Source organism: Cheilinus undulatus, linkage group 22 (assembly GCF_018320785.1).
Source record: "Cheilinus undulatus linkage group 22, ASM1832078v1, whole genome shotgun sequence".
Lineage (NCBI taxonomy): Eukaryota > Metazoa > Chordata > Actinopteri > Labriformes > Labridae > Cheilinus > Cheilinus undulatus.
This window is the reverse complement of record NC_054886.1, coordinates 25,356,695-25,499,328: the sequence shown is the minus strand read 5'-3', so window position 1 is coordinate 25,499,328 and position 142,634 is coordinate 25,356,695. Positions and strand designations below refer to the sequence as shown.

At 39.1% G+C, this 142,634-nt stretch overlaps 8 protein-coding genes across 16 annotated transcripts; all 8 read right to left on the bottom strand.

Annotated features, from left to right (window-relative positions):
* Positions 1–20,084: 20,084 nt before the first annotated feature.
* LOC121504539 (E3 ubiquitin-protein ligase TRIM21-like) lies at positions 20,085–32,138 on the bottom strand. 2 transcript variants are annotated; one of them, XM_041779404.1, is made up of 14 exons: positions 32,118–32,138; positions 29,664–29,904; positions 29,474–29,559; positions 28,990–29,230; positions 28,616–28,704; positions 27,826–27,916; positions 27,648–27,736; positions 27,367–27,474; positions 24,797–24,892; positions 24,610–24,713; positions 24,407–24,515; positions 24,066–24,204; positions 23,948–23,974; positions 20,085–21,192 (listed from the first exon to the last, which is right to left on the bottom strand). In XM_041779404.1, exons 2-14 carry the CDS (start codon positions 29,884–29,886, stop codon positions 20,645–20,647), a joined length of 1,950 nt encoding a protein of 649 aa, XP_041635338.1. In that variant the 5' UTR covers positions 29,887–29,904; positions 32,118–32,138; the 3' UTR covers positions 20,085–20,644. The 2 variants fall into 2 exon arrangements, with proteins under 2 accessions (XP_041635338.1, XP_041635339.1); XM_041779405.1 differs by lacking the exon at positions 32,118–32,138 and having other exon boundaries at positions 29,664–30,008.
* An 8,920-nt stretch (positions 32,139–41,058) lies between these two features.
* On the bottom strand, positions 41,059–49,058 carry LOC121504540 (E3 ubiquitin-protein ligase TRIM39-like). Of its 2 annotated transcripts, none has more exons than XM_041779407.1 (7): positions 46,860–49,058; positions 44,192–44,772; positions 43,976–44,071; positions 43,412–43,645; positions 41,940–42,087; positions 41,833–41,859; positions 41,059–41,739 (listed from the first exon to the last, which is right to left on the bottom strand). In XM_041779407.1, the coding sequence occupies exons 2-7, from the start codon at positions 44,768–44,770 to the stop codon at positions 41,174–41,176; spliced, it is 1,650 nt and encodes a 549-aa protein (XP_041635341.1). In that variant the 5' UTR covers positions 44,771–44,772; positions 46,860–49,058; the 3' UTR covers positions 41,059–41,173. The 2 variants fall into 2 exon arrangements, with proteins under 2 accessions (XP_041635341.1, XP_041635340.1); XM_041779406.1 differs by having other exon boundaries at positions 44,192–44,775; positions 46,860–46,924.
* Positions 49,059–49,302: 244 nt separating this feature from the next.
* LOC121504541 (E3 ubiquitin-protein ligase TRIM39-like) lies at positions 49,303–57,530 on the bottom strand. Of its 3 annotated transcripts, XM_041779409.1 has the most exons (8): positions 57,464–57,488; positions 57,025–57,070; positions 55,881–56,455; positions 55,704–55,799; positions 53,284–53,517; positions 51,832–51,979; positions 51,727–51,753; positions 49,303–51,632 (listed from the first exon to the last, which is right to left on the bottom strand). In XM_041779409.1, exons 3-8 carry the CDS (start codon positions 56,448–56,450, stop codon positions 51,067–51,069), a joined length of 1,641 nt encoding a protein of 546 aa, XP_041635343.1. In that variant the 5' UTR covers positions 56,451–56,455; positions 57,025–57,070; positions 57,464–57,488; the 3' UTR covers positions 49,303–51,066. The 3 variants fall into 3 exon arrangements, with proteins under 3 accessions (XP_041635343.1, XP_041635345.1, XP_041635344.1); XM_041779411.1 differs by lacking the exon at positions 57,025–57,070 and having other exon boundaries at positions 49,304–51,632; positions 57,464–57,530; XM_041779410.1 differs by lacking the exon at positions 57,025–57,070 and having other exon boundaries at positions 49,305–51,632; positions 55,881–56,452; positions 57,464–57,526.
* Positions 57,531–58,923: 1,393 nt separating this feature from the next.
* Positions 58,924–65,814, bottom strand: LOC121504542 (E3 ubiquitin/ISG15 ligase TRIM25-like). The gene is made up of 4 exons (XM_041779412.1): positions 65,699–65,814; positions 64,570–65,219; positions 60,956–61,186; positions 58,924–60,858 (listed from the first exon to the last, which is right to left on the bottom strand). The coding sequence occupies exons 2-4, from the start codon at positions 65,173–65,175 to the stop codon at positions 60,832–60,834; spliced, it is 864 nt and encodes a 287-aa protein (XP_041635346.1). The 5' UTR covers positions 65,176–65,219; positions 65,699–65,814; the 3' UTR covers positions 58,924–60,831.
* Positions 65,815–69,451: 3,637 nt separating this feature from the next.
* On the bottom strand, positions 69,452–77,329 carry LOC121504142 (zinc finger protein RFP-like). The gene is made up of 7 exons (XM_041778775.1): positions 77,221–77,329; positions 74,530–75,116; positions 74,346–74,441; positions 74,006–74,239; positions 71,029–71,176; positions 70,920–70,946; positions 69,452–70,845 (listed from the first exon to the last, which is right to left on the bottom strand). Exons 2-7 carry the CDS (start codon positions 75,109–75,111, stop codon positions 70,265–70,267), a joined length of 1,668 nt encoding a protein of 555 aa, XP_041634709.1. The 5' UTR covers positions 75,112–75,116; positions 77,221–77,329; the 3' UTR covers positions 69,452–70,264.
* A 183-nt stretch (positions 77,330–77,512) lies between these two features.
* On the bottom strand, positions 77,513–88,312 carry LOC121504141 (nuclear factor 7, ovary-like). 3 transcript variants are annotated; one of them, XM_041778771.1, is made up of 7 exons: positions 88,249–88,312; positions 84,818–85,742; positions 84,553–84,648; positions 84,241–84,471; positions 81,317–81,464; positions 81,164–81,190; positions 77,513–81,075 (listed from the first exon to the last, which is right to left on the bottom strand). In XM_041778771.1, exons 2-7 carry the CDS (start codon positions 85,694–85,696, stop codon positions 80,522–80,524), a joined length of 1,935 nt encoding a protein of 644 aa, XP_041634705.1. In that variant the 5' UTR covers positions 85,697–85,742; positions 88,249–88,312; the 3' UTR covers positions 77,513–80,521. The 3 variants fall into 3 exon arrangements, with proteins under 3 accessions (XP_041634705.1, XP_041634707.1, XP_041634706.1); XM_041778773.1 differs by having other exon boundaries at positions 84,818–85,671; positions 88,249–88,269; XM_041778772.1 differs by having other exon boundaries at positions 84,818–85,739; positions 88,249–88,257.
* Positions 88,313–90,159: 1,847 nt separating this feature from the next.
* On the bottom strand, positions 90,160–105,786 carry btr12 (bloodthirsty-related gene family, member 12). The gene is made up of 8 exons (XM_041779923.1): positions 105,736–105,786; positions 100,183–100,658; positions 98,764–98,955; positions 98,482–98,577; positions 94,852–95,085; positions 94,473–94,620; positions 93,510–93,536; positions 90,160–91,577 (listed from the first exon to the last, which is right to left on the bottom strand). Exons 1-8 carry the CDS (start codon positions 105,740–105,742, stop codon positions 91,039–91,041), a joined length of 1,719 nt encoding a protein of 572 aa, XP_041635857.1. The 5' UTR covers positions 105,743–105,786; the 3' UTR covers positions 90,160–91,038.
* Positions 105,787–107,729: 1,943 nt separating this feature from the next.
* Positions 107,730–117,524, bottom strand: LOC121504878 (macrophage mannose receptor 1-like). Of its 3 annotated transcripts, XR_005991488.1 has the most exons (6): positions 117,472–117,524; positions 115,807–115,872; positions 114,386–114,772; positions 109,993–110,334; positions 108,176–109,242; positions 107,730–108,070 (listed from the first exon to the last, which is right to left on the bottom strand). XR_005991488.1 is itself a non-coding variant. In XM_041779959.1 (5 exons), the coding sequence occupies exons 2-5, from the start codon at positions 115,835–115,837 to the stop codon at positions 108,881–108,883; spliced, it is 1,122 nt and encodes a 373-aa protein (XP_041635893.1). In that variant the 5' UTR covers positions 115,838–115,872; positions 117,472–117,524; the 3' UTR covers positions 107,730–108,880. The 3 variants fall into 3 exon arrangements, 2 of the variants coding, with proteins under 2 accessions (XP_041635893.1, XP_041635895.1); XM_041779959.1 differs by having other exon boundaries at positions 107,730–109,242; XM_041779961.1 differs by having other exon boundaries at positions 107,730–109,242; positions 115,807–115,869; positions 117,472–117,516.
* Positions 117,525–142,634: the final 25,110 nt, after the last annotated feature.

The following is a 142,634-nucleotide window of genomic DNA, read 5'->3' as shown; positions in this document are numbered from 1 at the left end:
GCAGTAGTGCTGAAACGCTTTGACCTGGGGCCTAACTCAGCCGCAAATTTGTTTTTGTTTACAGTCACCATCATTAACATACATCATTAACCTCCTGACACCTGCACCTTTGTGTGGAGTGAATTTTTATTTTCTCCCATTTATTTGGGATAAATATGGACTGATAAGTTAAACATATCAGTCTTGTCATTAAACAAGAATTTCTTGAAAATTTTCCTTTTCCTCGTTATGAAAATTCAAAATGGCAGACTTCCTGTAGATTTGACAGTATGGCTTTAAGAGCTTTTTTGTAGGTCCTGGAATGATACATATGATTCCAAAATTTCAAAATCCCAGGATAAAAGTGGTGCAGGGGCTGATTAATAAAACAAAACACAAAACAGTTCTAGGGGGCGCGACTGAGCCAACAGGCAATGCCCACCAGCTAGTATATTAAGGAAATGGAAAAACTACTTCCTGTTTTATGGTAAACAAGAAAATTACCATGACAGCTTTTGATGTAGACTTTTGACCTTCATATATGTGCAAGGTCAACATTTTGAGAAATGCATGGAATAATTTCATGAGGATTTGGCTAATCTTGTAATAAATTGGATTTTTTTGTGAGGGCCAGATAACACCTATATTTCATGAGCTGCCATGGCCACACCCTGTGAGTTTGGTACAACATTTTGCTAATGTTTTATCCTCCAGAGCTCACCTTTTATTACACCAAAGATGAAGCTGACTGGATTAACAGTGTGCTACATAGGCTGTTTGTATGGGGGCGCCACTGAGTTATCTAGCCACGCCCACCAACGAAATTCACATCATTCACCTCAGGCCCCACTGGGCATTATTTATAACAAGTTTCATGTTTTTACAAGTACACTGGAGGAAACTCCCAAATTTGTAGTTGACTTAAATCTCCAATTAAATGCAGAATTAGGTCCACGCACCGGTTGGGTGTTGAGTCCTAATAATGAAAATAAAATTTGCAATAATCAGGATTTATTATTTTCATAAACCCCATTTCCAAAATAGTTGGGACAGAGAATTAAAACATAAAAACACATAAACTGTGATTTTCAAATTATTTTCAACCTATATTAAATGTAATGCAGCATAAATGCAAGATATTTAGAATTCAAACAGATCAGCTTTATTGATTTGAAAAAAAATACTCACACTCTGAATTTGATGCCTGCAACACATTTCAAAAAAGCTGGGACAGGAGCATGTATTTGTGTTTATGAGCCTCTTCTTGCTGTCTGTCCCTGCTCTCTTCATCAACATCCTCATCTTCTTGCTCTCTATCCTTTCTTTTTTTTTTTTATCCTCCATCATCCTCTTCTTGCTCTCTTTATTTGACAAAATTGCAAAGGAGGCAAGCAGTATAACAATACAGTTTCACAAAATTATTTAAAACGATACAAAGCATGAAAAGATCATACAAATTATTTGATGCAAATGGTATCCAGAGATAAAAATGCACAAGCTTTCTTTGATTTTACTGTGTTCAAATTTGATTTAGCTGAAAATAACAAATTAATCTAATATAGAAAAAAATGATAATGGAGACCTTATCTTTGACAAATTAGTTCATAACCTCCTGAGACCTGAGCCTCAGCCTTGCCTTTAAACATGACATAATTATGACCAAAAATGTCATCCAATATCAACACAAATTTTCTAAAATTTCAAAGAAACTACCTAAAATTTCAGTTGAAAAGAATCTTAACACATTTCAAGGTTTTCCATGAAAACACCCTAAAACTTCTTCAGATATTCCTCAAATATTTCAGTGAAACTTTATCATAAAGCAAACCTTTAAATAAAAAGATCCCCTACAATTCCTGAAAATTTTCAAAACATTCCTGAAAAACTCAAAGCAAATTTCAAATATGTTCTCCAAGATTCCATTAAAAAGACGGAAGATTTCCCCCCACATCCTATCAAATTCCCTGACATTTCCATAAAATTCCATAAAACATTTCAAGACATCGTGCCTCCAAATTCCCAATCAGATTCCAAACATTTTTATAGCCAAAAAATAAAAAATAAAAAATAAAAAAAAATTCCCAAGTTTCCAAGACAATTCCCTTAAAGTTTCAAGTAGATGTACTTGGGAAAAAAACAAATATATTTAAAAAATGTGCACAAAATGCCTGGAAATTTCCAAACTCCCTGGAACATCCAGAAAATTTCCTCAATGAATTACTTAAATTTCATTAGACATTTCAGACTGTGATCTAAAAATTCTGCTTGTAGAAATTATTACTATGATGTAGGAAAACATGAATGTAATGTCCTTATATGTGCAGACAGGGAGGTTAAAGTTATTTGGTGTTAAATGCATCAAACATTGTATGACTTATCCTGCAGAAGAAGAACAAACAGAGTACATAAGAAACAAGCACATAAAGCATGACCATTTTTCTCTATGCTTTTACAACCAGCTTCAGGAGAGTTTGACTCAGACATTTGGAATAAGCTCCTGATCTCTACACTGGGACAGAGCAGTAGGTTTTGCTTGGCTGTTGGCTTCTATAAGCCTCAAAGTGGATTGGGAGGCAGGTTTGTTGAACCTTAGCACATCTGACAACCACATACTGGTCTACTCCTCTTACATCAGTAACTGTGCATCGCTGGTCAGATCTGACGTTGTATACCCTCATGGTTGACTGACTGATGCAGAAATCGCTTTGACTTTGAGGAGCGCCTTGAATGCGGCGGCCCAAGGTCTTGCAGATCCCCTTAACGTCCGCTGCTCTGGCATCGATGAAGGACTGTGTGGGCTGTCTGCCACAAAGGTTGTTCTCCCGAAGATAACTGTAATGAAATCAATGATTTAGTTTTTTAAAATCATCATTTAATTTGACTTTTCATAATGCTTCAACTTTTTTGGAATTAAAAGGCTGTCTGACTGAATATTAAAGTGGCAGCTTCCTGTACATTGAGAGCAAAGCTAACCAGAGTAAAATTCCTTGTAAAGCAGGCATACTTTAGAAGACAGAAGAATAGCAGAAGAGTAGCCCCTTCTAGCAGGAGCTAGAAGGGGTCCTTGCTATTGTATCTGGTCCGTTTCTTTCTTCTTATTATTATTATTAATATTATTAGGGTCCAAGGACCCCTTCTAACAAGAGCTAGAAGGGGTCCTTACCCTATTGTATTTGGTCCGTTTCTTTCTTCGTCTTCTTCTTGTTATTATTATTCCCACGCCTCTTTAAACCTTAATTTGACCCCCTAAACACGCTCAAAAACTCACCAAAATTGGCACACACCTTAGATTCCACGAAAAACTTGATAAAATGAAAAAAAAAACAAAAAAACAAACATGCCAAAATGTGCTCTCTAGCGCCACCTAGGCACACAAAAACGGCCCTCACGGCCAGTAGGAATGTTGTAGAGAGATCAAACCAACGTTGAAACGCTCGTCTCATCGAGACCCACAAATCACATGCTGACACCCCTAACCTATCTCAAACAGGAAGCCGTCAATCTGCCTTTCAAAATAAAATTTTCCAGGAACAAAGGGCTCCGAACAAAATGTATCTTGTCCTAGGCCGTAAATTGTAATTGCTGTTGAAGTTAGGCCTCTACACAAAAAACCAATGGTCCTGCAGCTTTAAAAATGACATGGATGGATTCCTGACAAAATTTACTACAAAAATATCTTATTTTTAGAGAGATTTGGTCAAAACTGTGGCATCTGTAAGGTGAGATTCAAAAACATTTCAGTCAATTTTACTCCTGAAAAAGAGAGCAGTCTGTGATGATGTCACCCACTGATTGACAGATGAAAGCAGCTGGAATGCAGGCATTAGTTTCCATGGCAACCAGGCAGACACAGAGGGCAGGGCTGAGCTCATGAGCTCTGATCACGCACACACATGGAGCTGTTCCAATAAAGCAGCCCATTTAAGCAATGCTGTAACAAGATGGTGAGACTGTGGGTGGCTTCTCATCCACATACAGTCCCTCGTAAAGTTTTTGGCGACATCAGTCGCCAAAGACAGCCACACATATATCCCATATGAAGTGAATGGGAGAGATGGTGCATTTGTGTGTATGTTAGCGCGCAAAGCGCGCATGAGTGTGTGCTTGTGTGTCTTACAGATGCAGGATTTTTGAACATTACAATAAGCTTAGCGTGCAGCTGGTCATGTGACTCACTGAAGGCGGGAAAATCGAATGCGTAATACACACCCATTATAAAGTCTGAGGCTCCTGACAGACCTGCAGGGACACACCTCAGTCTAACTTTGAGCAGGTCAAAGGGTCAAAATGGATGAAACCCTCAAAGTGGGGGTCGAACGGGCATGAGGGACATGCGACAGAGCGAGGACCTGACCAATGCTGCTTGCAGCTTTAATTTTATCTTGAATCTTACCTCTCCCATTCCTGCAGAGAATTCCTGTCAAAGGACTTTGAGAGGATGTGTCGTTTGGCAAAAGTTCTATATGCACTGATGTCGCTTTGTAGAACACAGGGGTCCACTGCATGAACCTCAGAAATGAGAGCTCCAGTCAAGATGATGGCAGTGAAGGACACAGCGTTCATGTTGTCTAAAGAGAGGAAAAGAATCTAAAATGAGAATCTGAGCGGAATAATGTGACCATTTATTCAAAGATAACTGGTTGCATGTATGAACTGTTTTGTAACTGACGTGTTCAACTTCATGCAGACGACACTGTCCTTTACACTTCCAAACCAGATTTATTACAGACGCAAGATCCTGTACTACAAGGCTTTGACCCCCCCCCCCCACACACACACACAAAACATCATTTTTTTGTTTAGATTTTTAACAAAATCCCAATGTACTATGGCTACTTATATTTGATCCTGACAGAATATCTATATAGAAACAATACATTATTATGTGTAAGGGCCAGTATCGAATAAAACCACAGTAAAGAGAATCTGTTGATTTTTTAGAAAAAAACAAACAGAAAATTCTCAGGATTGAAAAGTCATTAATTCATGAGAAAACAAAAGTAAATGTTTGACCCCAAAAGTTGTAAATGTGCGTGAAACAAAATTTTGATACTATAAGGTCAAAAAGTTGAAAATATAACCATTATTTTCTATTTGATTTCTTGAATCTTTTTTACTTTACAGTGTTGTTAAGTTAAAATCTTAAAACTTGAAATTTTAAAGTTTTTAGTGTCAAAATTTGAGACTTTTTGAACTTGGAGATTCCAATTTTCTTTTTTTTTTGCTTGTAAATTTCCATTTTAATTGAAACAGAGTTTGAGCTCTTATGAATATGCAACTTCATAATCTTAATAGTTTTTGTTTTTTCCCCTTAAAATTTTGACTTTGATGAGTCCTCAGGCCCTGATAGGTCCACAGCTGCAAACCTGGAGGCTCATGTCTAAATCTGGGGTTATCTGTGGGAAGTGAATCACATTTTCAGTTATAAGTTAAAATGAAATTTCAATCAGCTCAAGAGTCAGACAAGTACTTAACAATAGATGATGGGAGAATACTGAACACCTCATCTTATGGATGCTAGGATATGTTGCAGAGAAATCCTGCCTTTCTTTTTTAGTTGGGTAGTGTTGAAGCTGTCTCTGAGGGCTCGTGGTTTATTATATTTGTATTAAAACTCTGCCTCTCTAAGCATCAGGCACCTTTAGCTAATTTGTTTGGACTGCCAATAACTCAAGCCTTACACAACCTGCACCAGCGACTTTTTTAACAGTTTAAACATGAAATTTGAACACCAGAACATTTTTAAATAAACAGAGCTTTTACAACATAAAACACGTCTTAAACTCAAAACAACATCTTGAAAAGGCATTAACAGTATTTTTATAACATTTCCCAGAAAATGATCCAGAAAAGTAATTGGAAACTTTAGTGATTATTTCTAGTTTAAGGCTGTATTTAATTCTAGTCAGCACTGATAAACATTTACAGTAAAAATAATAAAGTAAGATCAGATTTCCAGCAGCTTACCTTTACCTGTGTTCACTCTGCGCTCCTCTCTGTGATCTGACGCTCATTTCCAGCTCGTCCTTTTATCTAGAATCATGCAACGATTAAGTGTTATTTCAGTGTTATTGTTACACAACACAGAACTCCCATTTCCCTCTGTATTTACTCATTACTAAAAGGAGAACTAGTTTTATTCTTGTGATTGCAAAATGCCCAACTGAATGCTCAACAGTGTTGAGTTTTAAAAACAGATTTTTAAACATAACAGAGTAAAATATTACATAAAAAGAATTAAGCAGTGTAATGATAGAAAAAGAGCTTTAAAACCAAAATATGCCACTGAAACATCCCCAGACTGTGGATCTTCTCTGTGCATTTTAAGGCATTTGAACAGCAGGGGCAATTCTGATGAATGGCACAAAATTACCAGTAAAGTATAGGTGATACTGAGCTGTGAAAAAGTGTTTCCCCCTTTCTGATTTCTTATTTTTAACATATTAATCACACCTTAAAATTTCAGATAATTAAACACATTTTAATATTAGACAAAGATAACTTGATTAAATACAAAATGCAGTTTCATTTCATAAGGGCAAAGCCATCCAAAGCTGCCAGGCCCTATGTTGCTGTGTTTTTTTTTTTTTTGTTACGCCAGATGTAACGGGACGCACACCTTCCAAAAACTTTTGTCTAGTCAGTCCATACATTTTTTTTCCAAAAGTCTTTGAGATCTAAGGATGTTTGTAGTCGAATGTGAGATGAGCCTTTGTGTTCTTTTTGGTCTGCAGTGGAACGCTCCCATGGATGCCATTTTCACCCAGTCTCTTTTTTAAAGTTGAATCATGAACACTGAGCTTTACTGAGTTAAGGACATTTTTGCTTTCAGTTTCCTTTCTAGGGAAATACCGCACTCTCTTCCTTTGCCAGTCCTCAGTGACCCACTAATGTTTCTTAACACTGATCTGTTCAAATAGTAGACTAACAAAGAGATAGCTTAGAAATAAAGAGATGAGTGATTGCATTTACAAGTTCATATTTTATTACAACATAGAATCAAACACATTTTACTACCAGTTTACTTTGCAGACTGTAAATATACCGAGACAGTGGTTCTCAACTGGTGGGTGAGGACCCTAAAGAGGGCCGTGCAGCTGTTTTCTGTGAGATGTGAATTTGTAAATTTGGTCAAATTCATGAAGAATGGAAGCCCAGGGTCAAAATATACATGCATGTATGTTTTTTACACTCAATTTTACTTACTGGTCAGTTTATTTGCCATGGACAATACATAGATGTTGTTTATCTACTTGGTGAGCAACATAATACTTCTAGCCAGGGTTAATTTGCAGCCATTGTCCTTGGTTAGGCTTTTAAGATATGACACAGAGACTTTGACAGGATGAAAGAGACACAATAGACTGGCAATGTGCGCATTGTAATTGTTTATGTGAGATTTCAACTTATCTTGTTATCTGAGTGCACAGCTTTCCTTTTAATTCATGTAAGTGCTTAAAATGTAGAAAACATTTCTCTAATAATCTGATCATCTTCCAATATATAAGTATATATATATATACATACATATATATATATATAAGAAAAGTAAAGCCCCCAACAATGACCCACTTGGGTAAAAATCAATTTTTATTATATTTTTAAATCCCAATGTACTATGGCTACATATGTTTGATACTGACCAAAGATCTATGTAGAAACAATACATTAGTATGACCAGTAGGCGATTTGTTTTTTTTTTTTTTACAAGGGGGATGCACCTTGTTAACCCCCCCTCCCCCGCGCATCACCACTACCAATCGCGCTCAGTTGCACTATGTCAGGTAGACCTCATACTCATAAAAATGGTTTGCCTGTGAGATGTCATGGTGCCTTTCAGTGCAAGTCAGAGATCTAACTTATACTTGAATGACAGGCAGGTTGTTTAAAATGGGAAAGTCAATATTTTTTGTTATTTCCCTTGTAGAAATGCAGACATGTGCCATACCCAGGGCTGGTTCTAGCCATTTTGGTGCCCTAGGGGAACTTTTCAATCCCCCCCCCCCAAAGGTGGTTAAAGATGCATATTTCTTAAAAAATGCAGAAATATTAATAGTAAGGTTTTAATTTATTCTGTAGCATGTGCTTTTCAGCTTTTCAAAGTAAAAAAAACAAAAAAAAAAAAACATCTGATTTGTTTTTTTCAGTTTGGCAACAAGAATAAAATTTCCGTGTTGTGATCAGTAGGGTCAGTCTGTTTATCAAAATCCAAGATTCTTCTTTTTACATTCATCAATTATCAATTATCAGAGATAATGTATGTTTACCAGAGTTAAAGATTCAGGGCTTTGGAGAAAACATTAGGGGCATAGACCCCTGCAAGCCACCCCATGGCTCCACCTCTGACTGATGAACTTATCCACCACACAGGATTTACACCTCATGTCAGCACAGTGTCAGAAACATAGGGTTATAAACACATTAGGAAATAATTATTTACAGACATATTTTAAGAGCACCTGCAGCAGTTTTTAACCAGAATTATCCTGTTAGCTCTACTAAAAGAGCAAAGTTAGAGGGCTTCGTTGGGATCAGGTCTGAATTTAATTTTTGCTTGCACCGAAACTGTTTAAGTTAGTAAACAAGGAGCAGTCTAATTCTTTAAATGTGCACAGAAGCTTTAACCCTCTTTATAGCGCTGCAGACATACAGTATGAGCGTCTCCACTGCTCTGATGCGGGTCATGACGCACAGAAAGAGACTGGCACAGAGATACTGAGCCAACATGCTGTTATTTGAGGGGAAATCCCTTCTATCCATAAAAGTGGCCTCTTTTCATAAAGCGTTTAATTTATGGACAAGGACAGGGACAGAAAGGGGGAGAGTAGGAGCTTACTGGAGTACACTTAGGTTTTGGCACTAGCGAACAATGATCAGGAAAATAATTCCATCTATGGCTTAAAAAACAAAGGATGTGTACATAAAGTCTGTAAATATGATCCTGACATTACTCTCATCAGTGTAACCAGTTGTTAAATTAGTCCAGGCCAGCTGTTTTAGTTGATACTTTTTTAACGCTATGGCTGACGATAAGGTGTTTTCTTTTGCGCTCCATTCAGTCAGAAAACTTTGACTAGAGCAGTGAAAAACCTTATATGTCAAGGACAGAGCTTTATTGAACGCAATATTATAATTTCTTAAACTGAACGCAGTCATTCCATGATTTACGTGGATGGTCAGAGGAGGAATTGGATGCGCATGTTGTGGGTGCGGGTGGAAAGGAGAGATGACACACCGCACCAGCAGGTGTTAATGATCAGGAAAGCAAGGGGAATTGGCAGGTAGGGTGTTAGCAGTCTGACGCAGGACTCTATTGCTACATCCTGTCCACTAAGCGCTGCGTGAACGAGGAAAAAGAAAACTTTTCCTCTAAACGTCTTGCTGGGCTCCCAGTGAGCGTTTTCCGTGCAGGGAGAGACAGAGAGAGAGCGGCAAAGTGAGGCTGGACTGTTTTGCGAATGAGGGTCGTAGAGGTTAGAGGAGAACAGGAGTTGATGATCTGTTATATTGGTGGACCTATTCAAAATGTTCAGGGCTCATGAAGGCACCCCCCTCAATGTGGCAACCTAGGCAACCGCCTATAGCCTATTGTCTATACCCAGAACCGGCCCTGCATGGGACAGTCACACTACAAGTTATGCTGGATGGGAATGCCGATGTGAAAACGGGGGACTAGTGTAATACCTAAATGGGAAACCCTGTAAAGGAACAATGAGTCAGGCGGAACATACTCAACTAAGAATCCCTGCTCTGCCCTGACAGAGAGGGGATGGCAGGTTAACAAGGGGGATGCATTTTGGTCATTTTGCTAACAAGGGGGATGCCATCCCCCCTCATCCAATATAGAAAAAAATAACAGTAAAGAGAATCTGTTGATTTTTCAGAAAAAAAAAAGACAAGTCTCAGGCTTAAAAGTCATGAATTTATGAGAAAACAAAAATAAATGTTTGACCCCAAATTTTAAGCTGAAACTCTGATTTTGAGCTCTTATGAATATAAAACTTAATAATATTAAAGTTTTAGTTTTTTCCCCTTAAAATTTTGACTTTGAATTTTTGCTTTTTTTTTTACGTATTCTTATCAGTTTTTATCTTTTAGGTTGGCCCTAATAAAATATTTGTTATATATATATATATATATATATATATATATATATATATATATATATATACAGTGCTTAAAAAATTATTACACCAACACCCAAAGTAAGGTTTATGCCACAGCTGCCCTAAATTAATAACACTGAGTAAAACCAAAATCATTTTTTATGATTCTGCAATGGTTAATACACCAATATGTAGAAGCTCTTTAACCCATATGATATTTTTAATGCTAAAATATAATTTTATTGTTATCAGTGTATTTTCAAATTTACTACTTTAAAAAAAAACTGAAAAAATTGTAAATCACATTATTTTTTCTTGATTAATATGTAAAATTATAGTTATTTACTTGCATTCCTGAACAGAAAAATGAGTTTTAGTGGTTGAATGTTATGCTTGATTAATTTCTAACTTCTCAGAGAAGCCCAGTGAGCCGGCTCAAATTTGGGTGAATTCAGTTTGAAATCCCTCATTCCTGTTCAAAATGGTAAAATGTGGAGAGCTCACTGAAAATGAAAGGTTCCTCATTAAAGCACTTCATGATGCTGGATGGTCTCTGAGACAACTATGACAGGTGGTCTAATAAATTTGTTAAGCACTGTATATATATATATATATATATATATATATATACACATATATATATATATGCATAAACTTGAAACTCTTAAATATCTTGGTGTTTTTCTGGACTTTAAATTATCATTCAAATATCATATTGATTATGTCTTACACAAAGTAAATAATGATATAAATGCTTTATTTGGTTCTCATGATTGTTTTACACTCTATGTTCTTTAGAAGTTTTTTCCAATTGACACTGCCTATTTTGGACTATGCTGACATGATGTATCAAAATGCATCAAAATCCAACCTCAGTCTTCTTAACACTGCTTATAACCAACTCAGCAGATATGCACTTGGTACTCAGTTTTCCATTTCAGTTTTTTATCACTCTAAAATTTTCAATGACCTCTAATCTCTCACTTTAAGAAGAAAATGACATTAGACTCACCTTCATTTTTTTTTTTTATCACATGACATTTGATGTCTTCTGTTGTCATAGAAAGCTAGGAACCCAGGAACATAAGACCAGACCAGTTGTTCTGAAATCTAGCTTTGGGCCAGAGCCATACATGCAATTTTGTCTTGATTTTTGATGTTGTTAGAAGTTTATCCTTTCAACTATTCAATTATTCTAAGCACTTCAAAATGTACTACAAAGATTCCTGATGTTATTTTAAAAACAAATAAATGGAGGAGACGAGGATGATCTTTTACTTTCTCTATTCAGCAGGTCTCTGTGCTCTTTATGTTGGTCTGTAAGAGATAATACCAGCTGACAACAGGTGCTGATTAAAATCTCCTCTTTGGGATGTTTGATCAACCAATCATTTCAGTGCAAACCATAAACCTTAACAGCCTATCAAAGTCGTCGCCTCTGCTTTTACCATATATGTCCCTGATACTAAACAAGATGATACTCTGATGTTTGTCTTTGCAGATACACACCACTGTTGGATTCTGTGAAAGAGGAAGTTTCCAATGAAAGGAGAAACTGTACATGTGAAATGCAACGACTTCATCACTGAGGTTGAGACCTGATAGTGAAACACCAGCAAGGACTTCTCATGCACAACAACAGCACATATACAACCAAAGTTCTGAAAAAGCCAGTGCTCCATGCAAAATGTAAATACAAGCAGAATGCAATGATTGCAAATACCATAAACACATATTTTATTCACAATATAATATAAATTACAAATCAGATGTTAAAAATGTGATGATATACCATTGCAAAAATGACGGTTTCAGAAAAATGTTCCTCAAATAAAATTGTGAAGATTTTGAAAATCCCACCATCTGCAGTCCATAATATCATCAAAAGATTCAGAGAATCTGGAGAAGTCTCTGTGCAAAGGACAAGACTGAAGGTCAGTATTAGATGCTCATGATGATCTTTGGGCCCTCAAGCAGCACTGCATAAAGACAGGCATGATTCTGTACTGGAAACCACTTCATGGACTCAAGAACACATCCAGAAATCATGTTAAAGCTGTGTCATGCAAAGAAGAAGCCATATGTGAACAAGATCCAGGAACACCACCATCTTCTCTGACCAAAAACTCATTTAGAATGGACCGAGGCAAAATGGAAAACTGTTCTGTGGTTGAATAAATCAAAATGGGAATGCTCCCATTAAGACATCTCATTCAGGGAAGACCTTGCATAGTTCAGTGAAACAATGCTAAACCACAAAACGCATCACAACAGCATGGCTTCACAGTAGAAGAGTCCAGGTGCTGAACTGGCTGGAGACCTTTCACCGATAGAAAAACTTTTGGAGCATCATTAAACGAAAATTCCAGCAAAAAAGACCTAGGACTGTTGAGCAGCTTGAACCATACATCAGGCAAGAATGGGACAACATTCCTCTCCCAAAACTCCAGCAACTGGTCCCCTCACTCTCCAGACATTTACATTAGCCCTAAATCTAGCCCTGATCCTGCCATGTAATAGTTAACATGGCCCTGTCCCTACTTTTTTGAGATGTGTTGCTTCCTTCAAAATGAGATAAAATATTTCTGAAATGGTAAAATTGTCTCAGTTTCCACATCTGATATGTTGGGTTACTATGCCTAAAATATGGCGTTATGAGATTCCATTTTACACTGTGCTCCAACTTTTATGAAATAGGGTTTTTTTTTACAATTGTTAATTTGATTTTAATCAGAAACATGGACTAAAGGCTTTTATTTTACGTACAGCTGGTTCCTCACATTAGGCTTTACCTACATGTGAAAGAGGTAATACAGGGGTGGAGCAGAGTTGAAAACAGGGAATCTCCATGTGGGAACCCATTCTGTCTGTCACAAATGAATCTAAGTCCATCTACACCGGGGAAAAGCACTGACCATGTGTATGATGCAGTTTAACCTTGAAAAAAAAAAAAAAAAAAAAAAGGAAAAATGTTTACAGTTAAGTTCAGATTTTTGTACAAGATTTATTAGATAATAGATATTTATTTCCTAGAGTAGTAGTACTAGTATACTGTAATATGTGACCCCTATACTACTACTGTTATATGAGTAGCATATGGTAGTATATATATCACTAAAAAGAACAGTAAATGGACTGGGATCAATGTTTGATCATAGAATATTTAAATATAAAGCTGCTTTGTAATGTGCAGGTTGTTAAAATAAAATGTAATTTTGATTAAACTGCTTGTTTGTTTAATTTTTGTGCATATTGTAAACCATGGCATTTTGGTACCCTTATCGCAAAACCAAAATCTGGAGCATGGCTGGTGATAAATAGTTCAATAAGGACCCCCAATCTGCCAAAATGTTGGGTGAATCCCCCCCCCCCCCCAAAAAAAAAAAAAAAAAATTCATGCAATGAAGGGTTGATTGTAAAATAATGCAAAGCATAAGAATATAGTCATATGTTCTGAAAATATGAAAAAAGACACAGAAGACCTGATTCATGCCAAATTAGTTCCTAAAGTTACAAGCTACATTAAGCATTTTATGACATCCTGCAGAAGAAGCATTAACAGAATGTGTGGATTAAAAACAAGCAAAAAAAACATGTGAACATTTCTCTCAAAGCTTTTACAATCAAGAATATTCAACTTGACAACGATTAATGATGCAAATTAGGAGAGTTTAAGCCAGACATTTAGAATAAGCACCTCATCTCTACACATGCTTGGGTTCCACACAGGGGGTTTTGCTTGGCTGTTGGTTTCTATAAGCCTCAAAGTGGATCGGAAGGCAGCCTTTTTGAACCTTAGCACACCTGACAATCACATGCTGGTTGACTCCGCTTACACTTGTTATATTGCACTGTGGGTCAGATATGACCTCATAAATCTTCATGGTTGATTGGCTGATGCAGAAGTCGCCTTGACTTGCAGGAGCAGCCTGTATGAGTCGACCTGAGGAGGTGCAGATCTGCTTGACACTCATTGCTTTGGTGTCAATGAAGGACTGCTTGGGAGTTCTGCCGCAGAGGTTGTTGAGCTGAAGGTAACTGTAATGAAATCAATGATTTGTTTTTTTAATCATTTATTCTGGCTTTTAGCTGTTAGAATAATAAGACTGTCTAAAAGCAGAGAACGCCAATGGAAAGGGTTCTTAAATCCTCAAACCACTTCTACTTGGATGAAAACCTTTTTTATCTGTGCATTTGATGATACTCTTGCGCAGTAAGGGTTCAGATCTTGACATTTTGTTCATGTTCTACATGATGTGTTAGAGGCACGCATGGTGGCTGCCCTCTAGAGGTTGAGACAAGCTATTACTGGCTGTTCTGGATGCAAGTGACCAAGGAAGTGCCAGATTTTATAATCACGAAACTCAAGAGCTTCTCTAACTTCAGTAGTAGCAGCTAGTATCTAAAATGACAAGCTCAATCAGACAGGGATGTCTCTATGAAACTCTAGAATTATGGGTAATGTGGGTTATGGTGGCCAAAATTGCAGGTAAACCATGTTTTCCTTAAAACAAGGCTGATAACATACAAGTTAGCATATTCAGCAGAATGGTTTAGTAGTTTTCCCATGTAGTTTCAATGTAAAATGACCATTTATGTCTGTGTTACAGCTCCATGCTAAAATTTTGTGGGCAAGTGGTCATAAGCATTCAAAATGTTCATTTACATGTGCAATATTCATCATGCAATTTTTTTTTAAATTCAAATGACCAATGTTGATTCATATGTAGATCATTCGTCTATGTGTGTAATGTTCATGGACATGTGAAATGCTTTAAATGTGCAATATTCATTCAAATATGAAATGCTTATTAACATTTGTAAAGTCTTAAGACAAGGGAAATATCAATCAGTGTGAAATATCCAACAACGAAAAATATTAATTTCAACCATTAATGAAGAAACACAATTTTTATTAACATGTGCAATGTTAATTATTATGTGCAATATAGATGAATGGGTTCAATTTTTATTATCATGTTATATTAACTGACATATGCAATATTCTTTAGTGTTTACAAAGTTAAATGTGCAATAATAATAAAAAATGCACAATATTTCTTAGCATACACAATGTTCATTTACATGTGCAATTTTAATAACAATGTGCAGTATTCATGAATGTGTGTAATTTTTAATAATGTGTTATATTATGTGACATGCATAGTACTCATTAAGGTGTACAAAGTAGAATAAATGCGCTATATCAATTTGCATGTGCTATATTTATAAGCCTGTACAAGTTTTCATTTACATATGCAATATTTATATACAAAATATTCATTAACATCAACAAATTAATTTGCAATATTAACAAACAAGTACAATATTTATAAGCGTGCACAGTGTTGATTAAATGTGCGATGTTAATAAACATGCACAATATTCATTGGCGTGTGCAATATTCAATACATTCTCAATATTCATTAGCGTGTTTGTGTTTATGGACATTGCAAATTGTATATGCACAATATTAATTAATGTATACAATGTTTTTTAATATATGCAATTTCTGTTTCCACTTTTTGTCATATACAACAAAGTCAGGTGCAGGTTGTAAATGTGTAATGTTCAATAACAAGTAAATGGTTGAATATACATGTGTAATGTTCATTTACATGAGCAATTAAACATTACATATGCAATTTCCTTAACATGTGCAATGTTCATTGACATGTATAATGTTACTGTATATGTGCAATATCCACAACTGATATGTTCATTAACTGGTTTCTTTTCATGTGTAATTGTGCACAATCTCCATTTAGTTTTGTAATGTTCATTTACATGTACAGTGTTTATCTATGTGCAATTTTTATTTCAACAGGCAAATCGAATTTAAATCTGTATTAATAATAAACATTAGCAACTTAGCAACAACTTTCTTTTGCTACACTTTTCCTTCTATTCTCATCAGACTGAGTCCCAAAATGCTTTGTTCCATGTGTATCACAGGGCCCACAGATAACCAGAACTTTTTCAATTTTACTCTTTCATAATGAAATAAATCACATGACTTTAAAGCTTACCTCTGCCATTCTTGCAGAGAATTCTTGTCAAAGGATTTTGAGAGGATGTGTCGCTTGGCGAAAGTTTCATACGCACGGACGTCACTTTGCAAAACACAGGGCTGTAATGTCACTGCACGCATCTCACAAATTTGAGCTCCAGTCAAGATGATGGCGGTCAAGATTAAAGCATTCATGCTGTTTTAAGAGAGAAAAAAGAACCTAGTATGAGCTGTTGAGCAGAACAGTGTATCCACATATAGATTCATTAACCAAGAGCAGGCATGAACTGTCTGAAATAGGCATTAATCAATTTCAGAAATAATCCAGGCCGACCTTTTTGAATAAATGATTACATTGTGATTAAAATTACATAAACACAATTCACCATATCCTTAAAATACTCATTTCCATTTTAATAAAACAACGAAAGGTTGAGATTTCTCACCTGTTTTGTTGCTTTCTCTGTCAGAAGAGAAAAACAACCAGCTGATTTTGATGACTACAGGCAAGTCTCCCCTTTTAAACCTCCTCTTGACATGCTGACATTTCAACAACCAATCACCTAAAATCTATACAGCTTAACTGCATTCTTGAGCAATATAGATAAACTGACACAATCTGACTGCTTTTTGGAGAATGAGGAAGTTGTTTTGCTGTCATCATGGTTTGATGCAGCAGTTCCTTAATTGTTTGAAATGCTGATAATGGTTCATCAGATGACATTATGTTCAGTGCTTATGTAAATGAGGTGATGATTTAAAGTTTAATAGCAGTAACAGCAGGATTGAGACAGATCTGTCTGAATCTTTGTAGGAGACTCAGACCTGTCAATGCCAACAGAACTATCACTCAGTGGTTACCAGTGTGACATGTTTCACCATCTTAACATCACAGAACAACAGCATCATTTTTAAATGCATTAAGTTAGCAGCCCTGTGGTGGTAACAGACTCAAAAGCATTGTATCATAGAGATTACACTGTCATTTGAGCTTTTTGCCTTGCTTTTTGGCTCCAACTCCAGTTGAGAACGTTGAGAGCCGCTGTTCTCTGCTGTAGTACTGGAACAACATAATACAGCTAAATGATGCTAAAAGGCTCAATATGCCTGTATGAAGGTCTTTACTACCTATAGTGATCAAACTGAGGTGCAACCTTTCAAAGCTCAAAGCTGACTCATCATCTCACCATCAGAATTAGTGAGTGCATCTCCTTGAGTTTTCTTGTGTGTTGGAGTGAGTGTTACACCCACAGCTGTATCCCCTCTCATGTTACTGACCTTTCTTTTGGAGTGTGTGTTTGTGTGTGTGTTGCTGATTGTGGTCCCTTAGGCTGATTCCTTCCACCTGTGCTGCTGCAAGATGGTGCTGATCAGCGTGCAGCTGCAGCCGAACCAATCAGCCAGTCGGAGAACAGCAACGATCAGCCCAACCCTTTTAAGAGCCTGACCATCCTTGAGTCTTGGTGCAGAAAAATGAGATTTTGGGGGAAAAAATAGGTGAAAGGAGACAATAGTGACAATAAACCAACAGAGGTTAAGATCATGACATTTATATTTGAGTTTTTAAGAAATACAGGATTGCTGAATAGAATATAAGGAGGGAATTATTATTGTCATTATAATTATTCTTTATAGCGCCCCCCCCCCGCCATTAATGCATATGCAACTACATATGCTAGTCTGTAAGCCTATGCAGTAATCATTCCAGACGAGTTTGCACTCCAAGCATTCCTGACACCTTATCAGAAAGTATTTTCTGGGATTAATCAGTTGAAGTTGATTAGTGCTGGAGGCCTTTGCCCAGCCCTTTGTTTAATTTTTCACTGGTCTAATGACATTAGTGTTTTATTTGAGGATTTTTAGCTCTGGTTTGTTACCAGTTAGCTTTGGTTTCTTTTTAGTGGTTATCCCTCTGGCATAACTTTAAGAAACCTGGGTCACAATTGCGTTCCATTTTCCCCACTTTCTGACATGCAGTGTTGTTTTACATGGGAAAAGTCTGCTATTTTTAAAGTTTATTAATATGTGATATAAATTACCAATAAAATGTTGTAATGTTGAATTTCCATGTGTAATGATCATTTATTGTCCATTAGCATTTGCAATGCTCAGCACTGCATGCACTGATCATAAGCATGAAATGTCCATAACCATCTGTGATGTTAATCAAAAATCTGCATGTTCAATCACAACTTTTTTGGTTATAAAGGATTTTTTGTTTTGGTTGACAGCATACCAGTATTTGTCATGTCTTCTCACCTGAAATAATACCTGAACACTAACATATGTTGAGTCTCTTTTCATGTAAGTTTCCAAACAAACGACTGAACAATGCTACCACATGAACGAAATAACAGATGAGCACAAATTTAATTAGGTGAAAAACAGAAGTGAAAAATCAGATGTTGTGGATAAATATTTATTAAAAATAAAGAGTAGAAACAAAGCAAAAGCCAAAAAAGACATCCAGTTCAGATGGTAAAGATACATTGGCAGAATAGTTAGTTTACTTACAGCTGATTACAATTTTTTTAAAATTTGATACAACTCAGCAAAAATGTCTTCACCAATATATGAACAGTAATGATGAAGTAGGGCAGAAACACACAAGACTAAACATGGACAGCAGAACAAATACCCCAGATGGTAAGAACAACAAAACAATAAAATATAATAAAAGTGAAGTTCGTAAACATCAATAGAATCCCATGATTCACCCAAAATTAACACACTGCAGTTCCTTAAATATCCAGTAGAGACTGGCAATTAAAGATCTGAGGAGTCCCATTAACACCCATATTTACATGCCAATATTCACAGCAGAAATAAACATATTTACAGTTTGTTACACAAGACAAATTTTCAACCAATAGCTCATGTCTTGATCGATGCACACTATACTGAGGATACTATTTTTTTAAACTCATCTACTTTATATTTCTAGAACCTAAAGTTTTTCATCAATTTGCTGTTTAAGGGCTGACTAATTTGATCGACTGGTGGGCTTGTTACAGCCTTTCTGTCCAGTTTTCTAAGGGCAAATCCAAGCTGCTATTATTTAGCTGCTTCTAGACTGATTTAAAGGGACCAAAGGTGACTCTACGTCTATGCTATCAATGTTGTTTTTGCCATTGTTTTATGTTTGCATAACTAGTTTAGCCGTTTATGCTACTAGTGTTTCTTGTTGAAAAGCTGTGCTTGATAATGTCAAAAGATAACCTATAAACTTTTCTGTAGAAAATGTAAACAAAGGCTCTTTTGGCATTGTAATGCAAAGTCTTAAGCCTACCTGGTTGCAGCATTAAAGTAATAAAATTAAATTAAATTAAATTAAATTAAGTAATAAAACTATATAAAAAAAAGAAACATGGAGTGTAAATCATTGTCATTCTGTACCACTGTATATTGTTTCTTTATACAATTGCTGTAGAAAAAGTAAACAAATGCAAAATCTGCTGGTGTAACAACATGTCTAACTTGATCTGGTGGCATCATTTACAAGCATTAAAATAAAAATAAAATGAAATAAATCTTCATGCTGACTTTTTTTGTTCAAAATTTCATAGGTCATACAGAAGCATTACAACTATTTTCAGTTTGTTTGATAACTGGATTTAAAAAGGTTCTCCTGAGATTTAAAAAATACCTTAAAGTCCTGAAATTTGGAAGAAAATTCTGAACTAAGAATGTAAAGCATGGCCATTCTGGACCTCCATACAATGTATATTTTTTCTTGATAATTTTAAAAAAGATAGATGCCAAAATTTGTTGAAGAAAATGTAAATCAATATAATTTTGGTGGGTGTAACATCATGTCTGACACCTACCTGGTGGCAGTGTGGCAATAGAGTGAAAGTCTCTCTTTTGTGTGATTGTTCAGTTAGTGTGTTTGTTTTAAACAACTGGATAAAAACAAAGAAACAAGGTTCTTTGGAATCTCAAAAACAATTGAACTCTTAAAAATAGAAAAAAAATGTTATTAAAAGATGTAAAGCATGGCCATTCTTGGCCTCCATACATTTTATATAATTTCTTGATAATGTCAGGTTACATACAAGCATTGCAGTTATAATCAAATAAAATACATTTCCCTGATTTTCCCTGCTGGCTTTTCTTTTTCTCAGAGGTCATATGGAAGCATAGCAACTATTTTTTTGAACAACTGGTTAAAAAAAAGAACAACTATATTTGGAGTTAAACAAATATTACAATCTTAAAATATGTAAGAAAAATTGGCCATTTGTGGCCTCCATACAATTAATATTTTCCACTTTGCTGTGGAAAATGTAAACAAAGGCTGTTTTGGCAGTTAAATGCCATGTCTGACACCTGCCTGGCTGTGGCATTTATAAACATTTATTTATAAACAAATAAACAAACCTCCATGCAGACATTCATTTTTTTCATAGGTCATACAGAACGATTACAACTAATTTAAGTTTGTTTGATAACTTTTTAAAAACAACATAGACTCTTTGGAGATTTAAAGAATGTAAAGCATAGCCATTCTGGGCCTCCGTACGTTTCCTATTGTTTGCCCTCAATGGAGCTACTCCTGCTTGTTCACAGCACTGATAACCAGAGGAGCAGAGTTTGTCTGGTTTTTCTTAGGATGTGGACTAAAATATGGGAAGATCTCCCCATCGAATGAACACTCAGTAAACGAGTAGATGTGAGATTTCTCCATCACGTCATAAAAGGACACGAGCCCTTCTTCATAATCCACAAACACTCCCACCTTCTGTGGTTTCTCTGTCAGGGCGAGGCTGACAGGTGGAGTTGCCAGGGCGGCATACTTGTCGTCTTCGTAATGAACAGTAACCCAGTACCCGTTATCTGGAGTCAAAGACAGTTTGCCCTTGCGGTTTGCGTCCCCTCTTGCTACACCCAGATCCCACCCTGACTTGTTCCGGACCTCCACCTCCCAGTAGGACCTCCCAGACGTCAAACTGTTGAGTCCCAGGATGCTGCCAAACATGTCGAACCTCTTAGGAGAGAAAGGAAATCCCTGATCCTTTCCTCCATCTCTCACTTTCTTCCCATCGGCTGAAAGCTCGAGGAATGGATGAGCAGTGGTCGGGTCCAGCTTTATATCCACTGCAGGTTAAAACAAAATGGAAACAAATAAGCCTTTAGAAAAACAAGAAAAAACTCCTAATTTTCACAAAATGTAACTAACGAGAGTATCATGTTTGCTTGAAAACATTAAGCTATATTAATTCCTCTCTTCATGCATACATGCTCGTATATGGTGATTTTTAAACAGTGACAGTACTATGCAACATTTGAGATAACACATGCTTTCACAAGAGAGTGTGACTTCTTCTTACTTGTTATCTCCTCTATCATGTTGTAATAACAACCACAGGAGTGTCATTACTCAACAGTCTGGTCATGATACATTATTGCACCTCCATACTGACACCAGAAGTGGGATGTTTTCAGGTTGTCATGGTAGAAAAGTTTGTGGCCACAACTGCCATAAATTTGTCTTTTAATTGTCGTTTCTCCCGTCCCTTTCCTCTTCCTGGTTTCTCACACCCTACCGCTTTCCAATCTTCGGCAGAGGGCTCAACATGAGACTAGTTCTGCTGAATGTTGTTACTGTAACAGGGCTAAGTACTGCTAGTGCTTTGCTCATGGTTATTAACGCCACATCAGAGAGCCCGGCCTAGACCTGCCTTCTTTGTAAATTCTCTCAAGATAAGTGGCTGTAAACTGGCACTATACAAACACAGATTGATTTACTGATGTTCATCTCTCGCAGTAAACAAATCTAACTTTGTAAAGCAGATGGATGGGCCAGATTCCATGTCTGTCATCAGGCAGATCCATCTTGCAAAGCTCCAGTCTGAAACATTTGGGCCAGGTATTAGATCAGACCAGACCAATGGAGAGGGGTCTAGGTGCAGACCGTACATTTCTGATGGTTATTCATCAGACAGACACCATATATCTCAGAAAGGAATGGCCATAATTTGCCAGTACAATGTTTTATCTATTTTCTAATTTAACTTTATTCATAAACAAAGTCTGGCTACATTCATGAAATAACTGCACAGTAAACATGACAGACTAAGAAACACATCATTTAAGTGTAACCAGGTGGTACAATAGTGCATATATATTCTATCCACTGAGTATTTATAGTTCAACTGTTTGGTGAATTCAAATATACATGTTTTATGTTGTTTTCTTATGTTTTGGACATTGTTTTGTCACTGAATGAAGAATCAGATTATAAGTGGAATTCCACAGGTAGTTGCTGATTATGGCCACTAGGTGGCAGCATATAGTTGCAAAAACAGTCACTCAGCCAAGTGCATCATGGTCTTTTTCTTTCCCTGTTTACCACGCGCGACAACCTGGGTTTTTGCTGAAATGACTGCGCTGTTGCTGTGCTTGCAAAAATGTTAAGAGCAGTGAGTAAACATAGACATCTTTTTTGATATCATTGTAACAAAATGTTTTCTGTAAATACGTTAACAAGAGGGTGTGTTTTAGGCTCTGCTGAGCTAGATGTGTTTGGATTGTCTGCACCATCCACGAGCACTGTTTGATCCTGTAAGGTAATGTTAGCTAGTTTGAGTGGCACGTGATTTTGTAATGTTGAAAAAGTAAATGATGTACAGTTTTTGTTTTTTTTTTTGTTGTTGTTTTTGTTTGTTTGTTTCAAAGGTGGACACTGGAAAGGTGACTGCCTGGGCTACTGCCGTATTTTTTTGAGTTGTTAAAATAAAAACTCAGATACAAGAACCCCGGAGCTGTTGTGTCCTGTGTAGCAATCTAATTCCACAGGCTACATAAAAAAAACACAAAAGTTAAGAGGACTAATCCAGGATTAAATTATGTATTGACCCAATTTAAAAGAAGTTACATGAATGGTGGCTTGCTTTAGCTTTGTTAGCTTTGGCTAAAGCTACATAGCTACGTAATTTATGTTACTACATGAACCAATGGAACAAAGTTAGCTTCAGCAACCGGAACTACATTGCTAAAAATGACGTAGCTACATGGAGAGCATATACATGTAGCTAAAGCTAAGCTCCATGTGAGCTGAGTTTGCTGCAGAGAAATGGTAGCTACAGAGCTGTGTTAGCTATGGCGTTTAATTAACTGTGGGACTTAGTTACCCAAGTTAGCTACATAGCTAAGTTAATTAGAGAGCAAGGTTATTTACACTTGCTAAGGGGCTATGTTAGTTACATTAGCTACAGAGCTACATTAGCTACAGAGCTATGTTAGCTATGTTATCTATGGAGCTAAGTTAGCTACTTAGCTATGTTAATTAGGTTATCTACAGAACTGTGTAGAGCCACATTAGCTGAGTTAGCCACAGAGCTAAGTCAGCTATGGAGCTTTGTTAGCTACAGAGCTACATTAGTTACATTAGCTATGGAGCTTCATTAGCCACAGATATATGTTTACTATGTTAACTTAAGAGCCATGTTAGCTACAGAACTTCATTGGCCACAGAGCTACATAAGCCATGGGGCTACAGAGCTATGTGAGGTATGGAGGTACATTATTTACGTAGCTAGCACAGATAACAAGTCCATGTAAGCTACCATGGCTGCATTAAAATATTTTCAAAGAGGACAAGCTTTTGTCCTGTTATCAGACTGTTTACTTGGCTTAGTTACACTTTTTGCTATTAGATTTTGCAGGTCAGGTTTTTAAACTTTTAACTTTTGGCATCCTAACCCTGACCTTAACGTTTACCCTAACCCCATACAGAAGCTTCCCTTGTCTTTCTCTGTGAATTCTTGTGTTTTTGAATCTTAAATGGAGCATTTATAGCGTTTTCCTTGTCTATAAAATCCATATTTATTGCACAAATTTAGTAACACACCTGCAAATTTGGGAGTCCTCTTGAGCTCTGTGGAAAGAAAAGTTGGATTAAAACAGATGATAATGTTTTGAATACAGATTTTAATGTGATTTTATTAATACAAGTGGAAAAATCTCACCGATAGAGGAGAGGTTATCTAGGATATCCTGAATGTTTCGCATCATGTCTGATATCGTTGCTCTCAGTGTACCGAAGGAGAATGAAGTGTCCACTTCCACAGTTTTCCAAGTTTCATCCAGGGATGTTAGAGGAGACACCTGTGTGCAAATAAAAAATAAATCAGGGGTAATTTGGTGGTTTAAGTCTAGCAATTTGTGTTTTTAGGCTTTGATCTAAGTCAGTAACTCGGAAATTAGGTTTAAAACTTTAACTATAAAAGCAGACTTATTTGAAGGCAAATTTTGGGTTCAGTTACCCTCAGACCATGAAAACAGTTGATGATTAGAGATTTGTGCTAACCTGCAGGTCTTGGTTTTGGTCCAGCTCATAGAAGCTCTGTTTGAGTTCGTCAATTTCCTTCTGCAGATCCTGGACCAGGTCTTCTGCTTCTCTCTTCACTCTCTGTCTCCTGAACCAAACATTAAATACATTAGTCAGTCTGTCAAACATGTTAGCACTGATGACCTGTAAGTGCTTTTTAATCAGAGCCACACATGACCCACCTTTCCTCCAGAGGCAGAAGAGCTTTCTGCCGAGCCTCCTCCACAACCCTCATCACATCAGAGAACACATCATTGATCTCCAGCCATTCCGTGTCCAAGCTGACCTGATAGGAATAATACACAGTCATCAATTATAATAAATATTTCAAAATTTAAAATCTAAGTGTAAAAATGTGCCATAGTTTACCTTGCAGGCCTTTGCAGATGACTCAACTTCGGCCATTTTTTGTTCTCTCACTTGAATTTTTATCTGTATATCTGCCTTCAGTCTGTCCCGCTCTGCCTTGAATGTGGACAAAACAATATGCTTTTGCATATTATAATGAATTAAGCACATAAGTAAATACAACTGCAGTATTTCACTCTTTTACCATATCCTTCAGCTTCTTTCATTCATATTTAACGACAGGATCAGTCAAAATGACATGGGCCCATCCAAATTTGTAATTCTGGTGCCACACCTTATCCATATAACCTTTAACGCTGCAGTGTGACATTTGAACAGCATTTTAGCATGGCTTTAGTGGAAAATGTCCACCTTTTGATGGTATTTATGGAGCCCCAGTGCTAGTCTTGTCCAAGCTTTTTGCGCAAGCTCCAAGGTCGCTCATAAAAGGGGGGGCAGGCAAACCAGGGGCCAATGGAGGCCAGCAAAATCATGGGCCATTGTAAAGATTACTATGATAATCATATTTTACTTTTAATCTGAATAATATCCACTCTTATCAAAGTAAATAAAAATAATTTAAAAAAATGTTTATTTACAAATATAGATTTTTTTAAAATGTAACCGAAACAGAACTACCTTTTTATTGGTAGTATTAACTATGTGAATGGGTATACTGAAACCATTTGGAAAGTAATATCAGATTTCAAAGCTATGCCACAGTGTGCACAAACAACAGGATGCCAGAAAATAAAGCAGGAAAAAAATGAGATAACTTTGTTGGAGAATATTTATACAGCTGTAAAAAGAGGCAAAAATGGGTTATAACTGGCAAAAATTCAGCAAAAATTCAGCAAAAATGGCTAAAAGGTTGCAAAAAGGGGTTCAAACAGGTAAAACAAAGGCAAAAATTGGGTTATAACTGGCAAAAATTCAGCAAAAATGGCTAAAAAGTTGCAAAAAGAGGTTCAAACAGGTAAAACAAAGTGGCAAACAAGGGTGAAAAGTGGCAAAAATGGCGGAAAGGCGGCAAAAATGGGTCTAATGTGACAAAAACAGAACAGTGCTTCCCATATTCTCATGAAAATCCGCAAACATGAACATATCACCCCCATTCTTCAGAACCTCTCCTGGCTCCCCATAACCTCCAGAATCCACTATGAGATCGCTATCCTCACCCACCTCTGCATCCATGGCAACACCCCAGTCTACCTCAAAGACTTCCTCACCCCGCACACATCATCTCGACACCTCCGGTCCCACGGCTCCAACCGGCTTTTTCAGCCCCAAACAAATCTCTGGACCATGGGAGACCGGGCCTTTTTCTCCGCGGCCCCCCGCATCTGGAACACCGTCCCTGACCATCTGAGGAATCCTAAGCCTCTGGACTCTTTCAAAAAAGGCCTTAAGACTTTTCTGTTCACACAGGCATTTCCAAACTGCTTTTAATGCTGTTTTCACTCTTTCTGATCTTATTGATTTGGTGTTTTTATATCCTTTTGATTTTTAGCGGACTCTGTAGCACTTTGAGATTTTCCTTAATGAAAAGTGCATTATAAATAAAATGTATTATTATTATTATTAAAAATGGACAAAGGCAGCAGAAGTGGATCAAAAGTGGCAAAATGGAAAAATGGCATCAAAAATGGATTGAATGGGGCAAACCTTGGCACAAATGGGCAAAAAGGGGAAAGATTTTGATAAAAGTGGCAAAACAGGGCCTGGCAAAATGGACAAAATCAGAAAAGTAGATCAAACATGTCAAGGCAGAGTCAAAAAAGGGCAAAAGTGGCAATAACGGGATAAAAATGAGCAAAGGAAGTGGCAAAAATGAGTGTAAAGTGGTGAAAATAGGCAAATTCCGGCAAATATGTATCTAAAGTGGCAAACCAGTGTCAAAAGTGGCATAAAGGGCTGGACAACAGCAGGAAGGGATTAAAAGTGGCCAAACAGTAGCAAAACAGTGGCTTAACAGTCAAAAATTGGCAAAAAAATTGACTAAACTTGCAAAAAGAAGTGGCAAAAATGGCAAAACAGACAAAAATGTACCTAAAGTAGCAAACATCGGATTAAATTGGCAAAACAGTGGCAAAGTTGCACAAAGAGAGCAAAAAACTGGTTTAAAGCGGCAAAAATGGGCACAACAGTGGCAAAAATTGTTAAAAGAAGGTGACAAACAGTGAAAACGGTGTAAAATGTGAAACAAAGAGGGCAAGAAACCCCAGCAAATATTGGTTTAAGATGTCAAAAAATGGAAAAACAGTGGGTAAAATGGGTGAAAAGTAGCAAGACGCAAAAGTGCCCTAAAAATGCAGCAAAAATAAAATGTTGGTTAAAGCTGGTTCAAAGAATTACCAAAATTTGGCAGAAACCAGTTGAAAATGGGTTAAAATTTAACACAAAAAAATTGATTCCTACATCAGACACCCAGTTATAGTTTGCCACACCCAAAATGAGGGAACTGCTAGCTAGGACGCTGGCACCAATGCTACTGATCCAACACACATGCATTGATCTCATCAATGAATCACAAACATGGGAGGGGTCTATTCTCGAGGTTTTTTAGTAGGGAGCCCTGCCAAGCTTAGTACCTTTGCCAGTTCTTGTTCCCTCCTCTCTCTCTCTCTATCCGTCTCCTTTTGTCGGACAGATATTTCCGCTGCTGCTGTAGTTGGAATATTGACATCCAGCTGTTGCACCTGAAGGACAAAAACATCAAAGCAAGCTTGATCAGGCTGTCATATGATTTCCACTCTTTTTACCATTTATTTTCATACATGAAAAGGAAGTCATTGTTGAAAGAGTAATAGAGGTGATTTTACAGTTTAATCTGGATTTTCTGATATTTAAGCTAATGGAGAATCTGCTGTACCTGCTGTGCACCGGTGTAGAAATCAAGCACTCGACGGACTTCGGTGGCTGGTTTAGAAACCTGTGGTGGTGGGGTTGGAGTTTCAAACACTGCAGAGAAATAATAAAGTCAAGCTAAGCCCCATCATATCGTGACAATATCTGACTTAGTTCTGTTGAAAAACAGTAGTGGACCATACGTGATTGGTTTGTTGCCCCTACTTTGACCTCTGTGCCTGCAGGATTGGCTGTCACGCCAAAGGTAGGGGACACTGATGACACCTTGAGAGGCTGTCAGGAAGGGGAGAGAGGTATTCAAAGTCTTATTAAGACTTAACCTTTTGTTTAACAGGTATGTACCATTTTGAACCATACTTAAGCAGAAAAGATCCATCCATTTACAATCAAAGTGGCCATTCTAATTAAGAATCAAGGCCTTTATTGGGTTACAGGCTGTGGTCTGTTGGAAGTAGAGCAACCTGTTTACCTAAAGAGCATGCTTTTGGTCAGTGGGAGGTAGAGTCACATATTTAACTCGAGCATGTCCTATGCCTGTGGGAGGTAGAGTCACCAACTAACCTGAAGAGCATGTCTTTGGTCTTTAATCTTTGGGTGGTTGAGTCACCTATTCAACTTGAGCATGGTGAAAAAGAAAGAAATATAAAGTTTCACTTTGGCTTCGGCTCTAGCATCAGCCAAAAAACCTGTCGTGTCCATGTTTACAGATGGGACATGGATCATACTTTGAAATTAAGATATACATATTTTTTTCTTCAAAAATGGTTTCTTTCTTTTATTTAGATTCATGCCTCTTGCTTTACTTTTGTGATAGACTCAATTTGAAATGGTTGTTGCAGTGATGGGCAAGTTACTGAAAATAACGAGCACAACTTTTTGCTTTAAAACTCATATCAACGTACATTATTTTGTGTCGCTGTAGCCGTTGTACATTTACAGTATTGCCATATTAATGATTATGTTTTAGCATACCTCTGTCTTGACTGGAGTGATATGAGTTGCTCTGGTTTCCTTTTGGCGGGATTCTTTAGGTAGATTTCCCTGAGTCTTCTTTCTGTCCTCTGAAAACAAAAATATTTTAACCATCTATCAGGTTATACCTGTTTTTCAATCATCTGATAATTTTATTGTGGCACTTTAACCCAGATAGAACAGGAAAAGTAATAATTAAATCGCTTCCATGTTCTTTGAATGCATTCTCTTATACTCTTTAAAAAATGATCACATGTGGTATTGTTTCCCTCTTACTCTTCTGTGCCTTTTTAACTCTTGATATTGACTGTATTGCAAATTTGTGCAAAGTGAAGAAGAGTTAAAAAAAAAAAAAATCAGCAATTACCACTCACCTGACTTGGCAAACGCGGTGGAAGGGGTGGAAGTTTCTAAGAGAGGCCTGGAGGTTGGAGGTTCTGTGAAGGTTAATTGAGGAACTGAACTAGTAAACCTAAATTGTTCGCTCTCAGGAATCCTCATTCCCTTTGGTGTACATCCCATCTTCCCCTGATGAATCCTCAGGCCCTGATAGGTTGTAATTTGGGACCAACCACACCAACAAACTTGGAGGCTTAAGTCAGACGTCTGCTTGGTCTGTGGATGTTAAAGAGCATAATAAAGTAACTGTTACGATTCAAAAAGTAATACAGTCAAACAAACAAACAAAAAGTTACAAGTGCTTTGTAGGGGTCGGAATGGCAGGGTAAAGGATGGTATGATATGACGCAATTTAATTCAAGAATAAAGGGTGATACAATATGATATGTGGTATCAGTGTTTTGTCCCATCCCTTATGCTTAGTCAGCATAATCTCATTTTTCTCACTTCAGTACACACCTCTTTCTTGGCTGGGGTGTTATTAACCATTCTGCTTTCTCTCTGGCTGGGCTCCCATATATCAATCCAGGTGTTGTGTCCACTATCTGAAAACATATAACCAATTTAGCAGCCCAATGACAGGCACTAGTGATAAATTAAATATAATATAGTTTAAAGTATGAACAAGCTAGTAGAATCAGTCACTCACCTGACTTGGCTGGAGAGCTGAAAATGTCCACAAAAGGCTCTGTTATGTTAATTGGAGGTCCTAAGTAGGTCACTCTGGGGAAACCACTGTTGAGCATGAATTGTTCGCTCTGAGGGATTCTCATTCCCTTTGGTGTGCATCCCATCTTCCCTTGATGAGTCCTCAGGCCCTGATAGGTAGTAATCTTGGACCATCCACAACAGCCGCAAACCTGGAGGCTCATGTCTAAATCTGGGGTTATCTGTGGAATCAATCACATTTTCAGTAATCAATTAGAATGAAACATCAATCAAACGAAGAGCAGACAAATGCATAAAAAATATAACAGAAAGATGGGAGAATACTGAACACCCCATCTAAGTGATGCTGGGACATGTTGCTGTGAGATCCTGCCTTTTTGTGTCACTAATTCTTGTTTAAAGTTGATAGATTGTAGATAATGCATGGATAAATATTCCTCATTTTCATTATTTTACTTGTTTTTTAATGCATTTTTTTCTGTCTGTTACTGTTGGTGACTGCTGAAGCTGTCATTGATGGCTTTTTGGTTGATGGTGCATTGCCCAGCACAAGTTTCAATTCAAAGGTACAGTATGTAAAATTTTTACACTGAAATAATTGTGTTTAATAAAAGTACGAGAACTTTGATGCTATGTAGGTATTTGTAGGTTGAGGTCTTATGTTTTGTTCTGCTTCCATCTTGTAAGTTAATGACTTCACATTTAAAGATATATTTTTTTTATCATAAATCTACATTTTTAATTAAGACTTTCTTAAAAACGTAGGGATTTTAACAGTTTTTACATTTGTTTTTAAAATGTAATTTTTTCTTGGAAATTCATAAGTTTTTAAATCAAAAATATTTTTTCTCATAAAATTATCAGTTTTCAAATCTAAAAACACCTTTTTTCTTGGAAATTGATGACTTCTTAGAGTAAAAGAAATCTTGAAAAGTATGACTTTTATAAATTTAATAAAATATTGTTTTTTGTAAATAATTTATGACTTTTTACATTTTTAAATAAAGCCTTTTTCTAAAAAATGAACAATTATAAATAAAAAAATTGATTGGTTTCTTGTAAACTTATGACTTTTTTAAATATGAAATATTTCTTTCTATATAAAAGATTTATAATCTAATCTATAAGTTTAATAATATTGTTTTTTTTTCTTAAAAAAACAATCACCTTCAAAATTTACATTTAACTTTTTTTTTTGTCAGATTCATGGCTTTTTAGATTTTTTTTAAATATTCTTTTTTACCTCATAAATGTATGCCCTTAAAATAAAAAAAAGTATGTCTTTTTTCCTCATAAATCTTTCAGTGTTACCTTTAAAATTATTTTTGTTAAACTTATCATTATTAAAATGTAAGAAATATTTTTTTACTCACTTTTAAGATAAAAAAAAGTTTGTGTCTTAAATATATAGCAATATTAAAATTTTTAAATATTTATACAATATATATATACAATATAAACAATATTATATAAAATGTATCTATATTGTTTTTTTCTCTTCTGACTTTTTACGTTTTAAATATTGCTGTTTCCTCATAAATGTATCACTTTTTAAGTCAGAATATATTGGGTTTTTAAATAAATGCATGACTTTTTAAATTTAAACATATTGTTGTTTTTCTTGCAAATCTGTCATTTTAAACCTGTTTAGAGTGGCCATTGCTGGAATCAGCAAAACAAAATTTGGTGTACAGCAGTTGTAGCTTCATGTTCTTGTTTTTAACTTTGAGCTTCTGCTCTCTCTACAGGCCTGAACACTAAGCAGTAAATGAGCATAGGGCCGTATTTGTTTCACTCTGACAGCAGTAAAATAACCTTGAATTAAACTAATCATGTGATAATAGTGGCTTACTCCCTTCTCTTTGTGTTTCTGTGCTTTAGCCTCACCCTGAAACTTGTGGTTTATTATATTTGCATTAAAACTCTGCCTCTCTAAGCCTCAGGCACCTTTAGCTAATTTGTTTGGACTGCCAATCATTCAAGCCTTACACAACCTGCACCAACAACTTTGACAGCATTTAAACATGAAATTTAAACATTGGAACACTTTTAAATAAACAGAGCTGTTACAACATTATCATGGGGGAAAAGGGTACTTATTACCCAGGCCCACAGTAGAGAGGGGCCCTCGAGAAGCCTGCAATGAAAAGTGTGTTTTAATTTTTTTCTTATTAGTAAGTGTCATTATTGAATCAAAAGCAAATAAATGAATCAGACATCAGACTGAAATTTGTATCAAATAGAGTAAAATACTGAACATTACATATGTATCTTTATGACAGTATCTTTATAACTTTTCCCAGAGAATGATCCAGAAAAGTAACTGGAGTCTTTAGTGATTATGCCTAGTGTAAGGCTGTATCTAATTCTTGTCAACACTGATAAACATTTAAAGTACAAAAAATAAAGTAAGATCAGATTTCCAGCAGCTTACCTTTACCTGTGTTCACTCCGCACTCCTCTCTGTGATCTGATGCTCATTTCCTGTTCGTCCCTTTATCTGGAATCATGTAAAGTTTCTGTTTCATTTCTGCCAAAGTCATCCTGCGGCTTTCCCTTAATCACTTTCAATCTCAAAACTTGTGATAAAGCTGTCCGTCAGTGTTATTGTTGCACAACACGGCACTCCTATTTCCCTCTGTATTTACTCATTACTAAAAGGAGAACTGGTTTTATTCTTGTGATTTTAAAATGTCCAACTGAATGCTCAATAGATTGTTTCAAAAATAGATTTTTAAACATGACAGAGTAAAATATTACATAAAAAGAATTAACCAGAAAAACGATAGTAAAAAGAACTTTAAAACCAAAATATGCCACTGAAACATCCCCAGACTGTGGATCTTCTCTGTGCGTTTTAAGGCATTTAAACAGCAGGGGCAATTCTGATGAATGGCACAAAATCACCAGTAAATTATAGGTGATACTGAGCTGTGAAAAAAGTGTTCCCCCCTTTCTGATTTCTTATTTTTTATATATTAATCACACTTTAAAGTTTCAGACCATTAAACACATTTTAATATTAGACAAAGATAACTTGAGTAAATACAAAATGCAGTTTCCTTTCATAGGGGCAAAGCCATCCAAAGCTACCAGGCCCTATGCTGCCGTGTTTTTTTTTTCTTTACGCCAGATGTAACAGGAATACACACACTTTCCAAAAACTTTAGTCTTGTCAGTCCATAAAATTTTTTCCCAGACGTCTTTGGAACCATCAGGATGTTTGTAGATTAATGTGAGACGAGCCTTTGTGTTCTTTTTGGTCAGCAGTGGTTTTGGCCTTGGAACTCTCCCATGGTTGCCATTGTTGCCCGGTCTCTTTCTCATTGTTGAATCATGAACTCTGACCTTAACTGAGTCCGTTGAGGCCTGCAGGTCTTTAGATGTTCTGAGTTCTTTTGTGACCTCCTGGGTGAGTCGTCCATGCGCTCTTGGATTAATTTTTGTAGGCCGGCTACTCCTGGGAAGGTTGTACACTGTTCCAAGTTGTCCCCATTTGTGAGTAATGGCTCTCACCACAGTTTGCTGGAGTCCTGAAGCCGTAGAAACGGTGTTGTAACCCTTTTCAATCTGATAAATGCCACTGTCTTTGTTTCTGATCTGTTCTTGAATTTCTTTAGATGGGGCCATGATTCTGAGAACTTGTAGCCCTCTTCACTTGTCAGACTGGTTCTATTTAAGGGGTCGAACAGGTCCAGCAGTGGTTTCGGCTTTGGAACGCTCTCATGGATGTCATTTTCACCCAGTCTTTTTCTTATAGTGGAATCACGAACACTGAGCTTTACTGAGTAAAGACATTTTTGCTTTCAGTTTCCTTTCTAGGGAAATACCGCACTCTCTTCCTTTGCCACTCCTCAATGATGACCCACTTATGTTTTTTCATAACACTGATCTGTTCAAATAGTAGACTAACAAAGAGATAGCTTAGAAATAAAGAGATGAGTCATTACATTTACAAGTTCATATTTTATTACAACATAGAATCAAACACATTTTACTACCAGGTTACTTTGCAGACTGTAAATATACTGAGACAGTGGTTCTCAACTGGTGGGTGAGGACCCTGAAGAGGACCGTGCAGCTGTTTTCTGTGAGGCATGAATTCGTATCTAGGTGAAATTTATTGACAAAAAAATCATGAAGAATGGAAGCCTAGGGTCAAAATATACATGCATGTATGTTTTTTAAACTCTGTTTCATTTATTTATTTATTCACCACTTTATTCGCCATGGACAATACATAGATGTTGTGTATCTACTCTGCACGCAACATAATACTTCTAGCCAGGGTTAATTTGCAGCCATTGTCCTTGGTTAGGCTTTTAAGATATGACACAAAGACTTTGACAGGATAAAAGAGACACAATAGACTGGCAATGTGCGCATCGTAATTGTTTATGTGAGATTTCAACTTATCTTGTTATCTGAGTGGGCAGCTTTCCTTTTAATTTATGTAAGTGCTTAAAATCTAGAAAACATTTCTCTAACTAATCTACACCCAGTGCCACGTCATGACAAGGTGAAAACAAAATTTAAGAATGTTTTTTTTTTCTTAAATTTTCTACACTTTGATTGGAGTCCACTTGTGGCAAATTGAAATGATTGGGCATGATTTGGGAAGGCACAAACCTCTCTGTAGAATGCCTCACAGCTGAAAATGCATACAAGCTATAAAAGCATTTCTGCTGTACTAAAGGTTCCCAAGAGCACATTGACCCAGCCTGGACTCTACCAAGAGCTAGTCGCTCAGCCTAACTGAGCAGTCAGAGGAGAAGGGCCTTAGTAAGAGAGGTGACCAAGAACCCAAAGGTCACTCTGAGTGCTCCAGAGATCCTTTATGTGGATCTTGGCTTTGTGCCAGAGCAGCTAGATGAGGCCTCTAAAAGCAAAACACATTAAAGCCTTATTGGAATTTTCAAAAAAAGCACCTGTCAGACTGAAAGAAACAAGATTCTCTGGTATGAGGAAAGCAAGATTGATACTACCCTAGCAGTGAAGCATGGTGGTGGCAGCATCATGCTGTGGGGGTGTTTTTCATCAGCAGGGACTGGGAGACTGGTCAGGGTTGAGGGAAAGCTGAATCGAGCAAATAACAGTGATATCCTCAATGAAAACACAATCCGCAGCACTCAGGACCTCAGACTGGGTCAAAGGTTTACCTTACACGGGACTCTGACCCTAAACAGACAGCCAAGACAACACAGGAGTGGCTAAGGGACAACCCTGTGAATGCCCTAGAGGGGCACAGCCACAGCCCTGACTTGAACCCTATCGAATGTCTCTGAAAATGGCTGAAAAGGTACTGAGCATAGAATAATGAGAATAAAAATGATATAAACGACTGTAGCATCAGGCTGCAACATAACAAAATTGAAAAAATTGAAGGGGGTCTGAATACTCTCTGAAAGCACTGTAAATAAAGGGAAGACTCTTAAAGTTGGCTCCCAAACTTGGTATTTCCAGATCAAATAGAGACCACGCCTACTTGTTTCTAATTGAAGAGTGTATTAAAACTCCATAAGGTGTATTTACTAAACAATGAACTAGTGTTTTGGTTTCAAAATATGGGAGAAAAGCTGTTAAAAAGTGCTTTCTTTTGTTGTGCTTTTGCACAATCCCAGGATACTTTGCAAGTAGCTCGCAGCGCAAACCAGGAAGGCTACTTTTAATGGCTTTTCTTCCTGAATATGAGAAATTCATCCATTAAACCAAAACACTGGTTTGGTAAATACACAGTATGAAGTGATGTTTCAAGGAACAGAGTCCTCAATTCAAGACAAAAAGAAGTTGTAGTGATTTTTTTTTTTTTTTTTAAGGCACAGGCTAAAAACAGTTCTTTGGTCATCTTTTGGGTCCCTGGGATCCTCCCCACCAGTTGAGAACCATTTGTTTAGCATCTCCATTGCTTTTACTTTAATAAGAAAGTGATTACATCATTAAAAAATGCACATTTCAAACACTCAGATAAAAATGACAAACAATGCTGGAATGAAAAGTATCCCCAACGGATTTTAGATATCATTCTTAAGATTTTTCAATGACTGTTAAACCCACCATGCACCAACGTGTGGTGTTTATTTTGTATTGAATATTTTACTTTGTGGTACTTCCGGTTTCCGGAGCTGGTTGCTGGCTGTTAACTTGACTCTGTTTCTCCTGAGGCGTTCACCCTGCCCCCCTGGTGCTGTGGAGAGGCACACCTGCAGCGAATCCTCTAATCACACCTGCTATTTAAGACTGGCTGCAGCTCTCTACAGCGCCTGAGTCTTGTCTACATTACCTCACGGTAAACGTCGTCTCCGGGCTCCTTCTCGTGATCCTTCAGAGAAGTTCTTTGTGCTTTTGTTGATTCCAGTGATCTCTAGTGTTTGCATTTTGTGTACATTGTCGCTAACGTGCCTCTCCTCCTTTTTTCCAGTGCCTCCTGCTCAATTCACCACAGCCAGCTCCAGCACTCCTCTCACCTCCTCCTGGACTCTTGGAATCCCCTTCCCTGGTGCACTTATCCTCACAATAAAACTGTTAAAACTGCTTCCGTCTCCGCACCTGAGTTCAACCCTTACACAAAACATCACAGAAGACTCAGGCCAGAAATGGACTCAGCGGAATCGGACACCCTCAAACAGCCATCACCCACCAAGGACAACGCCTAGGACATCACGAGTCCATGTTAAAGGTATCATGCAATCTCTTCAGACTCTCAACACCCAGGTCTCCAGCATATCCGAGCAGTTACTCTCAGTCACTCAGCCTCACCACCTCCTGAGCCTCCACCTGTCAGTGTTCAGCCACCCTCAGTAGATCCTCACCTTCTCCTCCCCTCCCCCACTATAGAGAGCCTCATGTACCTCACCCTGATTTCTTCTCAGGAGAAATAGGTAGCGCTAGTGGGTTTTTGTTAAGATGTTCCCTTGTGTTTGACCAGCAGCCCCTGAGTTACCCCACGGACAGGGCCAAGATAGCTTTTGTAATTAATTTGTTACGTGGGAAAGCCTCCCGCTGGGCCACTTCTGTTTGGGAGAGAGAATCCCCAGTGTTAGCTTCTTACTCGTTATTTTCTAGTGAACTATGTCGGATTTTTGATCATCCTCCAGGGCCAAGAAGCAGCCAAACGTTTATTTTCCCTCTACCAAGGTAACCAATCAGTAGCTGATTTCTCCATTGATTTTCGTATTGTAGCCTCTGAGAGCGGGTGGGGGAGGCCGAGCTCAAAGGGGTTTTTCTTAAGAGTCTTTCTAGTGAGCTTAAGGATGAACTCGCCTTCCGGGATGAACCTGACTCCCTTGAGGGTTTAATTTCACTAGCCATTCGCACTGACAACCGTTTGAGAGAAAGAGGCAGAGAGAGGAGTCAGCAAAGGCCCTCCAGCTCCCGTCCCGTAGCTCCCCCCTCTGGTCAGTCTGCTCTTCAGTCTCCTGAACACACTAGGTCTTCCCGTGACTTTTCCCCCACTCCTGTTGATGAACCCATGCAGTTAGGCCGCACCCGACAAACCACCCGTGAGAGCCAAAGACGCTGTAACATTAGACTGTGTATCTACGGTGGTCTGACAGGTCACTTTCTCGCTACTTGTCCCCAGGCAAAAGACAGGGCTCACCCGTGAAGCGAGGGCACTCGGGTGAGCCAGACCTCTTCCTCCTCTAGCCCTCCCCTGCGCATAGTTCCGTTCCCGCTAGTGTCCTCTGGGGGCGCGATTCCGTGCCCATTAGTGCGCTTGTTGACTCCGGAGCTGACGACAACTTTATTCAGGACACGTTAGCTCAACAGCTCCAACTCCCCCTTGAACCCTTACCGACTCCTAAGAACGTCACGGCCTTAGACGGCAGGTTGCTTGCTAAGGTTACTCACCGGACAGCCCCCATAACCCTCATTATCTCGGGTAATCACAGTGAAAAAATTCAGCTGTTTGTTATTCCGTCCCCTCACGCTCCCGTTGTTTTAGGTCTCCCCTGGCTCCAATTACATAATCCTCAGATCAATTGGAAAACCACTACCATAACCAATTGGAGCGTACACTGCCACTCTCACTGCTTGCGTTCAGCCAATCCACCGGTCAGTCGTCCTTCCGTCACTCCCACTCCTCCTGATTTATCCAATGTCCCTCAGGAATACCATGATTTAGCACAGGTCTTTAGCAAGGACCTAGCCGTCTCTCTCCCTCCTCACCGTCCCTATGACTGTGCGATCGATTTGCTCCTGGCGCGTCCCTGCCCAGTAGTCGCCTATACAACCTCCGCCCGGAGAGGCCATGGAGACTTACATCCATGATTCGTTAGCCACAGGTCTCATCCGTCCTCCTCGTCTCCTCTAGGAGCTGGTTTCTTTTGTCAAAAAGAAAGACTCACACTCCGCCCCTGTATCGATTTCAGAGGACTTAATGACATCACGGTAAAAACAAATACTCACTTCCCCTCATTGACCCCTCTTTGAGCCTCTCTGTTCAGCCCAGGTCTTCTCCAAGCTAGATTTAAGAAATGCCTATCACCTCATCAGAGTTAAAGAGGAGACGAATGGAAAACAGCCTTTAAGACCCCTATTGGCCACTTGAATACCAGGTCATGCCTTTTGGTCTCACTAACGCCCTGCAGTTTTCAGGCCCTCATTAATGATGTGCTCAGGGACATGCTCAATCGCCGTGTTCGTATATCTTGATGATATACTTATCTTCTCAGGTCACTCCAGGAACACCAGCAACATGTTCAGGCTAGTCCTCCAGAGGCTACTAGAGAACAGACTTTATGTCAAACCTGAGAAATGTGAGTTTCACACCCCATCAGTCAGTTTTCTAGGTTTTATCATTGCCCAGGGCCAATTACAACCCGATCCTGCTAAGATCAGAGCAGTCACTGATTGGCCCGTCCCAGGTAACCGTAAGGAACTCCAGCGATTTCTAGGCTTTATAAACTTTTATAGAAGGTTCATTAGAGATTACAGTAGGGTGGCTGCTCCCCTCACTAGGCTCACCTCCTAGTTCCCCTACCGGTGGTCACCTGAGGCTGCTGAGGCATTCACCAGGCTCAAGACTCTGTTCACCTCAGCTCCGTCCTCAAGCACCCTGACTCCTCCCTCCATTCGTGGTGGAGGTGGACGCCTCGGAGACCGGGCGCCGGGGCTGTTCTGTCGCAAAGAGACCCCGTTACAGAAGCTTCACCCTTGTGCCTTCTTCTCTCGTCGTTTGTCCCGTCGAGAGCAATTACGACGTGGGAAACCGAGAGCTGCTGGCTGTGGTGTGGGCACTACAAGAATGGAGGCACTGGCTGGAGGGCACGCGACAGCCCTTCATCATTTGGACTGACCACAAGAACCTCGCCTATCTGCGCACGCGCAGACTCAACTCCCGTCAAGCCCGGTGGGCTCTTTTTCCTCAGTCGTTTCCACTTCACCCTCTCCTACAGGCCAGGCTCCAGAAACACTAAACCTGATGCCCTTTCTCGTTTGGACTCCCTCCTCGTGAGAGTGTTGAGCCGGACCTGATTCTTCCCCCTCCTGTATCGTCGCCGTGCTGCCACGTGGGACATCATCCAGGCAGTCAAAGGCGCCCAGAAAGCCCAACCGGACCCGGAACTGGACCCCCAGACCGTCTCTTCGTCCCGGACTCAGCTCGCTCTCCAGTGCTCCATTGGGCTCACGCATCAAAACTCACCTGCCACCCGGTTTCAGAGGACCCTCGGGTTCCTACAGCAGAGTTTCTGGTGGCCGGGCATGACCAGAGACACCCGTGAATTCGTGGCTGCTTGCTCCACCTGTGCCAGAGGAAAATCCTCTCATCAACCCCTGCTGGCCTTGCTGCGCCCCCTGTCCACTCCTGGTCGTCCCTGGTCACATAGCCTTGGACTTCGTCACCGGTCTCCCACCTTCTGAGGGAAACACAGTCATCCTGACTATAGTGGACCGGTTCTCCAAAGCGTCCATTACGTCCCTCTCCCCAAGCTCCCCTCTGCCTTGGAGGCGGCTCACCTGTTGGTCCTCCATGTCTTCCGTATCCATGGAATTCCTAGCGACCTCGTGTCGGACCGCGGACCCCAGTTTGTATCACGTGTATGGAAAGAGTTCTGCAAGGAGCTGGGGGCCACAGTCAGCCTATCCTCGGGGTACCACCCACAGAGCAACGGCCAGACTGAAAGGGCCAATCAGAGTCTGGAGGCGGCCTTACGTTGTGTTGCTGCCCATCATCCCTCTACCTGGAGCTCTCACCTCCCTGGATTGAATATGCCCACAACTCTCTCACCTGCGCTGCTACCGGCATGTCTCCCGTTCATGTGTTGCCTCGGGTATCAGCCCCCTGTTTCCCGAACAGGAGATCTCGGTCTCCGTCCCTTCCGTGCAGCACCATCTCCAGCGCGTCAGAGAGGTGTGGCGGACAGCCAAGGCGGCACTCGCGCACGGCCGAGCGCAATAAAAGACTGGCTGACGCCACCGCACTCCTGCCCCGGACTATCTCCCTGGCCAGAAGGTCTGGCTCTCCTCCAGAGATCTACCCCTCGAGACAGAATCCAAGAAATTGACCCCCCGCTACGTTGGACCTTTTGAGATCACCAAAATCATCAACCCCTCGGCAGTACAGCTCAAACTTCCTGAATCCATGAAGATCCATCCCACCTTTCATGTGTCACTACTCAAGCCGGTCTCCTCCAGTGATCTGAGCCCTCCTACCGTCGCCCCTCCTCCCCCCCGGATCATCGATGACCATCCCGCCTTCACCGTTTCCAAGATCCTGGACGTTAGACCTCGAGGCCGGGGTTACCAGTTTCTGGTAGATTGGGAGGTATGCGCCCGGAGGAGCGCTCCTGGATTTCCAGAAAACTAATTTTAGACGACAACCTTCTTCGGGATTTCTACAAGGCGCACCCGGACAAGCCTGGCAGGACGCCAGGAGGCGTCCGTTGAGAGGGGGGTACTGTGGTGTTTATTTTGTATTGAATATTTTACTTTGTGGTACTTCCGGTTTCCGGAGCTGGTTGCTGGCTGTTAACTTGACTCTGTTTCTCCTGAGGCGTTCACCCTGCCCCCCTGGTGCTGTGGAGAGGCACACCTGCAGCGAATCCTCTAATCACACCTGCTATTTAAGACTGGCTGCAGCTCTCTACAGCGCCTGAGTCTTGTCTACATTACCTCACGGTAAACGTCGTCTCCGGGCTCCTTCTCGTGATCCTTCAGAGAAGTTCTTTGTGCTTTTGTTGATTCCAGTGATCTCTAGTGTTTGCATTTTGTGTACATTGTCGCTAACGTGCCTCTCCTCCTTTTTTCCAGTGCCTCCTGCTCAATTCACCACAGCCAGCTCCAGCACTCCCTCACTCCCTCCTGGACTCTTGGAATCCCCTTCCCTGGTGCACTTATCCTCACAATAAAACTGTTAAAACTGCTTCCGTCTCCGCACCTGAGTTCAACCCTTACACAAAACATCACACAACGGACAGTATCAACAAAATTCAAATTTACCAAACACAACTTCCAAAGTTTTATACTACCCATGATTAACCCCCTTATCCCTCATGACACATCAATTTCCTGCTCACAATTCTTAACAGGACAAATAATCAAGGGATCTATGTTTTTCTCATCTTTTCTTGAATGGGGACTAAAATATGGGAAGATCTTTCCATTGAACGAGCACTCAGTAAATGAGTAGATGTGAGATTCTGCCGTCACATCATAAAAGGACACGAGACCCTCGTCTAAGTCCACAAACACTCCCACCTTCTCAGGTTTGTCTGTCAGCGACAGACCAACAGGTGGGGCTGTCAGGGCGGCGTACTTGTCGTCTTCGTAATGAACAGTAACCCAGTACCCGTTATCTGGAGTCAAAGACAGTTTGCCCTTGCGGTTTGCGTCCCCTCTTGCTACACCCAGATCCCACCCTGACTTGTTCCGGACCTCCACCTCCCAGTAGGACCTCCCAGATTTCAGACTGTTGAGCCCCAGGATGCTGCCAAACATGTCAAACCTCTCAGGAGAATCAGGAACTTCATGGTGTTCCTCTCCATCTTTGACTTCCTTACCATTGTCAGACAGAACCAGGCGTTGGTGTGCAGTGGTTGGATCCAGCCTCACATCCACTGGTAATAAAAAGTTGAAATAACTGTCATATGGAAACCATAAAGACAATGTTTCAAATGATATTTAAGGAACAGAAAGACTAAATCACCCACCGATGAACTTTGGAATTCTTTGAAGCTCTGTGAAGAGAAGAGATCAAACTTAATCAAGTGGATCAACAGGTACGTTTCAGAGATCACCACTTTTGTTTAACGCTTACCAAGAGGGGTCAGCTTCACCAGTTCCTGTTCAATTGATTCCAGCATAGTTGTTGTGATTTTTCGCATGGTGCCAAATGACAGTGAAATGTCCAGCTCCACCTCTGGGCAGTCTTTGATGCAATCCATGTCTTGAAGAGACGGGTATTTCTGAGACAGAGGAAGAGACAAAAGAGATAAACCATATAAGACTGAAACAAATGGCTGAAATGAGCATCCTCTGAGGGCTGGCTGGGCCAGGACTTATAGATAGAATGAGATGCTCAGACATCCGGAGAGAGCACTGAGTAGAGCTGATGCTTGTATGAAAAGGAGACAATCAAGGTTACTGGGATATCTATTTAGGATCCCATCTGAACACCTCCTCTTGGAGACCAAGGCTTGATCCAAATGACCAAATTGACTTGGTTAAGATTCTTAAATATGTTTTGCCTATCCTCCAAAAGGCCTCTTCAGTTCTAAGAGTGATTGGAGACAGGTTGAGAAATATAGCCTCCATGACCATTAGTATGCTAATGATCTGGATGGTCACCTAAAAGTCATAGGCAGAGACTGTTGGGGAAAATCTTCTTCTAGAACCTTAAACAAATTGCCTATTTGGATCAAAATTTGAATGGTCTGGATGAATAAGAACCTAGACATATACCTCCTTTGGAGGTCTTCCAGGCCTGTCAAACCAATAGACAAGCATTGTTTTTTCCACCACAAGAGGAAGGCACACCTATTGTTTCTGCTACAAAGTTTTATTCTTCTTTTATTGGTAATCCGACAAGTATTTCAAAGTTTGGTGCAGCAGTTGACACTTAAACATGTTTGTGAGGCGTTCCTGAATGATTACGAACTGCTGTGACACACCAGGGCACTTAGAGGGGGGTGCTCCAGAGCAGGACCACTCTGGGTGGCTTGCACTACCAAACCAGTGGTGGAAAGGAAAATCAGTACATGTTAGTTTGGATCGGTGTGGCCAAAAGTCATTGCGAAAAAGTTCAATTTTTATCCAAGATGGCCTGGAAACACCTGAGGATCCCCCAGCTGGTGAGATTTACTGGAGGGTTGGATGTCTAGGTTAACTTGCCAAGCCTGCTGCCCCCATAACCCAGCCACATATAAGTGGATATTAATGGATGGATGGGTCATTGAAAAATGAGTGTTAGAAAATCCCAGTTCACCACATCAGTAGGACTTACAACTTTAAAAAGACCATTTACAACAGCATGAATGGTGTCTTATTTTCTATGAAAGAGAATCCCTACCAATTTTAGCTCCATTCTCAATGGCTCAAGGGGTGCAAAGTATTTTAAAGTAGTCTAAAACAAGGAAAAGGCCAAAGGGATGGAATAGGTCAAGTCCTAATATCTAGGCAATAGACTGAGGTAGGAGTTGCATTGCACCTTGAAAAGACAAAAATGTATTTAATCCATTAGAGATATACAAGCCCAACTAAGTGGTCCATCTCTGCAAAGTTTCCTCTCACCTGCAGGAACAGGATGTGATCCTCAAGTGCAGATATATCAACCAGCTCAGAGATGGTTTTCTCAAGCTGGTTGATCTCTGCTTCCAACTTCTCCTCAATTTCTTTTGCCTCCTTTTCAGCAACCTGCCTCTTGTCCTGTAATGGCTGAAGAGCTTTTTCATGGGCCTCCTTCACCATGGCAGTTACAGCAGTGAACACAGCGTCAATATCCCCGCACTCTTTGTTCAGCTGGTCCTGTAAATGATGGCAAAGCAGGGATCTTCCAGTGGTGACTTGACTTTTTATAATTTGCAACAATGCATGACACTTGGGAAAAAGGAGAAGGTAATTCTTGGACTGGTTGTTCTGAGACTCCAACTCTTGGCAAGTAAAAAAGGTGCACACTGCCCATTACTGTAACACCACTTGTTTTAGACTTGTGCACAAGAAGGAGCTCTATCCTTTAAAATATTTCACAGTTGATCCTGTGCAGTGGCTCCGGCATAGCATGGCTAGTTTCGACAATAACAGACAAGTAAGGGCGGTCTTTAACCAGTCAGAAAGTTCCCTTCCCTTCAAACTTACCTCACATGTCTTAAGAGATGCATTTATTTCATCCAGTCGTGTTTTTCTATTTTTGATTTTCTGTCGTAGCTCAGTCTTGGTGTTTTCAAGCTTAGCCTGCAGAAAACACACAAAGCAAACACTCTCATACATCTACAGGCTTATCGGAGTACATAACATGGAACAGAGCACAGTGACTGAATCAAAAAGTGACAAGGCCCTCTTTTGCAAATTCACCTTCTTCCTGTTCCATTCCTCTTCATTAGGAACGACTTCCTCCTGGTCTTCTTCCATACACAGCACACAAATACATCTCTCCCTCTTTCTGCTGTACAGCTCCAAGGGGCGTCCATGCTGCAGACAGGCTCTCTCATCCAAGTTCTCTACAGGGTCGACCAACTTGTGACCCTTCAGCCTTTTAGTCAAAGAATGATTCTTAAGGTGGGTTGAACAATACGAGGCCAGACACACAAGACAGGACTTCTTGGCTTTCAGCTTTCGCTTTGTGCACATGTCACAGGCCACTTCGCCAGGCGCCCCAGTGTACTCATCATCATCTTTCTCTGGGGTCTTTTTTTTAATCTCTTCCACAATGTCTCTTAGGACGATGTTAACATCGGGGTGTCTGCTGAGAGGTGTTTTGCACAGGGGGCACATCATGTCATTGTACTGAAAGTTGCAGCTTAGACATTTCTTACAGAAGGAGTGGCCACAAGCTGTAGTGACAGGATCCCTGAATAAATCCATGCAGATGGTGCATGTGACGTGCTTTTCCAGCTGGTCATTGTCACGGGGTGATGGTTTGGTGGCAGCCATATCTGCTGAGGAGAGAGTTGTGGGGTTATTCAATTCGAAATGTACTGTCTTTAAAAAAAGTTTGTGACCCAACAGTTGTATCTTTTAGTCAGATGTGAATATTTGAATATGAATATGATCTGAGTATTTGTTCCCTTCGAAGGTTGATAAATCCCAATGCAACACCCTTTTTGTGCCTCACAGAGACCGTTGTACTTGGTTTCTGGCCTATTTGCTTATTTGCATATCATAAGTCCACCTATTGCAATCTGCATTTGGGTCCTGCCCTGTTGCCTGGACTCCATTTGTGATATTAAATACTCTAATACACAAATTACCTACAGTGGGATTGGGGCAGGTCATCAAACTAACAAAAGGAGACCTGGGACAGGGGACGTCTATAAAGAACTAGAGGCTGACACAGTCGAATGGGCCCTCTGTCTCTAGACCCCTCTGGTGGGATTACTCGGCAAGAACCGACAACCTATGTCATTAAGAAGTAGCTGGGCAATACGTCACTCTGTGAGAACAGGGAGCTTGAGGTCAAGGGGTTTAGCTGTTGCTACAAACGTGATCAAGGGGATTGGGGCTAGGAGAGGTTGCTGACAGGGACTCGGGTCAACCAGGCTTTGAAATGAGGTGCAAGCAGGAAAGGACCTAATACATGCAAGCCAATACAAAAGATAGTAGAGCTCTGAGGGGCTTAGCATATGGGTGTCAGTGAAGCTTGATAGCAATAAAATAAAATAATAAAAAAAAAATCACTGTTGCCCAACATTTCCAGTCTTGGTTTTAAGAGGGGGAGTGTGATTTTTTTTTTTTTTTTTATTACACAAAACTTAATAGTACGTCAAAATCAGTGATGCTGCTAATCAATGGCATATCCAAGACTGATAATCCCTGTACAAAAAAATCTGCATTTTTCAAATACAAAATAATCATTTTTTTTTGTTTTAGAAAAAGCAGCATTATGTAAACAAACTTGCATTTATAGGCTTAAAATTATGAAAAATCATTCACATCTGCTGTACATGAAGAGGAATGGAATGAAGGACCAAAAAAATAAAAAAAAATTTTTTCATTCATTTTTAATACTTTTAAAAATACCCAATGTCCTTCAAGGGCTTTAAGAGGGAGAGTGTGATTTTTTTTAAAGGGGCCTGAGGGTAAAACTAGTGAATACTTAACCCCTTAAAGCCTATTGTATCATATTTGATACATAATTTTATGATACCTCTATCTAATCAATATGACCCTATATTACTAAAAAAAAAAAAAAAAAAAAAAAAAGAATTCTGAATAAAATCTGAAAAATAATAAAAATGCCCTCAAGCGGATTATCAGTTACCAAAAACACCTAATGTATCAAATGAGATACAAAAAATATATATGTTAAATTTTACGGATTTTTTTTTTTTTTTTTTTTTTTTGGGGATTTCAGTAGAAAGTGAAATAAACATTTCAGTTCCAAAAATTTAGAATTTTCTGGCAATAATTTGTGTTTTCAGGCTTTAATGGGTTAAATAGTTAATAGTTAAACAAGTACTGCACACTAAAAATAAACAAGTTTTTTTTTTTAACTCACAAAAGTCATGTGTAGTTTATTTGTTATTTTTGAGGCAATGAGTTTCCATATTTTTTTTTTTTAAGTAAGCTTAACTAATTTTGTCTTACAGTGCAGGAGATTAGAAAAACTGGACAGCAATGGGGGCAAAGGACAGTACAGCATGACATACTAAATGACAAACACGTGTTTACAAAGAACAGGCTGGCTGGTTGGCAAGCAAATAGAACTAGTTTGGTAAGGCTCAAATATCAAAGCAAATGATTTAGAAACCATTGTATTATTTGTATTTAACTAAATATTCCAACTTTTTTGGAATTGGTGTTTGTAAATTAAGGGTCACTGATGAGCATACTTGGGTGTAATCACAGGTGTTTTAAAGCTAAGTGCTGCATACTGTTGTGTAGTTAGAGTAATGACCAGATTAACCAGCAGTCACTGAGGTAAAAAGATTTAAATCAAAAGTCTTCCTATTTTGTGGTTGTAATGAATCTTGAAAGTCACCTCCTCAAGTATAAAGACAGATTACATGACGTGTAGTGTTACCTTTCAGGTAGAGATGATCCTGATCCCAGTCTTCTGGGTCCTTTGGCTCTGAACTCCCAGACTGTGTGAGCGTGTGATTCCTCTGTTAGTTTCATTTCTGTTGAAAAGCTCTGCCAGTCTGTTCCTCCTCTTTTCAAGCCATGTCAGCATTCAAATAATCAACCAACATTTTTTTAACCCTTGCAGGGTGTGTCCACATGTTCAGCAGGTTCACACTGATTAATTGTCTTGTAAAGTATTTACTGGAACACTCGAAGGTTTGGCATTCGCTATTTAATTTAATGAAGCGCAGTAGAACAAAAGACCAATTCAAAAACAACAGGAGAGGATGACTTAAAATATTAGGATTGAAAGAAGATACATTTAAATGTAGATATTTACTGGAGGAAATTCATTTCCAAATAATGCATCAAGGTTTTTCAGACAAAGGTTTGATTCTAACAATAAAAAACTACAATTTTTCAAGATTAAATGAAACAAGCCACACAAGTTAAACATCTTTCACATTGTAAGAAATAGTTTCTGGATTCAAAAATTTGTTCTTTGTGAAATGAAGGGTAGCTTTTTACTCTTTAAAGTGTACTTTTAACACAACATTGTGCTTTTCTCTTTCACTGTAGGTATATATTTAAGGTATTCACAGTTTTAATTGACATATTGCAATGCACTTTCATACTTATTTAAAACTGCAAACTTGTATTGACCACCTGTAGCAAAGTCAGACGTCTTTCCCATATCCCTTACCTAAGGTGACTAATTCAAAAAGATATTCAAACTGTGATTAGCGTACAACAGGCAACATCTAAACACATATAAATACACAAAAACCATCTTAAACACATCTTAACACTCTGCCCAAGGGCATCATGGGAAAGTCCTAGTTTTGAAATGGCAGTGGGCAGAGCTTCAATCAACTGGCTCTCTACAGAGTTGGACTAACCCTTCCTTTGTTCAGGCAATCCTCCTTCAAAGCAAAACTGTCAGTGTTAATTCAACTCCTACAGAGTTAAATTTAACACTTTACCAGAATCTAAATAATTCTCTCAGGTCCAAGTTGGATTAACACTTTAGAAGGTTGTCAGTTTTCAACACTCACAGGGTTGTATTTTCTCACTATAGTGTGCTTTTAACACAGCATGGTGTAATTCTCTTTCACTGTAGGTCTTAATTTAAGGTGTTGATTACTGACTCATTACAATGCACTTTTATACTTATTAAAGATTTGTATTAAACATCTAGGATGTAGCAGAGAGCCAAATGCACACCTACTCTTTATTGTGGACCATCCACTACCACAGGTGGGCACTGACTGATTTAGTGGATAACTTCACTCGTGTCAAAAATCAGCAAGAACCATAAACAAAGGTATTCCAGAAAAGAACAGTGGATTTGGAATAGCAGAGGTCAGAGCTTCGAAATGACTTGCTACAGAGTTGAATTAACACTGGTGGATCTACACTTTCACATAACCCCAACACTGAAGGTCATTTAATTCAGAATAGAGTCAGACTTACACCATAGAAGTAGAAATCAACCCTTAAATGTCCTGGTACCTCCTGGGGCCTTTAAATGAAGGCTTATGGCATTCACAGTTTTATAATTTTCTATATTATATTATTATTATTATTTCTATATTTTTCTTTATTATCAGATTAACTCCATAAGCCCCGATCAGTGGAGGACTGTGGTGTAGAAACATCTCTGCAAAGATCAAGAGAAAAGGGAGGAATCACAGATAAATTTCAAGTGTTTTGTTTTTTGCAAAGAGCCTGAAAAATTATGCCAATGTGATATTTCATATTTTTATTTTTAATACTTTTTCAAAAATTTCAAAAATTCTATTTTCACTTTGTCATGACTGGGTACTGAGTGTAGATTGATGGGAATAAAAATGAATTTATTTGACTGTAGCATCTGGCCACAACTTGAAAAAAATTTAAAAAAGTGAAGGGGGTCTGAATACTTTCTAAAAGCACAATGCATATTGTTTTATTATATTTTAAATGCCTTTTAAATGTATTTTTTGCCTTTTAAATGGAGCCCCTTAACTGAAGAACTGTCTGTGAAACCAGAGTGACATTAAACATCCTGAAACTTGTTTTTTTTTTTTTCCTTTCACTTTCATTTCTGGAGAATAAAGAAACCACAAACCACACTCCTTCCCTCTGCCCTGTCATAACTGCAGCCACAGTATTGCGTAACAGATCTGTTCGATGAGGAAGTCAAAGTTTATATAAAAATCACATTTTAATATCAAAAACATTTATTGTATCACAACTTGCAGATAGTTAAACTGTAACACAGGTTGTAACAACCAAGATAAATGAATACATAGAAATAGGTTTCATTGTAGACTACAGAAACACTGAAAATGCACCAAAATGCAAGTAAATGGTAGTATTTTAAATGTATGATTAATAGATAATGATAATAATCTTAAATCTTATTTGTAAAGTGCTTTCAATCAAAGTGCAGTACATAGAATTCTAAACATAAATATAAAAACACTTGATAATAAGAACATTTAAAATCTGAAAATGGATAAAATACTAAACTATAAAAATATGCTGTGATTAATCATGATTGATCACAGTGTGGTAATGTGGTTAATCAATTCACAGCACTTATATATATATATATATATATATATATATATAAGTGCTGTACAGAAGTTTTAGGCATGTAAAGCGCTAACAGTTCTTCACAGGTCCTGATGTTCCACAGCCCCAGGCTGAAGAGAGGGGGGAGTCAGTATCGACACGTTTGACATGTACGTGTGTCGCTCAGCAGCCAAGGTCGAGCTTAACAGCATTTCTTTTGTCAGGGCCTTTGCACCCCACGCCCAGCAACCCTCAACAGTTTTCAGGTGCTCAGAACATACACACGACAACCAGGGGGTTGTGGAAATCCTCCTGCCTGACCTAACAGTACTCTAGGCTATGCTTAAGCGCCACATCTACTCATAACTCCGCCCTAAAGCTGTGGTTTTTGTTTTGTTTTCATCAGACTATTTTCCCATGCCCCTGGTAATGTACGAAGACATCCAGAGCATGACCTGAGTTGTGTCAATCCTCCTTACCGCCGGATGGGGCCCTCAGGTGGACGTACTCGCCATTACACGCCTTACTTCAGCCTCAAATTTTGGCCCAAACATGCCTAAAACTTCTGCACAGTATTGTATGTTGTTAATTTAGGGAGGCCATGTAGTCAAGCGCGTGAGATCCTTTTTCAGCTGATCTCCAGCTAATTTGCTCTAAGCACGCTACTGGCTAAACGCTTTCCTGCTGTCTTATTCAAACTGCTTTTTTCCTGGCTGTGTTCAGCAGCCAGAGGGAGGTTGCAAGCTGCCTTTGCAACCCTCCTCCACCCCAGCTCCTCCTTCAATCTGCATCTTAATCAGTGTCATTCTGTTGTCATTGAAGCCTGCTCTGCTCTGGGTTTTTGCTGCTTTTCTCCCTGCCTTATGCTTTCCTTATCTGCAGGTTTACAGGGATCCCAGTACAGCTACAGCACCAAACATAGATAACAACATAAGTGCCAATTAACAACTGCAAAAAAAAGAAAAATAGGCTATTTTTAGACCCAAATGATCTGTTTCCTGACAGTGGTCTTGACGGAAATATATATGTGTACACATATCTAATATATTTGCTGCATCATTAAAAAAAAAAGGCAATAAAGACCCAACTTCAGGGCAGCTCAAATCCTGCATCAGGAGAGCATGTAACAACATTAATCTCCCAAAACCCTGAATGTTGTTTATAAATGATCTTTGTTTTGCATGGTAGAGTCTTAACCTACATTTGTAGATGTAGAGACATAGGCTACTATGTTAACTGATGATGGTTTACTGAAGTGTTCCTCTGGTTTTCATTTGCATTTTAATTTAAGCCCCAACTTTTTGGGAATTTTCAGTGTGATAGAAATGTGACTTCAGTGTTGACCAAGTTTTAAAATAAATACAGCCATATGTTGACCACTTGCTGCTTGCTTATCAGCATGGATGGTGCCTGCAAAACAACCTGATAAAGACTTTATATTTTGGCACCACCCAAATTCAGCCTTGTGCTATCTCATTTAGCTCTAGTTCATACTGTGACCATAGAAAATACATGGGAGTGGTCTGAAACAAAATTTGAATATATCTTTTATATACCCAACAATAATTAAAGAAATCATGTCTACCCTACATAAAAATCCTTTGTTCTTATGACAGATCTGTGCCCTGCCTGCACTCTTTCACACAAGAAATAATCAAAGGATCCATGTTTTTCTCATCTTGTTTCAAATGGGGACTAAAATATGGGAAGATCTTCCCATTGAACGAGCACTCAGTAAATGAGTAGATGTGAGATTCTGCTGTCACATCATAAAAGGACACGAGACCCTCGTCTAAGTCCACAAACACTCCCACTTTCTCAGGTTTCTCTCTCAGCGACAGAACAACAGGTGGGGCTGTCAGGGCGGCATACTTGTCGTCTTCGTAATGAACAGTAACCCAGTACCCGTTATCTGGAGTCAAAGACAGTTTGCCCTTGCGGTTTGCGTCCCCTCTTGCTACACCCAGATCCCACCCTGACTTGTTCCGGACCTCCACCTCCCAGTAGGACCTCCCAGATTTCAGACTGTTGAGCCCCAGGACACTGCCAAATGTGTCAAACCTCTCAGGGGAGAAGGGAACTCTTTGGTCTTCCTCTCCATCTTTCACTTCCTTACCATCCTCAGATAGAGCAAGGTGTTGGTGTGCAGTGGTTGGATCCAGCCTCACATCCACTGGTAATAATAAGTTTGAAATAACTGTCATATCTTAAATTGAAAGCCATGTTTTAAATGATATTTTTAGGAACAGACAGACTAGATCACCCACCAGTGAATTTTGGAATTCTTTGAAGCTCTGTGAAGTGAAAGGATAATTTTTACTGTTAAGTCAACATGTAGATTTCAACAATCACCACTTTAGTTCAACTCTTACCAAGAGGGGTCAGCTTCTCCAGTTCCTGTTGAATTGATTCCATCATGGCGGTTGTGATTTTTCGCATGGTGCCAAATGACAGTGAAGTGTCCAGCTCCACCTCTGGGCAGTCTGTGATGTTGCTGAGGTCTTGAAGAGATGGGTACTTCTGAGACAGGGAGAGATGGAAAGAAATCAGATAAACCAAACAGACCTGACATGACAGAAAGACATTCATTTGGGAAACCTCTCAATCAAAAGATCCTTGGAAGGTGATTGGACAAACATCTGTCTGTCCCATTCAATACAAGCCAATCCAAGTGGCAAGACAAAATATGGTAGTAAACAGGTAACCCGAGCTCACCAGGCATATGCTGTCATAGCTTTTGAACGGAGGAACTTATTGGTAGATAACTCTCATGCTAAGGCCAGCCAGGAGAAATGCATGAACATCATCCGATCACTCCCATCATTATGTGTCAACACTGGTCCTGGACTGCTCCGGCCTCCTCATGGCCATCACCCAGGCCTATTCCAGGCCTATGCCCATCTCTCCTGGTATCCTTCCAGCTATCCAGTCCATGACACACCTGGTCAGGACCACAGTTTTGTTTTCAGTGAAATTCAAGACGTTTAAGGCCATCCAAGCTTAACGTCCTTTAGACACTCCAGCAATGGTTTCAACAACCTGGCATCTTTCTTTCAACTGGCATGCAAAGTTGGGAATCATCTGCATAGAAATGGCAGTAAAGGCTATGTTGTTGAGGGTACTTTTAGGGGTTTCAGAGGTCAGAGGTCAACCCTCAGTGATGATTCTGGTCAGGCAAGTCCTTTTGCCCTATTGCCACAGTTAAGTTAAATAGCTTGCCACATTCCCCTTCACTGCTTCGACTAAAACAGCATTGCCATCTCCAATGACTTCAGGTACTGTTAATGCCAAATTTAAGTACTGACAACATCGATGCTACCAATCCAACCACATGGCCTTGAGCCTTACAAATCAACCATGAATCTATGTGGATAGCAAAACCGGCACATCAACAAGGTTATCAAATAGGAAGCTCCCAGTGTTTCATCTTCCCAACACAGAGGGAAGGCTTGACAGTTATTCCCGATCCATGCTCGCACTCGCTTTCCATCATTCCCACATATGAAATGAATAAAGAAAAGAGACCACCAGAATGAGGATCTTACGGAGAAAAGCTTATGAGAACAGGTATAGCCAAGGCATGAAGCCTGTTTGGGTTCTGCTCACCCCCAACTAATTAGGCTGTACACTCTACCTCCCAATACTCCTACAGAGAGAAGAAAGTGAGCTAGAGTAAAGGAGTTGATTTTTTTCTCTTAATGTACCTCTAAACTCTAAATGGGGTGGTTGAAAAATCTATTATCATTAGAAGTTCACTAATATGGATACCAATATAAATGTCAATGTAGCGAAGAAGCCTTTGTATCAGCAAAGTTTGCTCTCACCTGCAGAAAAAGGATGTGATCCTCATGTGCTGACATGTTATCTAGCTCTGACATGGTTTTCTCAAGCTTGCTGATCTCTGTCTTCAACTTCCCTTCAATTTCTTTTGCCTCCTTTTTCACAACTTGCCGCCTGTCCTTCAGTGGCCGTAGAGCTGCTGCATGGGCTTCCTTCACGATGGCAATCACTGCTGTGAACACAGCATCAATATTCTCACATTCAGTGTTCAGCTGGTCCTGAAAATGAAGGAAAGGCAGGGATTTTCCATTTGACAATTACAACACATAATGCTTGAAAAGAAGGAGAGCACTTCTGGGACAAGCTGTTTGGAAACCTTCGTCCGTTGCAATTTAAAAGGTGCAGACTGTTCCTGTACTTCTACAACACCATCTTAGAGTTTGGCCCAAGAAGAATTATAATCTGCCAGGATACTTGAAGTATTTGATAGTTGTTCTCTTTAAAAGCTGTGCTGCTCTACTTTAAGCTGCATTTCCATCAGGCAGTTTGTTTCAGTTCAGTACGGTACATAACTATTTCTGCTGTCAAAAGGTAACAAAGGTACCAAAATAACCATACCGTTCTACTTTATTGGCACCAGTGCACTGGGGTATCAAGCATATCTATCTGGCCTTAAAGGGAAGAGCTAGGAACACCATGAGTGTTGATTTGATTAAAGAATCTGCACTTCCTTGAAAGAAAGAGGCAACAATGGACAGTTGCCAAATCTGCTTCATTTTGCACAGGGAAAAGGGTCTAGCTGTGCCTCTTAAACAGATTTTCTCCCTCATTTTATTATGAAACATGCATTTAATGGAGATGGTGATCTGCTATATAGCAAAGAAACCTTGTGGGATACTGGTTGAATTACAACCCCTAATGCCATAAAAGTTAAGATGGAGTGTAAAATTGTAGTAGAAACAAAATACGTTGATTTGCAAACCCTTTTTCTACACATATTCAACTGAATGCAACACAGAAGCAAGAAAATTAGGTTCAAACTAATCAGCTTAATTGTTATGTTTTCTTTTTATATAAACACACATAAAGAATTTGATGTCTGCAACATGTTCCAAAAAAGTTAGGACAAGGCTAAGAAAAGATGAGGAAAGTCAAGAAATGCTCAAAAGCACCTGGAATTTTCCACAGGTAGGATATGAAATGAGCTCTTCTGAAAGGCTCAGTCATTCATAATCAGCAATGCTGTGAAGTTGTTGTCTTTGTGAAAGATGGCTAATAGTCCAACAACAATGTTCCTTAACATGCATTTTCAAAGATTTAAGAGATTTGACCAACAACAGTCCATAAGATCATCAAAACATCCAGAGAATCTAAAGAAATCTGTGCACGTATGGGGCAAGGTTGAAAAACCACCACTGAATGTCATTTGAGCTCAGCATCATTCAGTGGATGCTCAAACTTGGTCTTGGGAACACTCCAGAAAACCACTGTCATTTGACACAATCGTCTCTGCATCTATAAAATATGAGTTTGGTCTCTACCATGCTAAGTATTTCAATTTGCCATTTTTGAAATTCCTATTTGTACTGGTTAATAGAATTTATGTATGTTTTCTTTGTAGTTATTGTCTTTTTATTCTGTTAACTACTGTGCCATTTTACGCTGTTGAATGTTGTACATCTTATCAACTATTTACTCAAAGGCCCAACAAGGGACAAGGGCTGGAAATGAGCAATTGCTAAATACTCTGTACAGCACATCAGCTTCATGCTCTGCAATGAAACTACCTTAAACTGCATTGGCCCTATCAAAATAAATTAATTCAATTCAAATTCTCAAAATTTCCAGTCATCACCATGTGTTCTTAGTGAAAAATAGGGCAGTATCTGAGATGGTGTGGGGTGTATTAATGCCTATGACATGGGTGACCTGCACATCCGTGAGGGCACCATTAATACTGAGAGATACATACAGGTTTTGGAGCAACATCCGGATGACATCTTTTCCAGGAACACCCCTGTTTTTGTCAGTAAGATAATGCCAAGCCAGATTCTGCTGAAGTTACAACATCATGGCTTCAAAGTAAAAGAGTGCTGGTACTACACTGACCTGCATTCAATCCAGACTTTGCTTGCACTGAAAATGTGTGGCACATTTTGAGTGTATTGGACAACAGAAACAACAGAAACTGAGAAACTTAACATGCAAACTAAGCAATTGCTATCTAACACAAATTTGAAAAGGCAAACTTGTACCAAAGGAAGAGCTGTTAAAGGGATGAAAGTTGATTGGCATCACTACCAGTGAGGCTGGATGGACACTGGCAGTGAAATCACAAGCAAAATCAGTGTATACTTTAGCAAACTCTGCTGAGTCAAACCTGCGTGATTGACACACAGCATTTCTTGGCCTGTTTTGTTTTTAACAGAGCCACATCAATCAGAAATTCTACCCTGTTACTTACCTCACAGCTCTTCAGAGATGCATTAATCTCATCCACCAGTGATCTTCTATTTTCAATCTTCTGTCGTAACTCAGTCTTGGTGTTTTCAAGCTCAACCTGCAGTAATTAAAAATGTCAGTTTCACATTCTTACACTTTTTACATCTACAAATGTATGGAAACTGGACACTGAACTCACCTTCTTCTCGTTCCATTCCTCTTCATTAGGAACAACTTCCTCCTGGTCTTCTTCCATACACAGCACACAAATACATCTCTCCCTCTTTCTGCTGTACAACTCCAAGGGGCGTCCATGCTGCAGACAGGCCCTCTCATCCAAGTTCTCTACAGGTTGCACCAACTTGTGACCCTTCAGCCTTTTATTCGAAAAATGATTTTTCAGGTGGGTCGAACAATATGAGGCGAGACACACAAGACAGGACTTCTTGGCTTTCAGCTTTTGCTTTGTGCACATGTCACAGGCCACTTCGCCGGGCGCCCCAGTGTACTCATCAGCATTTTTCTCTGGGGTCTTATTTTTAATCTGTTTGACAACGTTACTGAGGGCATCGTTCACCTCAAGGGTTTGGCTCCGAGGCTTGTTGCAGAGGGGGCACACCATCTCTTTGGACCAAAAAAGGCATCTCTTACAGAAGGAGTGGCCACAAGCTGTAGTGACAGGATCTTTGAATAAACCCTTGCAGATGGTGCATGTGACATGCTTTTCCAGTAAGTCAGGGTCACAGGGTGATGCTTGAGCAGAAGTCATATCTGCTAAAGAGATTACCACAAGATTATTACGCTAGACATGAAATATGTATGACAAAATGTGGAAGTCAGTGGTTCAATCTTCTACTCAGATACAGGAAGTATGAGATGTGTCTGAATTATCAGTGACAGTTATTTTGCTGTTTCATAGGGGAATGGGTTTTGTCAGTGGACATGGCAAAATGGCTCACATTTCAATACTCAGCAAATTTCACATTTGGTAAGCATGCCATTGGAACCAAGAATTCATCAACCAATAAAACAACCAATCAAGGAACAAACAAACCAACCAACCAATCAAGCAAAATAATAATAAAAAACAAATCAATCAAACAAACTTTCGCCATACAGACAAACACAAACAAATAATGAAAAACACAATCAACCAACAACAGACCAACCAATTAACCAAACAATTAACCTTCCAGCAACTCAACAACAAATCAAGGAACCAACTAACCAAACTATGAAAAATGAACCAACCAAACAAGCAACCAAACAATCAAACATCCAACCACTGACCAACCAACCAAACAATCAACGAATCAACCAATCATTTTGTTCTTTTCTCTTACTTTGTGGCTCCTAAGTAAACCTTAACTGCAATCCATACCAGGTGTGCTGTAATGATGAAAAAATATAAAACTCTTGTTCAAAACTCAAAGGATGTGGCTCTGGGGGATCGCTGAATTTGATTTCAATAAAACAGTAAGTTGCTGTCACAGACATTTCCTGAGTCCAACTAGGACAAATTTTTGATGTTCAGCGAAAATGACCTTTAGGATATATTTATATGTCAAAGGTAAAATTTTTTCATAGCTATCTCAAAATCAGAACACTCCTTTCTTATGTGAATACAAATTCTACATACAACATTCATACACCAACTGGTAGTCATGGAAATTAAAAAGTTTCTACTGATTAAAAAAAATAAATAAAATCATGCCTTCTTTGCTATTAAAAACATTTAAAATGAGAATAAGAACCCAAATGCATACGTAGGTTTAATATTACCTTTCAGCTGCGTATTTGCTCCTTATCCGACAGACGTCTGCCTCTCTGGCTCCACTCCTAAAGTGTATGTGGGTGTGGGCGTGGCTTTCATATTTACTGCTTTAAAGTCATTCCTAAAATCTTTATTATAGTAGTTCAGACACAGGTTGAATTCAGACACAAAAAAGGCATGAAAATACGTTTTTTGTGTTATTTTTCACAAAAAGTGGTAAAGAGTAAAATATTTAATTTCTTTGTCAGTAAAAAGTTTTTCGAGAAAAGGCCTAAAACCTCAAACAATGAAATACTTCTCTGGTTGAAAATAAACTTAAAATGAGTCACATCACCACACATCAATTAGTGGGATATACATCCAAATCTACACATAAGAGACATATTTGTGTTTAATGTGTTTTGTTGGAGAGTTAGATGAGGTCAGTCCCGCTTTCTTATCTGTCTGGTAAGGCACGGCTCCCAGCAGCTGCTGAGCTTAGATAGTACCAAGACTAGAAACCTTGGTTAACAGCTTTTCAGGGTATGATTAAAGGTTGAATGTAATGCCTATCAAAGTCTGCAAATCATTCAATTTGTACAAAAGCTTGTACATGAAAAAATGAATTTTGATTTTAATGTAGTTTGTTTGGTAATTATTATATTATCCATTCACGCAGCATTAAAAAAACAATTTGTTGGTCTATGGTTCATTCTCTCAACCGGAATATTGGGGTCTTGACCCCAAGCTCTTGCAGTTATATGTTGATGTGTCCCTGGGCAAGACACCCCCAGCTAGCTCAGACTGCTGTGTTGGTGGTAAATGAATAGGACTGGTTATTACAGATGTCCACTTAACATTGAATTGGGCACCTTTGTGCCAAAGTAGCTCAGTTGAGAGAGTGTTGAACTGAAGATCTGAAGGTCTCTGATTCAATTCTGGTTTTTGGCAGCTAGAGTCTACTCTACAAATAGACTTTGTGTGATGGGATTAAAGGAATGCCTCCATTAGCAAAATCTGAGTACTGGGTGCCAAAGTGTTCAACGTGTTCAAGACCTTCCATTTTTTCAAGACTCTTTCTTTGCAAAATTATCTTTTCTCCGTTGACTTTTTGCCAAAAGAACTCAGTTTGGAGAGCAATATGTTGTGTTCACACTAGATGTAAGCAAAATTATATGTAAAGTCAATGTAAAGACGCGAATTTGACTTGGGTGATGCAAATGCAGCACATTTGTAACGTGAATCACGCAAGTAATTCATGCAGGTTAGGCAAATTCCTGCTGCATTAAAAGTCCGGTTGACTTGATTTGCTTTTTCGTGAGAGTTGAAAAATTGGAACGTAAGTGAATGACTTGTGCTGTGATGCCGGCTGTGATGAATACAAACAAGACATGGAGAGAAGCTTGTGGTGTCTGTCTGTGGCTACCCTGAGCCATACGATACAGCAAGCCTGTTCTACTGGTGCAGGAATAAAAAAGAGCTGTGTGAAAGCATTTAATAATAATCATCATCATCTTTATTTATAGATCCCTTTTCAAAACAGAGTTGCAAAGTGCTTCACAATCAACAGAGATAACAACGCAGATAAAACACCAATAAAATCAGGCAGCAAAGTGGGCACAGATAAAAAGATCAAAACGTTGTTGTGCTCATATAAAATTAGGTAAAACTCAAGTCAAATCAGGAAAGACTCTTTGATAAAAGCAGAAGAGATCTAAAAGAAGTCACTGATTGGGCCAAATGGATTTCCTCAGGCAGGGTGTTCCAGAGCCTCGTGGCACTGACCCGTTTTCAGCTGGGCCCCTGGAACGGCTAGGCCATTAGGAGCTTTATAAGTAAAATGTTAAAATTGATTCTGAAACACACTGGGGGCCAGTGTAGAGAGGATAAAATCGGAGTAGTGTGCTCAGATCTTCTAGTTTTAGTTAAAAGCCTGGCTGCTAATTTTTGAACCATCTGCAGGCGGTAAATATCTTTTTGGCTCAGGCTAGTAAAAAGGCTGCTGCAGTAATCTAGGTGTGGGGATATAAAAGCATGTAAAAGTGTCTGTGTCTTTAAGAATTCAAGCTGATATTTTGAGACATTTCTCAGATGATAAAAACAGAATTGCACATATTTAGTAAAAGTTTTTCAAAAGTTAAAATGCTATCAAACCACACTACTAGATTTTTTGCAACATGCCTTATTTTATTAAAAAAGGAACCAGCAGATGGCAGCACTTCCTCTGTGATGAGCTGGGATCCAGTGTCAGTTTTGTCATCATTTAATTGTAAAAAGTTGACATGACATCCAGCTCTTCACATCGTCACAGCAAATTTTCAGGATGCTCTGGTCTGATGGATTAACTCATATGTATAGCTGAGTGTCATCTGCATAAATATGAAAAGGAACGCCATGTTTTCAATAATGTACCTCAGTTAAAGAAAATACAAAGAAGATAAAAATGGTCCCAAAACTGACCTCTTGGGTACACCATACATGATAATGGAAGCATGATGAGGTATGATTGTTTGCAGAGACATAGAACTGTTTCTGTTTGATAAATAAGAATAGAACCACTTTAAGACCACGCCAGATAACCCGAACCCAGTGTCTGTCACTTTCTAATACTGCCGCTACTTTCCACAGCAGATACAAATCAGAAATCCTCTCATTGTAGTTGAGCTCAGCCATGTTTGTTAAGAACTGACTGAAATGCCAGATGTGGTAGAAGGAAGCCCCTCCCTTTTCACATCCTTTGGGTGCTAACGTACCTGCCAGCTAGTCGATGGCAAGCCTGATAATAGAGCGGTTTTTGTAGGCAAAACCTGGAAGCCTATGGGATTCTCAGTGGGTTTTTAGATCATTACTGCAAATAAGTCTGGCATTTAACCAAAAACTCACTCAAAAATCCCATAAACTTTCAGACGAGGGAACCGGAAGTGCTACTGTGGTAACTCGCTTTCGCCTCTCAGTCCTGCACCACTCTGTCTTGGAGTGGTCTTATTGAATTTTCTTCAATAAGGCCTCTAATTTTTTCTAGACTCCCTTTCAAACTCCTTTTTTCAAATAGGACTCCAAAACCATTGTGCAAAAATAGCTCAGATGAGAGTGAGGTAGACTGAAGATCTAAAGGTCCCTGGTTCCATCCTGGGTTTTGGCAGCAGATGGTGTCTATCCCACAAATAGACTTTGTGTCATTTATGGTTCCAATTCTCTAAGAGTAAAGTCTCAGTATTGGATGCCATAGTCCTCATTAAGACCTCCTACTTTTCCTGACGCTTTTGCTTTTTCAGATTGGACTGTAATGTCTTTGTGCCTCAACAGATCAGTCAGGGTTGTGGGATTCAAGCTTTGGCTCCAGTTTGTCTGGTTCTGGTTCTCTTGATGGTGAAATGTTAACAACCTTTGTCCATGATTATGTTGAGGATCTGTGCAGAAATCTCTGTAAGGAAAAGAAAGAGGTTTGTTTAATATCACAAATACAAAAAGAAACAGGTGGTTTCCTGGAGTCATTTTTGACTTTGGACCATGAAGCAGACCTGGAGAAAGCGGAGGTTGTCTTCAGTTTGCGAGAGCTGCTCCAGTTCCGTGTACCTCAGCTGAAGTTCTGAGATTTCCTCCTCCAGCTGTATGATGAGCTCTTTATTTTTTGCCCTTGCTTCTTTGGGATTTTCCTCACTAATGTCTGAAGACTGCTTGGTTTTCTCAACTTTGTTTACTCTCTCTTGAATTGCTTGCTGGAGTTGGATCCTTCTCAGTCTAAGTTTAACCTGTGGAAAGATGAAAAATAAGACCTAATGTTACATTAAAAATACAATGTTTTTTATGTTTATTTATTGCATTTTCATTTAAGTGTTCAACCTCAGAAACTGCACCACTGCCGTACCAGATGTGTCCTAATTATCATAACCAGACCTGGTTGGGGTTATAGACCATTGTGTTGGCCAGATGTGACCCAGATGTTGTAAACAAAACCTGTCTTGGGTAACAACAAGTGTTTTTTGGGCTAGGTGCAGCCTGAAGTGTGCAAGCCAGACATGGCTTTGGTTATGGCAAGTTTTGTTATGACCAGTTGGTCCAAATGATGCAAGCTGAACCTGACCTGGATTCCAGCATGTGTAAAATTAGCCAGATGTGGCCTTAAATGTTGCAAACTGGACCTGGCTTGGGTCACAGCAGGGGCTATAATGATAAGACATGGTTCAAATAACATATTTCAAACCTGATGTGGTTTACTGAAGGCATTTTGATGGCTAGTTGTGGTCAAAATGTTGTTAGCCAAACCTGGCTAGGGTTAGAGTTATGTGGGCCAGATGTGGCCCAAATGATGCCATCCATGCCTGACTTAGCTCCCAGTAAAGAAAGGGTTGGCCAGGTAAGGTCCAAATGTTGCAATCTGGACCTGGCTTAAGTTATGGCAAGTGTTGTGAGGGTCAATTGCGGCCCAGATGATGCAAACAGAACCTTAACTGAGTTCTAGTAAACATTAGATTGGCCAGACGTGGGTCTAGATCTTATGAGCAGGACCCAGTTTGGGTTACAGTAAGGTGTATGTGGACCAGATGTGGCCAAAATGTTGATTCACTGCAAGACTTATGCCCCGTTTACATGCAACTTTTTGAGTGAAAACGCAAAAGTTTTGTTGCATTTTGGCTGTCCGTTTACACGGCAACAGCGTTTTGGTGCCTGAAAACGCAAGTTGGCTGCAATCAGCTGTCAAGCACGAGTGTTGCAGCACACTGGACCCAGCCGAGATGTGATGTAGTTTACTGCTTGTCATAACACAGACAACTGGATTTAGAAAAGGGGACGCATTATTCTTGTTTAGAGGGCTATCAGTGCCAGTTTCTTTAGATAAAGTCATGCTATTAATTTTGGAAGTAATTACTTTGTTTATCGATCATCATGATAATCACCGTCATCAACATCGTAGTGAGGCAGAGATATTTCACGGCTCATATTAACACAAAATGCTTTGCTAGATCAGTCTTGATATAATGTAGATATCTGCTGAGAATAATTCATTCCCCACAGACAAATTCAGCTCCTACAACCTTTTATTTCTCGTGGATTTTCTCATAAAGTGTGCCGCAGCTGGAGCCTTTTTTTACAATAATATTTCTATTTTCCTATATGTCTGCTTCTTGGAAATGATTTAGACTTTATCTTTTTTTCTTTAAGTTTTAATAACTTATTGAATTTCCCTTCGGGGATAAATAAAGTTATTGTATTGTGACTCCCCTGTCTCCTCCTCCACCAGCTACATATCAATGTACAGCTGATGGAGGAGACAGGATTAGAGCTTCTGTGTTTAGTTAAAAAAGATAGTTAATCACTTCCAAGAAGCAGATAAAATTGAAAAAAGGGAAGTAGAAATATTGTTCTGGAAAGGCTATCATTCTTTTTCTGTGCTAAAAGCAGGAAGCGCTGCACTTTTGGAGAAATCCACAAGAAATCAAAGGCTTTAGGAGAAAAGTTTGTCCCTGGAAAATCAAACAGTCTTAACAGTATTTCGTTCTAATAACACTGGTCTTGCAATTCATTTTTGTGTTTATATGTGCCGTAAAATTTTGCTGCCGCTAAGATGGTGATGAGGAGGAGGATTTAGTGATGAATTACTCTCATGCACACGTGTATGATAAAAAATGTTACATATTATCAAAAACACATGAAAAACAGTCCTTGTTGTAGAGACAGTTTTATGTGGTAAATCACCTTACAAGGCATTTTTCTGTTTCCTGCGTTCTCATGTAGATGGAGATTGTTTTCAAAATGTTGAAGTGTAAATGTGGAACTTTTGGGAAACGAAAATGGAAAACGAAGCAAAACGTTGCCGTGTAAACAAGGCAAGGCTTGCCAGATTTGATCAAATATTGCAAGCCTTGCCTTGTTTTGCTTATAGCAGATGTTGTGTGGGGCAGATGTGGCCCCCTTGCAATTTGACTGACTTGTATTACAGCATGAATTTTGCGGGCCAGATGTGGCAGAAGTGTTGCAAGCCAACAAGTATTGAGTCCAACCTTTCTTAGATCACAGCAAGGGTTATGTGGACCAGATGTAGGTGAAATGTTGCATCTTAGTTTACAGCAAGTGTTATGAGTCATATGTGGCTGAAATGTTGCAAGATAGACCTTTCTTGGATTATAGCGTCATAAACAAAAAGTATCCCAAATGTTGTGCGCCAGGTCTGGCTTTGTTAATTGGAATTGCCATTTGGGCAGGATGTGGCACAACAGATTAAAGCTAACCTGATATGAGTTCCAGTAAGTGTTGGCTTGGCTTGAGTTATGGCAATTATTACATGGACCAGATGTTGCCAAAATATCATTTGCCAGACCTGGCTTTGGTAACAGCATATGTGGCTTAAATGTTGCAAGACAAACCTTTCTTGTTTTACAGATGTGTGAACCAGATGTGGCCCATATAGAAGGTGCGGTGTGGGTCAGATGCGACCCAAAAGATGCAAGCCTCACCTGAGCTGAGTTCCAGCAAATGTTGTATGAGCCACATGTGGCCCAGATTGTTCAAGAAAGGCCTCACTTAGGATATGGCAATGATTATGTGAACCAGATGTGGCCCATATATTACAGGTCTGACCTGGTTTGGGCTACTACAAGTGTGATGAAAGCTAGACCTGGCTTCTTTTGATGAATTGTTGTTGACCCAGATGAGGCCCAAATGTTGTAAGACTGACTTCATTTGGGTTATGGCAAATGTTATGTGGGCCTGATGTGAACAAAAAGTAATTTTCCAGAAATGTCTGTGGTTAAAGCAACAATATGAGGACCAGATTTGGCCTTATGTTGTGGGCTGGACCTGGCTTGGGTTTTGGCTAATGTTATGTAATTCAGATGTGGCCCAAATATTGTGAGCCAGGCCTGGTTTTGGTTATAGGAAGTTTTGTGTGGGCCAGATCTGGCCAAAATATGTTTATGTTCATTCAAAATTAGTTTCTATAAGAAATTGTTTTGGTGAAAGCACAATATATGTTTTTTGTAACATCTGGCCCATTTACAGTGAAGCTATGGTTTATTTCTGCTGATAAATCGTTCTCCTTCAAGTTGAGGTTTTTCAGGTTTTTGCTGATTTTGTGCTATCCATAGAGTGACACAAAAATAACTAAACTAAAAATCATGATGCTCTCAGCCTTTACCTTCTTCTTTGTCGCCTCCCTGTGGATAGAAATGATGTGATGACCCCTGTGCTCTGTCTGGGCACACATGGCACAAATACATGTCTGATCACTCCTGCAGAATCGGCTTAACTGCTTCCCATGCACTCCACAAACAGAGTCTTCCATGTTCTTCACCACACTGATCAGATGATGGTGCCCAAGATCTTCATCCTTGTAATGAGGCTCCAGATGACTGGCACAAAATGACGCCATGCACACAAGGCAGGATTTGACTGCCCTGCGCTTTGCTTGGCAGAAATCGCAGAGAACCTCTCCAGATTTGAAAGGCCGGGTTGCATCCTCTATATCCTCGCTTAGGGTGTGCAGAGTTTTGTCCATTTGAAGTTGGGGTCTGGTGGAGTACGAGGCCTTGCAGAGGGGGCACAGATAAGCTCCATGGATCCTCCAGAATTCACCGATACAGCCAAGGCAGAAGCGGTGTCCACAAGGGAGGGATGCAGGTCTACGGAGCTGATCCAGACAGATGCAGCACTGATCATGCTCAGACATTGGCTTAAGTGGATTGTTGGCCTTCTTTTTGTGTGTGCGCACACCTGTGGTTCCTGGCTGGTGTTGCTTTAGCATGCACAGATCATAGTGTAATCCAGTGGTTGTTGATTGCAGTACATCTGCACAGAAAATAAAGATGTGTGAGCAAACATTTACTTTACAGTACTTTGCTGTCTTTAATATAAGGATCCTTTAACAGTTGAATAAAAAATGACTTAAACCGAGTTTTACATCACTCCTTGTGTTGCTTGATATTGATACCAAGACTGCTGTGCCCAAAACTACTACAGAATAAAACTGTAAGACCAAATGCTCATCCCTAGATTACAAGAATGGCTCTCAACCAGAGCAGGCAATTAAATGGTGATTAAAGTAGCAAATTAGAATGTTTTTTCCAACTCTACATGCCTGTATTTCACACAAAGGCACTATAAGGGACTTTAGGGAGAGAAAAAAGCAAATAGAAACATCACAAATGAAACTGAAACTAACAGCACACGTTCTCTCAGTTAGTCCTCTGGGAATCAAAGGCATCAAACTTAACTCTATAAACAGTAAAATACAACAAACCATGCTAATTATCAGTAAACATACTTACATTTTGATGGACACAAACGAAGGAAGTACACACACCATAAAGCCCCCTCTTCTAAGACTAAAAATGTGACAGAACTTCACAGTGTCTCAGCTTCTCTCTCGCTGTTCTTAAGTGGCAAACTCATCTGAGTTGGACTAGACTAACTGGAACAGAGCGTGGGGGGAGCAGTCCAGACATTCTGTGGCTGGAACATACCAACTTGAGGGGGAGTCCAGCAGAGCAGCTTGAGTGTAATCATGGGCCTTTTATTTTACAGATCTATTTACAATGTCTACACGGCCAATGTCACATTAATAAATGTTTGATTAATCCTAAATAAGTATGTCAGGGAGCAGGGAGAGTGTATTTTTTAAGTTTTACTGCACTCGTTTTTGGAGTAAAACATCTACTATAACAAAGTTGCATGTCCAGTTTTACATCAGACATAAAACCATAATAAGCATCATAATTTAAATGTAAATTTTATTGTTTTAATGGTATGAACATTGTGAAATTGCTGTAAATTATGATATCACCACGTTTAATCATTGCAACCCTGGCACCCTCTGACCTCTGGATGACTTCTGTTCTCCATATACGATCAGTCCTATGCTGTTTTACTATTTAATGGTTTCAAGATTCCCCGATACCCCCTTCAAAGACCAGCAGGTGTGTGTCCCCCTTAAACTCTGTCACCACTGTCCCATTAGAAATACACACAAACATGGCCTGTCAGTTTCACAGTTTCAAGATCCCCTAAAACCAAGATTTTCCTTGATTTGACCCACACCAGTAGATCTAAAATCCATCAGAATTAGATTTGGGTCAAATTTGACACAAATAGCCTCAGTGTACAAAACGCTGTTGCACCTACACAAACGTATAATTTTTGAAATACCTTGATGTTTTTGTGTTTTGGATTGCTTTAGGAAAAGTCATCAAATTTTTTAGAGTCAAGTTCAGCCCACACTGGCTACATACACACTGCAGGTAAAAGTGACCCCAATCTGATTTTATTTTATTTTATTTTTTATTTTTTATTTTTTTTTGCTCATCTGAAAATTTCTCCCATTTCTTTTTCTTCTTTGTCCCTTAAGGGGCTCTGTACATCCGTGACTTATATCTGTTTTTTTGTTTTTCAAGTCACATCAAATCTGATCTTTCCATAACAGATTCAGGCTACATTGGCCATGTTCACACTACAGTTAAATGTGACCCAAATCTAATTTTTATTTATTTATTTATTGCTCATTTGTGACTTATATCTAATTTTTTCTGTATAAACAGCACAAGTCACATTGAATCTGATCTTTTCGAGTCAGATTCAGGCCACTCTCCTATGTGCTTCTAAATCAGATATTTATCTGATCTTTAGGAATTTGACTGCAGTGTTAGCAGCCAAACAAAAATCAGTTCTGAGAAAAGATCAGAATTGATCATTAAGGCCCGCAGTGTCAACCTAGCCTTAAGTAGTCTGGTACAACTGGTAGCCTGTCAATATGGTGGTTCTGACTGGTTCCGACCCAAACAAAGCCCATAATGCACTGCACAGGGATGTTGGATGCCAAGCCCTATATAAAGGAACTTTGGGTTCCCTGACTAAAAAGCCCTGACATTCACATTAACAGATTTTGATTAATAATTATTGTACTCAATGGTCTACATCAGGGGGGCCTGGGGGCCCAATGCGGCCCGTGAGCCATTTTTGACTGGCCCTCAACACATTCTTGTCTTGAAATGAAATATGGTCTGCATTAGAGCATGAAGCTTGTACTAGACTACATTGTTCCTCTTAATTTCAGCAAAAAGCAGTGCTACCATGCTAATTCTGTAAACAAACATTTTGACAAGATGAATTTGTTCATGTTTTTTTTTCTTCATGACAAAATTGAGACCACACCATAAATGGTAGATATATTGGCAACTAAAATAATAACAATATCTTGATTTACAACACCCCGATAGATCACGACAGCAAATAGCAGCACTAATGACGTTCCAGGGACAGAGCCAGTGGTATGACCAGGGCCCCCTGAAAACTGATTGGTCACCTCAAACTCCTTAAAATGATTAGTTATTTGCCTTTCAGCCATTAAATAGCCATTTTAACATGCCCAATCAAAAAGATTATATTTACCTACATCAGACTGGTCTTATTAACTTCTGTTAGGCATATGAAAGTGGCCCCACCGTCCATATCTGTATGTGGCCCAGAGTGGAAAAACATTGGACAACCCTGGTCTACATTCATGTCAGTAATAATAATGGCAATAATTGAGAAAAAATTAATGAGGTCTGTAATTCAAAGCATTGAAAATGACAGTAAGCAGTTAATATAACCTTAACCTTATCGACAGAGGGATTAAAGAACGTCTGTCACTGTGGTCTGACTTTATAATGAGTTTGACATGTGGTGGTTAAATTGCAGTAGGTTAGCTTCGATGGCCAAATGTAAAATGCAGAGCACGCTGCTAACATTTATCATAGACAAATATTGACATGGGTGGTGCTAAAGCTACTACACCAGAACTATGTGGCATATGTGAAACATTGCAAAAACTCAGCCAACCAGAATCCAACATTTTTCTGAAGCATGTAGTGTAAAAGTGTTGCTGTGGCATGTCACTCATGAGGCTGTTAAAAGTAAACCCATAACACCATAAATAACATTAACTGTGAATGTATATTAAATCATTTGTTTATCAGCTCTGATTCTACTGAAATAATCAAAACTCTTTGTATATCACACCATGAAAGAAAAAAAAAACCCTCACCTTTCACTGTAGTTCTGCATCCACGTGTCCTTAAGAGGCACTGACAGTGTTTAAATATTTGTCGTTTCCTCCTCTGGACACATAAAGACACACCTATGACTGCTAGGAAAGAGGGCGGTCCCTTCAGACTGTCATTTCCTGGATGCTTTTAAACAAACACAACTGATAAAACAGGTGGAAAAGTTTATTTACATGATTTCAGCCACAGCCCAAAAACAGGACAACAAAAAAACATACAGAGAAGTTTGTTTTTCTAATACAGCAAACATTTACCAAAACCCTGTACCACAGACATTCTTATGACTAAAAATAACAGCATTGTAAAGTCAGGTACAACATGTTAAGTTTGATTACACCTTCTCCTGATAAGGATTCATTAAAGTGAGAGTTCATAGTCCAAGTAGGCACCAAAGGTTGGTGGAGCATTTCCAAACCTCAGAAAACAACACCAAAAAAGGTAAAAGAAGGATCAAACAGGTGTTTTCTTTTCTCAGTTAAGCTGCCATTATTAGCAAGCTTGATTGCCAGGTTTAGTTAAACAGTCTAAGTTTACTTCAGAGGATGACGAGAACAGCATTTGACAACTTAAGGCAGGACAGTCTGGCTGAAGTCTGCCTCTCTAGGCACCTGCTCTGCAGACCACTGCCACAATTCACCACTGTCAGGACGTGAAGACCTGCGAAACCTTTCTAAAAAAAAACAAACAAAAAAAACACATCTTTTTAAGTTAATGATAATCATATTAAACTTCTTTAAGGTTAGGCTGGGGCGATAGGCCAGCGTTCTAATAATGCTAATAATAGATTTTTTAAATTGCTTATCACTTATCCTGTTTGGGGTCACGTGGGGGCTGGAGCCTATCCCAGCTGTCACTGGGCGAAAGGCAGGGTACACCCTGGACTGGTTGCCAGTCAATCACAGGGCTGACATAGAGAGACAGACAACCAGGCACGCTCACACTCACACCTATGGCCAATTTTAGCATCATCAGTTAACCTAATGAGCATGTTTTTGGTGGTGGGAGGAAGCCGGAGTACCTGGAGAGAACCCACAAGTGCACAGGGAGAACATGCAAACTCCGCAAGGTCTCTGGTTCACTTCCCCGACCTGGTTCAATTCCCGGTAGGGACCTTCTTGCTGTGGGGCAACAGCGCTAACCACTGCATTGCCGTGCAGCCCAAGTAACTAACCTGACCTGTAAAATCTAATTACAAAACATTTAATATGACCAATGAAACATCCTGCTTACAGGCAAAAGCTTGTCCTCCATAAAAACACACTATTGCTGCTAATGTAGCTATGGCTAAAGCTAAAGAGGTTATGATAGCTTACGTAGCTAAGCTATCTACATCAGTTTATGCTACATTTACTAAAGCTAGCATAGCTACTTTAGCTTATGTAGCTATATTAGCTAATGTACCAATGTTAACTTCATAGCTAGCCAAACTATGTTAGCTTTAGCTACATAGCGAAAGCAAGCCAACATTCACATAACTACTTTCAAAACAGCAAACAAGCTGTAGCAGCAAACTACGTCACACCTGTTCTGATGGTGTCTCTCAGTGGTGGTCTGCAAGAGAGATATCTCAGAGCGGCAGTCTGCAGCCAGATCACTCTCATTTTTGGCTCAAAGGGCATGACTCAATAACAGGTTTGTTCCTTCTGGAGATTTAAAGCATCATAATTTTATATTTATCTGTCTCTCAAGTTTAATGAACAATGCAACTCAGGGGACATGCTGTATATTTTTATAGCTTAATCTGAAATGAACCATTTTGGTCTTGCAATGTTTAATCTCACATCTTCCAGCGACTTATTTTTTATCCTGTTCGACAGAACGAAGGCGAGCAACAAGTGACGCCCAATCTTCCATTGAGGAAATGACCAAAGGCTCAGATTTCTTGGCTCTGCTGTGCAGGTAGAAGTATGGGAAGACCTTCCCAGTGAATGATGCTTGTGTGAAAGAATAAATGTGCTGCTTTCTGTCCACATCAAAGAAAGAGACTCTGCCTTCATTGTAATCCAAATACACTCCTATATCCCTCGGCCTGGGGCACAGGTTAAGAACCGTGTAGGGTGTGCAATGAACCTGATAATCGAAACCCCTTTTTCCGATGGCAAAGAAGCCGTTTTCTCTCCTCAGGGCTTTCTTTCCTGATCTGTCCGCGGTTGCTGTTGCAACTCCAATATCCCAGTTGTTTCTCAGTCCCACTCTGACCTCCCAGTAGTGGCGTCCAGATGTGAAGCCTGTCTTTCCCAAAACCATGGGACAGTCAAACTTGAAGAGGTCATCAGAAGGAGAGTCCCTGGCATTGCTGAAGTACTTCAAGCGTTTTCCAAATTCAGTCACGACAAGGCCGCAACCAGCAGTGTCAGAATCGAATGTCACCGACTCTGAAAACATTTACTTTAGCTTCATATTTATACTCCAAGTCAAGAACAAAAAATGAAGGCATCCATTATCTTACCTTTATATTGTTTCATCTTGGTCAATTCTGTAAGTTCAAAACACAACACATCAGACAGGAGACTCAAACAGAAATCTGCGCTGATGTAAAAACAAAGGGAAATATTTACCTTTCTCAGTCAGAGCTTTCAGCTCTGATTGAAAATAGTGGACAAGACGAGTCATGGCTCTCCTCACCGTCTGCACGCACAGGTCCGAGTACACACCGATATTAGACCAGTTCTTGGTAGCTGACATGGTGTTCAAGGTCTGTAAAGTCTGAAATGATTCACAAACACAAGATTATGTGTGACACTGAGCTGGAGCTGATCTATTTTTAAGCAAACTGTAGACATCTGTTCTGTTTGTCACTCTGTCACTCCTGGAGTCTTAAATATAATTTTTACAAGAATGGGCGGGAAAACAAAGGAGGAATATTTGACCCTATCCTTGAACTTTGCCCCATGACCTCCAAAGTCTAATCAGTTTATTGTTGGATTAGGGTGAACATTACAGACAAGTTTCCAAAAAATTCAGAGGGGGCTGGCTGCAGACTGTACATCTCTGATGGAAAGGAAGTGTCATAATTTGCTGGTACAACATATTTCACATTTTTAGATTTTATTCTGAATGAAACTTTATTCATAAACAAAGTCTGGCAGTTACAGTCATGAAACAACAGTAATGCAAACATTACAGACAAAGCAACATTTCATAAATAAAAAAAAAGCTACAGAGGATCTCCTTAGCTTTGTAAGCTTTAGCTAAAGCTTACATTCTATGTAATGTTACTAAGTTAGCTTTAGCAATGTAAGCTTTAGCAAATGTAGCTGGAGCTAACATAGCTATGTAGATAACATAGCTGCTTCACAAGCTAAGCTTTAGCTACAAAAGCTATGTAGCTACATTAACTACTTAGCTCAGTTATCTATAGCTAAGTTAGCTTTAGCAATGTAAGTTTTAGAAAACTTAGCTGAAGTGAACATAGCTATTTAGTTAACATAGCTGCTTTGTGAGCTAAGCTTTAGCTGCATTAGCTTTGTAGCTAAGTTGATTACTTAGCTATATTATCTACAGCTAAGTTAGCTTAAGCAGCATCAGCTTTACTTTGATAATGTAGCTACGTAGCTGCTTTGTGAGCTCTGGTAGCCCTTTTATCCATGTAACTTAAAGCTAACAAAGCTATGCAAGCTACACTTGCTGTGTTTGAATGTTTTCATGGAGGATGAGCTTTTTCCTCTAAGCAGACTGTAAAGCTAGCACACTTGATTTGTTTTCAACCACCTGTTTTCAAAGCCTGGCAGCCCAACCCTAACCAAATAGTGTTAACTTTTGTTTTGGTTTTTTTTTGTTTTTTTTCTATTTAATGCTTTTATGACTTTTTGGTGCACAGGCCAGTGGACAGTGGCAAAAAGTCTTACTCAGTTTCAGACCAGCCGACTAGAAGTTTGCGTGAACTACAGCTTCACCTACATTTTCTTGATGAAAGAAATCGTGTTATTCCTATGATGCTAATTGTTCACTGTGTAGATTGAATCCATGTAGTAGAGTGAGAAGAGGAGGCCTGTTAACCAGAGCTACAGTCCTGTCTAGCTTTGGGTGGGCTTGTTACACTTTCAGAACAGTTTGTAATGTTAGAAATCTGTTTAACTGCCCTGTAATTCTGGGGCCAAAGAAAAGTTGACAACATTTAATCACTTAATCAGCTAGTCAGGCATGTCGCTAGTCTGAGACAAACCTGGGACACTCATAGTCTCTCTAAATCAACCCTACCACAGGGCCTGACAAGTCTATGGTTTTAATGCCTTAAGATCTATGACCAAGACCAGTGGTTCTCAAATGGTGTGCCAAGGCACACTAGTGTGCCTTAAGGCAAGTCTAGGTGTGCCGTGGGAATTTGTACAATATTTTATTACTTCAACTTTATGGCAAGGACTGTAACCAGGCCTGCCCACAGATCTGGACCCCTGAAAAACCCCAGAGAATGGGACCTCCCCAGTTGGGATTTATTGATGATATAAGTGCATGTGTGTTGGATCGGTAGCATTGGAGCTAGCATCCTGGCTAACAGTTACCTCATTAAGAGCTGAAAAGCATGGCAAGCTATTATTGGGTTGAATTGGGGTTGAAATTATTAATTCATGCTACTTTTAACTAAGTTAACCAGTTTTTCTACCCATTTTTGCCACTTCTTATTACTACTTTTAACCCATTTTTGCTCCCTTTTTGCCACTTTTCGCCCAAGTTTGCTATTGTTTGGCCATTTTTTGCCATTTTCCCCATCACTTTTGACTCCATTTTACCACCTCTTATGAATTAACCATTTTTTTCCACTTTTCTGCCACTTGTGATCTATTTTGCCACCTTTTGGATAGTTTCAACCCATTTATGCCACCTTCTTGCCAATTTTTGCCCACTTTGGCCTTTTTCTCACCACTTTTTTTTCCCAGTTTTGCCTTTTTATCACTTTTAACCCATTTTTACCACCTTTTCACAACACTTAATCCTTTTAAGACACTTTAAGACATTTTTGCCCATTTCTGACTTTATTTTTCCACTATTTGCCCACTTTTGCTATCTCTATGATCCCTCAGTCGGATGGGCCCCAGAAAGCTCTTCCCTTTATCCCCCCTTATAGGCCACCTTGACTGTAACATTATTTAAAAAGTCTATTTTGTATCGATTTAAATATGGTGTGCCTGGAGATTTTGGCTTAACCTTAGGTGTGCCTTGGGTGAATAAAAGTTTGAAAACCACAAACCTAGACTACAATGCTGTAAATTAAGCTTTACATGTGGTGGTAAGATCATTTTATTTGAGTGGGCAGTTCTCCTTTATGTCTTGTTTAGCATGCTAAGCTATGCTAATTGGTTTGTGTTTGGATTTTCATTTACTACATAGTGATTTGATTGGCCTTAAGTCTTTACATGTTACCCTAGAGAGAAGAGCAAAACATATTTCCAAATTTTAAATATATCATCTGCGTAAAAAAACACTTATGGCTTTTTGGTGAAATGACAATTGTGTTCTAAGTGCACACATAAGGATGTAATGTATTTTTGCAAATTACTATAGACTTAGATTGGTAAGTAAACTTGACAATCCAACCTGCAGGAGTTGAAAAGAGTCGTCACTTTGCGAAAGCGCCTCCAGCTCAGAATACGTCTTCTGCAGTTCATTGATTTCCGCTTGCAGCTCTTCGATCATGGCGCTGTCTTTCTTCTGTGATTTTCTCAGCTTCTCTTTGATATTCGTTGTCAGTTTAGTCTGTGTCTCTTGTACATGAGTCATCAGATTACTGAAGAGCTTTTCACTGTCTTCAATTTCTTTTTCAGCTTTCTCCTAATAGACATGAATAAAACCACATCATCAGCTTACAGTGTTAACAAACAGAGATGGTAAGCATTGTCCATTTTGATATACAGATAAAATGTTGTAACTGACTTACTTTGGTTATTTCAGATGAGTTTGTAAATTCCTTTATCTTTTCCACTCTTTCGTCATTCATCATTTTAATCCTTGCCTGTTTGGACCCAATATCCTCCTGAAAAAAATATATTTGTGACAAAGTGGCTTTTAGTTGAGATTTAGCTCATTCTTCATGTCTCATAAGAAGAACGTATGAGACTTACTTTCTGCTGAGCTGCTTCTTCTTCAACAGGAACCGTCTCGTGGTCTTTATGGTCGGTCTCACTGCACAGCAGACAGATAAACACCTGCTCATCCCTGCAGAAAAGCTCCAGAAGTCTGTCGTGCTTCTCACACTTCCTCTCCTCCAGGTTCTCCACCGGGTCGATCAGCTTGTGTCTCATCAGGGCAGGGACTCTGTGGTGAGGTTCCAGGTGGGCTTCGCAGTACGATGTCCAACAAACAAGACATGACTTCGAAGCCTTGAATTTGGTCTCCGTGCAAACGTCACACTTCACCTGCCACGGTGCAGTGTCACTCTCGGGCATTTCAAGTTTCCGCCGCTTTATTTCGGTAGAAATCTCCTCGATGACCTCATTTGTGGAGATCTCAGGTCTTATGTAGAATCTTTTATTACACATGGGGCAGTGGCATGTGTCGCTTTTGTCCCAGTGATCGCTCAGGCAGGTCTTGCAGAAGTTGTGGCCACATGGGGTGGTGACCGGGTCGCTGAAGACACTCAGACAGATGGAGCACTGAAAGTGATCCTCCGGCAATGAGGCGAGGAAGCTTAAGGATAACATCATGAACTCTGTGGGAGAAACTTCTTTCAGTCTATTTACATAATATATGTAGCTACAAAAACTGATTCTATAGTTGTTGCAAGCATGACTTTTAACGATGCAATCTCCATTTTAATGTACATTAACAGTTAACTGTGTTTTCCTGTGTTCCACAGAGTGCCCTGGTCTGATTACAGTACTATGTAACTTTCGCAGCAGGTCATTATTCTCTAGCATACAGAAGTATGTACAGCTTTATGGCACTAGTTTACACACCAGACTGAGCTAAAAAGAAGCTAGTTATTCTGTCTCAGACGGGATAATACAATTCCAAAAGCAAAGAAAATGAAAAGTGTTGTGATTGGGGATCACTGCTTAAATTAGGTACAGTGAAGTGAAAAAAGTTTTCTCTTTTTGCATGTTTTAAATGTTCCAGATCTTCAAACAAATTTTGAAATATGACACAGAAAACCCCAAGCCAAAACAAAAAGCAGTGTCTAAATAATGGTCCTATGTGTAAAAGTAATTGCCTCCTAAACCTAATAGCTGTGGCGCCACCCGCTGCAAGACCTGCAAGCAAGAATTTTCGCTATCTGGCATTGAGTCACATCATTGGGAATTTGGTCCACTCTTCTTTGCAGAGTTGTTTTTATTAAGCAACATTTGAGGGTTTTCCAGGCCTACTTAAGGTCATGCCAAAGCATCTTACTTGGATTTAAGTCTGGACTTTACCTGGGCCAATCCAACACCTTCATTTTTACGCCATTCATAGGTTGACTTGCTTGTGTGTGTGGGATCACTGTCCTGCTGCATAACAGAAGAGCGCTTGAGTTTGAGGTCCCCTCCACGTCTGTGTCAAGCAGTCCCAGACTATCACACTACCAACATCATGTTTGACTGTTGGTATGATTTTTTTCATACAAAATACTGTGGTTCTTTTACGCCACATGTAACAGGCTTCCAAAAAGTTCAGCTCTCATTTCTCCAAAGTCTGGGGATCATCAGGATGTTTTTGGCAAACGTGAGACGAGCCTTTGTGTACTTTTTGATCAGCAGTTGTTGTTGCCTAGGAACTCTCCAACGGATGTCATTTTTGCCAAGTCTCTTTCTTACTGTTCTCATGAACACTTACTTTAACTGAGTTAGCTGAGGCCTGCAGGTCTTTAGATGTTGTTCTGGGTTCTTTTGTGACCTCCTGGATGAGTTGTCAATGCACTCTTAGAGTAAATTTGGCTGGCTGGCCACCCCTGGGAAGGTTAGCCACTGTTCCTTCAGTTTTCTTCAGTTGTGGATAATGGCTGTCACCATGGTTCGCTTAAGTCCTATAGCCTTAGAAATGGCTTCGGGACTTTGGCAAATTATTTTGTTTTTCATCTGTTCTTTAATTTCTTTCGATCAAAACATGATATGTAGCTTTTTAAAATCTTTTAGCATACTTCACTTCATCAGGCAGGTTCTATTTAAGGGTTCAGTCATGCTTAAATAAGGATGGTAACACCTTTTTCACATAGGACTAGGTAGGCTTGTGTGTCTTTTTTTCCTTATCTTTGTCTAATATTAAAATTTGTTTCATGATCTAAAACATTTACTGTGACAGATTGGGAAAAAAAACACACTTGTGCATAATTATAGTTAAAAAACTCCTGATAATTAATGAGACAGATGCTCAGGAGGGGAACGAGTCCATAAAAAATACCAGCAAACTCCTACAAGGTCTAACATTTGTGCACAATATAATGTGTGAGAGTTTGCTTGTGATTTCTGGTAACTGAAAAGTGCTCAGTACTTGTTAACCAGCGCCTGTTCTTGTTGACATGTTATCAGTATAACTTAATTTTTACTATTATCCTTTAAGTTTGAAATTCTGGTTGCCACTGTGTTAAATGTAAATGAAATAAAGCTATGATATTTGCCTTATACTGAATATGTTGACCAAAAATAAGGCGAAGGAAGATTAAAAGTCAGATAAGTCTTTGGAGTCAGATCTATTTTAAGGCTTTTAACAAAGCAATCCTGACCCGCCCAGTGACTCACATTCACATGAATCAGCTTGCACATCTTAAATAACAATCCTGCAGTTTTGTATTTAAAAGTAAGAAAAAAAATGTCAAAAAACACTGTAGAATGACTCACCAGTTCTTTTTCACTGTTCTTCTGTAACACTCAAAGGCTTCGACTGTTTCTCACAAACAAAACCAAAAAGCAGCGATGAAAACCACCAGAAGTTCAGTGCACATGGGAAGAATGAGCTCTCAGAGGCTGAGGCCGGTCCACTGACTTTGGTGGGTGTGGTTAAGAGATGGCATTTTGGTGAAATGAAACTTAACTTTCTATGAAGCCAGAGGAGAGATGTAAGAGGATATTTATTCAAAATCACAGAAACACTCTTCTTTCCCATACTAATTTACAGCATCTGTCACATCTTTGAAGATACACGCACTCAGAAAATCAAGGACAAAAACACCAGTATTTATTCTGATGTTAGTTTGTCAGCCATGCATTAAAAAAATATAGTCATAGCTATCTTTCTCTATCTTTCTGGGCAAATTAAGTTACTGGGGGGCACATTAACTTTATTCTCACAATCAGAGCCCCCGAATTACAAAATAGGAAAAGCTAAGTTACACAAATATCATCACATATAATTTAATTAAAGGAACAAATACAAAGCTTCATTAGAATTACTACACACAATTATATAGGTGAATAACAAGGCTAACTTTAATGTGCTAAACACAAAATTCAACCCAGTGCAAGCAATGCAATGAGCAAAGTATTGGCAGTTTTTAAAGGTATATTTAATTTACATGTATATTTCTGTCATATGCATTAAATAAGCTATATAGAGCTTTAACGACTTTTAACAAAATAATCACAATTAGATTTTTACTTTATTTCCCCCCATATATGTATGTATGGATGTAAATGCTATATACCAAGCACAACAAATCTTATAATGTTGGAAAGCCTGTTTATTTCCCTTTCACTCTGTAAGGATCATGCATTTGTGGGATGAGCAGCAGAGCTGAGTATGTGGGTGGCGCCCATGAAGAAATGTGCCAGATCTTCTCTGCCAATGCCAAACAGCTGATTCTGCCATTGACTCTTGTTTGGTGTTTGGTGGACTGGATGATTGAAGTCTTAAAAAACAAGACATATTGGCAGTTTAACATTTAATGCATTTAACAAACAGGACCCTCAGTAGCGTGTTGAAGAGCCATACACAGCCACAACAGCCTGGTTCCTCCTCCTCCTCATGCTGGTCACCAGCCTGGTCACACACTGCTGTGGGATGGCATCCCATTCTTCAACCAGCATTTGTTACGTGTCAGCCAACATGGTTGTGTTTGTCACTCAGGCACGAACGGTAGCCCAAGCTGACCCCTTAAGTGTTCAGTGGGGTTGAGGTCAGGTCTGCTGTTAAGACATTTCAATCAACTCCCAAATTCTGGAGGTAGTCTCTGATAAACCCCACTCTGTAGGGGGCAAATGGGCTTGACAATGGAAGGCAGTCATTGGTGGCCTCCTGACAGTCCTATGAGACCAGCGATTGGCTGTATGCAGTCCATTCCAGATTGTCTGGGCAGAAAGTCGTCAGCCATATTGTACTGCAAACCCATGACTGCAAATCTGTAGAAGACAGCCCACAGTTCCTGAGTGACAGGTTAAAGAAAATGGTCTGTCGTCTTGTTGGGGTGCCCACTTTGCAGCCTGTCTCTGAAATCCCCCATTATATGGAACTCGGTCTTTAGTTTGGAAATTGCATTAGGGCTTTCTCCAAATAATGCCACAACTTGGTTTTGCAGAAAACCAGCCTGAAGTTGCCTATTGCATGGGCCCAAACCAGATCAGTCAAACAAGGCATGCCGATTCTTGGAGTAGACAACTACTGACCACTTTACCAGGATTATCAGGTGCCAATCAGGCACCTTTGATTGGCACCTTGTGGTACCAGATGCTCAAAACAAGTTTCAAAATCAACAGCAAAATAAGCTGTTTAGCATTGGCAACAAAGATTTTGCAAATTTTTTATGGGTGGAACCCATTTGGGGAGAAGGTGGCGGTCGCTATAGGCAGAGTTTAGTTAGTTTAAGCCGGAAAACAATGGTGATGGGACTCCCCAGCTTGTGCTATGTAGTTTAGTCACCTGGGCTGCACATGCCTACAACATCAAAGGTCTTGTTGGTCTGTTGATGTTTTGTGTTCCAATGACAAAACATCTCAGGCAAAGGATAAATGAATCGGTCCATCTGGTGTGTCAGGTTGAGACATTTACCCTCTGCTATGAATCTTCATGCTAAGCTTACTGACTTTCGTTGGTTTTTGGGATATACTCAAATTACGTTTTGTCTAATAAACAGAGAAGCACACAAAGAATAACACAAACTCACACGCTGTCATGCAACAGGGAGTTTGATTTATCATACATCTTATACATAACTGTAATTTACAGATGTACCACAGAAAGATATCCCTCAGATAAACACAAACTGTCCAGGGCCCGCACACATTCCAGAGCATAACCAAGGATTTCAGCTGTAAAAACCAGTAACTAAAGGTTTACAGTCTACTTTTGTGTTATGTTGAACTTGCAAAAGTTTAATCAGCATTCTGTCAATCCTGTTGAAATGTTTGGACATTTAAAAAATTCATGAAAATACATTTTTGTGCATAATGCAGAAGTGTTCGTGTAATCATTTTGATCATTTCTGATGTTGTGGGAATGCTTCAGTGAAATATAACTTAAACCCTTCAGCATCATGTGTCTGTTCTGCGTGTTTAGTGGCTTGAAGCTAATGATCCAGTCTATTAAGTAGTAAAAAGTAAAATCTGCAGTGTAAATACTAACACACCAGACAGCAGGCGCACACTGCTCTTAAAGGGAATGAGAGATGACACTCTGAATTGAGATTACAACCTGCCTGTTTATAATCTAAGCACATAATCCATGCTGTTTACTCTCTGCACCTGGGTTTGCACTATGATTGTGCACCAAGATAGCAAAAATGTCCCTAAACACTAAGAGCCACATACTTAAGACAACATGCTTTATCCCCTTTGATAAGGATGCCTTATATCTGGACAGTGGTGGAGGTTAAATTCTTCAAAAAGTCAGAACCCTTGTGTACCAGATTGTCAAACTATTCTAAAACAATGCATTGCTAGCAGAGCACGTCTAGTCCCGTTAGCTCAAATGTTCAGACACAGGACTTTCTGGTTTAAACATTTTCAAAGCGTAATTCTTCTACTTTCTGATTTCAGTTCATAAAGCTGTAAATATAACATAATTGTTGAGCTACGGCATTAATTTTGATAACAAAAATTATAAATTCCACTCAGGTTTTCATCAAAACAGGTAATGCTACAGTCAAAAAGGTCCTTTTTGCATTCATTACGGTTTTTCAGATCTGTTTTAGTCATTTAATCGCTCTCATTAGCTTTGTTTGATCAAGCTTTTCTCATTCACAGGACAGATCACCATGGTGTCAGAAGCTTTGTCGCAGCAGTAGAGGTAGAAGAACGGCAGGATCTTCTCCGTGAACTTATCTTTAAATGTGAAAATATGAGTCCGAGCCCTCACATCATAAAAGGACACTTGCCCCTCTTCATAGTCCACGTACACGCCCACCCTCTTTGGTCGGGCGTCGAGTGGGAGCAGGGTCGGGGGGGACGTCGACACCCGGTAGCCCTGGCCTTTCTTCATGGCCAGAGCCCAGTAACCCTGCGTGGTGCTCACGGAGAGCCGGCCTTTTCTGTTAACAGAGGACCGAGCCACACCCAGGTACCAGTCGTCTTTTTCCCCTACCAGGACCTCCCAGTAATGCCTCCCTGAGGTGAAGCCCTCACGGCCCAGGACGATGACGACGGTGTCGAAGCGGTCAGGGTGGTCCGGGAGGTCCTGCCATGCACCCAGGTGTCTCACCTGATGTCTGTCCTGAGAGAGCTGCAGCCAGGGGTTGGCCGAGTCGGGGTCCAGAGTGACGTCCACTAGAAAGGAAAAATCAAGTACATATTTTTTTATATGGGAGAAATTTCAGAGGAGAAATAAGCCAAATAAATGTGAAAAAACACATACCTGTGTATTTAACAATCTTTTTGATCTCTGTAGAAACAAAAAATGGAATTGCTTTAAATCAGTGTCCAATGTTTCCTGGTAATCCATAATTTACAATCAAAATGAACAAAAATTCCAAAGTCTGTAAGTTTGCATTGTTAAATATAATCTTACCACTGTCAGCCAGTTTGTCAATCATTTCGTTCAATGTTGCCTCCAGTATGGACACAGATCTCCTGATCATTCCTACACAGGTGTCAGTGGGAACACTGGTCTCTGACCAGTTTTTGACAGGAGGAGGTGTGCTCAGAGCTGGGAAGTTCTACAAAGAGACATAAAACACAAGAAATGTTTTTCCTATGTGTATTGTTTACACAATTCCAAAAAAGCTGGGGCGCCTTTACAATGTAAAAGAAATAGAATGCTCTGATTTGTAAATCTCATAAATCCATATTTCATTCACAATAGAACATAAACAATATATAAAACAGGAACATTTATCATTGGTGGAAAAATATAAGCTCATTTTGAATTTGAGAGCAGCAACACATCTCAAATACGTAGGGACGGGGCAACAAAAAGCTGGAAAATAGTGATGCAGTATCATGGTGACAGAATACCCTCATGGACATATGAGGGTTTCAGATGATAGGTCTTCAGGGCAAAAAAGTGTCTTTTTTGTGTGGAGCTGAGCTAACGGAAGTTGGAGCCACAGCTACCATTGGCCCTTGCATACCCATCATCCACTTGCTGATCTTAAAGGGATCTCAAAGTCAAGCCGCTACTCCTTTACATCAAATAGATTCAGTTGAGGGGGTTTGGGTACTTTGTGGAGGTCTTCCAGGCACATCCAACTGGGAGACCCCAGGGCACACCCAGAACTCACTGGAGGGATAACATACTCCATCTGGCCTGGTAGTGCCCAGGAATTCCTCTGGAGGAACTGGAAAATATTGCTTGGGAGAGGGATGTCTGGGCTGGCTTACTTCGCCTGCTGACACTGTGACCTGACCTCAGTTAAGCAAATAAAGATGGATGGATGTGTGGATAGATGCCAACATAACTTTTTCCAAGTCTTCTTCTTTTTTTTTTGTTTTTTTTTTTGTTTATTCATACCCCAATAAAATAGCGTACTGTGGCCTTATTACAGAAGTTTTTAGGTACTGTGAGATTTTGATACCATAACGTCCCTACTGAAACAGTGGTACTGATAAAAAACAGCTAGAGTAGCATTTTCCAACTAATGGCAACAGGTCAGTGACATTTTAGAGAGGCAGAGTCTACAGAAGAAAAGATGTGAAGGAGTTCTGTGAGCAACGGACAAGGCCAAAGGTCAACATTTGATGCTTGTAGTCTTTGGATCCTCAGGCAGCTCTGCATTAAAAACAGGCATGACTCTGAACTGGAAATCACTGCATGGACTCAGAAACACAACTAAAAATCATTGCTGTTAACACAGGACATGATGCTATCCACAAATACAAGCTAAATCTGTATCATGCAAAGAAGAATACATATGTGAGCACCATCCAGAAACGCAGCCGTCTTCTCTGGACCAAGGCTCGTTTAAAATGGGCAGAGCCAACATGGAAAACTGTTCTGTGGTCAGATAAATAAAAATTTGCTGACTAGATAGGAGAGGATTCTTCATAATGATTGAGCCAATGGAACTGAGGTCTTAAAATAGTCTATAAATTGGATTATTTTGGTTTAAGCAAACATTGAAAATTGGTCCTAAAGACCTGAGCTCTGCATAAGGGTTAAACTTTATCTTATATACTATAAAGCTGTACTTTATTTTGGTCTGGATATGAAGTTGCAGTTATTTTGAAAGCCATTTAGGGACTTACTGCAGTTTTAGGAGAATGGCTTGACCAAATGACAAAATATTTCATGTTTTTCACCCCTTGAAGAGGTATTAAGTACAAATTATGCTTTTTGACTTTGAAACAATCCAGAAATTCAGATAAGGAATCTTTGGGGAGAACTTTTTTATGTCTGTTCTTTTTGTCTCTTGGTTATCCTACGACCTTCTTTCTGGAGTGTATTTAAAGCCTTTGCCAGCAGATGGCACTGCTTTTCCAGAAAATTATACCTTCTAGATCAGTGGTGTCCAACTCAATCACAGCAGGGGCCGGATTCTGGATTCAGGTCTAACCTGAGGGCCTAACATGGTCACCTTTTTAACCAGAAACTGTCAACCTCATTTCACCAGTAATAAAATATGAAAAAAACCCCAAAAACTTAACACTGATTTAAAAAGTGAAAAAGATAAGTTTAAAGGCTCACAATCTGGGAAAAGTAAATTTATTTGTTCAAAAGGTCGAAACATTAAAATTGAAAAATAATGTTTTATAATGGCGAATATATTAGAAAGATTTCAAAATCATGAGTTTAAAAGGTCAAAATATGAAATAAATTTGTAATCATAAAATTTAAAGTCAAAGTATGATTTAAAATTTTAAATTGTGAGTCTAAAAGGTCAAACTATGGGTTTATTAAGTTTGGAGTTCAAAATATGAGGTAAAATACAAAATAATTGGTTAAAAAGGTCAAAATACCAATTAATATTTCGAATTATTAATCTTAAATCAAAATATTATATGAGAAGTCAAAATCATGAGTTGAAGTGCTCAAAATACAAAATAAAAAGTCAAAATCATAAATTTGAGTCCAGATTGTGAGATGCAAAATTGAAAATATGAAATTAAAACACAAATTAATTTATTCTCCCCAAATTCCTGACTTCTTATCTAAATATTTTTACTCCTTACATTTTTTGATTTTGTGATTTAACAAGGATATCTTAAATCATCAAGGATAAGTTCACATTTTTATATTAAGGAGATCTGCAGACCTCATACTGATGGGCCAGTTATAACAGAAATATGACATCATCTTGCAGGCCGGATTTAACTGTTTCACAGGCCGGATTTGGCCCCCGGGCCTTGAGTTTGACACCCCTGTTCTAGATAATGGACAGAGAACAAGATGCCCTCCTATACCTAAGTAGAGGGTTTTACATTTAAAGAATCTCTAGCCCCATAACAAAACTATACAAGTAACACCTTAAAGTTAAGGACTGGAAAGTTTTCCACCTTTAAGAAGTGAATGTGGTCGGTCCGAGCCACGTTTTCCAGCTCTGTATTCCTCCGTCTTAACTCAGTGATTTCCCTCTCCAGCTCCGTGATGAAACCCTCGGCCCACCTCTCCGTCTGCCTCTGCTTCTCCTCGATGGACAAAACCAGCTCGGCCTGGGTCCTCTGGATGGAGCGCACCAGCTCTGAGAAGACCTGCACGCTTTCCTGGATCTCTCTCTGAGCACTGGCCTGAAAATACAAACAGGAACTTCAATGTATTCTCTGTTTGGTGCTTCCACAGCGTCTATATGTAAGGTCAGGAGGACTCACTTTGTTAAGCTCCACGGCATGTTTGATGTCCTCCACCTTTTTCACTCTCTCCTGGATCATCTGCTGGACGTCCATCTCTGTCCTCTTCAGCTGAGCCTGTGAAAGACTGGATGATGACAACCTGCACTGATTCCAATACTGCAATTTTCCTAGCAGTATGAAAGCAAGACAGTGCTATATATTGCATCCATCACACATTGGGGTTGTGGGAAAGCATAAAAAAAACATATTCAATTCAGTAAACAGGGGATTTACACTGCCTCACCTTCTTCTCTGTCCACTCCCTCTCCACAGGTACGGTGTAGTGGGCCCTGTGGTCCGTCTCCGTGCAGAGCACACACACACATGTCTGATCCTTCTTACAGAACAGCTCCAGGAGCCTCTCATGCTTCGGGCACATCCTGTCCTCCATGTTTGCCACCGGCTCCATCAGTTTGTGCTTGGTGAACCTGGCTGAGTGAGACTTCAGGTGCTCCTCGCAGTATGAAGTCAGGCACACGAGGCAGGATTTCACCGCTCTGGGCCTGCCGTCTCCGAGACAGACATCACAGAGGACTTCCTCCAAGAAAAGAAGTGGGAGCGAAGGTGACAGAGGTGCTGGAGAGGTTGTAGGAGCAGGGAGTTGAGGGGAGGGTGGAGGTGATGTTTGAGGTAAAGGGGGTGGCGGACCCTGAGGTGACCGTGGAGGAGAGGTTTTAGGAGGGATGAGCGGCGGTAACTCCTCTTGTGGCGTCTTCGTCCTCCTCTCCTCCTCTTCCTGCTTCTGATCTGTCTCTAAGAGCCTCTCCTCATCCTCCTTTTTCTTCCTCTCCATCCCCCACTTCTTCTCTTTCCCCTCTTCCTGATCCTCACTCCCCTTCTCCTCCACGCTCCTGACCCTTATCTCCTTGAACTGCTCTGCGATCTCCCTCAGCACAGTGTTGATGCTGATATCAGGCCTTTTGTAGAAGGACTTCTTACACATAGGACACTGGTACAAAGGGCTGGTCTTCCAGTATCCCAGAATGCAACTCTGGCAGAAGTTGTGTCCGCAGGGGATGGAGACGGGGTTGGTGAAGACGTCCAGACAGATGGAGCAGTGCACCTGCTCTTCAGAAAGGTTCCCAGTGGAGGCCATTCCTACACGGCGGAGAGGCAGGGTCATTTTTTTCAGCGCAAGCAACCAGGATCTGAGCGGGGCATCAAACCTGCTGTGATATCGCGGGGGTTAGATGGCGGGAATTTACTCAGGGTTGTTTCATGCAAATCTAGAGAGCAGAGCGTGACACGACTCATTTATTGTTACAAATCTGAGCCAATTATTTGAAATCAGAAGTTATATTGATTTAAAGAGTCTTAGTTTTTTCAATTTAGCTTGTAACAACTGAGTCCATGTGAGTCTAGAGGCTGTGTCTGATAAGGGATTTTAATGTAAATAACAGTATCATGTTAAAACACAGATAAACATTGGGATATCTAAGAATTACTTAGTGATAGCTGGTGGTACGGAAGCCCTAAATGGACATGCATACAATTTTTTACTCCCTTTTCCTGCTGTAATGACTCATTTCTGCATGTTTTCATGTGATTTAGACTTCTTTGCCATCTTTGATAGATGACATTAACGGACTGTGAGAGGTGCCGTTTGAGATCTGCAGTCATCAGTCAGACTGTCTTGCTTCAGGGTGCCCTTGCAAAGGAGAAATGGATTTTATCTGGGATTGTTTTTTTAACTTTCAAAAATCATCATAATATTTCAAGAATGTTTATTATTATTATTATTTATCCTTTATAGTGCATGTTTTTGTTCTTAAGTCTCTTTGTTCTACAACATATTAGAGTTTTACATTGAACTCCTTGGAATTTATTTGTGTCCATCCCATGATTTAAAATTCTCTATAACATTTTCTCTGAGTTGCTTGGAGTGTCCTTTTGTTTTCATGGTGTAATGGTAGCCAGGAATACTGATGAGCCAGTGGCTGGACCTTCCAGACTCAGGTGTCTTTAAACTGCACTCAGGTGATCCCCATCTCACTAACTGTGAGACTACCAAGACTGATTGGCTGAATCTCTGTAGAATTAGGTCAGTCACTTTAAATTGGGTTATATTAATGCAGCCACTTCTTTAACATTTTTGTTTGATTATTGACATTAGTTTGTTCAAAACTGTTTTCACTCAGATATTAAAGATGTTTTATTGTAATTTTTTTGTAAAAAAAATAAAAAAAAGGGGGGGGGGGGGGGGGGGGGGCAAATTTCATTGACCATGATTTATTTATAAAATCAATAAAAGAATCAAACATCTAAGGGAGTGAATACTCTTTAAGAGCACTGTAAATGTCTGAGCTGCTCTTAGAAATATATATTTTTTAATTTTTTTAATTAATTTGTTTACTTTTTTGATTTATTTATGTATTGTGTTTTCTAATTATTAGTTTATTTATTTGATTACTTTTTAAATTATTGGTTTATTTGTTGATTAGGTTACTTTTTTAATAATTAGTTTGTTTATTTCTTTGGTTTCTGTTTTGTTTATTAATTTTGTTACTTTTTATTTATTTATTTATTTATTTGGTCACTTTTTTCATTATTAGTTTATTTTTTATTTCTATGTTTCCATGTCTGCAGACAAACATTTCAAGGGCCTTATTTACCTGAAAACAAAATCTGCAATCCTAAAAATAGCACGATTAATAAGTGGAGCAGCACCCAAAGGTTCCTTGTTATCATGGAAAAGTAGATTTGATGAGATGTATGGCTGCATGTCAATGTAGGGCCTCTGAGGGAAAATCTCTGTTGTTACAAACTGAAGCCAAAGATTTAAAAATAAAATTTCTATCAAGTCAAAAATGAAAGGTCAAAGTTTTTACTTTTCAGTTTGTAACACATGAGCCCAGATGGATCTTGGGGAAGTGTTGTCTTGCTTTTTTAAAATTTGATTCATTAATTTAAATGTATCGAGACTTGAAAAAGTTTTTGCTTTCTTTCAGTTCAGGTAAATTTTCATTGGGCTGCAGGTATGAGAAGAACGGGATTAAATGAATGTGTCCCTGCTAACACTAGCCTTTAAATGACTAATTAAATGTGTTATTTTTTACTACTAATTTTTTTATTTTACCTATTCTAGTGTTCATTATTGTGTTTTTAGTGTCGGCCTGATGGATGGATGACCTATCAAACCAGATAAATACACTAATATGGTCACATTGTTTGGCCTTTTCTACAAACTACTCATACTTATAGGAAACATCAGAGCTGACTGAACTGCTGCTAATGTCAACTACTAAAAATTCAACACTGAATTTTTAACTCCAGAGATGAAATTCAAGCTAAATATATCACCCTTGTCAGAATTAGCATGCTAGGATTAGCTTGTAACTTAAGGCCCAAGAGGCCTTTTCCTGACAGACCACATTTACATGTTTGCAGCAGTGGTGAACCAGCTGACCTGGACTTAGATGCTTCCTTTCAACAGTCATGACACGAAATAGGATTTCTATCATAAAGAGCACTTTCTGATTCTCTTTTGAATAACATCACAGCTGCAAGTCTTCAGCTCAGATCACAGCTGTAAAAAAGGCCAAATTGTAGTTTAAATAATCCAGAAACAAGCCAACACTGACCCAAGAGGCCCAAAAGGAAGCAGATGTGGTATTAAAAATGAAAATGCATGAGAGAATGAGGAGCGAGAGATAAAACAGAGACATGGGGACTCACCAGAGAGCAGCTGCCTGAAGGCTTGGTGGTACACTGACACATGAGACAGGCTGGAACTAGTGCCACCTCCAAACCCCCCCATACTCACCTCAGACCCAAAATATACCCCCCTCCCTTCCTTTTTACCCTAGATACAGGTTTATACTTGCTGGTCATGGCCCTCAGAGCCAGAGCCTTGAAGGAGAACAAAAAAACACAACAACACCATGTAGCAGCTTTGAATAGCAGCAGTTCTGCCATTCGCTGCCTGAGATTATTCCCTCTGTTACTGAGACAGCAAATTTTGCTGCTATTGGTAAGAAAACAGGGTTAGCCAACTAGAAGCAGAGTAAGGCAGGTCATACTTAACACTTCTAGCTACATGAATGGAGTGGATGTTGGTACTGTCTATCAGCTTGCTTCCATTAGAATTATTTCATGAGTCTTACGACCTGAAGTCAAGCAGTAGAAGTAGAGTGTTAATGTGCAAATAAAAAGGCCTATTTTTAGGTGTACTTGATATGCAAGTGCAGTCTAGAATACAGGCTGTTTCTCTTTGCTGGATGGGTTGCTAAACTAAGAACGTACAGACTTCTAAAGGCACCGCTGAACATCTGTGACCAAGGCTTAGACTTTGTGTTTTATGGCTACATTTGTACTGCAGAATCTGTGGTTGAGATGTTTAGAGTTAGTGTAAAAAACACTGAGCCTGCTTTAACTTAAACGCCTCTTTTCATAGGTTCTTTGCAAATGACGACAGTGAAGAGCTCCAGATGAGGAGCAGATGGGATTTCTGCATGGAAAAACTCTATCAAAACGTTAAATGATCGTGTTGTTCACAACTGGTCCAACAGGTATGATCTGTTTCAACAGAGATCCAGCCAATTAGTGCTAGTAGTCTCAAAACTAGTGAAATGGAGATCACTAAAAGGCATGTGGGAGACTCCATGGTCAAGTGGAACAAAGTTCTCTGGTCTGATGAGGCGCCATTTTGACATCAGACAAGATGCTATGTTTTGCAGACGCCAAACACACCATCCCCACTGTGAAGCATGGTGGTGGCAGCATCATGCTGTGGGGATGCTTCTTGGCAGCCGGCCCTCGAAGACTTATGAAGGAAGAGGGTAGAACAAAAAAAACAAAAACTCTTTCATATCAAAGTGAAAACAGTATCCCTCGCTACCTTTACAATATGATGACAAAAGAACACTCCAAGAAACTAAGAGAAAAGGTTACTAAAAGTGAAAGTCAGGAGATAGGAACAAAAAAAATCAAAGGCACTGAACATCCCTCGGAGCTAAGACAAGACACTACAAACAACCCACCATCCCCACTGTGAAGTATGGTGGTGGCAGCATCATGCTGTAGGGATGCTTCTCGGCAGCCTGGCCTGGTAGACTTGTAAATAGAGGGTAAGATAAATGCAGCAATTTTTGGGGGGAAAATCCTATAGCTACCAAATCTTTACAAAATAGCCTCTTTCATGTTACAGTAGATCGAGTAGTGTTAGTTCAGGTAGGTTATGGAATCAAGTGCTGCCATATAACTGAGATCAGCTGATCTAAAGAAAGTCCTCATCAGCTGATTGCAAGCTAATTTACTCTAGGCCAAAACCAAAACCTGTCTATGCTTTGCTACTCCCTCTGCAAGCTGCTTTTATCAACCCCCCTCCACCCCAGCTCCTCCTTTATTCTACCTCTGACTTCATCAGCATCATTCTGTTGTCATTTAGGCCTGTTCTGCTCTGTTTGTTGTCAGTGTATAGTTGTAGTAATTACGTGTAGTTGTACCACAGTGCCATTTGAGAATCACTGCTCTAGTGTGTACAAGAGAGCATCCAAACATACTGAAACTGTTTCAATTGTCACGTTTAATGAAAAAGCTCAGAAGAAAAGTACAAAAGTAAACTTTTTATGTAAAAATACAGAAAATATTTTAATGGTCCATGAGTAACCTGCACCATTATAAAGATTAATACAAAATTCCCTTTCATATAATGTCACAAATTTATAGCATGTACAAAAATGTCTCATATGTCCCCACATACAAGCTCAAACCTAGATTAAATTACATTAAATGTCATTGCTTTTATGTGCAAAGTGTCAGAAGTCTCATAGACACAGGTCAACATAGATTAACAGTGAAGACAGAAGAAGTTCAACAGGATTTGGACTTTACATTCATCTTAATGCATCAATCTAAACTGAAGATATGATATGGCCTCTGAAATATCCCTTCATATATCTGGTCTTCTTTTTTCTTTATACAAATGTACATAAGTGTAAACAATATGAAACAATAATGGCAGGTGTTGAATGTGTCCACCTCCCTCTGTGATAACTGCTCAGTTAAAACCACGTACTATCCATGACACATTTGGTTTCTGTGCAACTTCATTATTTTTTAACATTTATTTTTATTTAAAGAATAAAACTATAATAAACTAAAGTGGGCCTAATCTGTAATCTCCGCATATTCCATGCAAACAGAGTTTCTTCCGTACTGCACATGCCGTAATCCGGCAAACCGTGGCCTCTCTAGTCAGTCTCTGGCTGTGCCATGATCCATCTCCAATCACCTTCCAGTAGAGCCGTCCACTCTGATCATGTGACATGAATTTGTTTCATTAGACTGAGATAAAGTGCTTCTTAAACAACTAAAACTGAGTATTGTCTCAGCTCATTTAAGGGGTTAACATCCTCTACGACCAAATAATAGAAAATACCGTTTTAAAAAATGAAAACAATAATGCCAGGGCTTTTTGCTAAGCTGTTTCTGTCTATAAGAAAACTGGAACCTAGGTCAGTAAACTCAGGTGTGTTTAACAGGTGTGATAACAAGGGGGGAATTGTTCTTCCCATCCTGGACCAGGCATGGGCTAAAGATGGGATACATCGCCTCGTTGAAGGTGTAGCTGAAGGTGTAGAGATGCACGCGCGACTTCACATCATAGAAGGAAATATGGCCGCCTTCATAATCCAAGAAGATTCCAACTTTCCCGGGCTGGGACGACAGCTGTAGTGGCAGACGGGTCGAATCCAACGCCTTCACCTCCCCGTTCTTGAGCCACAGGCACCAGTACCCACCCTCAGGGCTCAGCTTAATCTCTCCTTTACGGCGAGCGGTAGAGCTGGCCACGCCTAGCGTCCATGCAGTCTTGCGTGCCACGTCCACCTCCCAGTAGTGTCGCCCGGAGCTGAGACGCTCTCTGCCCAGGACGAAGAGGGCGGGGCTAAAGCGCTTCGGACCCTCAGAGTGGGAGGTCTTCCGCTCTTCGTATCTCACCTGGCGGCCGTCGTCGGACACAGCCAGGTTCCTCTGAGCCGTGGACGGGTCCAAAATCACCTCGCCTGGATGGGACAGAGGAAAAAAAGAGGCTGGGTGAAGAGTTGCTCACCAAGTAATTCACCATTTCATGCTTTCAGTTTGTTTATAGGGATCTACATGATTGTAGAAAAAAGTAACAGAAATGGTTGAGAAAGGGCAAAACTTGATAAAAGTGGCAAAATGGGCTAGAATAACAGCAAAAGGTGACTAAAGCAGTCAAATAGTTTAAAAAAAAAAAAAAAAAAGATGTTGAAGAAATTGAAAAAAGTGGCAAAAAAGCCAAAAACCCCTGCAAAAAAATTCCCATATGGGCAAAAAGTGGTTAAAAAATTTACAGGTATGGGTGAAAAGGGCAAAAACAGAATAATAACGTCAAAAAAATTTAAAAAGTGGCAAAATTGAGCAAAAGCAGCCAAAAGTGGCAAAAAAAGACAAAAATGGGGAGAACTGGAAAAAAGAGTGGCAAAAGGAGCCTTAACTAGGCAAAAAGATGTTGAAGAAATTAGCAAAAAAAGTGGCAAAAATGGGAATAAAACAGTCAAAAGTGATTAAAAAAGTGACAGAAATGAGTGAAAGGGGAACAAACAAGATAACAGTGGCAAAACAGCTTTCCAAAAGTGGCACAAACAGACAAAAAGTGGTGAAAAAAGGGGGAAAAGGTGGCTGAAGATGGGGAATAAATTTGTAATAACGGTCAAAAAGTGGCAAAAAAGTGCTATACATGAACAAGCTGGGCTCAAAGTGACAAAAAAGTGTTGAAAAGAAGCAAAAAAAGCAACTAAAGTATGCAAAAAGTAAAAAAGAGCAAAAATTGAAAAAGGATGTTGAAGAAATGGACAAAAAGTGGCAAGAAAGGCAAAAAAAGTCTGCAAAAAAATGTACATACAGCCAACAAGTGGTTAGAAAATTGTCAGAAATGGGTAATGAAGGGCAAAACAACAATATTAATGTCAAAAAGTTTTTTTTTAAAGGGCAACGTTGGGCGAAAGCAGCCAAAAGTGGCAAAAATAGCCAAAAAAATGAAAAAAAAAACAGACAAAAAAATGGCAAAAGGCAGCTAAAAGAGACAAAAAGATTTTGAAGAAACTGGCAAAAAGTGGCAAAAATGGGCAAAAAACAGCAAAAGTGGCCAAAATAGACAAAAAAGTGGCAAAAACTGGGCAGACTTTGGCAAATTGAAGCTTAAGAAGGAAAAAAGTTACAAAAGATTTAAATGAAAAATAAAAAATGGCATAAAAAGGCATATATATGCAAAAAGTGGTCAAAAGTGACAAAAATGGGTGAAAAGTGAAAAAAAAATGGATTTAAATTTACATAAAGACTTGCAATAATGGATGAAAAAAAGTGGTGAAAGTGGTTAAAAAGTCCCACAAATAAAGAATTCTTACATCAGAACCCAATTATATTTTGACACACTTTTCAACTCCATAACTAGGGAACTTTTAGCCAGGACACTAGCAGCAATGCTACTGATCCAACACACATACACACATACATTGATATCATCAATAAATCAACACTGGAGATGGCCCATTCTCTGGGTTTTTCAGGGGCCCAGCCAGTTCTGTGGGCTGGCCTGAGTTACGCTTGGTGCACTCAGTTTAAATTTGAGCCTCAAAGTCAGTCGTAGCTGAGTGGGAGATAGGAGACTCGCTTTATTCACATCCAGCTGGTGCACTCTGCCCCTGGTCTCTATCAGACCTGGAAATGTCTAGCGGGGCCATAGCGATGTAGAGGTTGGGGGTGAAATCCTCACTCCTAAAGAGGTTGGATTCCCCTGCACTGAGCTTGTTGCTGCTTAGAAGAAATGGCACCATCTTGTGGACACTTTTAAGGGCTAAACTTCACATAAAACTTTTATTGCACAGCTAAAGATCATCAAATAACTCCTGATCTCTGAAAAATCTCTTATAAGACTCAGAAATAAATGAATGAAACAACATTCCTCTACTCACTTGAATAGTTCTGTACTCTCCGGAGCTCTGTGGGAGAGAAACCAAAACAGACAGAGAGGAAAAAGAGAGAGCATGTCAGTGAGTCATTCAAAGTCACAGCAGATGGCACGTGTGTGCAGCAAACAAGAAGAACAGGAGCTGTAAATGCTCCACACATATGCTGCTGTCACTCAGATCTCTCTGCTGCCTCTCCAGTGATTCTGACTGCCTGAACTGTGGCATCAACACCATCTCCATCTGTCCCACCTTCTTGTATGTGTGAACGTGTGTGTGTGTGTGTGTGTGTGTGTGTGAGGGGGGGGGTGATGAGTGCAATGATGAGTCACTTTTCTATTTCAAAGTGCTTTTACTGTGACCCATATGTGCCTGCTAAGCACTGCAAGTGTTACAAGACAGGAGGGTTTTACAGTAACGTGTGCAGACTTTGATTTAAAACTAGAGTAATGCAGCAAAGTTGATCTAAAGAAGTTTATCTCCAAAGTCATGTTTTTAAAGGATGGCGGCTATCCATCTTCCTCATTATTATTATTATTACTATTTACACGAGAGTTAAGAAGGTTGGAGGTTGTCAGATGCTATTGTGAGGAGGATGTGATTGGCACATTAAAATGTTCTTTCTTGTTTCACTCTGGGGGATGTTCAGTTTATTGCAAATGTTTTAGTATCCATCCCCCAACTTAGACTTTTCAATAAGCTTTTCTCTGAGTTGCTTGGAGTGTTCGTTTATCTTCATGGTGCAATGGTAGCCAGGAATACTGATTAACCACTGACTGGACCTTTCAGACACAGGTGTCTTTATAGGCTTTATCTATGTATTGTTTTTAAGTCTGGCCACTACCACCTTACCAGTAAATCTTTGCAACTACAAAATGTTTAAGAAAAATCATTAAGCCTCCTAAAACAACACAGTAAGTCTTTATAAATCATGTTTAACAACAAATAATCTTTAGTTAGTTTCCTCACCTTTCCCGTACAGCCGTTTGAGCTCCTCCTGGAACTTCTCCATGAGGTTGCTGACAGAGGTACGGATGGTTCCCAGGTAGAGGTCCGTGTTGATGCTGACAGCCGACCAATCAGTAGGCTCCGGTGGGGGCGACAGGGTTGAGATGCTCTGCAGGACATTAAAGAGGGAGGTTACACTACACTTTTACAAGGATCCAGTGCTTGTTCATGTGTATGAGCAATCACATCATGCTGAGGCACCCCTATCCTAGGACCTCTACTTGGTGGTACCCAAAGAAGAATTGATATTATTATATCTGGTATCCTAACACAGCTAACTAAAAATATGTAGTTTATCAAAGGTTTGACTTCCAAAATGGCGGCCACAAGCCTGTCTTACCTGCAAGAAGACAATTTTGTCCTGCGTCTGTGCGAAGGCCTCCAGCTCATTGCTCCTCCTCCTCAGCTGGCTCAGCTCATTCTCCAGGCCTCGGGCTAATTCCTGCGCGTGTCTCTCGGCCTCTCGCTGCCTCGTGGAGATCTGCTCCACCAGCTCTGCCTGACTCTGCTCCACCATCCGCTGCAGCTCGGCGTACACCTGCCAGCTCTCCTCCAACTCCTTCTGAGCACTGGCCTGCAAAGATACATTTTTTTATTAATAAAGGTTTGAAGGTGCTTTTCCAATTTCCAATGTCTGACAAAATCCACCCATGATTACAAGCAGGTGTTGCTGGGTGTTGCATGGGTTACAATTGAGATCATCAGTTTATGGACTAGTGTGGGAGAACTGTTGGTGAAACTCAATTTTCAGTTGTTATGCAAAATTTTAATGTGGTTTGTGGATAACGGAGCACTGGTTAGTTATTTGTTTGGATGATTTGTTGGGGTTGAAATTCAGGGTGGTATTTGGCTCTTGTAAACTGCTAAGTTATGGTAGAAGCTAAAGGGCTGTTTGATAGTTGTGCTAAATGGACGAAATTCTCAAGGACTGTCAGTCATTTTGGCCGGGGACAAAAAGTGTAGCAGAGAGAAACTTAAACTTCTGACTCTTGACATTAGATCTGATGAACTTTATGGAAGTTAAACAATAAACTCAATATATATTGATTACAGCTTCAAGATCCCATAAGTTTATGTGCAGGGAGTTCTAAATCTGCCTAAGAAGATTTTAAGTAAATATAGTTGTAAGACTACTAACACCAGTTGACTGGCTTAATTCCTATTGGCTGGTGGTTTGGCTTATGTTATAACTGCTCTGTATGCACACAAGACGCTTCTCTCAGCTGCAGACTCATGAGTGTCAATCCCAGGTGACCAGTTTTGGTGATGGCAGCTAGAACCATCCCAGTATTCCATACTTTTAATAGAAAGTCAGCAATTACTGATCATGATGGCCAATCAATTAGGGCAAACCTTATCATAATCCCATAAAACCATTATATCTCTCATTTAAATGCCTTTATAATCACTGGTTGCCTTTCTGTTATCGGGGTGTCATAGTAATTCCCTTGCCCTGTCTACATTGTTGTCATATCTGCTCTGCATGTAACTTGTGACTTTAGGGTGAGGCCTAAACTAACTAAATTAGAAGATTAACGCTGCCAATTCAATGATCACAGCTCTTTAATGGTTTCTTTCCTGAGGTGCTAATGATGTGTCTGTCTGCTGCTTGTGAAACCAGACCAGCAGGTTCTGTAATACCCCAGACAAGCCTAAAGACAGATTTCAGTGTAACTCTTAGTGATCTTACTAAAATTTTTACTTCAAACAAATGAGCAAAAACTGTAAAAAAAAAAAAAAAGTTTAAGTTTTATCATTCATACCTTAACATGAGGTATAACATGAGGTTGATCAAAACTTGAGTTCAGTTCCTTAACAAAACTCTTCAATCCAGTCACTGTTTTCATCTGCAGCCTTGTGTTTGTATGGTACACAAAAGGACATGCGTCCTGATATTTGATCTTCTAGTAACTGAATATGTGTTGTATTTTAAAAGGAGATAGAAATGTCGCCAAGCAGGAAACAGGAAGAAGCTTTGAACTTGGGAAACTTAGCCTAAAGGACCAAAATGTCTCTGTTTTTGTATTATTTAGAAGAACAGATTGTAATCTCATATTTATGTTAATTTTGCATCCATATTCACTCACAACCTTTACTATCCTTGATGTTTTTGTTGGACAAATTTTACTGTAATGAGGTTGTGGCTAAACAGGGTGTGGGAAACTACAGGTAAATATTTTAACACTGGTTCCACTGGTTTGACGGCTTCAGATGGGTTTTTATGTCTGTATACATAAGAGGGAAACAAACAGCAAAAGCAGGCCTCCTGCTGCACCACAGAGAACGAAAGGAATGAGAAGAAAACGCAACATCCTTACTTAACTCTGTAGATGTGAAAGCAAAGGTAAAGCTAGTCTGACATTTTAAAGGTAAGGTGAACCAGTGCATGTAGACACTGATTGCTTGAGTCTACATGCTAGATGTGAGTGCTGCTACAAGGACAAATAAAGCTTTGAGCTGAGGCGAATAAAAGAGGCTTTATCAGAGAAAAGCTGGTAAATATTTAACCTGCAGTGCATGAGGAGAGAAACAATAAACCGTCCAGTCAACACTGACTTAAATGGAAAAAAGTATTTGGCCACACGTGGTAATTATTGAATTCAAGTGATGTGATATTAAGAGAAAGTGGAAGCATTTAGGAACAACAGCAACGGAGCCATGAAATGGAAGGCCGCCATAGCATACCAAGACATTTTGGACAATGCCATGCTTCTGACTTTGTGGCAACAGTTTGGGAAAGGCCCCTTTTCTATTCGAACATGACTGTACCCTAGTGCTCAAAGCAAGGACTATAAAGACATGGTTGGATGAGTTTGGTATGGAAGAACTTGACAACCCACAGAGCCCTGACCTAAACCCCATCCAGCACCTTTGGGATGAACTGGAACGGAGATTGTGAACCAGGCCTTCTTGTCCAACAGCAGTGCCTGACCTCATAGATGCTCCACAGAATGAATGGTCAGGTGGCCGAATACTTTTGTCCATATAGTGTGTGACGTATAAGTTTAAAATCTTTAACTCATATTGTTCGAAGGCGACTAAAACTCTGGAATGTAAGACTCCACATATAATGGCAAATAATGAGATTCAGCTGACCAAATCTCTCATGGTCAAACCTGGCTTTAGAGTAAACAAGCTAGCTGTTAGCTACCTGCTACATTCACAGCAGAAATAATTTCAGTTCTCCTTTCCATGTCAGTTTGATTGCAGTATGTTTCACAATGTATTGTGCAATCAGGCCAAAAAATCAAAAAGTTGGACCTTGATTTCTGATGTCCATCTACTTTATGCCTTACAACTGTTATTACAACCATGGCTGTGTTTGCTGTACTTCCTCCTTCGGCCAGCTTGCTCCCTGATTGGCTGTCTTTCCATTCCGCTTGACAGTTCACAGAGCGTGGAAACTGCTGTCTTCAGTATTTTGCCAAACAACAGGATTTCTGATTGCAGTTATGGGTCATGTTTATTGGGCTGTCTGCATTAATGCATAAGTAATGACATGATAAAGGTCCATAATAAGCGCATTATTTTCCCTTTCAGCACACTTTAGTTATGTGCTGTAATGTCTTCCGGTAGTTAATTGCATTTTTTCTTAATTAATGCTTTAATCATGGAACTTAATGATCACAGTTATTGCAATTAATCTTTATAGCCCTACTTATCAGTCATGGTTTTGGTCATAGTTTGCTGTATTTTGATATTTGTATGTTTTCTATGCACTCATTAAGAGAAGGTGATGCACACCAAGAATCCTGCCTTGTAGATTATAAATGTAAAATTCACTGTCTTATCTTTTTTGTATTTGTTTATGGATGCTGTTGCTGAAAAGTTTGTTACCAGGAGCTGAAAACTGACACCAAATCTTTCAAACATGCCGTCTTTTCTAACCTACGTTACCTCTTTTCTACTGGCACACGATAACTCAGATGTCAGCGTTAGCTTCCAAATTTTTTTCTACCAGCAGACTCACCTTGATCACCTTGATGGATTGTTTGATCTCATCCAGTTTCTTTGATCGCTCCTTGATCAAGTGTTTCACCTCTGACCTCTTCTTACCCAGATTACTCTGCAAGAAGAAAAGCAGTTCACTTAAATCCGTGTCAGAATTGTTCTGAAGCACTTAACTAGCATGAAAGTCTAGCATGAAGGTCTATTTGCATACATAGAAAAACAGTTAATTTAAAAATAATAAGCCCTTTAAAGCAAATCAGTCCAAAAAGAAATTAAGCAGCCCTCTTGTCTGCACCCTTACCATTTTCTTCTTCCACTCGTGGTCAATGGGGACAATGTCGTGAGATTTATGCGTGGCCTCGGCACACGCCATGCAGATGCAGGTGTGGTCGGTGCGGCAGTAGACATCCAGGAGACGCTCATGCTTTTTGCAGATCTTCTCGTCCAAGTGGAAAGTGGGTTCGATTAGACGGTGTGAAATCAGAGACTTCACCTAGGAGGAGAGACTAGAATGAGCAAATGTGATAATAGCACTCTATAGGAGTGAGAGCTTTAACTCTTAGTGACAATTATAAGACAAGTATAAGCTAGAGAGATCTGAGGCTATAAACTGAAGAAAGTTATGCATGACAAGCAGCATATCTGGTATGTTTTACACCACAGTGCAACCCCTGACAGAAGTGAAAGTTATGTACATATGTACAAATGCACAAATGCATTACAAAACCCTAAAAAGTAAAGCTGGGACAAAATACAATGATATGTCATATGTAATGTCAGTAAAGATGTTTTTTCCCTTTCGTTTACAACCATAATTCCAAAAAAGTTGGGACACTGTGTAAAATGTCAATCAAAGTAGAATTCAATAGTTTTAAAATCTACTAATCCCATATTTTATTCACAAGAGAGCATAAACAACATATCAGATGTGGTAACTGAGAAATTTTACCATTTTCATGAAAAATACTAGCTCTTTTGGAACATGATGGCAGCAATACATCTCAAAAAGTAGGTTCAGGGCAACAAAAGGCTGGAAAAGTAACTGGTACGGATGAAAAAACAGCTGAAGGAGGATTTGGCAACCCAAAAAACGAAATGCAATCTCTGTGAGCAAGGGACAAGGTCCTCAGGTCACCCTGCCTTAAAAACTGGCATGATTCTGTACTGGAAATCACTGTATGGACTAAGGAACACTTCCAGGAATAACTCTCTGCCAACGCATTTGGCCATGCCATCCACAAATGCAAGTTAAAGCTGTATAAGAATCCATACGTGAACACAATCAAGCCATAAGCCTTTTAAAATGGACTGAGGCAGAATGGAAAACTGTTCTGTGGGCAAAAGAATCAAAATTAGTTATTCTTTGTGGAAACCCCTGATGGTGTGTCCTAAAGCGGATAGAGACCATCCGGTGTGTTATCAGAGCACAGTTCAAAGCCTGCATCTCTGATGGTATGAGGTTAGATTAGTGCCTATAGCGTGAGTAGCTTACACATCTGGAAAGACTATCAATGCTGGAAAGTAGATAGAGGTTTTAGAGCAACATATGCCCCCCTCCAGACACTGTCTTTTTCAGTGATTGTGTTTTTTCAGAAATATATTACCATTTAAAATTGATAAAAATTCTAGAGACAGTCAATATAATAAAAAAAACTATTAAAAAAAGACAAAAAAGGAAATTTTGTAACTTTGCATTAATCCTTAAAAAAGGTAAACAGACCTTTTTGTGATGTCGGAGGTGAGCCTCACAGAATGAGCCCGGACAGTTCACACAAGACTTGTGCGCCTTCAACTTCCTCCCAATACAGGCGTCACATGGGACATCCCCAGGCTGAGCGAACTCCCCAGTGTCTACCGTTGGAGCGCCCGACTGCCCTGAGTTTGAGTTCAGACTCAGCGTGGAAGCTCTTGACGCAGCTCCCCCATCTCCTCCCGCTCCTCCGGCCATCATTAACCCCTGAAACTGCGAGGAAATCTCCGCCAGGACCCTGTTGACGCTCATCTCAGGCTTCTTGGAGTAGCTCTTCTTGCACATGGGGCACAGGAACTTCTTGCTGTGGTTCCAGTAACCTTGCAGGCAGGCCTTACAGAAGCTGTGGCCGCAGGGCGTGGAGACGGGCTCCACGAAGACCTCCAGGCAGATGGAGCAGCTGAACTGGTCCTCTGAGAGGAGGCTGCCTCCTGAAGAGCTGATGCCTGAGAAGAAAACAGACATGATAAAGTTAGAGTCATATATTTGAATTTACAGTTCCTATAAAAAGGGCTGATATAATTTGGCTTTTTTGACTAAATAAAAAAAATACCAAAAGTACCAAAAACATCTTTAATGTCAAAGTGAAAACAGTATTCCTGGCAACCATTACACCATGAAGACAAAAGAACACTCCAAGCAACTCAGAGAAAAGTTTACTGAAAAGTCTAAATCAGGGGATGGATATGAAATGCCACATTATGCTGAGAAGCATCCCAACAGCATGATGCTGCCACCACTGTGCTTCACAGTGGGGATGGTGTGTTGGGGTGATGTGCAGTGTTTGTAGCATCTTGTCTCAGCTCCAGGGGATGTTCAGTGCCTTTTCTCTAAGTTGCTTGGAGTGTTCTTTTATCTTTAAGGTGTTATGGTAGCCATGAATACTGTTCTCACTTTGATATTAGGGTTTTCTTGTATCTTTTCTGTCAAAAACAGCCAAATTAAATTGCCCATTACTGATTTATAAAATCAATAAAAGGGTCAAATATCCCAGTGAATTAATACTTTATTGGCGCTGTACATCTATTCACACAATATGGTGTTAAATTGGACTGTTGTCACTGATTTTGTCACATTATTTTGGGCTGAACACAAATGTTGTCATGGTATCCCTTTAATATAAACACACCTTTTCTAAGATTCCTGAGTGACAAATTTGTGATCACTCCCTGAGTGTTTAGTAACCATAGAGCTGTAATAGAATGACTGACACAGTTAATGTGACTGAACTTCATCTCTGCTACAGATGATATAACAAACAGATCATTTACAGTGAGAAATGGGCCAAGGCTACGTCTAAGGTCAGCATCTGCATGGGTCTAATCTGCTACTGTTCTATGAGGTCATAAAGAGCCACTGAGGAGAAGCAATCAGAGAAATGAAGATGTTTTTCTATCTTGGCTATCTGTAAAAATCCACATGCTTCAGCTAAAGAACAGAATAAGGGTGCAGTTTATGGTTAAATGCATTCAGTTGTTTTCTTAGGTATATGATAAAAAGGATAAAATGAAGTGACTAGTTGTCATACTTCCAGACTTAAGCCAATCTTTGGGCCTGTATGCATAAAGAGAAGGTAGGGAACCGCTTGGGTCTTGTCCACAAAGGGTCTTTAAGATATAATCAGTATAGAGAGTTGTGAAGAAGTCTTTGCCCATTTCCTCATTTCTTATTTTCTTGCATTTTGGTCACTTTTAAATGTTTCTGATCATAAATTTTGATATTAGACAAAGATAAACTGAGTAAACATAAAATGCAGTTTTTATTTCTTTACATTCATTGATTAAGGCGATGAAAGGAATCCAAACCTACCTGGCCCTATGGCATTGTCCCCACTTGTTTATCATGAGTGAGAGCCATTATCCACAAATGGAGAAAACTTGGTACGGTGATGAACTTTCCCAGGAGTGGCCAGCCTTCCAAAATTAATCAAAGAGCGCATCTACGACTCAACCAAGAGGTCAAAAAGGGACCCAGGACAATGTCTAAAGACCTGCAGGCCTCACTTGACTCAGTTTAAGTCAGTGTTCATGATTCAACAACAAGAAAGAGACTGGGCATAAATGGGAGAGATCCAAAGCCAAAACCACTGCTGACCATAAGGCTTGTCTTACATTTGCCACAATGACCTTGACCTCCCAAAGACTTTTGGAACAGTATTCACTGGACTGACAAGACAAGACATGAACTTTTATGAAGGTGTGAGTCCTGTTACCTCTGAGGTAAAACTAACACAGCATTTCATGAACCTCTTGAGACCAGAATGCATTTTTAGTTTCTCCCAGTTAATCCAGATAAGTAGGGCCTGATGAGGTTAAACGCTTAGGCTTGTCTTTAAACAGGAATTTGTTTTAATCAGAAATGATGCCCACAAATGCCCCCCAGGTGGACACAGACTTTTCGAGTGAAAGCATGAACATCATTTTCTCTAAAAGTTCTGGATTTCTTTGACATTTGCCTGTTATAAAATCTAAACTAATTCCCTAAAATAATTTTAAAAAATGTACCTAAACTTTTTTTCATAAAGCCTAAACATTTAAATACATTCCTCAAAATTTCATTCTATGAAAATTCCCAAAAAAAACAAAAAAAAAAAACAAAAACAAAAACAAACATTTCCCTGAAATTCCCTGAAACAGTCAAACACCGTGGGTGGTAGTGTGACTGTTTTGATGTTAGTTTTATGCCATATGTTCAACTTTTATCCCGCCAGTCCACAGAATATTTTCCCAAAAGTCCTTAGGATCATCAAGATGTTAATTTTTTGTAAAGTGAGACAAGTCTTTGTGTTCCTTATGGTCAGCAGCGGTTTTGGCTTTGGAACTCTCCCATGGGTGCCATATTTGTCCAGTCTCTTTCTTACTGTTGAATCATGAACACTAACCTTAACTGAATCAAGTGAGGTGTTCTGGGTTCTTTTGTGACCTCATGGATGAGTTGTTGATGGGCTCTTGGAGTAATTGTGGTAGGCCGGCCATTCCTGGGAAGGTTCACCACAGTTCAAAGTTTTCTCCATTTGTGGATAATGGCTCAGTTCTCTGGTGAAAAGGCTTTGCAACCCATTCTAGATTGTCTTTGTTTCTCATCTGTTTTAGAAACTGTTCAGATCACAGCATGATGTGTTGCTTTTAGAGATAATTTAAAAAAAAAAAAATCTATTTAGGTGCTTTCTTGATTCAACAGGTCTGGCAGGAATCAGGCAGGGGTGTAACAATTCAACTCAGCTTTTAAAAATATGTGTTTAATTGCAGGCAAAACAATAAAGCCTGTATTTTTGTTGCTCATATAAGTAAATGAGTATTCACGTCTAATATAAAAGGTAAATGTTGCTTAAATTTAGGGTGGGCCATGTCTTTGTTTGGCAGCCATCATGACAACCACCAATCATCTATTACTGGGAGTAGAGATAATGAAGCAGGAGTCTAAACTAACAACAACTACTAAGATTTTACTCTAAGGAAAAAAGCTACATGCTGACAGAACACCTTTTGTTTTTTTAGTCTTAATAAGTTCTGATTTTAAAAGCCAGAGAACACAAGGACTTTTGTCATTCTAGCAGGAAGTGAGTTAAAGAGCATGTGAGGAATGCAGAAAGTCAGGATGGTCAGCCTCACAGCACCTGCTTTAAAAGAAAACACAAATCCCTCTGAGAGGTTACACTGTCCTCATTACAGACATTTCTTAATGATAGGCGTCAGCAGTTTGATGTTTGTATTGGTTTAATGCCAGAGAACTACATTTAGGAGAAGTTAAATTAAGAGAAATACACACCCAGTCTTCAAAAACACACATTCTCCCACATGTCCAAACAATAACCTGGGCTCTGCTAGCAGCTTTCGGTGAGTTTTACTGTGAAAAAGGGTTTTAACAACTGAAAACCTAATTTTGAAGCATCTGCTTGGATTCATTCTCTAACACACTGGCTCTCAATGGCTGGGTCAGGATCTTAAAATGGGTCACTGTCAGTATGCCTGTGAGAAAATGTGCCAAAACATCCATGAAGTTCATTTAAAATAAAGACTGCCCACAGAAACAACAATCCAGCAAATACCCCCTCCATAAATCTGATTCAGCTCTTCGTAAACTGCAATTAGACGGAGAAATTTATCTCAGGTGGGATTAATCTAAGAAATTCTACACTTTTTGCACTTTATCTAAAACTGCTGAAGAAGATCACAATTAATTTAAGAAATTCTTTACTCTCAGTTAATCTAATGATTTCCACAGGTAAACTCATTTGATCCAAGAGTTGATACATTTTGTCTCAATCAATCAAAGAATGTCCATAAAGTAATCTTAACTAATCTAAGAGTTTCTACAGGTATTCTCAATAAATCTCAGAATTTCTACAGGTAATCTCTATAACTGTAAGAATTATTACAGGTTATCTCAATACATCTAACAATTTCTACAGGTTTTCTCAAAAAATGTAAGGATTTCTACAGGTGATCTCAATAAATCTAAGATTTCTACAGGCAATCTCAAAAAATCTAAGATTTTCTACAGGTGATCTCAATAAATCTAAGAATTTCTACAGGTTACGTCAAGAAATCTCTGAATTTTTACATTGTATCTCAATCAGTAAAAGAATTTTTACAATCTACTATGATTAAATTTCTTTGGCTAATCATTTAAAAGTTCTACTTGATTAATTGCACTTCAAATTAGAATTTCTACAGCGATTCCTGATTAATCGAAGCACTTCTATTGTTATTTACAATTTTGCACCCTTATTTTGTGTTTCAAATTTTCATTTTTTTCATCTAAACATTTTTTTAAATCTCATTTAGTTCATTCTACCATCTGGAACCTAGAGCATTTGACTTCCTGTTTGGATGCAGATCTGCTTTTATTTTGAAAGAAAATAAGGAGCTCCAGGAAGACTGAAGATTATGACACTAACGTTACCACGGGTAAAGAAACTTGCCATGGACTGAAAAGGGAACAAGTGAACAGTAAAAAAGGTAAATGTTTGATAACACAGGGCACTGCTGACTTTTGCCCACCAGCCTGTCTGTGAGGTTTTTTTTTTGTTTTTGTTTTTTTTTAATGAAATGACACACATTAGTCCACAAAAAGAACGACTCTGATTATGTTCCAGTGAAACCAAGTACATTTAACTTTGACAGTTGTAAGTTTCAGTTTTAACTCCAATGTGTGTTTTTGCATGTCCTTTATTTATGATTAACAAGGTTAGAGTCCCCCCCTTCCCCCCTTATGTGCGACCCTGTCTGCTCTTGTTTTGATTCTGGTTCTTCCTTCTCTTACATGTGTTTTTCATCTGAGGCTAAACTGTGATTTTTTTTCACACTAACTGGTTAAAAAATAGCAGAAATCTGAGCCGCAGTGTCTCATAAAGGAGCTGGTGTTGAGTCCTGATACTAGACCAGTAGAGAACAGCAGCTCCAGTACAGAATCAACAAAGTACAGAAACCTGTGCCTGTCTGAGGATCACAGAGCTTCAAATATCATCAGTCCACAGAGAGTAACAACATATAAAACTACAAGAAATTAGGCAGGACTTACTCTGCATGTTTCCGTCTGACGTGGAGCGGTGTAGTCCTTTACTTTGTGTACTTTGTTATGAATCACTCAAGCAGCTGCTCTGCTCTTCCTGAAACTTGAAGTGGCCCTCCCACTCTGAGAGAGACACACCCAAACCTGTCGTGTGCCCTCCTTTTGTGACCACACTCTGAGTTCTGTGGCCTTTTACTGTACGTAGGCAAAGCCTTCACCAGAGACTGGAGTTGATCACTGCATGTGAAAACGACTGCTGGTTTAGCAGGACACAGTTGTTCTGTATGGACATTAAAACCTGCAAGTGAAATCTTCTTTTACAGTAAGAAATTATTCAGGCTTTCTCCAACTTTTCATCAAATAATCTCTACAGTTACAGTTCAAAGTATCTGCCATATCAGAAATCCCTGTGGCATGAAAGCTGATGGCAAAAAAACTGAGGGAAAAAAATACACTTTAGGACAAAGTGGCTGCAATTCCAACCAGAGCTCATATTCCAAGCATTTACTAGCTTAAATCCCAATCTAGTCAAAAATCTATGTACAGCTATTTGCTGGAGAGCTAAAAGAATACAATTTTAAATCACTGTGAAATGAATGAAGCAAGCAGAGCCAGATTTTTCAGGGGTGAAAAAACAGACCAGAGCAGAGACCTGCAGGCAGAACAAAACCATAACAGCAGGCTCAGAAAGCCAGCAGGGCAGCCAATAGAAATGCATGGGGCAAACTACTTCCTCTACTACAAATCAGATTAAATGTGATCAAAAATCTTTCCCCAATTCAGTCAGGTTATCTGTCATCAGGTCAATGAATACAGACTAATAGTCATGGATTAAGCATTTTAAGAAATGAAAAAAAAAACACTGAGCTTTGAGAAAAAAATTCTCTGTTTATTTTATTCACTTCAAGCCATGAAAAGCACGATGTTACAGGATATCAAGAGGAACGAGGAAAACAAGTACAAAAGACAGCAGAGATTTTTTTTTAATTCCCAAACTATCAAGACGGGTAAGAAAAAATAGCAAGGTATACTAAATGGACAAAAGTATTTGGCCACACCTGTTAAGTTTTGAATCCAGCCTTGTCAATCAGACCCATTGCCACAGGTGTTTAAAATTAAGCACCCAACCATGCAGTCTCCATTTGCAAACATTTGTGAAACCAATGGGTATTTCTGAAACACGTTTAGGAACAACAGCAACTCAGCCACGAATAATGCTTCTCTCTTTGGTGTTTGGTGGAGGAGGGGTATGGGGGGTATGGGGCTGTATTTCGGAGTTTGTTGAATCTTGCAGAAAGCCTTCCATATTAAGTACTATGACCAATATACCAAAAGGGAGGGGGCCAAATACTTTTGTCCATATAGTGTATATCAAAAGAGTTACACTTTGACTTTAACAATGAAAATGTGTTACATTTCATCCTAAAACTACTATCTATTAGAAAACAAACCTTAAAAATCAATGATAGATAAGTATTTTTTTTGGGGTAGATACACCAAAGCAGAAGGTTTGGGGTTTAGTTACTCTCTGAGCTTCTTTTATTTCAGAAAACCCACCAGAAATACAGTGCTGTGAAAAAGTATTTACATGATTCAGATCATCAACTTTTTATATTAAAGACAACCAAAGTAAATACAACATGCATTTAAATGATGATTTCATTTTTTGAGGGAAATAAAACCATCCAAACCTACCTGGCCCTATGTGAAAAAGTAATTACCCCCTAAACTAATAACTGGTTGTGCCGTCATTTGTAGCAACAAATAACAGATTAGAAACAAAGTCAAAGTGGAAATGGTCCCAAATCCATTTCGGAGGCTTTGGGACTCCAGGGAACCACACCAAGAGGCGTTATCCACAATGGGGAAAACTTGGAACATATGTGAACCTTGCCAGGAGTGGCTGGCCTACCCAAATTACTCCAGAACAACATCTAAAGACCTGCAGGCCTCACTTAACTTGGTTAAGGTCAGTGTTCATGATTCAACAATAAGAAAGAGGCGGGGCAAAAATGGAAGAGTTCCAAACAACACAGAGGCTCGTCTCACATTTGCCACCAACATCTTTATGATCCCCAAGATTTTTGGGATAATATTCTACTCACTGACGAGACAAGAGTTGAACTTTTCGATGGTTCACGTCCTGTTTCAATTGTTGTAAAATAAGACACTGTTATGTAAGGTGGTGGTTTGAACCCAGTATACAGAGACAGTGAAGCAGTTTTAACAGGTTTATTGTGCAGGTTAAGGTGCTCAGGTAAAGGGGAATCCACGGGTCCAGGGAGAGTGACGGCAGCGAGGGAGAGTGCTGAAGCTGGGCTGCTGTGCGGCGGTGAGTGAGGCACTGGAAGGGAAAGAGGAGACACGTTAGTAACAATTCCACAAAGTGAAGCACTGGAAGAATTCACAATTGTTCTCATAAGAGTGTGAGCCTGGAGCTGGCGTTTACCACAGGAGAGTGTAGACAAAACTCAGGCACTGAGGAGAGCTGCAGCAGGTCTAAAGTAGGGAGCGTGATTAACAACTCGCTGCAGGTGTGGATCTTCTTCTCAGCAACCGGGGGGAGGGGGGAAGGCCTCAGGAAGAGCAGAGTGAAGTTTGCAGCCAGCACAACGGATACAGGAAACCAGAAACCGGAATTTATCACAAAAATGTCACAAGTAGAACATAAAACACAACAGAAACATCAAACTTGAGGTCAAACCTGGTGGTGGTAGTGTGGTGGTCTCAGATTGCTTTGATTTTTTTAGGAACTGGGTGACTAATTGATGCACTAGTGGATGGATCCATGAATTCTGCTCTCTACCAAAGAATCCTGGAGGAGAATGTGGCCTCGTCAAAGTCTGGACGTAAATCAGATTGAGATGCAGTGGCGTGACCTCATAACCCTCCAATGTGGCTGAATTAAAGCAATTCTGCAAAAAAGAGCGCCTAAAGTCCTCCACAGTGATGTGAAGGACTCACTGAGAGAAAGTACAAATACTTGCATGCAGTTGTTGCCACCAAGGATGGCAAAACCAGTTATTAGGTTTAGGGGCAATTGTTGTTTTACATGTGGCCAGGTAGATTTGGATGTTTTTGCAGAGTGGGTCAAAAAAAAGTAAGAAAGAAATCAGGAAGCAGGCAACGACGTTTTCACAACACTCTGAAGTGGTCAGGTTGGGTTTTGAGATTTCTCCAAAACACAGATAAAATTAAACTTGTCATCATCAGCCTGTTCGACCCACTTCCCACTTTCTTTTTCCATGGCTGCAGCATGATAGCATTCATTACTCAACTCATTGGATTTCCAGTTGTGATAGCAGACCAGATGGTCATTAATCCAGATCCACAGATCCAGAACACAGGTGTAGCGCAGTCCCAGCCACACGTGGGAGGTGGAGGCGTCCTTGGCTCTGGCTTGGACCCATCTCTGCTGGTGAGGGTTAGTGATAGAGACCAGGTCAGTGTAGTTATCTCTGCAGTAGTATAAGGCCTCCTCCCAGGTCTTGTTTTCGTTGATCAAGATCAGTTTGTCTGTTATAAAAGGAAAATACACAGAAAGCACAAACTTAACCCTAAAACACTGGTATGCATATGAATACAGCAGATATCAAATAGATCCATATCATTTACTGGAGAGAAAGGCACCAAACTCCCTTTGGGTTTGTTGTTCTAAGCTCTTTGTTCACACTTTGCTCCACCTTTCAGTCACTGACCCTGCTCTTCTGCTTCATGGCTAAGTTGCTGTTGTTCCTAAATGCTTCCACTTTCAAATAATATCACTTACAGTTGACTCTGGAATATCCAGCAGGGATGAAACAAAGATGGCAGCCATGACAGTACCACGCTTGAAGCCACTGAGCTCTTCAGAACAACCCCCTCTGTATCACTAATGTTAGCAAATACAGATTGCTTGATTTTATAAATTGTGGGAATGGGTCTGTTTTATACACATGAATTAAACAATGAAAAGGTGTGGCCAAATACTTTAGTCTGGATAGTGTTTTTCAGATTTCTCAGGGTTAAGACTGAGAAAATATAGAGACATCCAGTCTTTGAAAGCAGTTCCAGAGCAATGAAAGCTGACAAAGGTTATGTCATCTAGTAGATAAATAAATCTAAGTATCATCAGCATAAAGGTGCTATCCTGAAAATGAATGAACAAATACAAGAAGAAGCAGCAAACTTTTCAAAACAGTGTTATGATTTTTGTTTCTCTAATCTTTTGGTGGATCTCTGTTTCTTATGGAAAATAAAAGTGAGTCAGACCTTTGCACAACTTACCATTGTAGCAGAAGAAGGGTTTTTTCTCATCACAACCATCAGAGCCCCATTGTCCAGATTCGTCTAAAACAGTTGCACACTCCTTCCTGTCGATTCCATCCTTGAACAAGCCCTGATCCCAGTTTCTGAAACTTGAGCTGTTTCCATCTGACCAAGTCCAGGTGTCTCTGAAGAGCCCCAACCACAACTGAAGAGACTCTGAAAGTTTCAGAAATGTGTCATCCTTGAAAATGTCGAGTCCACTGGCCAGATCGATGTGATGTTCCCTGCAGTAATCCTGAGCCTGGGTCCAGTTCTTCTTCTCAACAATCCGTGTGAATCTTCCATCAGGATGATCTTCTCCTGAGGATGTTGACAAGAAATACTCAGTTTTCCTCAAATCATGGTTACCAGCAAGTGAAACAATAATTCAAGGTACAAAAGCATTTCTCCAGAGCAGTATCAGGTATTTAATAATTCAAAGAGTTTCTATGGATGTCCCAACAACAAACTGATCCTGTGATTTGGATCTGCCAATACTGATCATATTTTACATTTTGGTACAGCAGCTGGTTTAGCAGTTAGCTTTGTAGCGTTCAGGGTAAAGCTGTGTATCTTCACTGGTCTAACGATTTGATTTGATTAATTTTATCTTGCCAATAATTTAAACCATCAGTGTCACACACTACCACTGTCAAGACCTAAATACACCCAAAAACTTCTTAAATAAATATGATGATTCTCTTGGTTTAGTTAGGGTTAACAGCAGGGTCGCCCAGAAGAGGGGAAAGGGGAAAGCTTTCTGGGGCCTATGGAGGTCAGCAACATCATGGTCCACTGTAAAGTTAAGCTGTGATAATAATAATATTGTTTAACCTGAATAATCACCACTCTTATCAAAGCAAAATAAATCTTTTTTATTTGTGCTGTAGCACAATATAGTCTTTTTCAAAATGTAAAAACCTTTTCATAAAACACCTTACCCTTTACTAGTGATGATAACGATGTGGATGGGCACAGGAAAGTAATGTTGGATTTCAACAATCTGCACAATTGGCAGGATGCCAGAAATAAAAGTAGAAGAAACTGAGACAACTTTTTGGAAACGGATAGAATAATTGTGAAAATAGCCAAAAAAACATGAATGAATATGGGCAAGAATGCATTTAAATGGTAAAAAAAATGCATAAATGGGTTAAAAGTGGCTGGAAAAGACTGAAAGTTGCAGAAATGGGCAAAAACTGGCAACAGTATAACCTTGCAAAGCAGATGGATACGCCCGTTTCCTTGTTTTTCACTGGCGAATCCATCTTGCAAAGCTCCCATCTGAACCGTTTGGGCCCGGTTAGCCAGTGACAGGACCAATCAGTGACAAGGGGCAGTACTTTCAGGCACGGCAGTGTAGTGACGTAAACGAGCAGCAGCAAGAGCTGGTGCAGTTATGGAGGAAGATATTAGCGTGGATGCTACTAAAGCACCCGTTTTATCAGAACTTGACAACATGTCTTCATGAAAAGAAGAACAAAGATCAGCAGTGAGTTATTTTCTTTTCAAAAACCACAAAAGTCGAGTACTTACATGTCTATAGTCGCCATGTTTTGCATAGCTGCACATGCGCCGCTCGATAGCAGCTACGTCACGTGTTTTATTGCTCTGTTTGGCTCGTGGAGATGTAACAGACAGAATCACACTCCAAGTTTTTTTCAAATGCTCTGCCTTTTCTCAAACGTTTCCTATTGAAGCTTTCCCAGATGGATGTGTGAAACAAATCCATCTAGCGTGCCAGGTTAGCAACAATGGGTTAAACAGATAAAATGGACAAAGAAATGCTGCAAACAGCGGCATCATGGGCAAAAATGTGTGTAGCACAAAAATAAAATGGCAGGAATTTGGTTGAAGTGGCAAAAATGGATGAAAAGCTTCAAAAATGGGAATTAAGGGGCAAAATTTTTAAATTGAAGGCTAAAGGAGGCAAAAGTTGCAAAACAATATTGAGGAAACGGGCAAAAAGGGGGAAAAAGTGGCAAACAGGGACAAAAATTGGCAGAATGTTGGAAAAAAGGGTGAAAAGCAGCGAAAACACTTGAAGACTAAAGGAGGAAAAAGTTGCAAAATGATGTCAGAAAAATGGGCGAAAAGTGGCAACAATGGGTTAAATGCCAAGGTCCACAGATCAGCTGGGCCCCTGAAAAACCCAGAGAGTGGGCCCTCCACAGGTGTGATTCACTGATAACATCAGTACATATGTTTTGGATCAGAAGTGTTGCTGCTAGCGTCCTGGCTAACAGTTACCTATTTGGACCTGAAAAGTGTGTCAGACTCCTACTGGGCTCTGATGGATTTTTTTTTTTTTTTTTCGGTGCAGCTTTTTAACCCCTTTTAGACACAATTTCTGCACACTATCGCTACTTTTGACCACTTTTGCTGCCCTTTAATGCCACTATTGCCTCTTTTTACCATGGTTTTGTTATTTATCATCCATTTTGACACTGTTTTGTCTATTTCAGTAAATTCTCTCTGCCACTTGTAAACCATTTTTGAGGCCTTTATCCCACTTTTGACACTGTTTTGCCATTTAAAACCCATTTTTACTATTTTTCATCCCCTTGATGCCACTTTGACACATTTACGTACATTTTTGCCACTTTACCCTCATTTAAGTCACTTCTTTATGCCACTTTTATCCCATTTTTTTCTGTTTTTAACCAACTTTTGCTACTTTTTGTTTATTTTTGCCACTTTTGACCCATTGTTGCCGTTTTGTTTTACCAACTTTTTGCCCATGTTAGCCAAGTTTTTGCCAGTTAAAACGCATTTTTGCCCCTTTTCCCCCAACTTTTTGCCTCTTTGTATGACTATGTAAATATTCTCCAACTTAAACTTCAACTTCAACTTTATTGTCCCCTAGGGGAAATTTGCTTTGCAGGCAGGTAAAAAACGTAGAACATAGGAAACACAGTCACATGAGTTTAGAAACAACACTGAAATGGGTTAGTACACAAATACTCTGAAGGACAACTGAGGACAGAACCATCATTACAATGTAGTGAGAATTAAGTGTATCATAGCTGTTCACTTTTAGAGTTTAGATTCAGTTGTGTGATGGCTTTATTTATAAATGAATTTTTCATCCTGTTAGATTTACACTTAGGTAATCTGAGGGTAGAGGGTAGGAGCTCAAATTTAGCATGTAAGGGATGGTCAGGACACTGTATGATGTCCTGAGCCTTCGAGTTTACCCTCCTATAAAAGATTGTTGACAGGTCAGGTAATGTGACACCAGTGATTTTGCTGGCAACCTTGACCACATGCTCTTGCCTCTTTTTATCTCCCAAGGAGAGGCTGCCAGACCAAGAGATAAGGGCAAATGTCAGGACAAATTCAACCACTGAATGATAAAACATTTCCATTAATTTGTTGCTCACACCAAACTGGTTGAGCATCCGCAGGAAGTGTAATCGCTGCTGTGATTTCCTGTAAACAGTGTCTGTGTTTTCACCAAAGAAAGCTTACTGTCAACAACCACACCAAGGTATTTAAAACTGGTGACGTGTTCCACAATCTCCCCATTGATCACAGTTAAAAGTGGTGGGTTGGAGTTCTTTCTAAAATCTATACACATGTCCTTGGTTTTTGTCACGTTCAGGTTTAAAAATGAATCATGACACCAATGAATAAAATCATCCACCACTGGCCCAGTCCATTAAAGCTGTCTCAAGTTTTTCTGATTTATTTTCTGATGTCCTGGTGTTTGTGCACATCATGGTTTAGCTGACATTACTTTACAAATGGTTTAGTTTAATATGCCCGCCCACATTGTTAACATTACCAATATAAGCTCATTCTGTTTTAAAGAAAAAGGGTTTACATTATGAAAAAGGCTACATTTCTATTGCAGTATAAATAAATGAAATCCTTCTCTTTCTTGCTTTGATCAGAGTGATAATTATTCAGGTTCAAAAATATTATTATCACAGCTTAACTTTACAGTGGACCATGATTTTGCTGACCTCCATGGGCCCCAGAAAGCTCTCCCCTTTATCCCCCCTTCTGGGTGGCCTTGATGACAAGTGAGGGAGATGCCGCCCCACACCATCACACTGCCTCCACCAAAAGATGATACTCAGCACTTTGACCCTACGATCCAGCTGCAGCACCAGCAGCAGACAAGCTGAGGTACATCTGATTAGCATTCATTATAATCACACTTCAGAGCTTCACAGGTGATTAGCTTTAATGTATTTTAGATGATAAATGTTTGATGATAAATGTTTGAAAATGATCAGTGGCAGATCAACTGGGGCATCCTGCATTTAGCATCATACCAACAGCTCTTGTTTGAATAAAGAAGAAGAAAGCTTGATAATGTGATATGTACAAAAATAAATCAATTAGAAATGTGACATTTTCTTACCATTGAGGCAAATAAATCCACTGGGAGAGCTGCACCGGTGATCAATTAATTTGCCGTTCGTCATTCGTACACAATTCTCATGATGACCTTCATGATCACCTGGCTCACCATCATTAAAATGCTCCTTGATATCACTGAAGTTCACCCCTGGCAGCCCTGGCAAAGACCAGTGCCACTGTCTGTTGTCTCTTCCCTGGTTGCTGGAAAGACCGATCCAGGCTTCTTTTCCATCCACCAACTCACTGAGACTCTGAGCGTCTGTCATGTCAGACACTGTGGCCAGGTCTGTGTATTTCTCTCTGCAGTATCTCTGGGCTTCATCCCAGGTCATTTCATCCTCAATAAGGTAGTACTCACAGAGGAGACAGGTGACAGAGAAACACTGGCCTAAAACCAGAGAATAGATAGTTTGGTGTATGCAAAGCAATCACAGATACAGCAGCTGGATTGGTCCTGTTGATGGAAGTAAAACTATCAAGACTCAGATATTGTTTTATTTTTTTGGTGTATAAAAATAAATAATAACACACACATGTTTATAGTACAAGCCTCAGTACCAACAACATCAAACACACTCTTTTTGTTTGAGTGGTTGCTAAAATTTTGTCCACTAGAGGGCGCAGTCTCACTCAGATCTCAAATTCTCCCTCGCTGCCATCCAACTGACACTCAGTGCCTGTCTGATCTCCACCCAACAGTTCAGCTGTACAAACCCCAGTTCCAAAACAGTTAGGACATAATATAAAATGTGAATGAAAAATAAAAATGAAAAGGGGTTTAAAAATCCTTTTTCACCTACATTCACTTCACTTTAGTTATTTTGGGGTTCAGGACTACACACATAGTGTAAATTTTAAATCTGTTCATTGTTATCGTTGTAAATGTGTTCCAAAATACTTGGGACAGGGGCATGGAATGACTGGAAATGTGCCAAAAAAAAAAAGACAAACAAAAAAAAAAACAAATCCAAAACTTAAATCCTCATTAAAAAATAAAAAGGTGATTATAATAATGATAATGATAATAATAATAATAACAATACTACTACTACTAAAAATAATAATAATAATAATAATAATTCATGGTATTCACAATATTATTAAAATTGTTATTGAATTATTATTCAAAACAACAACAACAATAATAATAATAATAATAATAAAAAACTCTTCTTAAGGTTCAGTCATTGACTGCTGCCTCATGTTTGTGCCTTACTGATGTTGCTTTGCTTCCATATTGTTGTGAACAAGCTGAAAAATTTAAGTAGTTGTAAGCAAGTGTTGGCTGTAATGAAGTTAATTTAAGATCCACTTAACTGTGTGTTATGCAGCACATTCATAAGTTTAAGGAATTTTTTTGTAACTAACATGCAATTTATAGCCACATGCAGCAGTGAGAGAACAGGTATGATCATCACTCACCGATCACAATGAGCAGAAATAAACTCTTCATCTTCACTCTGATCGATGGACTGATCCTTTAGTCTGCTGTAAACCAAGTATAAACATTAACTTCAAAGAGGGTACAAAAAGCAGAATGACAGGAGCAGAGACTTGGGGGTAAAAGAATGGCACGAATACAACAGATACAGTGGGTGTCACTACAGAAAAACTATAATGCCTAAATTTAAATGCATAGAGGGACAGACCTCCATCATAAATGTGAGATTTAAGCAAATCACATTATCAATATGAGAGTTATGTTGACTTCCTGTCAAATGGTGAGATGACAAAATAGTTGCCATCGCCAGTCAGTGGGATGAAGAGTAGGATGAAGTTACTGAGGCCTTTGTATCTGAGCATGTTTGGGCTAGAATAATGGGGAGAGGAGAGCTGGTAGGCCCCTTTCGGGTTCCTGTAGGTGTGAAACTCACCTCAGCAAAGTATATAGAGTTTCTGACTGACCAGTTTCTTCCATGGTACAAAAAGAAGAACCGTGCCGTCTATAGCAAAATTATCTCCATGCATGACAATTCACCATCTCATGCTGCAAATAATATCAGCCCCCACTACATCCACTCCATATCCGGCATCAAAACCATCAGACAGCAACACCGAGCAATAGCCATCAAGTATATTTCATCAGCCTCACAAAACCCCGCCCTCAGTTAAACCATCAAAGAAGCTCATCAATCAGTCAACACCCCTCTGTCACTTATCCTTCAGTTTAAAGAACCCCAGCCTCTGATCACTGCTGCCTGAGACAAAGCATTAAAATTTAGTCTAATAAAACAAAAATCACAAAAAAACAACAAAAAACAAAATCAATGAAAAACAAATTAAAAAAAAAAGAAAACCAAACAAAATCCAAGCCCCCTCCCCGTTTTCTCTCTCTGTCTCTCCTCCTTATTCTTTGGAGCATCCTCAATCTAAGGAGGCAGTTCACATCAAAACAGCAGCTCTGGGAGGATATTCTGACATCTAGCAAAGAAATTCAAGCAGAAACTTCAAAAACTCACAAGTTCAATGGATGCAAGAATAGTGAAGGTGATATCAAAGAAGGGCTCCTATGTTAACAAGATGTTTTTGATTGAAATAGCTTTTGATTTCAGTAAATATGACCTCCTAATGCTGAAAATTCAACAAATGACCATTTTCAGTTCTTTTCAACCTATAAAATGATTTGAAACTCTATTGTGCATAATAATTAGAAACAGTGCATTTTGAGTTTTTTTATTTTGAAAAAAGTTATCACTGGGAGGTTTGATAAATAAAATTTGAATTACGCTGAAAAATATAGACTGTCATTTGCTTTGGCGACTTAGGAAAATCAGAAAAATATCTTTTGCACAATAATTTGGAATGTGGTGTAAGTCTTCACATCAGAGCAACCGAGAGGCAAGCTATACGCAGCCATAACACACTCAAGTTAGCTTCACCATGGTTGTATTTATGGCTGGCAAATTCTAGATTTGTTTTTTTGTTTGGGTTAAAAATGTTGTAACACATAAAAATGTACTAAAGATTAATACATCAAAACAGGTTTAATTTAAGGTCTAGTGTCATAAAGTACTGCACGACAGCTAAAACAAGATTTTAAACCAAACACACCATAAACATTCAAATGACACCACAGTTCAAACTCACATGTGATGATTTTGTCTCTTAGCTTCTCTCTGATGTCTCTCCTTGAAGTGTTGATACAGATTGCTCTGATCAGAACAAAAACAGACTTTTAACTCCCCAAAACACATCAGCGTCAGTATGCAAATGTTTTTCTGCAGAAGTTTCAGTCCTCGTCACTCTGAGGAAGAATCATTAACTTTGAAACAGACCACGTCTGTTATTAGAGAAGTAATTTGAATAATACAGTGGGGAAAAGACAGACAGCCTCCTGTACAACAAGTATCCTCATAAAAAGTCATGGCTTGTTTAGAGAACAAACACGGCCCGAATTTACCTGCCAAATTTAGAGAGGTGGCATGTTTTTATTAGTGTGATCTGAATCCTTGGAAAATTCAATATTCACTAAACAAAAAGACTGACTCAGAACATAGTCTCCTACATTGGCTGTAGTGTTTACTCTGCTCTACAGGGATTGGTTGTTTTCCACAACTTTTATTGATATAATCTTTATTTAGACTTGACAATCATTGAGGATGAGCTCTCATTTACAATGAAAAACACATGATAAACAATATAGAATGTAACAAATATAACAAACATATTCTATACATATAAGGTACAATAACAAGATTTAAAAAAGGACATAATATCAATTAGAAATGTTAACCAAAGTCAATGAAACAGGTCTAATCAGAGGACAAGAAATTCTGAATTATAACGGTGGTACCTTTTATAGTACACGTTAAAAAGGTAAAGGTAAAAGGTAATGGCACTTATTGTAACCGTCAGTCGCTCCGATGAAAGTTCTGCCGCTCTCCGCTATTATGAACGCTGACTCTGCGCTTTGCATTGTGGGTAACAGTAGGCAAAGCAGACTGGTCCGATGCATATTGAGAAATTTTCCCGAATCAGTACGTCATCCGGGTATTTTTGGCATACTTCAACTTTCGCGTTTGTTCGCATACTGCATACTGCATACTACATTTTGGGCAAATCAGTACACACTGCTAGTATAGTAGGAGAATTCGAAAACAGCCATTGTATCTGTTACTGCCATGGGTTTTTGTGTTTGCTTACTTTTCTGATGTAAATGATTGTTTAGGAGACTTAAATACTGGTTGCTGACATCTTTATTTGGAACTCAATGTTGTTTACAAGTTATTTTATATTTTTACAAGTATGTTGTATTTACTTAAGAGAGAAATGTAAGGTATATTTCTAATTTCTCTTTTCTTATTTTTATGTCATTCCAACGAGCGTGTGTTGACAATAAAGAACACTTGAGGAATAAAGTGACATTTCAGTGTTCTTACTGAACACTCTCCATTGGACCTGGAATATATTAGAACCTAGCAACAGTTTAGTGCACAGGTAGCACCATAGCGTCCCCATTTCTTTCAGACAGAGTCCATGAAGTTTTTCACTGGTAAGTGCCAACTATTTTTCACCACTGTGTTCATTTCTGAAAATGATTGTGATTGATATGAGTGTCATTGTATAAGAAGTTAAAGTGCACTCAAACTTTTAAAAGATATTCCTCTTTTCTTCAGGCTCTCCACAAGTTCTCCAATGGCCTGCTTCAACATGAAGAGGAAGAACAAAACATCCCTCAGTAAAACAAAATCTATCAAGCAATACAAGGTAAGTATATTTCTTAGTAAACTGTTGAAATTTGTTATTAATATTTGTGACTGTAGAAAACTTGACCCTTTTGAGCTGAGTGTTTTATTAATAGTTTATAGTAAAAACTAAAATACAACACGAACTCCCGTTATCTGTAAGACCACATTGCTGCCATGCAGCAGCGCTGCTGCATAAGAAACATTAAAAATTGAACATCTTTCTCAAATAACATCATCTTAGCATGATTACTGCCAAAGCGAGAGCAAAAAACACAATTAAAAAGCGCTAAAAGGCTCTAGGTGGACAAGGTGTAGAAACATCTCAGCAATGATCAAGAGAATGGGGAACTAAATTTCAAGTGTTTGCAACAGGCCTGAATACTTATATCAGTGTGATATTTCAGTTTTTTTAGTTTTTCAAAAAGAGTCAGTTTTCACTTTGTTTTTTTGGGGTACTGAGTTTAGAGTAATGAGAATCAAAATGAAGTTTCAGACTGTAGCATCAGGCTGCAACATAGTAAAACTGAAAAATGTGATGGTGTGAAAACCCTCTGAATGCACTGCGTTTATGATGTTAGCTCATCTGAACACAGAGACAAACAACAACAACAGAGCAGCTGGGCAGAGGAAGGATGGAGCAACAATGACAGAGATGTGGAGCTCTATGAGAGACAGTGACCTCTAGTGGACTATTTTTCTATTACACCCCAACCTAACAGATGCTCACATGGGCTCTGACACTTCTACTGTTTGAAACACAGATGTATTTTTATACAGGGGAGCAAAACAGATCCTTAACTCTGCAGTGCCTACACCAAACTACAAAGATATGAAACCTTACCAAGGAACACAACAAAATCAAAACATTTCATTCTTTTTATTTGTAATATGCAGAGAAAATAAGCATTGAAGAGTAAAATAAAATATCTCGTTACATGAAACTACAAAAATGTTATCATTAACAAAGTAGTTTAAAACATTTTCTAAGCATCAACAAATCTTCACCAAAGAGTAAAATATTGAATTACTGTAATGAGCAAAACAACTCAGAATATCTATTTCATTTGGGCGTGGATGAGAAAATGCACATCTGATTATTTCAAGTACAGGCAAGTAGATTTGACTGGTTGTTTCATTATCTACAGCCATTTATCCCACTCTAGAGCAGCGGCTCTCAACAGGGGTGCTACAGCACCCTGGTATTACCAGGGGGGCTTTAAAAACCCTTTTAATGAAACCAGGATTTATCATGAATATGCAGATCATTAACTATACCTGCACAACTAATCAAATGGTCTTATATGCTCCTAAATCACAATGCATTTCATCCAGAGCATTTAATTTGTTTTACAAGAGTGCTTTAGAGATTTATTGTATCGACTTGATTACTGCATAAATAGGGGTGTAAATTTTTTTTTTTTTTTTTGGTTTATTTGTTTTGTTACTTTTTGGCAGAGGTGACTTAATATTTTTCCAAAGTTTTAAGGGAGCCTTGACAAAAAGGTCGGGGGGGTGGGGGGGTGGGGGGTGGTGGTACTGATTACACGGGCCCACAATAGGGAAAGGCCCTTGAGAAGCCTGCAATGAAAAGTGTGTTTTTTATTTATTTATTCTTAGTAATTAGTGTCACTTTTTAATTAACGGTGATTAAATGGATCATACAACAGACTGATATTTGTAGTAGATACAGTAAAATAAAGTACTGGGGGTCCCCTGTTCCTCCCTTTGAAAATGTTCAGTTGGTGTCATCCAGTGCTGTGAAATAATGTGAGTACATTTAATTTAAACAATGTAAAAATATTGCTCATAAACGGGGAAATTATGGTTCAAAAATACATTAAAATGCATAAGAATTTGTAAAAATGAAGCAACATTTGTTGCTTGGTTAGCTGGTTAAGGGGGGCCCTGTGTGATACTCTTTCTGGAGGCCCTAAGTCCCTAGCTACACCCCTGGAGTACACACAACATGCTTGACGACATTACTTACAGACCGGTGGTCATGTTGCTCTACCCACTGGACCAATCACATGACTTTTTTATCTGCATACTTTCCAATGTTCAAATAAGCAGACACTTCGGTTAAGGCCTCCATCAGCCACTCTGCCATAAAACCCAGATTGGTGGCCTTAAGCATCAGGTTGAAAAAAACAAAATTTAAAAAAGTAAAGGGGTTGGGAATATTTTCACATATACATGTTTCAAACAAAGGCCTCAAATGCTTGGAAACAGAATGTCAGTAGTCTTATTTGTCTAATTCCTTTAATTAGTTCTTTAGAGTGTCATTAATGTCTTCATTGCATGTCCTGGAATTAAGCTAGCTTTTGTTGTGCTACTTTCTAAGGTTGAAAAGATGGCATGTACATAACAGGCATAAGATGCTATATATTTGTATATTCAAACACACAGAAAGGCTACCCCAGCCAAAAATGTCAGGCTCCACTAAACCACTAAAACCACCACTAAAATCAAAGTGATGAAAGAATAAAACATCGCTAACAGTGTGGAAAGTTGTTTCTAATCCTTGGAGCAGATAAAGTTAAACTTTTCCTCGTCCTGCTTTTTGAACCACTGATGATCTCCTTCTTTTGCCATGGCTCCAGACATGTCACAGCCATCCATCTCTTGACCTGGAGCCCAGTTCTTGTAGCTGACCACCTCGTCACTGATCCAGAACCAGAAATCCAGAGTGCAGGTGTAGCGCAGTCCCAGCCACACGTGGGAGGTGGAGGCGTTCTTGGCTCTGGCTTGGACCCATCTCTGCTGGTGACGGTTTGTGATGGAGACCAGGTCATTGTAGTTATCTCTGCAGTAGTATAAGGCCTGCTCCCAGGTCAGCCTTTGTTTGACCAGGACCACTTTGTCTGTTATAAAAGGAAAATACACAGAAAGCACAAACTTAACCCTAAAACACTGGTATGCATATGAATACAGCAGATATCAAATAGTTCCATATCATTTACTAGAGAGAAAGGCACCAAACTCCCTTTGGGTTTGTTGTTCTCAGCTCTTTCTTCACACCTACACACTCTTAGAAGTAAGGGTTCCAAAAGGGTTCTTCTTGAAGGGCAGAAGTTCTACCCAGAACCATTTATTTCTGGAAAACCCTTTAAAAAAAAAAAAAAAAGGGTTCTTCAAGGGGTCTTTGTAAGACTAAGGGTTCCTTTAAGAACCGTTTCAATACAGAGAACCCTTTTTGGAAGAAGGAGTTTTTTGAGGGCTGTTAAAAACATGGGTATGAGAAGATCCTCACCCTATTCAAATGTTTAGCCATGTTTCGAATAGAATTTTTAATGCAGATGTATCTGTAATACCCTTATCAATTCATTGTACTTGTTCTGCCACAGTCTTAAATGTCTTTTCCATTATTTCATGCCATACAATAGTTAAATAGATACATGTATTGTGCAGTGTAGCAAAGTGGAGGGTTCCCACATTGGGTTTTGAACCCCAGTCTCTAAGACAGACAACTTCACTAACCAGCCAGCCAAAGCCAGCCCTTTGTTTGACCAGTTTCAGACCTGGTGTGGGAACCCTCCTTTGCCACAAACCAAAACTAGGTTAATAGGTTAGTCCGTCTAATGTGAGATACACTGTGTATGAGATTGAGTTGAAGGGCATTTGTCTGCTGAAGATCTTTTTTGATATTGTTTTTGGTGAAAATTTCCAAGTCATGATGTACAACACTTAACCTAAGAATACAGTGCAAATATATAATGAAGCAACACAATGTGCTCTCTGTTTGGCTGTCATAGGTATTAGATGAACAAATTTACTTGGTTTTACTCAATTTAACATATTTCCAACCTTTAGTTATTCTAAATAGATAAAACCAATGTGATTCTTTCTAAGTTTGAGTGAATTCAAATGAAACACATAAAACCAGTGAGATTTGTTTACATAACGGTTCGGTCAGTACGTGGCAGTATGCATCTGTAATGTTGTATTGTGGTCTGCAGGTAAGACCAGGTAAAACCAAAGAACAAGAATAGTTGTTTCTTTGGAGGAATGTGGACTCCTTGTTTGGAATTTTTTCTCTCCCATCCAGCATTTACTTGATACTTAAACTTTTCAGGAATCATTACTTATTCTTCTGTGTTTTGGCAAAAAACGCTGACATTACTAAATCAGATTAGTTGTTTGTACTGTATTAGCTGAGATAACTTAGTATGTTTAGTTCTTTAAGGGGAGGGGCTATTTCAAAATTTTCAAGAAACCAGGGGTGAAACAGTCAATGCATCTGTTGGCACCGACAGGCAATGCCTCCAATATGACTTCTATGTACGGTGAAACTGACGCATTGAATTACCGTGTGTCTCCATCCTACCAGGGTAGGAGTAATGAACTGCTCTTCCTGGATGCAGTAATGATTATAAAGGACTTGTCACTATTGGGAGATGTGGCGCATGATGAAAGTCCACATTTACATATTGTGGTGAGCAGTGGTAAGGAATGACTCCCAGACAAGTTGAATGACATTGACAAGCGTTGGCACAGGAAGCATATGCAGCTGTGATTTATGCTCAACCAGAGATATGCCCGCATACAGACAGGGTGGTCTGCAACATTGACCCCCTCACTCATGGTGTCACACTTCAAAAAACACTTCTCACTAAAAACATGAATTAATAAACTAAACATGCATAATAACTCCCTGTGTTGGTTCTGGATGAAACCCTTGAAATATAAAAGGGTTCTCAGTGGAACTCCCTGTGTGGAATCCAGATGAAACCCTTAGAGGGTGAAAGGGTTCTGGATTGAACCCTTAGTAAGGGTTATCAGTGAAATCACTACATCATTGCAGGATTCTTTGTAGAACCTCTAATAGAAGGTTCTGAAAGGAACCTTCCACTTATGGTTCCAGGTATAACACTTGATGTTGAGTTCAAGATAGAACCCTCCGGAAGGGTTCCAGGTGGAACCTTTATAAAGGGTTCTAACAGGAACCAAAAAGCGTTTTCCTATGAGGACAAGCCGAAGAACCTTATATGGTTCTATTCAGCACTTTTACTTCTAAGAGTGCAGTAACCAAGTAATTAAGTAATGTTTCTTATAATATATATTCAGTTCAGTTATGGAATCAGCAGAGCGTTGGCGACTTTAACGCTCTACCTTTCAGTCACTGACCCCAATCTTCTGCTTCGTGGCTGAGTTGCTGTTGTTCCTAAATACTTCCATTTTCAAATAATATCACTTACAGTTGACTCTGGAATATCCAGCAGGGATGAAACAAAGATGGCACCCATGACAGTACCACGCTTGAAGCCAATGAGCTCTTCAGAACAACCCCTTCTGTATCATTAATGTTAGCAAATACAGATTGCTTGATTTTTTCCAACTGTGTTAATGGGTCTGTTTTATACACATGAATTCAATAATGAAAAGGTGTGGCCAAATACTTTTGTGCACATAGTGTTTTTCAAATTTCTCAGGGTAAAGACTGAGGAAATATAGAGACATCCAGTCTTTGAAAGCAGTTTCAGAGAAATGAAATCTGACAAAGGTTATGTCATCTAGTGGAAAAATATATCTAAGTATCATCAGCATAAAGGTGCTATGAAACATCCTGAAAATAAAAGAACAAATACAAGAAGAAGCAGCAAACTTTTCAAACCAGTATTATGATTTTTGTTTCTCTAATCTTTTGGTGGATCTCTGTTTCTTATGAAGAAAAAAAGTTAGTCAGACTTTTGCACAACTGACCGTCATAGCAGAAGAAGGGTTTTTTCTCATCACAACCATCAGAGCCCCATTTTCCAGATTCGTCTAAAACAGTTGCACACTCCTTCCTGTCGATTCCATCCTTGAACAAGCCCTGATCCCAGTTTCTGAAACCTGAGTTGCTTCCATCTGACCAAGTCCAGGTGTCTCTGAAGAGGCCAAACCACAACAAACCATAATCTAAAAGTTTCAGAAATGTGTCGTCCTCGAAAACGTTGAGTCCACTGGCCAGATCGATGTGATGTTCCCTGCAATAATTCTGAGCCTGGGTCCAGTTCATCCACCTACCAATCCGTGTGAATCTTCTATCAGGATGATCTGCTTCTGAGGATGTTGACAAGAAATACTCAGTTTTCTTCAAATCATGGTTACCAGCAAGTGAAACAATAGTTCAAGGTACAAAAGCATTTCTCCAGAGCAGAATCAGGTATTTAATAATTCAAAGAGTTTCTATGGATGTCCCAACAACAAACTGATCCTGTGATTTGGATCTGCCAATATTGATCATATTTTACATTTTGGTACAGCAGCTGGTTTAGCTGTTAGCTTTGTAGCAATCAGGGTAAAGCTGTGTATCTTCACTGGTCTAACGATTTGATTTGATTAATTTTATCATGTTAATAATTTAACCATCAGTGTCACACACTACCACTGTCAAGACCTAAATACACCCAAAAACTTCCTAAATAAATATGATGAATCTTTCAGTTAAGTTAGGGTTAAAAGCAGGGTCTCCCAGAAAGGGGGACAAAGGGGAGAGCTTATTAGGGCCCAGTCAAATGGGCGACCTATGGAGGTCAGCAAAATCACGGTCCACTGTAGAGTTAAGCTGTGTTAATAATAATATTGTTTAACCTGAATCATAATTACTCTTATCAAAGCAACATAAATGGTTTTTTTTTTATTTATGCTGTAGCACAATATAGTCTTTTTTAAAACATAAAAACCTTTTCATAAAATACCTTACCTTAGGGACAAAAAAGAGATTCTGATTCTATTGAGCTTCACCTTGGCCTTCCTATGAATCTGACCCTAAACGCATTATATGCTAGCCTTATGTTACCTAATTAGCTAACTAGCATTTCTCCTGACAATTCCAACACTGATTTGAACTTCCAATTATGATTGTCAGACTTTCTACAAAGGTTGTGGGATCTTTATTTGGCTGTTTTGGGGTAGAGGATGACTGACCAATGGCAGCACCAGCAGCACGCAAGCTGAGGTACATCTGATTAGCATTCATTATAATCACACTTCAGTGCTTCACAAGTGATTAGCTTTAATGTATTTGAAATGATAAATGTTTGAAAACGATCAGTGGCAGATCAACTGGGGCATCCTGTGTTTAGCATCATACCAACAGCTCTTATTTGAATAAAGTGGAAGAAAGCTTGATAATGTGATATGAACAAAAAATAAATCAATTAGAAATGTGACATTTTCTTACCATTGAGGCAAATAAATCCACTGGAAGAGCTGCACCGCTTATCAATTAATTTGCCATTTAAAATTTGTACACAATTCTCAGGACCGCTACCATCATTTGGCTCATTTCTATGAAAATACTCCTTGACATCACTGAAGTTCACCCCTGGCAGCCCTGGCAAAGACCAGTGCCACTGTCTGTTGTCTCCTCCCTGGTTGCTGGAAAGACCGATCCAGGCTTCTTTTCCATCCACCAACTCACTGAGTCTCTGAGCGTCTGTCATGTCAGACACTGTGGCCAGGTCTGTGTGCTCCTCTCTGCAGTATCTCTGGGCTTCATCCCAGGTCATTTCATCCTCAATAAGGTAGTACTCATGGAGGTGACAGGTGGTAGAGAAACGCTGACCTAAAACCAGAGAATAGATAGTTTGGTGTATGCAAAGCAATCACAGATACAGCAGCTGGATTGGTCCTGTTGATGAAAGTAAAACTATCAAGGCTCAGTTATTTTCTATGAGAAGAAATACATGCATGTTTACAGGACAAGCCTCAGTGCCTACAACACGCTCTAATGTTGATATGGTTACTAAAAACTCATCCACTAGAGGGCATAGTCTCACTCAGAGCTAAAATTCTCCTTCACCGCCATCCAACTGACACTCAGTGCCTGTCTGATCTCCACCCAGCAGTTCAGCTGGACAAACCCCAGTTCCAAAAAGGTTGGGCCATTATATAAAAATGTGAATAAAAACAGAAAACAGTGATTCAGGAATCCTTTTGAACCCATATTAACTTCATACTATTAATTTTAGGGTCCAGGGGAGCACAAATTGTGCACATTCTAAATCTCATGCCTGCAATGTGTTCCATAATAGTTGGGACAGGTGTATGGAATGACTGGAAATGTACAAAGGCACCTTTGCTTCTTATGTACAAAAAATGTGAGACAGACCTGACAGACTGATGTAACCATCGATGTAATGGTTGAAAATTGGTGATGCTTTATATGAAAATGCTCATTTGGCTAATTCTATTTGGCTTTTTAACGACCCCAATGAGGTAGTGTTAGCTAGCCTAATATTAGCTTTTGTAGAGTCCAAAATTAGCATTATTCACCATTTCCTGTATTTGTCAAACTGCCTATAGATAATGCTACTGTCTGTTTGAAATTAACCAGTGTGTATTAGGCCTGTCTGAAATTTGGAAAAACTCCAATGTGCAGTAATCCTGTTCAATTAAAAATTCAAGTCATTAAGGCATAACAAGATATAATTTGTTACCACGTTTTAATGAACTGTCTTATTTATCTTGGTTCAGGCTGTCTTGGCAAGTTGATATTGGGATGATGATGAACAAATAAAAAAAAAAAATCATAATATAAAGATTAAAACAAAAATTTTGTGCTGCCCTGGTGTGTATGTGCCAGGCTTAATAAAGTGTTATATCCTTATCTCATCTTATGTACATACTGATATTAAACTAACCTATTAATGTTTACTGGTAGTGTTGTTGCATAATCAACAACACCAATCTCTCACTTAGACTGAAAATAATCCAGCTGTGGTGGATAGAGAGAGGCCTCACAGCAGAAATAATAAGGACACCCAGGGCAAAACCGTAGAGCAACTGGCAGAACTGCCTCAGGAACCAATTCAAAGCACCAATATCATTATGGTGAAGTTAATGACCATGATGCTTGTTTGCTTTTTTAGCCATATGCACTAACTTGTGCACTAAACTTTAATGCTGCCATCTTTCCTTTTTGCTGATAACTCAATAATGTGTACAACATATTTTTTTCTCATCCAGATAGACCAGCATATATGCTCCACAGGGGACTCCAGAGAGGACTGTGGCCCCATTGCAGAGGTGGAAAAAGTACCAGACTATTGTACCCTAGTAAAAGTACAGTTACTCTGGTTAAAATTTACCAGGGGTGTAAGAAAATATCGATACACTAAATATCACTATATCGCAATATTTTGCGGCACAATACTGTATCAATATTTTAAAATGCAATATTGATATTTTTTAATGAATAATTAACTTTTTGGTGCGGTAGTTTGTGGTATAATTTCACCCCCTGACCACTAGTTGGCAGCAGGCACTGCCAGCTGGCAGCAAGCAGTTGACTGTTCCCTCTTCTCCTCTGCTTAGACCAGATCACGTGAGACTTCTGGTCTGTGCAAGCAGCAACCTCCAGTCCTGAAAAATGAAGCCAATGTGGAGGTGCAAAAAATTGCTGTACCGCGAGTTTCCACTTGAGGCAGGCTGCAGGAACACCAGAAGTTCCATCTGCACACATGTTAAACAGCCGGTTTTGACACACGAAATAAACTGGTTTACAGCATGGTTCAAAATACCAAACGTGTCTCATTAGCTAGTATCTTATTGTGTTCCCACTGTACAGGGGGGTTATTTTTTTTTACCACGATCGTTTGGATTATATTTAGGATGAAAACTGATTGGCGCGTCTCATTTGATTGACAGATAGCTCGGCAGGCAGAGGCTCTGTTTCTGTCAACCAGAATGCTAGCTAGCAGGCTGACAGGAAGTCCCGCTTAGTGGGCAGGCGTAAAGTTCAGTTGAGACCGCATTACAGAAGCTGTCATTATTAACGTTCACTACATGGCACAGGTCCTTACAAACAAAATAAAGTATTGACTGTATTTATGGTTGGATGAGTAAAAACCAGCGGTAGCTTCAGCAGGCTTCTTTCACGTTAGCTGTTAGCCGCTGAGCTATCGCTATGACGTCAGGTCCGTCATGTTTTCTGAGTACTTCACTCTGACATGGCATATCTTATGAATGACTTACGTACTGTCTTTAATGTTTTGGAAGCCAAAATGAGTCCAGATGTCCACTATAAGACCAGCAGACCGGCACTGCTGTGTAGGCACAATCAACCGGCTCGCACAGACCCATAGACTGTAGAAAGAATTCGACCAACCCCACATGACGTTAGTCGTCTGCTTACAATAGGCAGACTCAAATGGCTTTTGAAGCCATTGTGTTTGTAACACACAAAAGCACACAAAAGCACTCGCAGAGCACACACCTCCACCATTATTAGCCCTTTGCCATTTCTTACATTTCCTGAAAATTTCATCAAAATCCGTCCATAACTTTTTGAGTTATGTTGCTAACCGACCAACCAACCAACCAACCCTGCCAATCACATGACCTCCTTGGCAGAAGTAATAACTATCTGTTCATTGTGTTGCTGCCTATCTTGGCCAGGGCACTCTTGTAAATGGCATTCTTGATCTCAATGAGGTTCTCCTGTATAAATGAATTTAAATAAATAATAAATGAATATTGATTGATTTTTCCAACTTTCTCATAAAAATCCTGAAAGCATTTTAATTCACTACAACAAATGGGAAAAAACCTCATCTTCAGATTGCATGCAGGACCATACATTTTATAACAACTGTATTTTTTACATTTATTTAATATACACATACAGTCATGGACGAAAATATTGGCACCCCTGGAATTTTTCCAGAAAATACACCATTTCTCCCAGAAATTGTTGCAATCAACAGATGTTTTTGGTATACATGTGTTTATTGTCTTTATGTGCATTGGAACAACACAAAAAATCTAAAGGAAAAAGACAAAATTGACATAATTTTACACAAAACTCAAAAAATAGGCCGGACAAAATTATTGGCACCCTCAACTTAATATTTGGTTGCACACCCTCGTAAAAAAATAACTGAAACCAATCGTTTCCTATAACCATTGATTAGCTTCTTAAACCTCTCAACTGGAATTTTGGACCACTCTTCTTTTGCAAACTGCTCCAGATCTCTCAGATTTGAAGGGTGCTTCTTGCAACAGCAGTTTTGTGATTTCTTCATAGGTGTTCAATGGGATTTAGATCCAGACTCATTGCTGGCCACTTCAGAACTCTCCAGCTTTGTCTCCAACCATTTCTTGGTGCTTTTTGAGGTATGTTTTAGGTCGTTGTCCTGCTGGAATACCCATGACCTCTGATGCAGACCCAGCTTTCTGACACTAGGCCCTACATTGCAGCCCAAAATTTTTTGATAGTCTCAGATTTCATGATTCCTTGCATACAGTCAAGGTACCCAGTGCCAGAGGCAGCAAAATAACCTCAAAACATCCTTGAACCTCCACCGTGTTTGACTGTAGGTACTGTGTTCTTTTCTTTGTAGGCCTCATTCCATTTTCTGTAAACAGTAGAATGACCTGCTTTTCCAAAAAGCTCTACCTTAGTCTCATCTGTCCACAAAATGTTCTCTCAGAAGGATTGAGGCTTACTCAGGTACATTTTTGCAAACTCCAGTCTGGCTTTTATATGTCTCTTTGTCAGCAGTGGGGTTCTCCTCAGTCTCCTGCCATAGCGCTTCATCTCATTCAGATGACCACATATGGTCCGAGCTGACACTTTTGCACTCTGAGTCTGCAGGACAGCCTGAATTTGTGTGGAAGTTGACTGAGGATGTTTATCCACCATTCCAACTATCCTGCGTTGCATTCTTTTGTCAATTTTTCTCTTCCATCCACTTCCAGGGAGATTAGCCACAGCACCATGGGTTATAAACTTCTCAATTATATTACGCACAGTGGACAAAGGAATTTCAGGATCTCTGGAAATGGTCTTAAAACCTTGAGATGGTTCATATTTTTCCACAATTTTGCTTCTTAAGTCCTCAGACAATTCTCGGGTCTTCTTTCTCTTCTCCTTACTTGGTGTGACACACACAGGCACACAACACAAAGGTTGAGTCAACTTTTATACATTCTAATTGGCTTCAGATGTGATTTTTATATCGCCAGCACCTGTTACTGCCACAGGTGAGTTTAAATGAGCATCACATGCTTGATAATAAAATGATTTACCCACAGTTTTAAAAGGATGCCAATAATTTTGTCCAGCCCATTTTTTGAGTTTTGTGTAAAATTGTGTCAATTTTGTCTTTTTTTTCTTCGTATTTTTTGTGTTGTTCCAATGCACATGAAGGAAATAAACATGTGTGTACCAAAAACATTTGTAAATGCAACAATTTCGGGGAGAAATGGTGTATTTTCTGGAAAAAATTCCAGGGGTACCAATATTTTTGTCCACTATATATATGTGTGTGTGTTGGTGTGTGTGTGTGTGTGTTTATGTATGTGTGTGTATATATATATATATACATATACAGTGCTTAACAAATTTATTAGACCACCCTAACCTTAACCAAAGTAAGGTTTATGCCACAGCTGCCCTAAATTAACAGCATTGGTAATTACCAAAATCTTTTTTTATGTTTCTGCAATGGTTAATACACCAATATGTAGAAGCTCTTTAACCCAAATGATATTTTTTAATGTTAAAATATAATTATTATTGTTATCCATAAATTTTCAAATTTACTGATTTACAAAACAATGAAAAAATAGTGAAGCACATTAATATTTCTTGATTAATATGTCAAACTATAGTTATTTACTTGCATTCCTGAACAGAAAAATGAGTTTTAGTGGTTGAATGTTATGCTTGATTAATTTCTGACTTCTCAGAGAAGCCCAGTGAGCCAGCTCAAATTTGGATGAATTCAGTTTGAAATCCTTCATTCCTGTTCAAAATGGTAAAACGTGGAGAGCTCACTGAAAATGGAAGAGTCCACATTAAAGCACTTCATGATGCTGGATGGTCTTTGAGACAGGTGGTCTAAAAAGTTTGTTAAGCACTGTATATATATCTTGCCCTGCTCATGGTATCATAATAAATCGCAGTATATTGATATTGGGACCCAGGGCTTGACGTTAACTTTTTTGATCACCAGCCACGGTGGCTAGTGGTTTTGCAAACTTACTAGCCACTTGGTATTTCCACTAGCCACAATTTTGGTGTTTGGAAATTATGAGCTATATGCCAAATTTGGTACTAAGGGTATGATATGACACACATGCTCTACTTTCCCTCATCAATATGATCAATATCAGCTCTCTTCTTAATAAAGCACATCTCCCTGTACATATGAAAGAGCACACTGCAGAGATATGTGTCAGACTTCACTGTTAGAGACATCTGAGAGTCAAGACTCTTAAATTTTTATATTTTCTTCAATGCATATTAAGTTTATGCTAATATCAAAATACTGTTAATTGGATGTTTATTAGGAAAACATCCAGCAGATTACAAGAACATCTCTAATTTTAACTCTGACAAATCTCCATCAGAGAATGTTGACTGTCAAACTTCCCCTGTCCTCTGCTCTATTCTCGTTTAAACAGTATGGTGGAAATATCATCATATGTGTGTCTAAAAATAATAAATGTATCTGTTTAAATCATAGATGACCTCATGAACCTCACATTTAGAGAACATTAAACAACTGTACTGTTTGTTGTTTAATATTAGAAGCAAAAAAAAAAAAATCACTGTTTAGTTGAATTCTCTTTGACTCCTAAGTGATCAGTTACAGACTTTTATCCTTCTGCCTCTGTTTCTCACTGCCTCGATGAAATTATTTAAAGTTTCGGAGTTTCTCTCTTCTGTCTCTCGTTAATTATGGATATATGGCAAATCATTATACAAACATATCAACGGTATTAATGAGGTTTAAATTATGAGCGCATTTCAGGAGGTTTTATAATTTAGAACGCCCTCACCAAACAAAGAATATAGATGGAGTATTAATCAAACAATATTTAGGGGTGCTGAAAAATTTGTTTTTTACTGTATGTCCTTTTTAAAAAAGCTTGAAAAGTGTAAAAACCATACAGTACTTGGTTGAAACGTAATACTTTAACAACAAAAATACAGCAGCACCCCCCTCCCTTGCCTCAAAAATGGTTCGATCCACCCATCCCTCCCACCTCTCCTGACTTCTGAGCGCTGTATCCGCGCCCGCACAGAGCTTTGCGCTACTTCCAGCAATATGCAGTAGTGGTGTAAGTACCTGGTTTAAACCAGGATATGTGGCACATTTCTTAACTTCTACCACTCAATATCAACACATTATTATCATTGACAGTCCTCATTTTTGATGCATTTAATCGTTGGTCACTGTTTATGTTGTTAGGTAGGAGTCAGCTGACGTTTTCTTCTAGCTAGGAAACATTACAGGTGGTCAGACAGTACTGTTCTGTTTGAACTGGAATGAGAGAAGCTAGCTGATGTGTATGTGTTAATATTAAAGTCAAGGTGCTACTAGCTAACTGACTGGATGCCCATTAACATTTTAACTCCTTTTGTGTATGCGTGTGCCTGTGTGTACGGACAGATAAACATATGGTGGCCCTGAGAGCTCACAGCACTGCAACTTAAGAAAACACATGCAAAAAGACAAAACACAAGCAAATTAAGAAAACATCTTCATCAATTTGACAACACATGCGCAGCATTTAGAAAACACGCTGCAAAGACCAACACAACACATTAGAAAAACGTGCTGCAAATACACCGCAACACAACGGAAGTGTTTCCAGAGGACACTTAAACATGATGCACACGTTCGGACACGCTTGTTGATGTTGTGGACGCGGATTTTGAGTCACAGTGGTGCTGGAAAATGAGATAAAAACTAAGTGTTTTTGATTAATTTTAACATTGTGATCGTATGATTCAGATATTAGCCTATTGCAGTGATCTGCTGTTAAACTATCGTTAGCCTTTTGCTTTTAATTAGCCTGCCATTTCTCATTTACAGTCTATGGTTTTACAGTGAATTAACCGTGTGTATTATTTCATCAGGTTATGAGAATTGGCAGGCTAATTAAAAGCAAAAGGCTAACGATAGTTTAACAGCAGATCACTGCAATAGGCTAATATCTGAATCATGTGACCACAATGTTAAAATTAATCAAAAACACTTTTTATCTAATTTTCCAACACCACTGTAACTCAAAATCCACGTCAACAACATAGATGTCAAGATGTAGATGACGCGTTCGCTATCTGATGGTACGTCTTTGGGGCCGCCATCTTGGCAAGGGCAAAAGAGTGAGAGTGCAACAGAGTTATATGGGCAGACAGCATTGAAAAAGCCAACTTCCTGTGCTGACGCCCACAGAAACGATGGGTTTCTCCCTCTGATGGTGGTGGTCTGGCTTTAAATATGTACAGGACTTCCGACCGGGTTATTTATTAAAAGTTGTTACCTTATTTAAAATACAATGCACCCGCTGTTTTGGAAGGTAATGTGGAATCTTTCACTAGGTGTAGTACTGACCGTCATCTGAATGTTAAAAGCCAGATTGGTCATTTTAATGTTGCTGGCAGAAAGCACCTCCTGGCTTTAAGTATTTATTTTTTTACTCAGTGTTATTTTAATGTAATTAAATACAATACTTAAAATATACAACTAGGTGATATAAAATTTTTTTGGCGTTAGTAAAGCACGCAGTTCTTATCGCCCACTCCAAAAATATTTTTGCCTTCATTTTCTGCTGTCCCACAAACCAATAAATCAGTCATCAGAAGACTGGTATTTGACTTAAATGCAGGAAAATTCTCTCGTTTTAACGATAAGCATTATTATATGCACCGCAGAGAGAGAGAGTCAGTGTGCACCGCGCTGTACAGACAGTGTGAGTATCAGTTTGATTTAGGCTTTTTAGACAACATAAAGATGATCAAAGAAGCCAGGAACATTCAGCTTTAACTTTGCTCTTTCCTTCTTTGTTTTGCCACTTTTTGTTGTACCATAAAGAAGAAAATCATGAGAAATTAGAAATCACGTGACTCGTCGGGACTTTTACCTGTTGAGACTTTAGTTTTCCTCATGTAGCTCTCTCTCTCTCTCTGCCTCCCATCTGATGATCCGCTCAGAAAATTTTACTGGAATCTGCTAGCTCTGCGGGTGTTTCAGTCAGAAATCCATCCCCTGCATGAGTAATTAAGCCGAGATCGGCCGTTGTGTCCTCACATGGCTAATATGCACTGCAAACTCAAAAATCATCAGGTGAGAAAGAGCGTGACGACTCCCAGTGTATGCCTGCATGTAGCCTAGATTAAAGACCAGTTGCAAGATGAGAGGGAGAGAAATTATCTATATAAATCTATTTGGGGAAACAAAAACTATCTAATTATAGATTCTAAATATTCAATTACACATGTTCCCTGTACACCTCATAGACGTAATAGGATTTTTAATTTAAAGTTGATCAGACCCACAATAAGTACGTTGATTTAACTCCAGTAAGTAATCAGTATGATGTTCAAGCTTTCATCTTTATAACAAAACAAATTTCATGTAGATTGGTTCAGGATTAAGCAAGGTAGGGCGGATTACAGGCGAAGTGGGCTTGTTCATAATGAGCGTTCACTAATCCCGCCAGTTCCAAGATGGCGGACCGGCAGATGCAGAGCGGCTACGTTTAATAGCTGTGGACGCGTCATCTACATATCCATATCTATGGTCAACAACATCAATAAGCGTGTCCGAACGTGTGCATCACTTTTAAGTGTCCTCTGGAAACACTTCTGTTGTGTTGCGATGTATTTGCAGCGCGTTTTTCTAATGTGTTGCGGTCTATTTGCAGCGCGTTTTTCTAATGTGTTGCGGTCTATTTGCAGCGCGTTTTTCTAACGTGTTGTGTTGGTCTTTGCAGCGTGTTTTCTAAATGCTGCGCATGTGTTGTCAAATTGATGAAGATGTTTTCTTAATTTGCTTGTGTTTTGTCTTTTTGCATGTGTTTTCTTAAGTTGCAGTGCTGTGAGCTCTCAGGGCCACCGTATAAACAGCCTCATCATGGATGTGAGATTGTTTTTTGGAAAAAAAAAAAAAAAAAAGAGCCAGGTTCAGGTAAGAGTGTTAGATCAAATGGTCTGTCTATCTAGAATGATGTTGTAAGTTGGATCAATGTATCAGTTTATATCTCTTATTAGATATTAACGCATTGTTTGGTTATTTGCCTTTTGGTTGACAGTACAAAGAGAGAGAGAGAGAAGCAAAGAGAGGACTTTATATATTGGTTTTCTTATTAGTATTTTTTTCATATTTATGTAATTTTTCATTTAGTTGAATACAATCTATTAGTGATTGATTGTCAGTCCAAAGAGGGAGAGATGAAAAAGGCAAAGGAGAGGAGAGAGTGCACGATCAGGAAGAACCAGGTAAGAAAACAAACAGAGAATAGTGGCAAACAGAACAGCAACTTTTAAGCTGACAAAGAAAAACATTCCATTCACAATATCATTTTACATATATGTCATGAAAGTTATGTGTTCTCCCCACATTAAATGCTTTCCAGAAGCACCCGGACACTTAACATTTATCAGTGGACTTCAGTTTAAACAGGACATCTTTATTACATTTTCCTAATAAACTATATGCTTTAATATTTGCTAATTTAATTTACAGTGCTTAACAAATTTATTAGACCACCCTAACCTTAACCAAAGTAAGGTTTATGCCACAGCTGCCCTAAATTAACAGCATTGGTAATTACCAAAATCTTTTTTTATGTTTCTGCAATGGTTAATACACCAATATGTAGAAGCTCTTTAACTGAAATGATATTTTTAATGCTAAAATATAATTATTATTGTTATCCATAAATTTTCAAATTTACTGATTTACAAAAAAACTGAAAAAATAGTAAAGCACATTAATATTTCTTGATCAATATGTCAAATTATACTTATTTACTTGCATTCCTGAACAGAAAAATAAGTTTTAGTGGTTGAATGTTATGCTTGATTCATTTCTGACTTCTCAGAGAAGCCCAGTGAGCCGGCTCAAATTTGGGTGAATTCAGTTTGAAATTCCTCATTCCTGTTCAAAATGGTAAAATAAGGAGAGCGCACTGAAAATGAAAGATTCTGCATTAAAGCACTTCATGATTGGTGGTCTCTGAGACAAATATGACAGGTGGTCTAATAAGTTTGTTAAGCACTGTATTTTATGATTCCAATCTGTTCCTCTTTTGATGTGGCTCAACATGTAAATAACCTTTATCAGATTTGATGGTTTAGTCACTGACTTTCCCAAAAATTGTTAGGCTTTTCTTTCACAAATGTGGGAATGAAATTGCGTTAAAATGTACAAAACTGTGAAATTTATCTTGCCCGGCCGAGCAGCTCAGCACTCCTAAACCTCTGATCCTAGAATCGCCCCTGCCTTTCACAGTGAAATATGACCCGTCCTTAATGTGCACATAACAACAGAAATTATGGACCTCCAGCTTGGTTATTTGTTAGAATGTTTGACCTAACCTTAAAAAAACAGTGCAGCAGCTGTTTTGGGAAGAAATATGAAATCATTCTCTCGCTATGTGCATGTACTGACTGTCATAGGTTGTTAAAGCCAAGCGACTGGTCATTTTCATGTTGATGGTAGAAAGCTTGGATCTCCTTTTAGCTTTTAGTGTGTATCTTTTTATTCAGTACTTGATGCTTTTTAAAATGTCATTAAGTACAATAATTCACTCAAAATACTTTAGTAGGAGTAGTGATTTTAAAAACTACACAAAAAGTACAAGTACACAAAAAGCTACTCAATGACAGTAATTTGAGTGAATGTAATGAGTTACTTTCTACCCCTGCACCATTGTCAACATAAACCACTTCAACCCAGCCTTCATAAGCAACACATGGTAGAGTACTTTATAAACCATTATGTTGTTGAGTTCAAATGCACCTTGTCCCCCACTTTTATATGACACAATCAAGAGGGGGATATTTTGAGACATACTGGCACTAACTGACTTACTTACTAGCTTGTTTATTGGTAAGGACCAAAACAGCAGAGGAAAGGTGCTTGAGTAAGGAGAATCAAGTGAATGTCCTCCACCTTTCAAGTTTTTAGCTTTCAAATGTCAGTTTACTATTTTCAGTTTAGTTTTCATTTTCACAAATGCTCTGGGTCAAGTTTTTCTTAGCTTTGTTAATCTGTTTTTAAATAAAAAGTCTTTTGATGTCTTCTTGTCGTAATTATGTTGCCCTCTAGTGGTTTATTCAGGGTTTAGATAGTCAGTGTGATTCCACGGTCTAACAGCCTTGATAATTGATGGCTCCTTATATTACTGAATCAGTGACCTGTAGGCATTAAAACTGCAGAGGTATATGCAGCTTTTTGTAGGCTAATCAGTTGGGTTCTTCAGTTTAATGATAATTGTATGAATTATAGTCAAAACACCAAATGCATCGATTTTTTTCATCAAGTTACACGAAATGTGTGCTGCCAGCTGGCTGGCTCCTCATACCGGGCATTAAATGGGCTGGTCTGTCAATGACTCCCAGGCCAATTTTCCCCCCAGTCCACCCCTGGACCTTTGCACAACTTACTGTCATAGCAGAAGAAGGGTTTTCTCTCATCACAACCATCGGAGCCCCATTTTCCAGATTTGTTCGACACAGTTGCACACTCCCTCCTTTCGATTCCATCCTTGAACAAGCCCTGATCCCAGTTTCTGAAACCTGAGCTGTTTCCATCTGACCAAGTCCAGGTGTCTCTGAAGAGCCCAAACCACAACCCATGATGGCGTCCCCGAAATGTCTCATCCTTTAAAATGTCGAGTCCACTGGCCAGATCGATGTGATGTTCCCTGCAGTAACTCTGAGCCTGGCTCCAATTCTTCTTCTCATCAATCCGTGTGAATCTTCCATCAGTGTGATCTGCTCCTTGGGATGTTGACAAAAAATACTCAGTTTTCCCCAAATCATGGTTACCAGCAAGTGAAACAATTATTCAAGGTACAAAAGCATTTCTCCAGAGCTGCTTCAGGTATTTAATGATTCAAAGAGTTTCTATGGATGTCCCAATAGGCCGCTGCATATATGAAAAAAAAAACAAAAACAAAAAAAAAAACACCTAACCCTAAAAAATTTTAACAAAAGGTTTCTCAGCTTTTTTTTTGTAGTATTAGGTCTCCTTAATAACATACTAAAAGTTTACCAAAGTTTGACCACTAGAAAGGTGTAAATTTCAAGATGGCATCCAAGATCAGCAGGAAGCCCTTAAAATTGCTTGATGCGGGAGCCCTTAAAAAATCCTAACTCTTTTGTTATTTGACCTAGCCAATCTTGGTGTCTAATCCCATGTTTTCCGGATCTATAAATACATTGGACTTGTCTTAATTGCACTGATAACTTAATTGCAACATGATAACATACTTTTGGAATAGATGATTTTGTGAGATTACTGTAAGGTTTTATCTTTGTTTGGGGTGAACCAGAGATGTAAACGATTTAGCCATGTCATGTGACTCCTACTCAGTACGTGTTTTTGGACACATACCCTTTTTTTTTTTGCTAAAACACAGACTTGACATTCAATTTAAAAGTTATAGCACCCAAAAGTAACTTTAATTGGAGTTGTATAACTTTTGGTCTTAAACAACAGAGGCCTGTGTGTGAACCTCTAAAATGGTCACTCATTTCAATTTGAATAAGGTGATACATATGTAATGCATCCTCTATAGATGTTTTTGAGTATAAAGATGGCATTATACTAAACCCAACATAACTAAATTCACAATTTTCAGCAATTCAGAAGATGGTGGAAGAGAATACCGACATTTGAAATAGCTTGCCTCATTGAAATGTTGTTGGCAGCACAGTGTATACCATTTAGCTCAAACAAACTTCATCCTCGACTACTTACAGACAGCATTGCAGAAACTTGTGAATGATGAATCAACCATCCAGTCCTGTGCAAATGTGTTTCTGCTCCCACATCAAGCAAGGAATGTCATAGAGGACCATGGGACCAAGGCAATGGCAGTGTTGTTTGGTGGAAAGAGCACAGATTCACTTGCCTCTTTTTGCTTCAACCTTTTTAGCAAGAAAATCATTACAGCCAAATAATTTGTTACCCCAGAATGTCTGCCTCCAACTGAGTCCTCAACCAAATACCACTGCCAAAGAGTTTACTTCCAGATCCTGGTCTTGATTGGAAAGGAAGGTTACATGAACACAGTGGATTGGGGATGAAAACTGGTGGACAACCCATTCCCGCCAGTTATGACCAGTAAGACTGCTGCCCCAGAAAGCCTCGTGCAGACGATCCACTGTAATTGCACAACTGCAATTACAGTGGAACAGCAGTGCAGTTACAGGGCATATGGACTACCATGCATGCCTGCTTGTGGACCACGTTAAGTTGGGAATTGTGGGAATCACTATAATCGACCTCTATGGGAGGAAGAGTGTGACGACTGATGTCAAGTCTAGTGAGGGTCACAGTGCAAAATAGTATATGAAATAAACCAGAATAAGAGGAAACAACTGAAGAAAATAGTAAAAGATATGTATAAATAAGAAAAGTATTTAAAAAATATAAAAAAACAAAAGGCAAGAAAAGCAGTATAAAAAACATTTTAAAAAATACAACAAAAAAAATAAAAGGGGTTAGTAGTACTGAGCCTTCACATGGCAGCCCTGTTTTGACTAATTTTACGTCGCTTTCCACATTATTATGCAAATGACATTTTACTCTTATTTTCCTAAATATTAATGCAAATTACAGTCAGAATATTTTTCAAGTCATCAGCTGTTAGAGCATAATTCAAATGTTTTTGAACAAACTTCATAATGATAACCTTTATTTTTTTTAAAATAAAAACCTCAAAATGCACTGTTCCACATTATTAAGCACAACAGAGTTTTAAAACATTTTATAGGTTGTAAAGAACTGAAAATGGTCATTCATTGAATTTGCAGCATTAGGAGGTCATATTTACTGAAATCAAAGCTATTTCAATCAAAAACATCTTAACAGGCCAAGTTCCATGTTAACATAGGAGCCCTTCTTTGATATCACCTTCACTATTCTGGCATCCATTGAACTTGTGAGTTTCTGGAGAGTTTCTGCTTGAATTTCTTTGCAGGATGTCAGATTACCCTCCCAGAGCTGCTGTTTTGATGTGAACTGCCTCCCACCCTCATAGATCTTTGGCTTGAGGATGCTCCAAAGGTTCTCAATAGGGTTGAGGTCAGGGGAGGATGGGGGCCACACCATGAGTTTCTCTCCTTTTATGCCCATAGCAGCCAATGACACAGAGGGATTCTTTGCAGCATGAGATGGTGCATTGTAATGTATGAAGACAATTTTGCTACAGAAGGCACGGTTCTTCTTTTTGTACCATGGAAGAAAGTGGTCAGTCAGAAACTCTATACTTTGTCGAGGTCATTTTCACACCTTCAGGGACCCTAAAAGGGCCTCCCAGCTCTCTCCACATAAATCCAGCCCAAAACATGACTCCGCCCCCTCCTTGCTGACATCACAGCCTTGTTGGGACATGGTGGCCATCCACCAACCATCCACTACTCCTCCATCTGGACCATCCAGGGTTGCACGGCACTCATCAGTCAACAAGACTGTTTGAAAATGAGTCTTCATGTATTTCTGGGTCCTCTGCAACCATTTCTGCTTGTGAGCATTAGCTAGAGGTGGCTGAATAGGTTTATGCACGACTGCAAGCCTCTGGAGGATCCTACACCTTGAGGTTGGTGGGACTCCAGCAGCATCAGCAGCTTCAAATACCTGTTTGCTGCTTTGTAATGGCATTTTAGCATCTGCTCTCTTAATCCCATGAATTTGTCAGTCAGAAACCTTCTTCATTATGCCTTTATCTGCACGAACCCGTCTGTGCTCTGAATCAGACACTAATTACTACATAGTAAGATGATCATGCTTAAGTTTTCATGAAATATCTAATGTTTTCATTCCTTGTCCAAGACATTACACTATTTGACACTTTTCGGCAGCAGAGATCCTTTTTCTTTCCCATTTTACTGAAACCTGTGGCCTGCTTAATAATGTGGAACAGTGCATTTTGAGGTTTTATTAAAAAAAAAAAAAAAGTTATCATAATGAAGTTTGTTCAAAAACATTTGAATTATGCTCTAATGGCTGATGACTTGAAAAATATTCGGACTGTCATTTGCATGAATATTTAGGAAAATAAGAGAAAAATGTCACTTGCTTTATAATGTGGAAAGGGGTGTACAGTACCACACAGTTCTAATGAATTTATTCTTTATTGGAATCAAAAGAATTGTTATGAACTACAAAACCACCAACACTTGGCAAAATGATATGAGAAAGGTGAAATATGCAATTACTTAAGGGAAACTATTTAATTTTCACATAAATATGCTTGTAACCAATTGCTTTAATATATAATTCTACTTGTAATCACTTATTATGCAAATATGCTAATTAGAATATTACCTGGCCAAAACATGTATCAGGGACCAGTATTCCTGGTCTAGGAGGAATACAAAAGGAGTAATGGTCATTTTAAGGACATGACGGCCGCCATCTTGAAAATTACACCTTTCTAGTGGTCAAAGTTTGGTAACTTTTAGTATGTTATTAAGTACATCTGATACTACTGTAAACCACTGAGAAACCTTTTGTTAGAATTTTTGGGGGGTCAAACCATGAATGCAGTCGCCTACAACAAACTGATCCTGTGATTTGGATCTGCCAATACTGATCATAGTTTACA

Excerpts from the sequence above, each read along its gene's own strand:
- LOC121504541 (XM_041779411.1), bottom strand. The coding sequence starts at position 56,450 with ATGACTTCTGCTCAAGCATCACCCTGTGACCCTGACTTACTGGAAAAG. Across the intron at positions 55,800-55,880 it reads AGGAATGGAACGAGAAGAAG|GTTGAGCTTGAAAACACCAA; the intron begins GTGAGTTCAGTG and ends TAATTACTGCAG. Across the intron at positions 51,980-53,283 it reads ATCACATCCTTTTTCTGCAG|AAGTACCCATCTCTTCAAGA; the intron begins GTGAGAGCAAAC and ends TCCCTGTCTCAG.
- LOC121504878 (XM_041779959.1), bottom strand. The coding sequence starts at position 115,837 with ATGAAGAGTTTATTTCTGCTCATTGTGATCG. Across the intron at positions 110,335-114,385 it reads TGGATTTATTTGCCTCAATG|GAGAAGATCATCCTGATGGA; the intron begins GTAAGAAAATGT and ends CAACATCCTCAG. Across the intron at positions 109,243-109,992 it reads ACCCTTCTTCTGCTACAATG|ACAAACTGATCTTGATCAAC; the intron begins GTAAGTTGTGCA and ends CTTTTATAACAG.
- LOC121504542 (XM_041779412.1), bottom strand. The coding sequence starts at position 65,175 with ATGCTAAAGCAACACCAGCCAGGAACCACAGGTGTGCGCACACACAAA. Across the intron at positions 61,187-64,569 it reads GGGAGGCGACAAAGAAGAAG|GTTAAACTTAGACTGAGAAG; the intron begins GTAAAGGCTGAG and ends ATCTTTCCACAG. Across the intron at positions 60,859-60,955 it reads ACAACCTCCGCTTTCTCCAG|AGATTTCTGCACAGATCCTC; the intron begins GTCTGCTTCATG and ends TTTTCCTTACAG.
- LOC121504539 (XM_041779404.1), bottom strand. The coding sequence starts at position 29,886 with ATGAGCCTCCAGGTTTGCGGCTGTTGTGGATGGTCCAAGATTACTACC. Across the intron at positions 29,231-29,473 it reads ACACCCCAGCCAAGAAAGAG|ACCAAGCAGACGTCTGACTT; the intron begins GTGTGTACTGAA and ends TAACATCCACAG. Across the intron at positions 23,975-24,065 it reads AGATAACCTCTCCTCTATCG|AGCTCAAGAGGACTCCCAAA; the intron begins GTGAGATTTTTC and ends TTCTTTCCACAG.
- LOC121504141 (XM_041778771.1), bottom strand. The coding sequence starts at position 85,696 with ATGACCCTGCCTCTCCGCCGTGTAGGAATGGCCTCCACTGGGAACCTT. Across the intron at positions 84,649-84,817 it reads GGGAGTGGACAGAGAAGAAG|GCTCAGCTGAAGAGGACAGA; the intron begins GTGAGGCAGTGT and ends AGTCTTTCACAG. Across the intron at positions 81,191-81,316 it reads TGACAAACTGGCTGACAGTG|AGATCAAAAAGATTGTTAAA; the intron begins GTAAGATTATAT and ends TTGTTTCTACAG.
- btr12 (XM_041779923.1), bottom strand. Across the intron at positions 98,578-98,763 it reads ACGAGTGGAAGAAGAAAATG|AGTAATCTGGGTAAGAAGAG; the intron begins GTAAGGGTGCAG and ends TTCTTCTTGCAG. Across the intron at positions 91,578-93,509 it reads GAGAGTACAGAACTATTCAA|GCGAGGTGATTTTGGACCCG; the intron begins GTGAGTAGAGGA and ends TGTCCCATCCAG.
- LOC121504142 (XM_041778775.1), bottom strand. The coding sequence starts at position 75,111 with ATGATGTTATCCTTAAGCTTCCTCGCCTCATTGCCGGAGGATCACTTT. Across the intron at positions 74,442-74,529 it reads AAGAAGCAGCTCAGCAGAAA|GAGGATATTGGGTCCAAACA; the intron begins GTAAGTCTCATA and ends TATTTTTTTCAG. Across the intron at positions 74,240-74,345 it reads ACTCATCTGAAATAACCAAA|GAGAAAGCTGAAAAAGAAAT; the intron begins GTAAGTCAGTTA and ends CATGTCTATTAG.
- LOC121504540 (XM_041779407.1), bottom strand. The coding sequence starts at position 44,770 with ATGGCTGCCACCAAACCATCACCCCGTGACAATGACCAGCTGGAAAAG. Across the intron at positions 42,088-43,411 it reads ATCACATCCTGTTCCTGCAG|AAATACCCGTCTCTTCAAGA; the intron begins GTGAGAGGAAAC and ends CCTCTGTCTCAG. Across the intron at positions 41,740-41,832 it reads AAGAATTCCAAAGTTCATCG|TGGATGTGAGGCTGGATCCA; the intron begins GTGGGTGATTTA and ends TTTTATTACCAG.